Raw genomic sequence first — 118,722 nt, forward strand, 5'->3', positions numbered from 1 at the left:
CCGATCTTTTGCTCTCTGAATTGTGACTGCTGTCTGTTCCATGTTATGCCATGATGTCAGTCCGTCCATCATTTTCATTCTCTGTCTGCCTCGTCCTCTCTTCCATTCATTGTTCCAGTTGTGATGATATATTCCAGGGTCTCTTTCTATATGATGTGTCCAAAAAATGTGGATTGCTGTTTCCTAGTTTTGTTCAAAGGTGTGTACTTTGTGTTCAGTAATTTGAAAACATCTTCATTGCTTATTCTGTCCATATAAGATATATATATGATATATGTATCATGTGTCTGTAAAACCACATCTCTGCTGCAGTGATGTTGTTGACATTTTATTATTTATATTCCAAGATTCACATCTGCATATCAAAGTTAATAGAATCCAGAAATGTAGACTTCCATCATCAAACCAGAAATATGAATGAAATTCATTCAGAAAAGAGCTTCAACTACAGCTCTAATACATTTTTTACATTACACGGCTGGTGTCAAAGTTCCACTGTGGCTCGGTGGTTAGTATCGTCACCTTGCAGCTAGAAGATCTCTGGTTCGCGTCCCGGCCTTCCAGGGATCTTTCTGTATGGAGTCTCTATCTTCTCCCTGTACATGTGTGGGTTTTCTCCAGGTTCTCCAGCTTCCTCCCACAGTCCAGAAACATGCTGAGGTTAATTGGTGATTCTAAATTGTCTGTAGGTGTGAATGTGAGTGTGATTGTTTGTCTCTATATGTAGTCCTGTGATAGACTGTTACCTGTCCAGGTGTCCTCTGTCTTCACCCTCAGTCAGCTGGGATAGACTCCACCCCCCATGACCCTTATGAGGATTAAGTGGTGTATAGATGATAGAGGGAGGGATGGAGGGATGGTGTCTTATTTTAACAAACTGGTTATAGCTTTTATTTGTGTTTGTCCATCACAATCCAGCCTTTTCTATGTCTGTTTGTCACATTTTGCACATATATTTAAACATGAGCATTAACATTCTATTTTCATTTCATTCTATTTTTTCCAGTTTTCTGTCCATTAAACATCTGATTATGGAAATGTATTCTTTAAAGGTTTAAAGGCACTTCCAATAGGGGGCTATGGCTGCCCCTTAAATCTCATTGACCAAGCTGTGGACACCCCAGATTTAAAGGTCAACTTCATTCAGTGAGAATCCCAGTTTCAGAGACATTAATCTGCATATACTAAAATACCTTTAAAACTCTCAAAATTGTCTGAGAAATTGAGAAGGGGCACGGTTCCAACTCAAAGACATCTGAAATGGAATTAGTGGCACATTTTATTCACAACTCTTTCTGTTAGATACCTGTGGAAGAGCAAAAAGTACAATAATATCCACCTAAATATAGTGAAGTAGCATGAAATGCACAGTACCATTCAAAAGTTTGGTGTCACTTAGAAATTTCCTTATTTTTGAAAGAAAAGCATTTCTTTAGGTATCATTAAATGAATCAGAAATCCAGTGTAGACATCGTTAATGTGGTAAATGACTATTCTAGCTGGAAAAGGCTGATTTTTAATGGAATATCTCCATAGGGGTACAGAGGAACATTTCCAGCAACCATCACTCCTGTGTTCTAATGCTACATTGTGTTAGCTGATGGTGTTGAAAGGCTGATTGATGACTAGAAAACCCTTGTGCAGTTATGTTAGCACATGGATAAAAGTGGGAGTTTTCATGGAAAACATGGAATTGTCTGGATGACCCCAGGCTTTTGAACGGTAGTGTAGATGCATAAGAGAGCATGGCCACTCCAGTTATTAACCTAACTGCTCATAAATGATAACGAGTAGCCGTGTAAGTTGCTGTTGTTAAATTATCCTCACACATGGACAGAATTTTCATACTGAAATCAGAATTTAATTGAATGTTTTTCCTACAAACTTTCTGAAGAAGAACCTTTACTGTAGACTCATGCATACCTACAATTCCTTGTCTTTAGTTGTGTCTGAGGAAATATCAATAGATTAGAGAAGTGAGAGCTCTCATGCGTTGATGAGCTTTATTGGAACTACAATGTTTTGGTTCTTAGACCTTCATCAGATAAAACAGGAGTCATCATTGCAATAATTTTTGTGAAAGTTTGGACTGAAATCGCACACATACACATCTTTCCATATACTGTATTTTGTGATTTATTGAAAGTAAAGTTCACTTAAATACACACAATCTGATAATTTACCATTTTTATCAATAATTTTTATTCTCTCACCTGATGAAGTAATAGTTTAAGCTCTGTTATGGCACACCAGCAGGTTTGGATGCTGACTAACTCACTCTTCTGGTTGATGGAAACTGTCTCCAAGCGCTTGGCAGGTTGAGCTGCTCCCTTCACTACATAACAGCCCACTCAAATAATGTTTTTCTGCAAGGTGAAAACCAACGGGAAGAGATGAAGGAGGCCTCTGGCTGACGGAGGAAGAATGTTACGGTGACTGGCTGAAGTCTGAATGAGCCAAGAAAAGACACGGAAAATATGTGTGTAATGAGGGAGAGAAAACGAGAGGAGGGGAGGCGGGGGAGGGAGGGTGATGATACACATCTGGCTCAGGAGGGGAATGAGGAGGCCAGGATGTCATTTGGACAAGAAACTGATTTTTAAAGCAATCATCTCCATCACTAACCTCAGCTAAGCTTCCTTTGGATTCCCTTTGAGGAGGCAGTGGATTGGAACAAAGATCCACCCCAGCTCTGCAGGTTTCAGCAGACTGGTTATGAAACTACACCTGTTCCTCAAAGTGTGTGTATAAGAGACATGAAACCTGGGTGGGCTGCACACATGACCACCATGATAATGATCATGATGGATGCTCATCCATGTAGGTGGTGATCATACACGTGTCCATGTGTGTGTACATTTCACACACAAGCCTAATATTTTGGAAGCAGGATGCAGCTTTAGAGGTGTGTTTTATCTCCCTCCTCCTCTCTGGGTGGGGTCCTCGCTTCTCCTCTGAGTGAAACATACCTAGACTTTAGGAGATTGACCCAGTGACCAACTGAAACACCCAGCAGACTGTAAACACCCTGGTAGATCATCAGCTTTGCTGCACGGTGCTGAGGTGTTTGCACCGTCATGCTCTGCATATTAAGCTAAAGAAAAGGCCACACAGACGGTGGAAAAACATTGTGTATGTGACATCACTTGCTGCTTTCTGAAGGGACTCTTTGAAGCTTAAGCTGGGTTACCGCTCGCCACAGCCTTTCTCAAATTACTGAAGCCACAGGATCAGAATTATTTCAGCGCTGAGTGAGGAGGGAGTAGAGGTGGGATGATTACACAGTGATAACCCCAGCAGAGGATGATAGGCTGGAAGCATTTTCAATCAAGTCAACAAGAGACGCTGAGCTAATTTAGAGCCAAAAACTGAAGTTGGATTTTTAGAGAAAACCTGCAGATTTTTTGTAACCATTAGAGCAGGGGTGTCAAACATACGGCCTGTGGACCAAAACCTGCCCATCAGAGGGTCCAGTCTGGCCCATAGGACGACTTTGCAAAGTGTACAAATTACAGAGAAGACATTAACTGCAAATTTTGACAAGTTGTTTTGATCATAAAGTAAAATACCACATTGTTCAGTTCCAGATACCTGAGACTAAATGTTTTGTTCCTTTGTAGACACTCTGTGATCTGTAAGTTGTAATGTGCAAATGATGAACTTAGGCATAATGTTGTTCAAACTGAACTTTAAAAAAAAAAAAAAAATATGATGTTTTTCATCTGCCACTGTCACTTCTCTTTTCTTTTGTTCTCTGCTGCCACTTGCACACTTTTTGTAAACTTTTTTGCAAAGATTTCTATTTACATCTTTCACTCCACTGTTAAATTAATTTTTATTCTTATTTAATTTTCTTAACTTGTTTATCTTGTATGTTTAAAAGGGAGAAAGTCATCCAGAATTGAGTTATGCACCGTATATGACAGTAAACCTATCTTATCTTATCTTATCTTATCTTATCTTATCTTGTCTTGTCTTGTCTTGTCTTGTCTTAAAAAGATAGTTCATTTAATGTGAATATTTTCAGAATGGACTTTTTGTGTACTAAAACATAGGAGCTAAATGAGTTTGACACCCCTGCATTCGGGGAATCTTGAAAGTCAGCACATTTTATCTGCCTCCCTGCTCAGCCAGAACCTGTGAGGTGATGCTCACACTGAACAGCAACATTGAATTAGCAGCGATTGTTCCAATAAAGTTGATTCAAACAAGACAACAGTGTCATCAAATAAGCAAAAAGACAGAAATCAAGCTCTGCTGCACTCTACAAATGGAAAATATGGGCCTCAGATGACTGGAAAATGCAAACAATAAAGCAAAGATGAGTTTGATTTCACAGTTTAAGTCAAAATGTGAGATCAGAATAAAACTATTTATAACAGATGTTGTTTCACAACAGTCAGTTCAGGATTTGGACCATAAAGCTGCTCAAACTGCAAAACAGCTGAGCTAAATGGGTGACGTGCTAACTGACTGCCCAAGAGCCCAAAGGCTGGATCACTGAGCAGGTGATGAGATGCGTTCAGTTCCTTTACATCAACAGAAACGCAGCTGGATTGTAAAATTAGTCAGACTCTTCATGCGTGGGGTTCAGTAGTCCACCTGCCTGTGGTTGACTCTATAGCTGACCACTTGACCGGCACGCAGCTTTATCTAACTGTCAGTATAGTGTTACAGCAGCTTTGAAACTAACTGCTGAGTACAATAACATGTAACTATAAGAAGTAAAGGCGGGGCTACAGTAGCAAACTGTGCACGCTGCACATGAAATTGAATATTTGCTCAGCTGAAATATTTCCTACAATCATCCTGGCTTATGTGAGGCAGCTGTTGGTACAGGTGCAAATGATATAGTGTATTGTGCAAAAAACACACTGGGACTCATGCAACAACTATTCTTGTGGTTAAATTCTTTTCTGTGAGGCTCCAAGTCATCAAGCTGGACTGTCAGAAATCGGTTATTTCAGACTGATGGATTTATCCTGTTCATGAGGAGGTGTGCAATCAAGACTTAATCTCTTAGAAAATCTACACCCCTTAAAACAAAGCAAAGCAAGGCTGCATGTTCTGCTTCATTTGTGAGAAAGTTTCTCAGAAGTGCAAAAAGAATTCCACAGAAAAGGAGTCAGACCTGCTGGCAGAAATCAGAAAACATGACAACTGAAGCAGTGTCAGCGTTCAATTTAGAAAAGACAAAAAATGTTAACGGCGCATCTGTTAATTATTCTGTGGTGGAAATAAAGTGGGAAAGGTTCAGGACACATGAATGTAGATGGTACGAAGCAAGCTTTCTTTGGGGTCACTTAGAAATGTCCTGATTTTTGAAAGAAAAGCAGTTTTAATTCAATAGCTGGAAACGTCTGATTTTTTATGGAATATCTCCATAGGGGTACAGAGGAACATTTCCAGCAACCATCACTCCTGTGTTCTAATGCTACATTGTGTTAGCTAATGGTGTTGAAAGGGTCATTGATGATTAGAAAACCCTTGTGCAGTTATGTTAGCACATGGATAGAAGTGTGAGTTTTCATGGAATACATGGAATTGACTGGGTGACCCCAAACTTTTGAACGGTAGTGTGTATATTGCTGTTGTTGGTGAAAACAGAAGAAATTAGACACAAAGATATGATAATGTGATGTTACTCTGACAGGTGTAACAGAGGATGGAGCTTTAGTAATTTTCTTGCCAAATAAATGTGCTTCTCCCTGTGGAGAAACACAGTCCCTCTGTTTATGGGTTCTGTGGACTTTTTGTTCAGTGAATTTTCAGAATTCAGTGGTAACTCTGAGCAGGAGAAAAAATATTCTTAAATTTCTCATGTGTTCCACTTTAGAAAAAACATGTTTGTATGACTCATCTTCTTGCATCATAACTCCGCCAAGGAACAGTGGAGTTATGTGACGATCAGCATTGGTTTGTCTGTCTGTTTATCTGTTCGCAACATTACTCAATAACGGAATAATGAATATGAGTGAAAGTCAGAAATGACTTCAGTATCCGTACATAACGTACACATGCATAACACACGCCTGTGCTCAATGCAATGTCATTTTGTTTGTGGGTACATCAATGTTAAATGGCCATATTCTATGCTGCCATGATTTCTGCCACAGAAATCATACAAGGACTGAGCAGCGTTGGAGTACTGAGCTCTCTGATGGTTTTTCTTGTTATTATTGTGTATTTTACAAACTGCTCCAGTCCTCTCAGCGGTCACTCACCATCATAACAACCTGTGACTGATGCTATCCCAAAGCCTGACACAAAGAAACACAGTAAAATGTTCCTGTTTTCAGTTAAGTTTAAGGTCAGAGGTCACAGAGGAGGAGTGAAACAACACAGAGAGAGGCCTTCGCTCCCGGTCCTGTGGATTCCAAATAGAAAAGAACTGAGTGATATTTCTGCTGCCCTGCTGTGTGTATAGAGGAGCTTTTGTGCCGAGCGTCACACCCTCGCGGGAAGTTCTCCCTTTGCAGAGCGCTCTGCTTTAGCAGACTGATGCTTCTTGGTGGAAGCTAAGTTCAAAGAATTTCATTAGTCGTGTTTGGGTGCCTTCACAGCAGTAAACCAGTACAGGGTGCGGTGCTGACACTGAGTTTTGGGGAGATAAGTCCTCTGGGTTGCTTTGATGGTGGAAACCCATTTATGACAGTGCAAATAGTAACTTTTTCCTCTTGGACCGCTTGCTCAGACGTCCTATTTTCTCTGTTTTGCTGTATACATTAAAGGCGGCTGACTCCTCCACACTAATAAACCAACTCAGGAGGCTGCACTGACCTGCACTTCACTTCCACAGGTTTTATTTTGACAACTGAATGGTCTTTTAGCGCTGCTGCATGCTAAACAGACCTCCATTGATCTGATAGGATTCTCTGCCTCAGTAGCTCTCTCTCTCTCTCTCTCTCACAAGCGTTAATACAGTATATATAGTAAATACAGCATATATATATATATACATGAGTGTGTGTGTGTGTGTGTGTGTGTGTGTGTGTGTGTGTGTGTGTGTGTATAAGCAGTAAAGGGACAGTAAGTTAAAGGTCTCACTTAGATCCACATGCAGTTTATCACCGTTTTTAATGGTAAATATTTGGCTAAATGGTTAGCACGGCAGCGCTCAGAGACCAGACTGTATATGATGAAAGGCTGACTGAAGTCACACGTGCTCCTTTGAATCTCATGTGCAAATGAACAGACAGCCACAGTCCTGCTGCAAAGACGGACTTGTGAAGGCAGGTCCCAACGCTGCCACCATTTAGAAAAAACAAAAAAGCAGCTCACCTTTTCAAGCTGCACAGGAATTTGAAATGATGCTGCATTAGTCATTTCTGGTGTGGGAGGAAGTCTTTCCCTGTAAGGGAAGCAGCAGAGTCTTGATCATGAGTAAAGAGCAAGGTGGACTAGACTGGATTTATTCGTTCATGGACTGTTTCAGGGCTGCACAGTGGCTCGGTGGTTAGCACTGTCGCCTTGCAGCTAGAAGTTTGCATGTTCTCCTGTACATGTGTGGGTTTTCTCCAGGTTCTCCAGCTTCCTCCCACAGTCCAGAAACATGCTGAGGTTAATTGGTGATTCTAAATTGTCCGTAGGTGTGAATGTGAGTGTGATCGTTTGTCTCTATGTGTAGTCCTATGATAGACTGTTACCTGTCCAGGTGTCTCCTGTCTTCACCCTCAGTCAGCTGGGACAGACTCCAGCCCCCCATGACCCTGATGAGGATTAAGTGGTGGATAGATAATGGATGGATGGATGAAAACAGTTCCTCAGACCTCCTGCATTTTCTCTCATAGATGGCCAAAGTTTGTTTCTCTCTTCTGAGAGGTTTTTTGGTGGTTGGCAAACAACTGTTTTTGTCTCTAGTTTCTTTATTATCATTTCTTACAGCCTTGTGTAACGTTGCCTTTCACGCCACCATTTAGTGACACTACACAGCCTGGTTTATTTGATCTGAGGTTGTTAGTGGAAGCAAACATAATTTGCATTTTCTTTATTTCCATTTTGAAGCATTACTTGAAATTACTTGAAATTTGACAGCAATATAAAAAAAATAAAAACACAACTAATGGTGCAGATTCCATTTGTAGCCATTTTTGTCATATTTTGAGAATGTCTTTCAAGATCTAATCCTCCTTTCACCTTTATGACAGTCTACTGCTCTGCAACCTCTCAAGCTTGAGGTATACTCCTGCAGTGAATCTAAACAAATCTACACAAGTAGCGGTTTGTATTTGTGCATTGGGGAGATGCTGTCACTCTGCAGCAATTACTAGCAAGGGAATGAATCCCAGTTGTTGTGGTCTGCATTCAGCAGTATGCAGTTACATTTCAGGGGAGGTGCACACTACACAATCATGTAGGTATGACGTAGATTCAACACAAAAGTAGAAAACAAGTTTTAGTTTGATAAAACTGCTTGAAATTTTGACTCCACAAAATCACCATATGAAAGTCCCTAAACATGAATATCTGTGCATGTCTGTGTTGAATGATAACATTAACACTATATGCTGACACGGCTGCAAATTACTTTAACAGATGTTTAACCCTTAGATGCATAAGAGGGTCAAAAATAACTTGGTGAAGTCATTTTCTTGCAATATCTTTTTATGAAAAGTTTTTATCATTTCATATTCCAGCTATTCCTCAAAAAGCATGTTTTTGATATCATTCTATTTAAATTTGTAAGTTACCCTTTGTACTTTTAAAGAAATTGTAATATTTGCATTACTACCCCAAGCTCTTTATCACTGATGATATCATACAAGAGGTGATACACAAACTATGAGGAATGGAGAGCAGCAACAGTTGGAGGAAAAGCATGAAAAAATGTCTACAAAACTAACATTCTTCTACTGCTGTTCTGTGCAATATTCTTCTTTTTCAATTATCAAAATGTTCAAAATCTGTTATAAAAGAAAAATAAATTTATTTCAAACATGAAATCATTCTTGTGTGGACAAAAATATAATACAAACAAATGATGCAAATTATTATTCTGAACCAAAATGACAAAAATGTGGTAAAAACCCATTGATTCTACTATGGGCATGAAAGAATGTGTGGTCCAGTCACTGGAGCAGCTAAGGGTTAATGATCTAAATACAATCGTCAACAAAACCAACAACACATCCTGCACTAAATTTCAAATCTCTTAAATTTGCATGCAGGACTGAGCTCGTAGTAACACTACAGCCAAGCATCGATGACTCCCTGCCCATCTATGAGTCTTTCTGTGTGTGGCCTCGTGTTTATGCTGACTGCCCATAATCTCCTACTGCAGTAAAACATTCAAATATCTTTCCACATCACTAGCCTTCATGCACCTGAAGCATCAACTATATGTGTTTTTAATCCCCTCACCAATGAAGTGAATAAATAAAAGCGTCCCGCAGGTAAGAAACAAAGAGCCTGTTGCTTTTTTGAAGGACAGTATTTGGAGACTTGAGGTTTCCAGCTGTGATTGATGATTTCACAGTAATGGTTAGTTCAGCCGCCCAGAAGCACATAAAGGAAACGGCAGTCAGGATCCGAGTCTCCTTTGAAAAGGAGAACTAAAAATAGGAGTGCTCTTTCACTGACCTCTCTGTCAAACACAGAGATCTTCTTATACTGTACAGGAGCAGCAGTGGTTCAATACAGCCTACAAGCTCCTCCAGGTTCTAAAGTAAAGACTCACACTCGACATAGCTTTGTTCATTTATGGTTAGAGGAAAATTCTTTAGAAATGTCTTCCCTGATCATCCATCCTGATTGTGTCAAAACACAGAGCACAGCTGAGAAATCTGCACTTGAAAAGAGGAAGCAAAACAAGCACAAACACAACGCTATCTGCGATTGTCATAATAATGTGTACACACCAGGCTGGCTTACGCTTTAAACAAAAGTTTACTTAAGATGTTGAACAACGTGAGATCCGTCTCCTCCACTGTGCAGTAACTTTTAACACCAAACATATATTTTGCAGATTATACAGTAGATGTCCCATCAGTGAGGATCATTTGGCAACACAGAGGAAAGTGGAACCAACAATTCCTGCTTGTTATTGAGCCGAGGGGAACAGATCTGCAGTGCGTCCGCTCTATGATGAAGCTGTTTAGACACGCTGAGACAAACAAGGCGAAACGTGACGTTTATCCCTGACAGACCTCCTGTTTATAGTGGAGATTTGGACAGAGGAGGTGTTTTCATTTCACAACATGCTGCCAGGGCTTAAGACATTTGAAAGGAGGGAGGATACGAGGAGAAAAGGTATTTGTTGCTGCAGATACAGTCCTTCAGTGAGAAGAATTGATCATATGAAACAAGAATAAGCGCATATCTGCGAAAACAAATATGCGCTGTTTAAGCCGCTTTCAGTAATAAAAACAACTAAAATAACTGCAACAAAGCAATCTAATGTAGTTTTGACAGCTCATGTGTTCAGCCCATTTTTTGAGAAGACAAACGCAAATATGCAAACAAATGACACTCAAGTTTGGAATGATTCCATGCAATAAGAATGAAGGAAGAAAAGTAGAAAAGTCTGTGTGTTTGCATGTTGAAAGACAGAGACTCACATATTCTGAGAGGTCAGAAAGGTTACATAAACACACTGTGTGACTAGGTTAACACACTAATCTCTGTCCTCCTTCCTGAAGAAGAAAGGGGGTTTTGTTGAAGTGCAATGATTACGCCTCTCTGGCCGTTTAGCAGTTTGACTGGAGAAGTTGGGCTGATCCTCTATGGCTGAATCTTTGCTCGCTGTTCCATGCCATGTTCGGTTGCAGTGGGAAACCGTAGTCTGCCTGCTGCACAGCTTTTTTCATCCTGCAGTCACTCTGAGTTCATTGGCACTCCTTGTTTTGTGGGTACAGTCATTATTAAAAAAAGACCAAAACACACCCACATGTTCTTACACGCTGTAAAACAGACACACAGCAGGATGCCAGAAGATACAGACAGTGCTGTGGAAAAGTAAGAAATACCTCAAAAATCAAACCAAACTCACATTGTAAAAGATTAAAAGCTATAGTGATACTGAAGTTGCTGCTAATTTGGGGGCTTGTACTGTGCAACCTAGGGATTTGATACAAAACAGCTTCTTCATCTATTTATCAAGCATGTATGGTGATGATTTTTAGTCTTAGCAATTTAAACTTTATGTTGTTTACATCTGGAATGACCCACTGTGGCCACCTTTGACTTCAAGCAGGTCAACTGATGTTTAATATGAAAGCTATCAAGTAGGACTAGCATCTGCTTGTGGAAGCAAATTTGCTCGAAGCAAAGTTCTTACAGGCAAGTCTTGACACTTTACAGTCGTCTTATTAATACCTTCTGGTAGTTATTTCAGGTTAACAAGACCAGGCCTCTGCCTAAATGAATAGGGAGAGACATGTACCTCTAATGTCAGTGGTCACAGGGATATAAAACTTTATATAAAGATGACCAGAGAAATCTAATACTAGAAATGCTTTAAATAATTGGCAACTTTGCCCCAAAATAAAATTTTCAAAGTATTTTTTTGCTATTGATTTGCTTGTTAAGACATGACCCATCAACCCTAATAAAACTGTTTCTGGTCCAAGCATCTGTTGTGTTTAATATGCCATAATTAAACAGATCATTCCAGATGTCTCCCCAGCAGCATTCTCCTGTAGAATTCCAAGCCTTTCCCAGGCCAGATGACATATGTACTCACTCTAGTAAGCTCTAGGTCTACCCTGGGGTCTCCTCCCAATTGGACACACCCATAAACCTCCAGGATGCATCCCAATCAGATGCCTGAACCACTTAGGCTGGTGCCTTTTGATGCAAAGGAGCAGTAGCCCTGAACTAGCTCCAGATGCCCAAACTTCTCATCACATGTCTAAGGCTGATCCCTAAGGAGGAACTCAATTTATCCCCCCGTATCCTCTTATTGTCTTGATTACTACCCAGAGGTCATGACTATAGGTGAGGGTTGGAGCATAGAATTGCCGCCTTGTGATCCTGGGAGCTGTTGTTGTTGTTCAGGGCAACATAGTTTTGGTACATGGAAATTTAGTCCAAGAGGAGGGACCAGACTGACAGTGGTTTTAAGACCTCAGCGAATCAGAAACCAAAGAGCTGTGCAACCTTGCCCAAATTAGGGAGACTGAGGCCCCCTTCTAGAACCCGAAGAGGCCATATAGGACCATCACTCAATGGCGGCCGCCTAGGACAGGTGATGGTCTGGACTGGTTCACCGATTCTTTCCATTTTAAAAACTTTTGCATCTGCCTGCCCCGATACTGCTCCAAAGTCTGATTTACTGCACCGTATTTTTATTAATAGGACAATTTTTTGTGGAGCAATATTTCACTCAATATTGTTTTTTTTTTCTTATTTTCCACATTCTTGCTCAGGTTTTATTGAACACAGATTGACAGTGTTGATAACAACAGATGCACCAAAGTGCATTGCCAGATTGTTTTGTTTTGCTGTGTAATTTCTAAACTTTTTTAATTCACAGAAAGGTGCAAAGTGTGAAAAACAAATAAAAGTGCAAATCAAATAAACTATAAAAACTACCAAAACTTACAAGAACTGTAAAAGCTGTCATCTGTTGCCATAAAACTAGTATGAGGGCTGGTCCATGAACACACTTGAAACATTCATACGGCCTCTTAAGTTAAAGGCTCAACAGTACCTTCCTCAGGATATGTTTAGGGCTTCCTTGACTCAACTTGGGCTATTATGATCAAGCTCCTTCTCTCAGTACAACTCATGTCAACTCAGCCTCCTCTAATAATGCAAGACAGAGAAGCAGCAGCTTAAAGCCCTCTCTTTTTCCACCTCCCCAAATATCCGTGGGCTCAAACAGTGGGTCATTATGAAGAGTGATCAGTGAAAGGGCCCATTGATTGGGGGGCTGGGGGAAGGTCATGTATGGACTCATAGGAGAGAGGGAGAGAAAGCAAAAGGGTTGAGGGCAGTCATGTATGTATGCATGCATGGCAGTAGATTTGGAAGTGCAGTGTCCCTCAGGAACCTCTCCAAAACATCCACCCATTTCCTCCGCTGGTGCTGAAGGTGCGCAGCAGGCCTCACGCCTCTGAGCTGTTCTGTTCAGAGTCCAAACAACAACAGTTATGGCTTATTAAAAGCACCTAAAGGGAGGAAATGTGGTTCTTGTTCAGATTTTCCTTTGCCAGTGATCAAACTTGGATGCTGCCAGTTCTTGTGGAATGGCTTTGGAAAACCTCAGGGAGTTGTGGAATAGTTAACTGTGGGAAAGGTTGTTCTGTACGTCTGTGAGCCCACTTTGGAAACAAACCACACAGAGTTCATTGTAGGTAGAGTTTATTGGTCCAAGGGAGTGATAATTAAAGTGGGTGACAGGTCAGAATGCCATAGAGACCGTGGCAGGTGAGCACTGTTTCACTTGAAGCACTCATGTTGCCTTGAACTCTACCTTTGGTGCCTTTTCACCTACTGGCTTGAACTATTTCTCTCATTCAAATGGCTTGATATTCATCTCTTTACAAATCTGTACCATTCTTCCACCCAGTAAGGCATTTTTTTTTCTAATTTTACGATACATAATCATCCTCCTGAAGCACAGGGTTAGTTCTTACTAAAAAAGAAGTGTTTTGAACCAGTTTATCAGTGTTTATATCAGATGTTAATAGCCACACATGAAGGGTGGATATAAAGCTGGCTGCAGTACTGGAAGCGAAGACATCACCAGTTTATTGTTTAAATATGTGGATACTGGTGTACATTCACAGACTATATCTCCTTTAAAGAAATGCATGGTTACATGAAAAATGCCACAAACGGAACAAAGAGAGCAAAACAAGAGTTCCCCATTTGAACTATATCCTCTGCTTTAATGTCAGTAATCAGGATCTCTTATTTGAGGCCACTTGTTGTAATTATATCATCATGATCACTTAGAGACACATTCTAGTAGCCCAGCAGCTGTTGGAATGGCAGTCAGTGGTCAGTAACTTCAACAGAGGTGCAATGCAATTTACTCTTCCTCCTTTTTTGAGTGCAAATATAAGACAATACATGGCTGTGACATTAGCCTTGACCTGCTGTTACAACAATTTTACAATTTTACTCAAATGGTCGCTCTTCATAAAACTGAAGCATTAATTTCCCTCAAGGGGCTTTATAATGTGTGCAAAAACAACTCAAAAAAATCTTTTACTGGGAAAAACCTAAGGCAGAAGAGGTGGAGGAAGAAGTTGCAAGGAGCTGAATCTGGAAGCAGGGCAGATGGGGAGCTATGAATGTCTTGGTGCAGTCAAAAACCCACAAGTTTGCAACACACTGTGAGCAGGTGTGTTATCAAGTTCAAGCACACAGTTGTGGTCGCAACGGAATTCAGGATGTTTGCATCAAATGTTTCCCCTCGGACGCTTCAGCTCCTTACAGTAGAGCTCAGAGTTGATAGTCCAACCCTGGGGGACAAATTCATGGCACACAGATCTTTGAATGCCGATGAAAACAATAAGCATCCTGCTGTTGTGCTATTCTTTGGTCTTGGAGGCTGCATGTTCTTCCCCTGTAAACACTGCTGTTTGGTCTCTGGGTCGTAGCTGTAGACCAACTCCTGTCTCCATCACCTCTGTGCCTGCTGACAGTGATCCTTACAGACTTTAGCATGGTACTGCTTCCTCACTCACAAGAGTTAGGCTACTTACACCTGTTGCATGCTTTTGAAGGCGCCACATTTTGTTTGTGTGTGGTAGGAAGAGACATGGAACTTTTTTATTGCATCCCAAAAAAGAGAGGAAAAAATCAAAGAAGGAGAGAGGGTGTTTGGTAGTTCATACCTTCTTTGATGTGCATTAACTTGCTGATAATCGCTGCAGTTGGGGCCTTTTATCATGTTTCCACTGCATGTGTGGTGCAGGTTCCTTACTGACACCTGAAGGAAACTTGGCTTCGAGGCAAGGGTGTTTGCAAACACAAGAACACAGAACAAAGCCAGTCTAAACCAATCAAAAACTAATTAGCTGACCAGAAATCCACAACAGCGTTCTTACCTTCAAAAACCTGAAGTTTAATAGTACTAGCTGCAGCTCTCTTAACTCACTAGATCAGCCCTATTCTCATTTAGCTGAAACCTTCATCTGAAATCTCTCCCCTATAGTTTACTCCAACAGGTGCCAATGTAATCAGGAGCTGAGATTTCCACACTTCATAGAGTCTGGCTGTAATTACATTTAATGACCATGTCTGTGAATCTTTTACCATCAGCTACAGTGCAGGAAGTATGGCCAAGTGGTGCTGTCAGTATGCAGCAGAATAAATGGCGGTAAGAGAGAAAACCATGTGTTTGTGGGTGATTTGATTCTCAGTAATTGTATTTGTCTTTGTCTGCTGCCTCCTCCTCTTCCTGACCAGAAAAGCCCCACAGGGATAAACAAGAGACAAAACACATACAAGGAAAAAAAGGGGCTGCTGTGTATGATTCAGACAGCATGGATGGAGAATGTATATTAAGGCGGTTCCTCTATAACCTGTTATTAAGAGGCCTTAACAACAGATTATGTCTATAAAACATCTGGTTCAACGGAGGTTGGAAAGAGTTGAGAGATGATGCAATTGAAACAAAGGTAAACTGCATGTAGCTGCACATCTACTGCACAATCACCAGTCATTCTGTCAATGATGTAACTATTCATCACTGGAGGGAGATTTATTTTCTGACATTACATCACAGGTAATTGCTATGATTTATATTGTCTTTCATTATCTGCAGAGTCTGTGTGGGTACAAGAGGTCGGCTTGACAGCGATCCCTGACACTCTCTCAGATAATAGTCTGAACTGGCTGTTATTCACTTAAGGCTTCCATCATTACATAAGATGTGGTTTAATACTTCATCACTGTTCAAAATCTTGGTCAGTCAGCTGGTCAGTTCACCACGTTGGTCCAGACTTAAACATGTCAGCGGCTACAGATGGATTGCCAGGAAATTTCGTGCAGCTCCCACGATTCCAAAGGATGAATCCTAGTGACCCTGATGAACCTTGACTTTAGATGTATTATCAGGAACACTGGTGCATGCGTTAATTTCCACCTACTTCCCTTAACTTTTTGAGTGCCATCATCACTATAGTCACAATTGCAATGTCTCCAGTATTCTAGTTTATAACCAAATACTTGCAAAGCTAAGGACACTGCCATCACCCTCAGCTGTACTTTGTGTTTAACACTACTTTACAAATCTTAGTTTGGATAGAACTAACAGGCCTTACAAGTTTATATAGCTATAATTTATATTTCTATTTTGCTTTTGCAAACTTTCTTGCCTCAGCCAAGCTTTAAAAGTTTTGCTATATTTTGAGGATATTCAGCATCTCTACTTAGTTTTTCATTATACTTCTGGACTTTGTGCAGTGTCAGTCTTGTTCTCCTCTCTGTCAAAAGTGTTAACTCTACTGACCCAATGTCTGGGTGCAAAGATGACCCAACCCTCCACAGTGTCTCCCACAGGATTTCTGAAGTGCAAGTTTGAAGTCCAGCATGGGGGCTTTGGACATCGCCTTCTTGGCAGTCCTTGACTTTGCCTAAGTTCTGGCTAACAAATGAGCAAAGAGGTAACGTGGAGCTGAGGCATGCCTTGAAAACATCTCAGAGTCATGGACTATCCTGCTTGTTACTCAACGAGTCCATGCCCTTAAATACACATAACTTTAAGCTTTGGTATAATTCAAACAGGTGAATTATATAAATATTCACCACCTGAATAGCTGTCATGAACTGGCAATTTAGCTATAGAGACCAAAATCATTCTTTTCACCACTCTGTAAGTTGGTTTATTTCTGCTGAAAAGATGGACATTTTAACATTGGGGTCAATATGGATTGACTCAATTTTGGAGCCAGCCTCTAGTGGCCATTCAAAGAAGTGTATTTTCTCTTCTTTTTTTTTTGGGCATTTCCACGATAATTTCAGATTTGTAAGGTAGACGTTATCATACTGAGGGTTGTATTGGAAGCTTCAGGGTTTTTCATGTAGTGTTATGTTTTATAAAATGGGGGATAAATGCATGCTGTGGCTTTACATTGCATGTTGACTGTAACTTACATCCATCTTCCCTCATGGAAAATTTGTCATTTTTACCTCATCTTACTCATAAGCCATACATGAGAATGGGGGACGTCTGTGGGACCAACAAATATTTATGCAATCAGCAACTGATAATTATTTGTGAAACAAGATGGAAGCACCATTTTTGATCTGCTTGTTTTGCTTGCAAATTGCTTTTTATGACACAGGCCCCTGGTTAATGAAAGCCATTAATATACACTTGGTTTTACAAACACCTGTTGTTGGTCTCCTGAGGCAAAGGAAGTAAGGGGTATAATTTATCCCACACCAGCGGCAGCCCTCTAACTGAACAGAAGAAGAACTGGGCACCAACAGTGATAGCTTGTGTGTATTGACAGATGTTAAATGAAATGTATTAACAAATCATAAATGGAACCACACTGTTTATTCTGTGGACAGTTATTCATAAACACATTACATGCAGGTGGTCCACTTCCTCAAAAACAGCCAGTTGTTGCAGTACTGTGATCCACTTCAATGGGTGGGCTGATGATGCCTCCCAAACTCTAATGCATTCCTCATGGCTGCCCACTGCCAACTGGCATCCAGCCGGAACCTCAAAAACAACTTCCAGCTCCTGGTACAAAAACAGATGGCAAATTGTTGTTGTCCAGATTAGATATTCACAGAGAACAGAGAATAAAGGCTGATAAACAAGGTGATCAGGAGGGGTTGTTTTTGTACAGCTGCATGTGGAACAGCTTTGGCTGGACTCACTGATCAATATCAAACACTGACGTCTGTGATACGACTGCTGCCGTTCTCTTTTTCAGCATTTCCACACCTGACTTTCAGCCATTCATTATTAGTCAAATCATACTGTTTCTATTTTAGCAGGGTCTGGTTTTCAGATTTATCAATTTGTTCATTCATATTCAAAAGAAAGGTATGCCAATTTTTGTTCAACTCTTATTATTAAGAGTGAATGTTACTAGTTTTAAACATCCATTCTTTGTTTAAATCAAGTGATGAGATTCTATGTTAACATGAGTGACTTGTGTTTCTGCTGTTTATTTTGGTGTGTCTCTCTGAATCATTTCCACAATTTCATTTAATAGACACTTTTATCCAAAGCAACGTATACCTGAGAGTAGAAACAACACAAGCAAGGATCTAGTCAGGAGAAAACAACCTGGATGAGGTCCATTAAACAAGTTCAGATGTGATAATAGGACCATGGTTGCCTACAGGCAGTGCAGGAGGTAATAGGAATTTTTCTTTTATTTTATTATTTTTGCTTTTTGCAGTCTGTCAAGTGCAAAGGTGTTCAATAAAGTGCTGAGTCTTTAGTCTTTTCTTAAAGACTGAGAGGGACTCTGCAGATGGAGCAGAGTTTGGTAACTCATTCCACTACCGAATCAAAAGGTGAAATCACTTAATTCCCTACAGCAATCGGAAATTACCATAATATAATTTAAAACATGATGAGAGGTGGTGGATGGCTTTGTGATGGTCGTGTTCCACTATCAGTGAAGTCTAATGAAACCACACACATATAATGGAGCAGCTAAACTCAGATTCTGGGAGCAAAAGTCTTCATATTTCGAACTTTAACTATAAATATTTCACATTTAATACAGAGAATTACACATGAGTGATGTCACAGAGCTCAGACAGGTCAGGTCATCACTTTGATGTTGACGCTGAGCCTTGAGGACAAAGTAGTCTGCCAAAGAGCCCGCTGCCAAAGATGACCATGCAGTCCAAACACCATGCGACCCCATGTGAACCTCAGCTATGTGTTGGCACTGTAGGAGCAGCCTCTTTCTGATGTCTGCAGACAGGAGTCCAAATGTAATGTAAATAAAATTGTATTTTCACGGCAGGTAAAACAGAATATATTAAGAGAAAAGGTTACAGCATAAAGACATATCAAAGCTCATAGCCCAGGATTCTTTGTGTATCTGCTGATCTATGTTCAGCAGTGCAGAGAAGAATCAGCTATTAATCTCTTCCCTAATAGGAGTGTGACTGAACTGATTTATGTCAAAATGTTCTCTCCTTTCAAAGTATTGTTGCAGACAGATTTTACAGGAAACCCAAAGGTCCTTTTTTCAGTTGTATTAAATAAATCTTTTTTTAAAATTATTATTATTACCTCCATCTAATTAGATAAGTTTGTCTGTTTTGAGATTACAGGTTGAGTTTAGTTGACTAAATGTGGACTCAGCTGTTCATTTAACTCATCAGATTAGGTTGTTTAGCAGCATTCTCAACTGATACACATATATTACATTTTCATACATTGCAGTAAGGTTCAAATTCCCCCAAAATCCCTAAAGTCTGAGGCTGCTAACAGTGTAGCAAAAGCTGTTTGTAAAGTCAATGCAGCACAATGATGTGAGTTATTGTAGCTTTGAGTAAATTAACAGAAGTAAGAATACTGAGTTGTGTAATGTAAAATAATATAGAACTTTGTGTATAAGTTAACAGAAGTTTTGAAAGGGTCTCTCTTAACATTTTTCTGTTTAACGGTGATGTACAATAGTAGAAAATGATTCCACAATTCAAACCCCCTTTAGATCCAGTATAAGTGTTTGAGGACTCAGAAGTCATCCTGAGTTCTTCTACTGTCTATTCTGCACACATGCAGAAGATAACCTTATCAGCCTGATGATCTTTATACCCAACATAAAGTCTGACTTCAGTCGGGCAACACCCAGAGTCTATTCTCTCTTTATCTCACTATCACACACACACACACACACACACACACACACACACACACACTGACAGCAAGACAGGTTGAACAGACTGAGCTGTAAAATAGAACATAAACTAAAATACAACATCTGTGTTAAATGCATGCTACTCCTGTGGACCCTGCTTGAGTTCACTGATCTAGAAAAGTCTGTTGATTCTGATTGCTGTGGATTTGTGGACCACAACACAAGACACATGGACTGAGGGATGAATAACCTCTCTCACCCCCATATTGCCAGGATATTCCTGAATATCTGACTTCACTGCTGCCTAATGTTGCAAAACTATCCTGCTGTAACTGTGTGAAGGCTAGAGGTTGACCTTGGCTTCAGATATCCTCTCTCCTGCCACAGCTCGCACCATGTCTCATCATGCTCAGGAAATTTGTTTGGAACAAAAGTCATGACTTATCAGAAGCCTGGAGGAAGATTTAAATTATACAACGTCCAGTATGTGCTTGTGCTTGCTCAGGGAAAATATCACTGTACTGGAAGCTCTTATATAGCCCACTATTGCTACTTGTCTACCGCTATCAGTGCATGCTGCAAACATCATATAAACTTTCACCAGGACACCTATGAAGTTACAAGTTTCTGAGATGCAGAAACTTTGCACACAACAAATGTAGCTGTGGTTCTTCAACAGACAAAGTTCTATGGGAGAGTGGCCACCGTTGAAAAAATGTTGACTAGAGTTCACCAGAAGGCATGTGAAAGACTCTGAAGTCAACTGGAAGATGCTTCTTTGGTCTGATAGCCATCAGACTAGACATTATGTTTAGCAGACACCAAATACTGCACATCATCCCAAACACACTGTGAAGCATGGTGGTGGCAGTATCATGATGTTGACAAGTTCTCCAGATCCAGCAAGATAAGAAACTGAAGCATACAGCCAAAGATACTCAGAAATGTTGTGAACCTCAATCCAATTGCAACCTGACTGAGCTTAAGTAGTTTTGTAGAGAGGACCAAAGTAAAATTGCAGTGCAGTGATTGTTTGGTAACGTGTAAAATAGTGTGCAGTGTAAATAGTGACCTGAAAGGGGTGAATACTTGTGCAATCATTCATTTTCCATTTTGTTTTTCATGAATTGACATTATTTTTCAGGAACCAAATTATAATGACTGTGCTTTGATGTTAAAAAGTGGAAAAGTGGAAACTTCAGAGGGAGGGTGAATACTTTTTATAGGCATTGCAAAGACAGTGACATGTGAGGTCATTTAAGTTTAGCCTTACAGTTTTTTGTTGTTTTTTTTTTTTTTTTACTCCACCAAGGAATGTGGAGTTATGTGACAATCAGCTTTGGTTTGTCTATTTGTCCGTCTGTCATTCAGCAACATTACTCAGAAACGTAATAACGGATTCGGATGAAATTTTCAGGGAAGGTCAGAAATGAGACAAGGACCAAGTGATTAGATTCTGGCAGTGATGCGGCTTATAGTCTGGATCCACGGATTTGTTAAAGATTTCTGTATCATTGCCAGATAGCAGTGTTACGACTGCGGTCGTTATTGTAGTTTCCTGTGCTGCGTGTGTCCTTTTTATGTCCCTATCATGTATGCAAATAGGGCTGCGCCGCACCACGGCCACGGTTGGTCGCCAGGATGACGACTCGGCACTGGATTGGTTGGCTGTACCAGGAAGACCGCGATATAAAGGCGGAACCGTGACGTCGTCTCCGGGTCAGAGGGTCCGAGGGCAAAGCTCTGTTATGTAGCGCTCCTGTTCTTGCTGCGCCCGACTTTGCGCGTCCTTTTAAGTTGGAGGTGGATGCTAGTGTGTGGGGCGCAGGCGCTGTTCTCCTGCAGGAAGACGACCAGAAACTCGACCATCCCATCTGCTACTTTTCTAAAAAGTTCAACAAGCATCAGGTACATTATAGTACCATAGAAAAGGAAGCACTGGCCTTGCTGCTCGCCCTGCAGAACTTTGAAGTTTATCTAGGTTCTAGCTCACAAACAGTTCAGGTTTTCACGGACCATAATCCTCTAGTGTTTCTCTCTAGGATGAGAAATTCCAACCAGAGGCTCATGCGTTGGTCTCTTTTGCTGCAAGATTTTAACTTGCAGATTCTTCATAAGAAGGGTTCTGAAAATATATTGGCTGACACTCTGTCAAGGTCCTATTTGAATTAAATACCTTAGGGGGGTATTTAATTCTTGGGGAAAGAGGCGTTACGACTGCGGTCGTTATTGTAGTTTCCTGTGCTGCCTGTGTCCTTTTTATGTCCCTATCATGTATGCAAATAGGGCTGCGCCGCACCACGGCCACGGTTGGTCGCCAGGATGACGGCTCGGCACTGGATTGGTTGACTGTACCAGGAAGACCGCGATATAAAGGCGGAACCGTGACGTCGTCTCCGGGTCAGAGGGTCAGAGGGCGTGGCTACATCCTACCCTGCTTCCAACCTACACGTCAGCACACTTGGGTTCCAGTGATCAGCTGTGATTTAGGGATTTAATATTGAGTGATCGCAGTGAGCAGCCACCTTTTGTTTAACCGGCTTTTTCTCATGTTTAAGTTAGGATAGAGAGGTTAGACTTTGTTGTTCTTTTTACCTTTTGTTTTTGGCAAATCAGTTTTGGGTTAATTGTTTAGTGGCGTTTTGTTTGTTGTTTTTGGTTTTGCTCACTGTCGCTTTCAGTTACCAGTCCCCATTGTTTCAGTTGTTAAAATTTGTTGAGAAATAAATACCTAAATTTTATGCGAAAACGTGTGTTGGAAATGCTTGGGACCAGGGGAAGGATGCCTCTTCTGTTACGCACAGTGACCCCTAGGCTGGGCGTAACAGCAGCGTCACAGTTACACGGCGTCACTGTAACCATGACAACAATTGAACATTACGTCAGCTGCCTGTTGATGATCACATGATTGTGATCCTACTACAAATCCACTGCTGAGGACTTATCAGGACTTATCTGTTGGAAATCATACAAGGAACAATTAATTAAATTGTGGGGGCATTTCTGAGTCCCATCAGTTCCCGCCGCCCACTACATATTTAGGTTACATGATTCGGTATCCGTAGATAACGTACACATGCAGAACACACACCTGTACTCAGCGCAAGGTCATTTAGTGTGTGTGTACATCTATATTAAATGAACACATTCTATGGTGCCGTGATTTCTGATCATCAATAACTAATAAACAATTTCTGCACTTCTAAAAATAAAAAATAAATTTAAAAAAATTAACAGAAATGCTGCATTTCTGACAATGTCATTGAGGGGAATGATCAGCCTTGGAGGAGTACTGTGTCTCTGAGTGCTTTTCTAGTTTTAAATAAGTGATGACAGTATGTAGAGGATCAATATTGAGGCTCAGTTAGGTTTACTTTACTGGATTATAATAGAATGTTAGTAATCCAGCAGCCTAACCTATACACAGAAATTAACCCACTGATAGAAATCTTTACAATGTGAAAGTACACTGTTTTTGTATTCAGGTATTCGGGGACTAAATGGTGCGTTTAGGATCTGTAACTGAGTTCCTGTAAGGTCACACCACAGGGAGGAACTTTGCTGATCTCAGGGCCGTCACAGATATTGGGAACAATAAATGAGCCTCTCTGATAAGAAAACTCAGTCTCTTTTTGAACACAGTGACTAACGGCAGACCGCAGCTCTGCACCGGGACCTGCTCATCCACTTGTTGAGTTCACAACCGTTCACCGGAGCCGCTCTATTTAAAGAGGCAACGACATGGCACACGGACTGGTCAGACGGGAGTCGGTGGAAACGGAGATGCACAAGTCCGAGGACAAAAACAAGAACTTTGTGTACACCAAGAAGAGGGGCTACGATGTTACCAGAAACCCCAACCTGAACAAGGTGAGTCCGGAAACGAGTCCGTGAGAGTTTTCAGTTTGTTTCAATGGACGACAAGGTTGACAAGTTAGCTGCTGCCTTCAGGCGCTGTAGGAAATCTTACAACCACATACAGAGCGGCAGCGTTCATCTTCAAGTATAAATAGAACGGATGAGAGATTCCTGAATTTTGTAATACAAATAAAATCACTAAGTTTAGCTTTATTTCAGCAGGTGTATATCCTCAACGTTGCCCATAGCGACGTTATGCTAATAAGTGACTGCAGTTGTAACGGAAATATTCACAGCTAGCTGACTAAAATGTTTGCTACATGAGCTAATTAGTGGCGTTTCTACTCTATTGGCAATAAAAGCGGCAGCCACTGAGAATAAATCAGATATGTGGTGTACATTTTCTAATTTAACAGCCTTCTTTTGGATGTGTGAACCCTCAGGGGAGTCACAGAGGGGACAGTGAACGCAGCATTAGCCAGGAGGTTTAGGTATCAGCTTTAGGAGCGGTTATATTTAGATTTAAAGAGACCAAACGCTGCTGTCACACAGAGAGGGGCTTTTGTTAGGATTGTCCTGTCACGCATTGCCTCACAGTGTGGCAGTAACACAGTAAAACCCAGACAGTCTCCCCTTGTTGATTCAGCATCTGCTACTATATGCTGATATCATGTAAGATAAAGTCCATAAATATTCAAGATTAAAACTTCACTTTACTTTCGTTTCTTGAATAAAATGCAGAACCAGGCCCTTTTGGAAGTTGCCTAATCATGGAATAAATAATGCTGAGCAGCTTCCTTTTAAATCACGAGGCAAAGGGATGTTTTCACTTGTTGTTATTGCAGGAAAATAAAACGCCCGTCAGAGTTGAGATTTCTAATATGGTTCTAATGATGAGCCTGTGCTGTTGCGTTATCCTGATGTATTTATTCTCCCAGAAAGGCTCCCTAAACAATGAGCCTGTGCAGCCTTTGAGCCGTTCCAGTGTTTTCTCCTCGTCTCCTGATGGGGTCCCGGGCCCACACAGGGTCTCTGTCCATGGTGCTGAGTGACCTTCAAAACAAATGGCTGAATTCAGGGTCACTCTTATGTCAAGTGTGCCCTGAAAACACAGATCTGCCTGCGTTTTCTCAATGTTGGGCTAATATTAGAGCTCTTGTGGAGTCTATTTTTTCCCTCTGAGCTGTTTTCTAGTCCTCTCAGTGGCCAACATGTTTCACTACAGGGCAACACTAAATACTCCAGCCCTGTCCACAGCTAATCTTTGAACTATCCCCTACAAATTCTCAGGTGCAATATCCAAACTACACGCACAGAGTGCCACCACTGCATGTTTTCAGAATAGAAGCTGTTCCAGGCTGATAAAGGTTGCAGTCGGTTGCAGGAGCTGCCAGGCCAGAGAGCAGATAAGTGAGATAGTGGAGTGCTACAGAGCGATGTCTGAGGGGTGAGGGGGTGGCGAGCTGGTGGCTGCACAGACGACTGTTTGTTAGGCAGGTCAATGACTCCACTCCTGAGTGCTGCACATCAGGCCTTAGTGTTTGTTTTTCTGTGTGTAAGTGTGCATAGCATGGTGGGGTGAGGTGACTTGTGTATACACAATATGACTAATAAGAACAAATCAGGGCACCGTTTGTGATGTAGGTGTGTCCAAGCAGGAACATAAATATCATGTTCTGTGGGAGTTTGAAGGAGTTGTGAAAGATAGAATTAAGGAATCGATTGTGTTAGTTTAATCATTCATATACACCACCATTTCTTAGAAATGTCCTTATTTTTGAAAGAAAAGCAGTGTTTTCCAATGAAGCTAACATTTAATGAATGATAAGTCCAGTGTAGACATTGTTAATGTGGTAAATGACTATTGTAGCTGGAAACGGCTGATTTTTAATGGAATATCTACATAGAGGTACAAAGGAACATTTCCAGCAACCATCACTCCTGTGTTCTAATGCTACATTGTGTTAGCTAATGGTGTTGAAAGGCTAATTGATGATTAGAAAACCCTTGTGTAATTATGTTAGCACATAGATAGAAGTGGGAGTTTTCATGGAGAACATGGAATTGTCGGGGTGACCCTAAACTTTTGAATGGCAGTGTATAAAGATGTTTATAGAAAACATTATTTTTGGAATATGCCTGATAAAATAAACCCGACTGTCATTGAAAAAACAAGCACTTATCACATTATATGCTTTGTCATGCTCAATGGGAAGTTAACCCGACTGTACTATACTGCAAAGGAGATTCTGTTGTTGTAGCAAAAATATAGCAACCTCCTCTTTATGGTGTTGTTGGTCCTCTGACTACTTTTACTGAAAAGCCCAACCAAGGACACGAGTTGAAAATTAGCTTAATGCTATTCACTCTATATGTAATACATCAGATGTGTTCTATGTTAATTGCATGGTCCCTGATCAAATAAATGAATCAATGAAAAAATAATGGCAGCAAGCAACAGGGTTTGTGAGAAATGTTGCCCTGATTTGGAGACACAGTGGTGCAATGATGCCAAGACTGAGTGTAACCAGCATTACATAGCATGTTATGCTGAGTCTGTCTCTGATGTCTTTTTGCTTTGTTCTTTGAGGTTGCACGGGCAATCTTCATTCGTCCTTTGTTCAGTTTGTTCATGCATTCTCTTCTCTGGTGTTTTCAATTTGTTCTTCAAAGGTTGGCTGTTGTCTCTCACTGTGAAGATTCATCATTCAGTGTCAGTGATCTTTTTTGTGGTCATTCAGTTTTTCCTTATGCAACTGGAACATTCACAACAAAGGACTGGATTTATCATCAGTTTTAAGAGGTCATCCATGATCTCTTCTGCTGCTTTTCCAAAGAACCATATCTTTGCACAAACATCTGTGCAGTCAGCTGCTGACAAATTCTGGCAAGTGTAGTCACATGATATACCTGCTACCTGAGCAAAGGTCTGATGGTCAACGTGTTGTCTGAAGGCTTTAAAAAATGATGAAGTTCATGTCTGTCCTGACAGCATTTAACCTGTGCAGGGTGAGGCTTTAGGTTAGAGATGTTGCTTGTATTGGTCTGTTCCAGTCATGGTGATAAAGCAGGGGTAGCCAGTACAGCCAATACAGAATATTAGCAATCATGGAGAACTAGACCTAATATCTGAAACCAAATTTGCAGTTAAAATGAAAATCGTGGCATCCAAATTTAGAATACCGCAAACTCAAGCGCAAAATTCTGTTGAAATGTCTATGTTTCTGTATCTTTCAAAACATATATTTTAATTAAAAGAGAACTTTTGAACATTTATCCCTCAGTGTTGGCTATTCATGACGTGTAACCAATAGAACCCATGGACAGAGCTGTAGGCGGGACGTTGCTCGAGAAAACACACTGGTGACCTTTGATTTCCTGTTTTGGAAATTTCACTTTCTTCAGAAGAAATTTGCCTGGCTGGTTTGGTTCCTCCCTGTCTCACAGAAATTACATTCTCATACAAATACACTGCATTCTTAGTTACATTTTGAGAGAAGCGCGTTTTCTTTTGTCACAATCACTAATACACATAAGGAAGTCACTTTGTTATTTATCACATCACGTTCCTGTCACTCCTTTTCAGCCAGCCAATCATATATTACATATGACACTCGTCAAAAATGAAGAAGTTTCAAACATATTGTGAAAAGGTCATTTTTTAAATGAAACAAAGATGTTTTTCTAAACTTTACCAAGTAGCATTGTTGCCTAAATCTACCCAAAAAGTGAGTTTCTATTTAAAGCCTCTCCTTAAACTAAGAGGGTGACTGTCATTGAGGTCAATCGGAGGCCTGTAGCTCTGGTGCTTCGACCTGGCCCAGTAAACTGTTTACATCTCAATTTACACTTTGGGATCCTGAATGGACCCAGTGTACAAGAGGACTCTTAAAGAGGGCGATATAGGTTGACCTAAATCCATGTGGAGGCATGAGCGGTCTTCCACTCAGCTTGTTACGCTATGTTTTGTCTGTTTTAATCAAGGCGTCTCTTAAGCTCAGTGTCAGACATTGAAATCTGGGGACTTTTGCATTTTTCTTTTCCCTTTCTCCACTCTCTCTTCTGAGTGGTGTTAAGAGTGAATGTTATGAGAGCCGCAGTCCTTTGTTCTTCACTTTACAAGGTGCTTCTCATCTCACTTTAAAGCAGGCCATCCCAAATGAGCTCACAGTTTGTAATGTTGTTTTGGAATAAAACACGGTTTAATGAGATTAATTATGTAAGTACAAAAACTTCCAGCAGCAGATCCTGCTGTGCCTGGTTACACTCAGCACAGAAGTTTGTTCAGTCAGGCTAGTGAAAGGACTGTTTTAAAGCGCCACCATGGTAGGCTGTTACACATGCCTTATATTGTGGTTAGAGGAGACACCTGGATATAAATGCTGCTATACATAGCGGTGGCTGGTGGTTGTATATCTGATCAACCTGACCCTCTCATCATTTGGCTAAAGTTACCCCAAACACAAACACAAGCAGGTTAGAGTCATAGCAGAAAAAAAGGTTTCTTATGCAGCCAGGTGAGCCGTCCACTCTCCATCCCTTACATGAACCGGCTCAAGGAAATTGGAGGAGAAGGTAGGAAATGACTGCTAAAGCGCGTTAGTGGCCCGGCACAGTTAGGCTTCTGTGGCTCAGGCAGTGGCATGTTGTTGGCCTGCTTCTGATTTGAGCGAGCCCTGGGGATGAGGTGTGTTTACCTCCCTCAGCTGGCCCACTTCACCTCTAACAGGAGCCAGTCACTGCACAACCTGCTAACTGATGCTGAGGGACGGCGCGCTGAAAGCGGCCTGTCCTCACATCGACGGGCTCCGATTTCCTTTTTATCTCTCCACACATGCATGTGTTGCTGAGCAGCAGATGTATGGACCCACACAGCCTCACCTTAGCGCTCCCTCCTCCTTCTCCAGAGGTGGAACCGGATATTATAGGTGTGTTTTGTATGCGCTTACCGTGCAATAAAGAGATGAAGTGGGGTGCGAGGTGTAGAAAGGGTTCTCTGTGGCGGTGAAAAGAGCGCTGGCCACGCTCCACAGAAGTCCTCTGTCTCTCTGCTTGATCACACCTTAATGAGGCATCTGTGTGAATCCGGGCCCTCAGTACGTCTCTCTGACGCTGGTTCCGCCTGCTGCTGCCTTGAAAAACAACAACAATAACAACCTTCTTAAAAACCCTCTTAGCACCCAATCTGGGATGCTGTTTCACCTCCAACACTGAACTGAGCGGTCGGTGTGTCGGCGGCCAACAGATGCCCATTCACTGGAGCTGCACTAAAGGTGAAGGTCACTAGAACAAATGCAGTCAGTCGTAAACTCTGAGAATAAGATCTGCTGCTCCTGTTAGTGAACTTTTTTTTTTTTCACATTTTGCCTGTTTGCACAAAATCATCAAAACTGGTACTAATGAATACTAAGCTTGCTGTAGGCTCCAGAATGAGAAATTCTTCTGTCATTCATGCTTTTAGCACTAAATTGCATCCATCCATCCATTATCTATACACCGCTTAATCCTCATTAGGGTCGTGGGGGGGCTGGAGCCTATCCCAGCTGACTCAGGTGAAGGCAGGGGACACCCTAGACAGGTCACCAGTCTGTCACAGGGCTACATACAGAGACAAACAATCACTCTCACATTCACACTTACGGGCAATTTAGAATAATCAATTAACCTCAGCATATTTTTGGACTGTGGGAGGAAGCCGGAGTACCCGGAGAAAACCCACGCATGCACAGGGAGAACATGCAAACTCCATGCAGAAAGATCCCGGGAAAGCCGGGACGTGAACCAGGGACCTTCTTGCTGCAAGGCGAAAGTGCTAACCACTACACCACTGTGCAGCCCCACTAAATTGCATTTAACTCAAATTGATTTCCTTGATTAAATTCAGTTCTCTTGTTTTCTTCCTGTGCATGCTTGGGTTTTCTCCAGGTTCTCCAGCTTCCTCCCACAGTCCAGAAACATGCTGAGGTTAATCAGTGATTCTAAATTGTCCGTAGGTGTGAATGTGAGTGTGATTGTTTGTCTCTATATGTAGTCCTGTGATAGACTGTTACCTGTCCAGGTGTCCCCTGTCTTCACCCTAATGGTGCTTTTCCACTAGCACCTGCTCGGCTGGACTTGGCTTGACTCTACTCGACGACTTGGTTTAGATCGTTTTCCATTACATTGAGTACCACCTCATCATGGGTGGAGTCGTCATAGCACAGCAGCCTGGAAGTCCTTTAACGTTATTGCGAGTCGCACCATTCAGCTCCCTCTGTATTCTTTGCTCTGCCACCAAAGACAGAAAAGTCTCGACCTCGTCATTCGCCCACGGTGCACATCTGGTTGCCATATTCAAATTTTGCCAAGCTCTGTGAAGAGCAATGCACACCGTCGCTGTTGCCAGTTTTTTTAAAAAATGGTGGGTTTGGTTTTCATGAAGGAGTCACTCTCGTGTGTCGTCACTCCCTGTCCAATCAGTGGCCTGCACTCTATAGACGTCACATTATCGGCTCCACTCAGCTTGCTTGGAATCCCGGCCGAGTAGGTACTAAAATAGCAGCTGGTACCAGGTATTATGTCCTGATGGAAAACCTCACAAACCAAGTAGAGTTGAGCCGAGTCTAGCTGAGTATGTGCTAGTGGAAAAGCGCCATACGTCAGCTGGTATGGGCTCCAGCTCCCCTGCAACTCTAATGAGGATTAGGCGGTATATAGATAATGGATGAATGTTTACTGAGGTTTGCAAAATCACTAACATTATCTGTCATTTAAGTCTATGACTGCTGAATAAAATGGAAAAGCCCTTGTCCAGACAGCGTTGCTATTGGATGCCCCATTTGTAACCACAGGCTCCACATATGACGTTACAAGATGCGCTTTCAGATGAAAGACTAAAATTAAGAATCTCTGTTTTTGGAGAGCGCTGAACACTGGTGTATCTGATTGTGCACTGAGGATGTGCTGGTATGCCAAATGGCGACAGTCCTGATAACCCTCAGTAGCAACTGGAAGTCATTAGACTCTCATGTTAGAATTGCTCTGGTTTGGCTGCTATACGCTCACTGACTTTTGCTGGGAAAAATATCTTACTTCCTCCACCAGGTTTGAATTTTCATTTCACCGAGAATGACATAAATAAATTTAGCAACAAATAAACAAATGACAACATATATAAGTTGCTTTTAATTCCAAAGTGGAAATATTTTTGTTCTGCTGTGGCTCTAAATCCTCTCCTTTGGGTATGTGTCATGCTTTGTTGGTTACTCAGCAGTGACTGATTGGAGTTTTCCATGGGAGACATAATGTGCTCCAGCTGGTCTGTGTCTATATCAAGGCCTGATAAAGTATTTTATAAAAGTGCATGAACTAACAGAGTTATGTCACAATGCTTTGAAGGTACCAGTGAGAAAATATTGTCATGATCTGGCATTGATTTTAGCCAGTGCAGTCTAGACCTATGATTCCTACTGAGTCACTGTATCAACATGACACCAGTCTGTTTTCTGCTCAGTCATGACTTATGAAGGCTTTGTGCCAACAGTTCTCTGTGTTGGTGAAGTCTTACAGCAATGTTTTTTGTCCTGCTAGCCAAGGTTCCCATGGACCTTGGTCATTTTTCAGCATTTATCACTCTCCAGACTATTTGGCCTCTGTCCATTGTACAATCAACATTTTGCATCCCTGGGGAAATCCTCTGATATTTGACATATTAGAGCACTGGTTTGTACACAATCTCTTGAATCTCTTGACTTGACAAAACCAAGAATAAACTGAGCAGTTAATGTTAATAATTCTGATAAATATTAGGTTTTTCTTAATGTGTCCGTGAGTTTTACATTATGAGAAATGCACTTATTTGCTTTCCTGTTCAGAGTTAGATGAGAAGATTGATACCACAATTGTCTCGATCATGTTATGTGAGATACATTGAGTTTTCCAGTGACCTCTGCACACGGGATTCTGACATCAGATGGAATTTTTAACTGGGTTCATTTCATCCTGCTGAAATGCCTGTGTGTGTGTGTGTGTGTGTGTGTGTGTGTGTGCTACAAGCTGTGTAGAAGTGGGAGACAGTGGTTATGAGAGGTTGAACTCGATGATGCTGGCAGATTACAAGCCTTCGTTTAACTGAGCGGTGAAAATTGGACAAGCCTTTCTCTGTTCAGACTTCACTGAGAGCAGCTGCACTTGTCAGTCCCCCTCACTAGGTGGACCACAGAGCTCAATGGATCTGTGTGTCCAATCATATACGTGTGTGTCGGTTGTCCCAGGTGTGGCCAGGTGTTTCAGGTCGACCGCACGCAGTGCTGGTGACCAGACATTCCTCTGATAGACTGGAGTGGATCGGCCAGACAGGGAGAAAGTGCACCCTCGTTCCCCTCCAGCGACCAACCTGCTAACCTGAGCTGTACACACACACACATTCATATGCTGTTAACCTGCAGCCCCAAGTGCTTTTATCAGTGTTTTCTTCAGGGTTGGCTCAAATAAACTGAGTGTAATATGATCAGACTGTCAGTTCAACTGTCTGCACGCACACACATTCACTTCTGATGCTGTGTTTATTCAGCAGCAAGTCCTTCCAAATAGCCCTACCTCCTCAGACCACTTTTGTGTTTTTTGTAAGATGGGTTCTCATTCATGTGAGCACAACGGAGAAGCCATTAGCTTGTCCCAGACAGAAAGAGGAAGACTGTCTGAGCCTCATCACCTTCCTATGAAGCTCATCTCAAGCATCCCACCTCTTTCAGTCTGTCGTTTTCCCCTCCTCTCCTCCTCAATGCTGCTTTTGTGTGTTATATTAGAGTGCTGGAGGTCTTGTCATGTCTTAACAAAGATAAATCAGAGAAAACTTAAAGGCAGTATTCTGTTTCAACATTCTGCACCATGTGGATGTATGACCATTATGTGCAAATGTTATTGCGAGGCTGGAGAGATGGCTATCATTATGGATGATCCTGTGCAGACTGACAGATTCTGTAAAGCTGCAGCTTCACTAAAAAGGAGGAGGTTAGTAATAATGGACTAGAGTCAAAAGGCTAAAGGCCTGGTCATGGCTGCATTTAGAGCAGTAAAATTGTGCAGGCAGTGTCTTGGTGGTTAGCACTGTCGCCTTGCAGCTAGAAGATCCCTGGTTCACATCCTGGCCTTCCTGGGATTTTTCTCCATGGAGTTTGCATGTTCTCCCTGTGAACATGCTGAGGTTAATCAGTGATTCTAAATTGTCTGTAGGTGTGAATATGAGTGTGATTGTTTGTCTCTATATGTAGTCCTGTGATAGACCAGTGACCTGTCCAGGTGTCCCCTGTCTTCAGCCTAAGTCAGCTGGGATAGACTCCAGCCCCGCGACCCTATTGAGGATTAAACGGTGGATAGATGATGGATGAAACTGTCCAGGAAAATTCATTCTGATGGAACTGATGTCATCAGTGAATTTACTCAGAAGAGCAAAATTGTTCCAGCTTTTATGACTTTAGAGATATAAACACAAATTGATAAAAATGCAAATCCACCAACAGTGGACTGTCTTTAAAGAGGACGCACAGTGAGTGAGTTTAAAATCCACTTTATTCACCTTCTACTGTCACAGTATAAACTGCTTCACACAACAGGAATGGTTTGCAGATAGTTATAAAGCAGGAATCCATGCTACTGATTTGTGTTTTGAATAAACTGTGTGAAATGATATTGTTATGCAGTTATCATGGCTGCTATTAAGACATTTAGTAATGACAATTAGCACCCTCGCTAGCTCAAAGCACTGTATTTTCCCCTTGATGGATCCCCTTAATTAAAGGAAATGGTCTCCAGCTCTAAATTAAATGCAGAGGAGAGAAAATAGCTGTTATGGCTGCAGTAATTGACTGGCTAGTGTATCAGTGGTTAGCTCTCCAGTCAGCACAACACCCCCTCCACTGCATCCTGACACCTCCTATCAATGACGCATCCAGCACAAACACGGTATTTAAAAACCTGGCCTCTTATTACTTTTTTAAGTAAAGAGCTGTGCCCTTTACCACTGACCATGAGCGACTACATTATGGATGACAGTGTTACAGCCTTTTTTTTTTACCAGTAGGAGTATTTGCTTAGTCAAGAGACAGGCTCCTTTCTTTCACATTTTTTACTGTCATGCTACATTTACAGGGCCAGCTGGCATGTAGGTGGCCGTTTGGACTGCATAAATTTCTGTCATCACAGAAACCAGCAGTGACAACAGGAAAACACATTTCAGTGGGGCGCTTGCATTAACTTGACACCTTCACATTTTAGCATTAACGATGTTGTAACTGACGTAACAGAGGTGAGAGAGGCTGCTTGACTCCGTGACACAGTGCAGAAAGAGAGCCACGACAAAAGCTGATTTTAAAATATCCTTGTTGTTCCTTCTGGGTTCTGACGACAGAGTTAGATGGTTATTTTGAGACAGCCTCTCAAATTGGATTTGCGCTCTGTGGGACCACAAAGAGATTAATTGGAGATTTCCTGTTCACTTAAGACAGTTCAACCAGTTGCTTGTCTGTTTCCTAAACAACTCGGCTGTAGAGTATTCCTCGGTTCTTGCTACAGAAAAAGAACTGTACTAATGAGTTTTCAAGAGAAGACAGAAAAACACCTGTATAGTCAGACATGGCTGTACTGCCACCTCAACACTGGAGATGATTGCAGAAGCCAAAACAATGAATGTTTGGATCCAGGACTTCACAGATTCCTGATTTCTTAAGGGGACATTTTCCTGGCAACACTCGGGCTCCTAAGGGACCTGGACTGTGCTGCATGAAAAGAGCTGCCTCAAGGGAACTGAATCTGTTTGAAGAGCCCTACATGTCTGCTTCCTCCCCCCACTTTAAGGCTGCCCTCCCTAAGTCAACAGCAGCTCGGTTTTCCAGGCTGTTTGACCAACAAGCGTGTCTGTACATTCACAAGTTGACACCTCTTGATTTAAGGAGCCCTGCGTTTGCATATTTGCTTGAGATGGGGAATTTAAGACGATCCTTTTGGTCAGCCTTAGAACTGGATGTTGCTAGGTGGAGATCGTGACTCATGAAAGTGAGAAGTGAATGAGAGGCATAGTTTGCCTGCTCCTTAAGTGCAGATTTGGACAAAAGATGTGCTGCTGTATTTAATTTTCAAAGCTTTTTAAAAGGTGCTAGTGAAGCCAGGGAAACTGACGCACAAAACTTTAAACACTCTTTGTGGTGTCTTTAGTTTGTGTTATTTTGTTCAGTATTTCTGCCATGTTTATTGCAACTGAAATATAATCCAGGTAAGTTAAAAAAAAGGTGAACACTTATTACTGCATTGAAGTCATATCTGCTCATATCTGACTCTGTTACTGTAATTACCAGTATCCTACCTATAAAGAATGCTTTAGTGTTTTGTTTTTTTTAACTGAAAGTTTTACTATACCTATTTTGCCACAAAAAGTATGGATGTGCTAGAAAAGCAAGCAAATATGGACCTCTCACTTCAAGCCAAAATCTGTTATTCAGGATAGATAAACGCTGAAATGTAATATTTATAGCACTATGTTGCACACAGTCTGCCCAGTGTTGTAGTAAAACAGCCAAAAATTCAACTTGGTTACACTTTGTTCAATTTACAGACCTGTATATTATCCATTGACAGTATTTTTTTTTTTTTTTTTTTTTTTAAGCAACAATTGTGTTTGCAAGGTGGAATGATGTTCTGATGTTTTTGTTGTTTGTGGTTATTGATCAAGAGAGCTGGAAGGATGAGCAGTAACACAAGGAAAGTGGCAGCAGCCATGTTGAGCTGTCTGGTGACGTGAAAGCAGCGTTTGTTGATACAATATGAGTCAAACTCGGGTTCGTGTTAAATTATGGATTCAGTTCAGAGAAATATTTTCTTTTAGAAGAAAATGGCCTGTGATTTAGACAAACAAACTGAGATATGTGAAAAGAAATCTGAATTTAAAGGCAGAGCCCATTACTCCTCAATTTGTTGTTAGCATGCTTTTTCTCATTGCTTCTATCTGACTGATTATTAGCAGCATGGTGCAGAAATGCTGATAGAGAAAACACCAGTTACCAGCCTGATTAATGCATTTGGCCCCATGAACAAAGTTTGACTGCTAATGTTCAAATTTGTTTAGGAATGAGAGTGTACACACATTCCTTACATGGCACATTTGTTGGGAGGCATTCATTGGGAAAAGCTTAGTCAGGCTGTAGGATCCTCAGAGGAGATGGATGGGAGCTGATGTGAGCTCTTTCTCTTCCCCCTGAAAGGAAGGGATGGATTTAAAAGGCTTTATTCTGAGGGCAATCCTCTTGAACCCTGCTACGGCTGCCATTTCACCAGGAAACAGATGGGGGGCATCTGGCTTTTGCTGAAGGAAAATCTGCAGTCTTTGGGTGCAATAGAGCAACTTGCCACACTAAAGCTTCACAGTGAATACTAAAATTTAAAAGAGAGAGCTTACATGGACAAACAAATGACACTGAAAGTCATGCAGTTTCACATTTATCAGTATCCCATCTTTCATTTCATTCCTTACCACTTACCTTTAGATATTTAGCAGTACATGGCCTTTGCTGAATCTTTATCCTTTCTACAGAAGTAGATTAAGTTGTGCCATTGTGCGTTATTTACTGTATCCCGTCTTGAAGGCAAATATTTACTGATCCATTTCACGCGCCATTGTACAGTCTTTACATTACTGCGTTGTTTCCATTCCACTCTACAAATCATTAACAGTCTCTTTGTGTGTTTTATGTGACATCCATGCCCTTTCCATTCCTGCAGGTTTCACTGTGTCGTTTTATGAAAGATGGACAAATAGCGTATGTAAAGATTAGACATGGATTATAAATTCTAGCCGTCCTGTAGCGAACTTCTTACAAGAGGATCAAATCATAAACAGATGATTTACTGTAGGTGTGCGTTGAACCCACAGCCAAGCATTTATTTAAATGTACAAGATTGTGTGTTTAACAAAACAAAACTTTACAACACTGGACTATTTGTTCACTGTCAGACTTTTCTGGTTATGATCATCAGCCTCAATGACCCATTTGTCTGTTTTTTTATGCGTGTAGTCTGATGTTTGCCCCTCTGACAGGTTTATTGGGTTCAGTGTGCAGTCCTGTCCATCACTAAGCACTGATGATCTAGTAATATGAACATCAGAAAGACAGGAGATAATGAGCTGTCTCTGATTGCCTGTAAGCCACTACAGGGCACAGGTTCATACTCTATGTCATTATGGAAGACGGAAAAACAAGACAAGACATGCGACAGTCGCAAATACTGAAACAGACAGAATAATCCACTCTATATATGCGATCACATAGTGTAGTTACATGCATTGCACCAGACTGTGTCTGTTTTAGCTAATTTAGTACATTAAATACAAATTAAGATCCATGAAATTGATGCCAAAATCAGAAAACAAGTGTCTACAACCACAGTGATTGCTGGTGGTGCAAATCCAAAATATTTGCTGGCTCATCCTGATGACTAAATGAGGGGTTTCGGTTCAGATCAGTTTACCTGAGAGTTGAAAGCAAAATTACTTAATTTCCAATTCAATGTGAATTTAAAGGACCATTGTGTAGGAAACAGTTGCTTATACTGGTGAGATTGCAGATTGAAAGCAACTATCCCACATGAGGAGAACCTACGGTGCCTGTACTTTAAAGTAAAAGTCCCTCTACAAAGACAGTGCTTAGTTTGTCTGTTCTCGGGTGCTGTCTGGTCTAGGGGTATGATTCTTGCTTTGAGTGCAAGAGGTCCTGGGTTTGACTCCTGGACGAGCCCAGATTATTGAGCTTTAATCCAAGATTAAAGCTTTGCATTATTAAGTGTCAAATACTTGCTAAAAATCTGCATTCTCTCTGAAAGCACTCCAGATTACATAAGTCCTCCTACCCCGAGCCAGTTCAGCCTCGACCACTTCTGACTAAATCTACCAGATGGAAAAATGAAACCAACATCTACTGCAACCAATCAATTCAAAACCCATGAGGAAGCCAGGTGGAAACCAGGCTAGACTTTATATCTGTTTAACAGTTTCTTAAGGTAGACATGCTAATAGTATTGTCAAGCTTAACCACTACATATAACTGTGTGTCATCTGCATAAGAGATACATCATTCAGGGCTCTATACTCTGAGGATTGACCATTTGTATGCTCGCAGTGCTTTGGTTACTTGCCTTTACCGTTCTTAATGAACTTTGTTTTACCTCTGCTTTTGCTACTATGACAAATCGTAAACTCTCCTGTGATGTGATTTCTAAACTGAAAAAGCACAACTAGATTAACAAGCCTTTCTTGTACGTGAATTTAAGTGCATTACAATCAGTTTCTATATAATGAAGGGCTTGTCCGGGATTTGAACCCGGGACCTCTCGCACCCGAAGCGAGGATCATACCCCGAGACCAACAAGCCCTGCAGTTAATTGACATTCCCATCAAGAAAAAACACGTGCCTAACTCGCATTGTCAAAACTGCTCATTATAACGGGGAGGATTTTTTCATAAAAATTAATTACAACAACCAACTTTCAGTTTGGATTTCCTCTCTGAAATTGACTGGTGTCACTAGTGTGTATATAGTACTCCAATGTTTCAACACAGCTTCCTAATTGCAGACACTTATCTCAAACTGCTAAAGACACAACATGCTGGGCTCGTCCGGGATTTGAACCCGGGACCTCTCACACCCAAAGTGAGAATCATACCCCTAGACCAACGAGCCTTGTGTTAGAGGCTGATTCCTGCCACCCAAGAAGCTCTGACCCATCACTGAACACATGGGTGTCTCCTGTCCGACACTTGGACTTTGGTAGTGGATCAGAGTCCTGTAGGTGGCAGGGTGAGGACTGGAATTAAATTGAGCTGATCAGACTAAAATGTGGGGAGTTTGGAGAACTAGAGTCATGGCAGGGCACAGTGACCTGCTGGAGGAGGCCACTGCTGTTGCCATTGAGGGGTGTGGTTTTCACCAGGACTAATTATGTTGCGTTTGTCTGTGCCATGTGGTAAAGGCAGATATATTTGTGTGCTAACTTTCAGCTTTCCCTTAAATTGGGCAGCGCATCCATCGTATGTGCCAGCTGAGACAGATTTTTAATGGCATGCAGATTCTACCTACCACTCTACTGCTGCATATGCTGGTGGGATAATGGTCTGGACCCACCGTTTAGGTACGTGTCAAAGTAATATCTACATGAGCGCCAGGATGCAATGTTTCCCAGCAGAACATTGCATTGTATTACTGCATGCATAAAATTTACTTTGTCAGTGGTTTAGCTGTCATGACTGATCAGTGTATTTTGAAATGTCACAGTAGGAAAAATGAAGTTGTAAATAATGAAACCTAGAGAAGCTGAACTCCATTCAGCTGCTTCAGGTTGTTTGCTATAGAATCTATTTTGCAGTTTCTTTGTGTCACTGTACAAATAGCTTTTCAGACATTTTTTCTGACTGTCAAGGATCTGTGATGAAAACACACGAACACCAAATCCCCCAGTCTGTCATGTTTCATCATAGACACCCACACAGGTTGAAGAAGGTGAATGAATAGGAGAAACGAAAATGTCATCACTCTCCACTTTCACGTGCCGGTCTTTGTGCACATGAGCAAACGTTTGTATTACCGTGAGGTCCTTTCAGGGGATTGATTGTGGTCATTTGTAATGGAAATTCCACCAAAGAGGGAACTTCCCCTGTAACGCTGAGTAGACCAGCCTGAAAGCATCTCTGGAGTATTTCAAGATTCCCCTCAGTATGCCAAGTGGACACAAATGCTCCCTCTCACATTCATGAAAATTTGTGCACGTGCAGTCACGCATACAAGCATGCACGTACACACTAATTTACACCAGGCTGTGCAGAGTTTTCCATTCATCAGTGCTATACCTGCAAGCACAAGGCAGAAGCCATAAATAAACCTCCCATTCACTCTTTGCACATAATTAGAACCATTTAAGAAACCCTTCACTCTTACACACTTTAGTGGTCCTCAAAGATGGCTGCACCTGTCATGTGTTGAACAGAAAACCAGTCAGATTAGAAATAGGACCCATTAGCCAGTGGGAATACACCCTTGAGAAAACCCGCCTACGCAAGAAGTTTGTGTCAGATCTGCAAACAAAAAGCCAGGAAGTGCCTAAGAGAGTGAATGAAGTGTAAAGTAAAGGTAAAAATCCGATCAGTAAGAAAAGAAAAAAAGGAAAAGACCAAATAATTAATTAACAAATTATAGTTTTTACTTTTGAGGTGGCAAATTATTGCTTTAGTCAGTTTTTTTTCTCTAAAATTCCATTTTTTATATACTTAAAATTTTTTTTGCATTATATTGGCATGAGTTTTATTCCATATATACACTACCAGTCAAAGGTTTGGACACACCTTCTCATTCAATGTTTTTTCTTTAAAATTTGTATTATTTTCTACATTGTAGATTAATACTGAAGACAAACACTTTTTGTTTACAACATAATTCCATTTTTATTCTTTTATATTTTTAATGTCTTCAGTATTAATCTACAATGTAGAAAATAATTAAATCAAAACCATTGAATGAGAAGGTGTGTCCAAACTTTTAACTGGTAGTGTATGTACATAGAAAATGATCACAAACATCTCTTTCCTTTACTATCACATCGCTGGCTTGGACTTTCTATCCTTCGTACTTTATTGAGGTTGTGACGACTTCCAGTTTAGCTCGGTGTCTTCTCATTTGCTTTCACTAGAATATATTTATGCTTCTGTCTAACTAAATGGACTATTGACACATTGTGTACATTCTCAAAAATGTACAAGCATTTTTTAAGTCGTTTGTTTTGGCTTCCTCTCTCAGGCTTCCAGTGAACATGTGCTAACCGTGTGTCAGTCTAGCTGTTCCGCCTGCTCCTCTAAATAATATGACATGCTCTCCTGGCTCCACTTTCAGCGTAATCCCTGATTGAGCTTTTTTTTCCTGCAATATAGGACCAGCCGGGACTATAAGCACAGGACTTTATTGGGTCAGAGAAGTGAGCACAGCTGGATGGAGAGATGTTGACCATAAAGTTAACCTTTAGAGTTGACGCTGTTTGTGTCCAAATTCATATCCCTTCTTTCTCCATATTCCCTGCTTCCCGGTTGAACTGCTCTTAAACTAGTTATTGCAGCAAGGTATAACACATATCAATTTTAACAGGGGTGACACTACATCCCACTTAATATGAAAAATAAACACTAAATCATGAATGTACCTTTTACTGCCAAAACATGACAGCTGGTCACCTGTGCACAGGAAAGTAGTGGTGTTACTAGACTCTCCAAGCAAAGTGGTCAGTGGGGGCCACTTCTTTGGGGTGTGTGGTTTGCCACCCTTACAGGTAGGCTACTGTATGTGAACCTTTCAGGAAGTAAAATAATGACAGTTGTTTCTGTTACACACTAAGCACGTTTTTTCCCCCAATTTTTAAGTCATATATATCCCACAGTCATGTTTCTGATGTTGCCAAAGATATTTCTACTGCATTTTATGTTGATACACATGCAAAAACATAACAATGTCCTAAAATGAAATATGTTTTTCCATACTATAAAGGCCAATACAAACAATCTGAAAGTATTAGCAAATCCAATAATCTGGAGAAGATCTGTGTAGACCAAAATAAGAGCTTAAAAGTAAATGTTATGAAATCACAGTGAAAATAGCCCAGGGCTCAGAGGGTTCAGTCATGTTGGCAGCAGAACTGGTTGGTTGGTTGGCTCCCAGCTGAAGGGTCCAGGTTGTTGTCCTGCTAAAGTACTCTCAGGAAATTACTTAACCTCCACTAACTCCAAGGGCACAGCAGCTTGGCTCCAATAGGTGGATTTTCCTTTGAGAAATTAAAGTTTATAAGTGTGTTAGATCTGGAAGGCCAGTACAGAAAAAAAGTTATTTGGGGATCTCTGACTGTATGTTATGCAACTTGTCAATTCACTCTTCATACTCTGAAGTGGCAAATGTGTAAGATGTGTTTTTAATGGCTGTTTGAATGGCTGCAGCTTTGAAATGTTTCACTGTTGTGGTGAAATATGTGTCTGTGGTATATTTAAGAAGATGTTCATTTTAATTTAAAACAACTGTTTAATCAGAATTTAACTGAATTAGGTTTGCAGTCATGTATTCTTTTATATCTGTTAGACAGTTTCTTAAGGTGGAATTGCTAAAAGCATTGCCTTCTTAATTAGTATACACAACTTTGTGCCTTCCATATGAACATGTGGGAGCATATACAGTGAGAATAAGACAGATCATTTATAGGGATACTGTCTTTTTACATTTTTTTCCTATACAAGGCAGGATTTGAACCTGGGAACTCTAACACCTTAAGGGAGGATCATACTAGACCAATGAGCCCCATGCTTAGTGTTTGCCGAGGTACAAACTTGAATTGATAGACTCGGGGTTCACATGTTGACCATTGAACCATGGAATCCAGGTGTGTGCACAAGGCACTAATCCTTACAAAGAAAAATCTCTTGCTTTCTAAGATAAAATTTGAAAAAATGCTGCCTCACCCTGATGGCATTGCTATCTTTTAGATTAAAATGCAATGTTTTACGTTAACATTAAGCGATACGAAATTTGAAAGAAACAACAAACTTAGTGATTCGGTTGTTAACAGGATCTGTGCCCTTCTCAGCTGCTTCAGAAAATTAAAGATATTTTCATCACAGTTTTAAGGGAACACTGTTTCATTGCTGCAACTTTGGTTCAATAAAGAATAATGCCAACCTCCCCCATTAAACATGAGCAATGGCATCTCTGTGAGTGAATAGTTTAGTACATCCTCTGGTCTGCTGTATGCGATGATAAAAAAGTAATCACATTTACAGTTATTTTGTGAACACACTAGTCTAGTCTGAAATAGTATGTGGCATGCAACTGAGACACAGCTTCGGTCACATTTCTCTGACGGTATATGGGAGCTGCTCTGTAGCCACAGCAGGATGACTCTGTTTCAGGATATATGGTCTTCTAATATTGCTGCTGTTTCCACTTGATTGACGATGCCTATAGACTTTATACAGTGTAGGATGACTGCTGTAGCCATTTGGAACAATGAGCGCAGTGATGCCATTAGACACGCTTCCTCAAAATCAGGAAATACATTCCTGTGAAGTGTGGGCCAAATATGTAGCTGGTTTAGCTTTACCATGAAACCTGCAGAATTTGTCTTTTTGAAACCCCAGAACATTTGAAGACAGACCCCATATGTGTGCACAATTTAAACGATTGGCATAGACACTGATCCTGAGACACCCCATAGCATGAGAGATATCCCATCATGCAGTGCAGCAGCTACATGACTGACAGCCTCCTCTCAAGCACATACGTTCACTCCCTCCTCCTTTTCTTTCTAAGTGCTTTCTAGACATGAGAGGTGGGGTGGATGGAAGGCAAGAGAGAATTTATGAGTGTGGAGAACTAATTTTTCTGGGGAGCCTGAAGAGAGTTCAAGGGGACGGGTCATTAGTTTGGGTATGAGGGTCACTATTTGTGTTGGAAAAGAACCAGTCCGAGGTTCACCTCCGTTCAGATTCATTGCATCTGTTGTGTGTATGTTTTGGAGTTTAAATGTTGAGAGTGAGCATAAACACACACATGCATGCACACACTGGCATGACTGAATACATTCATTACCTCTTTTTCTCTTTCTTCCCTTTTATCACTCATCTAACACACACTTACCCACTTACTCTAATGTAAAATGTAAGAGAGCACATGAGAACACATCGTACGTCACTATACTGGGTCCGTCGGCTGCCTCCGCTGTGCACCGGAAACCACTTAAGACCGCACTATAGAGGTTTAACACCTGCTTTCTTTCGCTCTCTTTTGCCATCTACTTAGGACTGTGACCAGAAGGAGAGCTTGAAGGCCAAGGACAACATTTAAGGTGGAAGTTGCACAAGAAAAGTACTTCAAAAGAATCAAAAATATTCATAAATAATATAAATAATACAGAAAAAAAATGCTGCATCAAACTAGCGACATTGGTTGAATACTCTGACTCCCTAACCAGGGTTGTTTTGGTTGTTTCTGGCAGTATATTATAGTATATATCTACATAATGAGGAAGCTGCAACACCTGAACACCTCAGGTTGTGATTGTGTATATAAGTTATAAAATAAATCTAATTTAACTAGTTTGTTTCTGTATTGGAAAAGCATTAGGGAAATAATTAGCTTAAAGTAATGGATAAGCAGTTTGAATTGTAGAGAACTACTGATTAATTGTATAAAACAGTTAAAGCTAAAAGTAATAAATAAACTGTTCAGATATGAAGCTACCAGTTATGGATAAATAATGAAACAGTTAAAGGTTTTGGTTACACTGACCAAAAAATAGACAGCTCAAACTAACTGTTGAAATAGTTAGCAAAAAGTAACAGATAACAGTTTCAAATGTCAATAACTATTGGATAAATGAATGAAATAGATTAAATTATTAAATAAACAACATAATATAATAGCAGACAAATAATAAAACAGTTGAAAGTAATGGGAAAACAGTTGCACCAGCTAAAAATAGATAGCTAAAACTACCAGTTGAAACAGTTACCAAAAAGGAAAGCTTAAAATGAACCGACAAACTGCTGAAATAGTAAATAAACAGTTCAAATAATCAGCTAGCAGTAACTGATAAATAATGAAGTTGTTAAAGGTAATGGAAAAAGAGTTTCCCTAGACCAGCTAAAATAAATTGCAAAAACTAACCATTGAAATATTCAGCTAAAAATAGACTTACAAATAAATGGACTCTTGAAATACATAGCTAGGAGGAATGAAAAATGGTCAGAACACATAGCTTCAGCTGCTAGTTATGCTAATGTGGACTTAAACATAACACTGACAATTCAGATGTATGAAAACGTGTAAGAATTTCAACTTTTATATAGGTAATAGTGTTGTGTATAGGGCTGGGACGTTAACGTGTTATTTTCAATTAATTACAGAAACAATAACGTATTTAATCGCACCTTTCTCAGTCATCAACCAAACTTTATCTGAATTAAAACTCTTTGCTTATTGTGTCAAATATTGCTATTTGACAAAAATGTGATTAATTGTGATTAATTAATTACAAAGCCTCTAATTAATTAGATTCATTTTTTAAATCGCGTCCCACCACTAGTTGAGTACTATACAGTTGAAAACGCCAATGACCACTGCTGGATCATTAGTGTTAGATATTCCTTCAGTTCATCAAAGGTTGGGAACCACTGATGTGTGATGTGTTGTTTGACCTCTAGGTCACCGTGATGCTCACCGACTGGAGTCATTATAAAAGCCACCTGCCTTTACATTTACCAAACCCTAATTATTTTCTTCTAAATTCCTTTTTTAATTTTTCCGTCCTTTCTTCTCCAACATCTCCACCGACTCTCTCCATGCTCTCCTGCACTCCTTCTACTCTCTCCCACTTTCACATTTCTCACTCCGTCACCTCCTCAAAGCTGCCATGATGGAATCAAAAATATGTAATGTTTTACGGTAATCTGTGAGCGGGCTGTCCAAACCCTCCTCCTGCCTCTGGGTGAAAACAGCAGTCCAGCAGCCCTGAGCTGGCTGTTGGAGTTGAAACACTTAGTGGGGGTCTGGTGAGCTGAAGCTTCACTCCTACGGTCACAGAATCTGGAGGTGGGTCTGGTTGGTGTCAGGACTCCAGTAAAACTCTCCTGGGCCTTTTCAATTTACAGTCATCTATCAAGTACCACTCCTTAGTAAAGTCTCTGGATTTCTTCAGCAGTCTTCACATTTTTGTACTTTGATTGCTGACACAAACCAGAACCTTTTGAAACATTCTGCACTTGTACTAGAATAGCAGCTCCTTGTTGTTTTGTACAATAACAAGTTGGATCCATTCAGCCTCCCACCTTTTGTTGCTGTATCATTGGTGGTGGACATCCAGAGCAACCCTAAACATATAGGAGAACTAACAGCACAGGCCCTCCAGTGTTAACCAGTCCATTGTGGTGTTATTGTGTTTTTGTGTCAAGGTGTCAGTCTCTGTCCTCACCCTCTTTGTGTTCCATAATGATCAGTTCAGGGTCATTCAGTTCACTCTCTCTGGGGTTTCTTTCTTAAAAAGGGGGGATGAGCTGTTTCCTGGTATACAAAATGTTGTTTTCTTTTTCCTGTTGTCAAACACTTTGTCGCTATGGGTTGAAAAAATAATGACTTACTTACAAACTAAAACTGAAGTTCAGGAGAGTTGATTCCAGCTGCAATAGTGACCTTCCTCTGTGGTTGATTGGATTGGATTGTGGTCTTCTGTGACTGAATCCCAGAATTTGACAACTCAAACAAATGTCGTTTTACCAAACAATCTCAGGTTTAAAAGTTTCCAGGGCACAGCTTCTGATAGACTCTCCAGTGGCTGCATGCTTGGTCTTTGTGTCTGTTTCTCTACGTGGCAGCACCAGAGAGAGGCTGAGCTTATTGTGGTGCTGGTTAGTGGTTTGGTAGTTTTGCTGTTATATAACGATCCTGGTCGGCTGGCTGATCACAGACTTAAAGAGCTGTGAATACTGGCCTGGTCTCAGTCGTCCGTTGCATCCAGTGAGCCTGTCAAGCCACCAGCCAGACGCTGGCGGCCTGATCAGTTTGTCTTTGACTTCATAAAAGAGCGCCCGAGCCTCCCACTTTCTTTTCTTTGTTTTTGTCATTCTTCGCCCTGCCGTTTTTCCCATCTTTGGATTCTATCCTCTAATCCCAGCTATGATAACTGTGGGATAAATCTGTCATTCCACAGGGATATCCACTCTCTTACCCCCACCACCTGTTTTTACAGCGTCTAGACACACATGCCGCTATTGATAAAACAAGAGGACGCCACGGTGCGCTGCAGGACAATGAGGACGTCGTGGAGTGTGGTTCTTCTTCTGCGGCGGGATTAAATAGACTCACCGCTCATATTTCTGTGTTGTGAATCAGGGTTTAGGACAGCTTTGTGTGTAGTGTGTGTGCGTTTATGAAGCATCCCAGAGTACCGGTGTGTAAACTCTCTGTCTGCATGTATAAGCATAGGGCTGTGTGTGTTTATGAAGACTTCTTAAAGCTGCATTAATATCATTATTTTTGTGTGTATGTGTGTTTATAAACACTGCAGCAGTGATGGAGGCGAGGAGGATGACTCAGTCTTTCCTCCAGCTGTTGGCCAGAGTCTCTCCCAGTGTGGGTCACCGTCGGCCAGCCCAGTGAACTCACCAGCAGGGTTCCTGTGATAGCAAGTTTCTAATTCAGTCTGTGCTGACTCTCAGTATTTACCAGTCTCCTGCATGTGCTTTGGTTTCCAAATGGGCTTACTTTGCACGTCTGGGGCACAAATCATGTTCAGGGTTAAGAGCAGAGATGTTTACGTGGGCATATCTGAAGCCTCAAGGCAAGAAAGAAGTCCAAATCCCCTTCTTATTGCTTCACCATTCTGTTTTCACTGATTGCATATGCATTGATATGATTAACTGAGGTGCTACTGTGAGCCGTACAGTCTGAGCTGCAGTCTGAGGAGAACACGTGGCAGTAATAGCGGGGTAGAGTAGATGGCGCTGGTGCTGGTGTTTATGGGAACAACTTCAGCAGTCCTCTGTTCCCTGTTTGGTCAGCTGCAGAGAGGTTGCTGGTCTGAGGAGCTCTGACATCACCAGCACAAGTGAATCCAGATACGCTGGCTTATGGAGTAACAACAATGTGGGCGAACTCAACCGCTGTAGATGACTTTCTCACAGTCCTGTTAAATGTTGCGCAAATGTTCGCCCCCCACGGTTTCATTTCAGGTTTACTCAAAGTCAACTTTTGTATTGGCAGCCGTTGAAGAAATGCTTCTTTTCAATGCCAGTACAAAGATTTTCTACTCCCTGCCTTCCAGATTCTGGTGACACACAATATATTACCATTCTCTCTCACTGACACTGTAGTAAAGGCAGGGTTCAGGCAGGTAAAGCAACTCACATGGAGTAGATTTAAAATAATAATCTTGAGTAATGTAAATGGAACAAGATTAGAGAAATGATGTTTTTCTTTTAATTAAGTGGATTATTGAATTTACTTTCTGATAGTTTTTTAATGCAGTCCATTACAGCTCATTAACCCCTTAAACCGCAGCTAGAATGTCTTAGATGAGTAAAGCAGTATTTAATATCTTTTGCTGTTTTTGAAGCATTTTTAAGTTCTTGCAAACATGCATGTCCTTGAAGCACCCGCATTTTTATTTAGGAAAGTTTTACTATCATCCTAAAGCCTAAAACTAAAGATGGTTCTCTAGCAGAAGTGTAGACTTGATGTAACTTGACATGAGTCATTATATGGGGACTATTAGGTTTGCTGTGTCGTAATTTGAAAATTAAAAACCACGAAACTCTATCTCCTTGGTTTGATTTTGGGCATAATTGCGGCCTGTAGTTCAGCAGTTCAAGATGACGAGTAAAGCAGGACATTGGACGTCTGCTGTGGCTGGTTGTTAAGCAGCTAAAACGTCTTTGTCTTTAGCCTAACAGATGATGAGAACTGACGTCAGTAATGGAGAAAATATTCTCTTCCTTTTCAGTGAATAATGCTCAGCTGTTGTAACGTAGATACTACTATTCTGAAACATCCTGCTGAAGCCTCAGCTGTGCAACAGCATTTTGCTCCCATTCCAGACTGCTGCTCATAGACTGCTATATATGATCTTATGTCTCCAGTCCATTACTTTCAGTAAAGATGAGGTGTAGGGAAACTTAATATTGGTTATTGTATTATTGTCTAGGTTGTATTCCAGTTGGCTGGAGGTGAACAAGGAGCAACACCTCCTGTCAGCTGGAGTAGCTGGTCACAAATACTAATGAAAATAAGTTTTATAGCTTCTGAAGCAGTGTGCTGGAGGACAGAGGGGAGTCTAATCTTTATGGAAAAATTGATTTAGGGTATTTTAGGCTGCTTTTGACAAATAATACGTCATAGATATATATAATAAAGGATCACTATTAAATATAGTCAATATTTGCTGTCAGCAAGGAGTCGATTTGCACCTACTTCACTGGCCTTCACACCACAGTTTCAATTTCCTGTTGATAAAAGGGCTGCATTAGCACCTTTTAAACCTCTTTATTTCTTTTATAGCTTTTCAATGTGACTGATGTGGTTCACCTGCTATTAATGTAATGAGCAAGCCCATTTACTTTGTCTTTGTTCTGTTTTTTTACCTCAGGAAACACTGCGGTCAACTTTGTATTTGCACACCTCATGCGTACTGTTGACTTAGCATGAATCATTAAGTTCAACAATCTGAAAAACATTTCTGAAAAGGTGCATTGTGAATGCACCGCTGTTAAACGAGAGCAAGCGGGGTTACGATGGCTATCGCTATACATCACTTTGACCGAGTGGCTTAACTGATAAACAAGTTGTACAAGAAGGCCATATTGTGTAGTGGCTCGGCTCTGCCTCTTATGAAAGGAAAGCTCTCCCTCTCCCACAAAGCACTGAATACAGAAGTGCTCTGTGGCCACACATATCTCTGCCAGGTCGTATCTCAGTGCCAAACATTTGAGCCCTCTCCCTGTTGAAGGCCTGCAGGCTTTTGTCTCCGTGTCTGATCTGCGACTGCGGTTGAGAGAGGCTAAATGGGGAAAGGCCTCCCCGTCGTGTTCGGCTCAGGTCTCTTTCAATAGGGGCTGTTTCTCCTGGAGCAGAGGGCATTTCCATTGAAGCTCAAGGAAAAAACAGTGAAGCGAAGCAGCATCCAACCTGCCTGACAGACTTATATTTGGAAATAGGATTTGTGTGTTGGACGGTAGATGTGTGAGATTGAGTTTCCCCTCTCTTGTCTTATCTGGGAATCTCGCAAGCCGAATAGTCGTGGCTTTGTGTGGAATTACATCATTCTGAAGTTTTCCCAGGAAGTTGCAGGGGTTTTGAGGGTTTAATTTTTTGGTTCAAGTTTTTCTTTGTCAGCACACTGACAAAATTCTGTATCTAAACCAGCTATTTAGTCTCATAAGTGAAACCTCCAAACCATATTTTTGCAAGAAATGAGAGAAAAATAAGTGTTGAAGACAGAATATTTCATCGGTTTCCACAGTGAGGCCACTGGTGTTTGTACCACAGACACATGTGGCAGTTTGTGACCTTGTGTGATCCTTAATATTTTAGTCATATTTGAAGGATTGGAAATGGTGTTGGGTAATTTGAAATCTAAGCATATACATGACATTTGACATGCTGTAGATTAGTCAAACTAGTTAGCGTTATACAGTTTATATGGTTGTAACTTTCCCTTTAATATCTAGCTGCAGTTAATCTGTGTTTTAGCATGAAGGCGTAGTTGAAAACCACATTTGCAAAGAAGCCCTGGCTAATACGGCAACATGATAAGCTACGGACAAAATCCTGCAAAATACACAGTTCAAATAAAATATTAAAATAGTTCAAAAGTAAGTTAACAAACAAGTCTTTTATTGTTGAATTTGCCTGTTTTATAGTGACCTTCCCGTTAAAATGCAACATTACAAGTTGTTTGTGAAAGCAATGTATTATGATACATACTCAAGTTTCAGTGACAGCGCCATCTAGTGGATGTAATAATTATGATGGTATGAAACCAGGAAGTGAAAGTCTCCATTAAGAGGAGGTTTGGGTGATGGATAGACCAAACATTGGACTTTAACATGGGAGATCATCGCTGTTTCACAACCTAAACTGCATATTTGATATTGTAACCATGGCAACTGAGGACACTGTTCATCAGGCTAGGGACCCACATCTCCATGAGGTAATTGGAGTTGTTGAATTTGAAAGATTTTTGCATGTAATGTGATGAAATTGCTGTGATTTGTGATGTATTTAAGTCCTTTGATTAGCCAAAATTACATGTTGCTATATCATTTTATCTATAAATGATTTCCTCACTGAGTTTCCAGAAACAAAGCAATATATTTAGCAGTATAAATACACAGATATGTTTACAGTTGCTATGTTTGCCATTGAAAATCAGCAGTTTTGACTAAAAAGGATCCTCCAGTTTTGTACTGCACTCCCACAAACTTGGCACACTTGCCAGCGACAGATAAAAAAGGAATGGTCAAAATCGAGGCTGTAGAAGCAAATTTTTGTCTCTGCTGTGGATCACATTCTTCATTTGACATAAAATAAGTTGACATAATCTTGAAAAAGACTCCCACTGCCCTGGTAAGTGTCCATTTTCAATCTCCATGTCTCCAGTTTGCATACTAGACTTTAAGTTATACAGTTGAGGTCTGCAGGCTAAGCTAAGAATTGCTACTGAATTTGAATTATATTATTCAATAATAATATTGAATATTTAAGCTATTGAATTTACCTTATATTGTATTAAGTGCACTTCATTGACCTCATTAGGGGTTAATTTCTGACACTTTGAAAGCTGCCCCAGAATCCCCAGGAAACACAGCTGTTGCCAAAGGCCAACGAGGAGACTGAACTGTATGACCCTTTAATGTCAGACTCCGTGACCGGTCAAGAGAACCGTTATTTTTATTTCAGTACAGGGTCGGACATTTGTTTCACTCATGTTTGCAATTTATCACTGCACGTTGTAGGAAATTCCATCACACTGACTTCATGCTTCTCACACAGAGTGAAATAATAGACGTATCATGGGGCAATAGTGTGTGAGAAAGGTTTCAGAACAGTGTTATTATTGTGATAAGGAGCCCTCTCCTTTTGTGGCATAAAGGAATTTCTAGATGAGGGTAAACTTGAACTGTAATGAAGGGAGTGGCTTCACTGTCAGCCTCCTTCCAACCTCGCTGTCAGACAGAGCTGTGTGTGGTTGTGACAGAGGGAAATTAAAAGGTTGAGGTAGCAGAATGTTTAGGTTTCTAAACCTTCACGCTGCAAAGTTGCAGCAGACCCACCCTTTGAACTCCCTCGGACGAACAGAAAGGCATTTTATCAGTTTCAAAGAGCTTGTACTTTCATCTTTGGTGTTTGGCCATCTGGTGGACTAATTAGCTGTTTCCTCTCCACTCAGTGTTTGGGGTGGGCATGGCAGCCGTCCGAGGTTAAGGGTTGGCACAGCCCACAGGGTAGATTACAGGTTTAGGTTGTTACCACGGCTTCTGGAACATGGAGCTGCGGGCATCACATGTGTTGGCACAGGGTGCGGGCACTTCAGATGTGGTCAGGCACATGTGGAAGCTTTCTAGGGTTTATCCTGCCCAGCCCAGTTTAGGGCTCCTAGAGGAGAGAGAGCGCCGGCATTACAGCAGCAAAACACTGGGAATCCTGTATTCAGACAAACAAACACAGGGATAGTTGTGTACATACATGATGTGTGTGTATGTGTGTGTGTGTGCATGTGTGTGCTTGTGTGTGTGTGTGCGCATGTCCATTTTTGTGAGGTTTTGGCTTTGGATGTGTGTGTGTGTGTGTGCTTGTAACCGTACTTTGGTTTTTAAGAACACAAACAAAAGATACAGTCAAAGAAAATGTTTGTATTTGTTCTATTTAGGATATCTGTTGGCATGTCTGCGTCATTTAGGTTCACACTTTCCAATTACAAGCCAACCAGAGGTTGTTAACAAAATTAACAAGGAGTGGCAACTATATGTATGAGTGACAGGTTAGAAATTTTTGCTAACTTTTTTTAAAACTGAAGTATGGAACACACAGGAGTTTGAATGCATGTCTTCAGATGCTTTTGGTGTGAGGCTGTCCTAACTTTAAGACAACACTAAGATGAAAGCTTGCCCTGCACCATGTTGGATCACCATTCTTGCAGAGTATTTACCCTGGCTTGTGTTGAGAGAACGTCCTTTATGCTTTAGAAGGTCGGCTGACGGACCAGTTGACTGAAAGACAAACAGACTTTGGAATTAAAGAGATTGGCAGTTCTATTTACATGCTGAGGATAAGGGCGTTGCAAAGCCAATATCCAAGTCAAAAGTCAAAGAAATGTCAAAACTGGCGTCAGCGGTTCCCACGCTTTCCAGGCCAAACTCTATGAACTGTGCACTGCTAATCTTTCTTTCCTTGAAATACCCTCCACCACCCACCCCACCCCTGTCCTTTTCTCCCTCCATCATCAACGCCAGGCCACGACCAAACAAGCCGTAACTTCAATCATAAAGTCACTCAGTGGCACAGGGTTTCCAGCTCTGTACAGACAAGCTGCCGGGTCCTTTGTTGGGGATCTTAATTGGTCATTTTGGGCCAGACTCCACAGAGGGCATCTATTTCACATGTAACACCGGCAGCCTTTGAGCTGTGTTGGTAATTATTCTTAATGAGGCATGGTACACTTTCAAGCCTGCTTTCATTCCCATTTGGAGCTGCGATAATGTTGCACTTCATATTTAATTCTCAGTTTCTGTCTTAAATTTTAAATTTTTCTTCTTTTTTAAACCACCTGACCTAAAGTGAATTGATTGATTTGCAGAAACCCATTCCCAAACCCATAACATAAAGAGCTTGTAACAAAGTCAGTACAAAGTCAACATGCAAGGCTGTTCACAGGTACTTTGCTGAAGTGTATCGGAAAAGGCAATGTGGTGAATACTAACCTTTATTGTGATGGGCATTGTATTGTGGAAAGAAACAAGCAACCTAATAACAATGTGTTAAGGACACACAGCAAATTTCAAACAGATTATATGAACTACAGAAAAGATGTGTCACTGGCAAAAAAAAAAATAAAATCATAATCATTAAAGCAAACTTATGTCAAAAGACCTTAAGTGAGAACAATAGACGTTTATCGGTTCATAAGTGGTCTGGAAATATAAGTTAGATATTTTAACTTGAATGAATTTGACACTGACTACTCACTCAAAGCAGGAATTTAATGGATGATCCACCATGAGCATTTTCACCAGGTGTGCACTTTTTGAGTCAGTTTGCATTTTAAAATCACTGATAAATTTGGATAGATTCCATTTTTCTAACCATCCTGGGTGTGAAATCTGTAAGGAGAAGTGAAAATGAGTTCTAGAAAGAATAGTGAAAGTATCAGAAAGTTTCCACATAAGCACAACATTGTGTGGGTTAATTTTAGAGCTGCATGTGTGCAGATCTGTTCAGTTAATTTGAACAAAGGAAGTGTAAGCAACATGAATAAAATGTGTTTCGGCTAATTAGAGGCTCCTGTGTGTCTATTTGTGTGTGAGAGTTTTATTTCTATGTCCAAACATGCCAGAAGCAGCTAATCCTTGTGCAGAAAAAAACTACACAGAGGAAGTCAGCATGCAGTAAGTGCTGCTGTGAGTGTATCTCAGCCAATGAAAGAGCAGTGTGAGGACTGAATCTCGTTTTATAGCCTCATATTAAGCTCAGTTTGCCTCATATATTTTAAAACTTAGATCCCTCATGGTCAGCTGCTGCAGACAGCGGAGCAGCAGTGCAACGTGGGGCAGCTGCTATTCCAAACGCACACAGAGTCTGATGTGAACAGCTGGCTCTCAGAAAAATAGAACATCTTTTTTGATAATTGGGGAAGGTTGTAATTCAGAGCTGCTTCTGTCTATTTGAGGGCCGTTAAGTACAGACTGCACCGAGCCTCAGCCAGTGACAGGCGGATCCGGACTTGCATTTTAGCATCTCAAATAACTGATGCCCTTTTTCCAGTCATGCTTAGATTTAGCACTGTCAGCTGAAAGACTAGGATTGTTTGTTTGAACTGACGTTTACATGCTGGTAACTTGTGTAGCGACATGCAGCAATTTCTGTTTTAGTAGTAGACAGTAAGAAAACACAAAACCCATTTTCTTTTAGATGTCCTGCCCAAAAGGAAATGGCATGTTTCCTTCCCCTTGTTACTCTCAAGAATCACTGAGATCAAATCTGAAGCTTTTTTTTATTCACATAATTCGAGGCTAATAAGAATGTGGTGCCTCTGTGGTCGGCACTGATGGTTTGTTTGACGTCAGGATCATCAGATTTTATTCCAAATGCTTTATTCTGTGTCGTATGCTTTTCTACTTCTCGCTAGCAGTGTGTCGTGTCATCAAGTGCACTTTTTTCTCAGTTTTTTTCTTTTTTGCCACCACAGAACTGTTTTAACACAACCAGATACATAGAAAGTGCTGGTGGCTTGGAAAGGCTGTAAATGGTGGTGGCCCGGGCCAAGCATCCATGGATGGTATCCAAAACAGAGACGTTTAGAGCCCGCCTTCGCTTCTGTCTCACTAGTCAGCAACAGTAGCTGGCATGCTGAGGCTGTAGCTTCACCAGGTCGCTGAACTTTCACGGACGGAAAACGGATTGAAAATGCCCACCGTATCATGCCTGATTTGCGGAGAATAGTAGAGAATGCTGTTCCGGTTTTAAATATGGACTTGGTGCTTGTTTTGGGTACTTTGGAGACAAACGTCCCCCCTTTTATTTCAGAGGAGCTGTACTGTCGCTCATGTGCCTCAGTCGCACACTGTCACTGTTTTCTGGTGTCGCCTGAATGTGTATTGCTTCTCCTCAGTGAGATTCTTGTCTTCTCTTTGCATTAACATCCAGAGTCAGAGGTCACACTCATCAGGGTTACAACTTTGACACTACACGTGTGCATGTTTTTCCATATTTCCATCCAGAGGTGAAGGGTGAGCAAGATAAAAGCTCAAGCAGAGGCCCAAAGTGTAGCAGGTTATTAGTCTGGGCCTTGTTGTGTGTGTTTTTGAGGGTTTGCACTGGTGAAAGCGGACATCACACTAGAATGTGAGCTAACGGTGGAGTCTCTGAAGACAGACTGACTGAGAGAGAGGCCCTCTGAGAGCAAACAGCAGTCAGAGCAGAGGACATGTTTGATCTGTCACCTCTCTCATCACTCAGGAATGCCTGAGCTGAAAGAATTACTCAACATTTTTCTAAATATTTTATTCGTGCACCATTCAAACTAAATACCAAGATTACAGCATCAATGACAGCGATTAGTACTGCGTTAGTAGCTGGAACTGATGTGGTCATACATGCATTTAATTACTGTTGAATTATCTTTGCTATCCATCCTTAGTTTCAGATGCAAGTGACTGTGCAGTGAGAGCAAGAACTTGTGATTTTCTTTGATGCAGATTGTTTTGCGTTTGAAGTTTAGGTGCGAGACCACTCTGGTTTGAAGATTCATTAAGAAAATTCCACGATGCTGTGTTATGTCGACCTGTCAGTCATGGGGAGTCAGATACCAAGAGCTTCATAAAACAGGCTTGTATGTGCCTGAACTGTGTTTAAATTGACATGAGAATCCCTCTTATGAGGCTGGTCCAGGATTTGAACATATTGGAGGAATCTGGTGTGTGTGTGTGATTTTTACCAACACACACCAAACATTTTGAAATAAAAAATCTGACCATTCTGTAACCCTTAAATCAGTTTGAACTTTTATCTTATTTGTTCCACTGTATGTGTTTAGAAGCCAGCATCCTGTAAGTCTACTACAGAATTTCTTCATTGCTCCAAAAAATTCTGCTGGCATTGTTTGTGTTTCTGTCATGCCATAGAAACATTTAATCAATTAATCAACTGGTTGTTTACTAGTAAATCAATCGGCAACAATTTCAATAACTGATTAGCTGGTTTGACAGATTTTTTAAGAGCAAAAGTCTAAATTCTAGTTTGTTAAATTTAAATATTTTGTGATTTCTTTACTCCTCTTTGGCAATAAAGTTAATTTCTTTGGGTTGTGTATTAAACAAGACATTTGAGGACATCATCTTAAGCACTTTTGACACCATACAGAGAAAACAAGCAATTCATTAATCGAGAAACTAAACTGCAGATTGTTCTTACTTGCAGCTCTACTTGGCTAAATCTGCACCTGATTGTGCGATGATATATGAATGTGCCTGTATCCTGCTTTTCCCACCAACATATAGTGTTTTAGATAAAGGCTTATCCAGGGTTACCTAGCTGGGATGCTCATGTCCCTGTAAATGCACTCACTGGCCAAAGGCTCCGACATAAATCAACTGCAAAGACAGAATTTACAACTTTTCTAGCAGTAATCACTGAGAACCATCTACGGTTGAAGGTGATAATATGAGTTTTTTTTTTACACTCTGGATATGCTTGTATGTGTTATTATCGTGGTGGATAATAATGGTTGAACGTATGTAAAGGATGCGCATAACCTCCAGGTCTGAAAAGTGAAATCGATGCATAAGGCCTGTGTTTTCTCTAATGGCCAGCAGGGGGTTAAATTTTAAGTTTAATGACAAAATGCCGCTACTTCTCACTTGATTTGCCACCTCAGTAAATATCTTTCACATAAGTTTATGGTGTCAATCACTAGTTACAAGTCTTCTTCATTACAGCATGATGTTCATTTTGTACCCTTTGGTCCCATTTAGAGCAAAATAGATGATAAAGAAGCATATATTTTAAGGCGTGGCAACTGTGTGAAAGACCAGGTGCTACAGTAATGCTGTGCATGGTGTCCTATAGTGGTGGATAATGGAGGTTGATGGTGCTTTGTGTGTTCCTTCAGGGCATGGCTTTCTCCCTGGAGGAGCGTCTCCAGCTGGGGATCCATGGCCTGCTGCCTCCTTGCTTCATCAACCAGGACGTCCAGCTGCTCCGAGTGCTCAAGAACTATGACATGAAGAGAGACGACTTGGACAGGTGAGACTCGCGTTCAAACACAGACAGAAATCTCTTAGGACCTTATCTTCTATTAGCTTCAAATCAGCAGCCCTTCCGGAGTTGAATTTCAGCTGATCCTTTGTGCATGCAGAGGTCCTACATCTGGAAGCCTTCAGAACACGAGAGGCAGGTTAGCGATCAGCTCTCTGAGATTTACATCCATCCCCTAACACCCTAGATTTTACTTAACAAATCTCCACACTGCTCTCTTTTTCCATTTCTCCATCTCCCCCCTCTTCTCCTTGTTTTTATAACCTCCACAGCCCCCAAATGAAAATTTCACTTCAGTTTTGCACGCCTCATTAGACACACAGGCCTTGTAGCTGTTAGTGTTATTCAATGAATGCACCACACGCTAATATTTCAGTTTGGGCTCTTTGACCAACTGAAGTCATCGTCTGGTTTACTGTTTTGAATTATCTGCAGTGTGCTGAACGTTATCTGTCTGTAAAATTGCTTCTTGTTCCAGTGGCCATCTGTCAGTCAACTGTTCCATCAGCTGTCACTCCTAATGTCAGGGATAAGTGACTTTTGCCTGTGAGAAAGGATTGAGGGTCAACAGCAACTAGACAGCTTCTGAATAGTTGCCTGATTTTCCACCATAGCAGCATCTAAAAACAGTCATCATAAACTTGTCATTGCTATTCCCATGCCCTATCAATGTCACTGACAATCTGTCTCTGGGGCTCCAATGTGTTCCAGCTTTGGGCTTCGGTCCTGTGGATTAAGGACTCTTATTTGCCTGTCATTGCTCAAATCTGCTGTGTTTACATACAGTCTGCTCCCCAACTCTCAATCCTTCTTTGGTATTTACTTCCAGACGCTGACATTTATTTTTTATGACCATAACTCAAAACTTTCATTACTTCCAATTCTATTTTAATCAGCTATCTAGACTCCTCTGTTTTTTGTTTTTCTTTGGAATGGAATTTGTCTCTGGTTTGAATTTTTCTGACAAATAATGGCAAAGAGAACAGCACTGCAAGCACATGCGTTTATGATCTGAGATGATGGAGTGACTTAAGTACCGACTGTGACTGTTCTGCAGAGGAAATGGATGTTCAAAGGTGCTGCCAGCTAAAATACTGCAGTACATAAAATGGTACAGCTAACTCTCACATCCAATGAGGTTGTTAGACCACAGTAACAGGCTGAAAATGAGCCCAACAGAGCAGAGCTAGCTGATCAGTCATGCTAAGATAGATTAAGGTAGAGATAGATGACGTCCTGGCTGCCTCACTAGGTAGACTTTAAAGGAAACACTCAGTAAGTCAGCAGGGATACAGCTTTATAAAGCAGCGTGTACTCTAAATATTCTTGTTTACAGGGTGTAAGCAGTCAACGCCTTTTAAGGTTAAGAATGGAGAAGGTAATCTTTCTTAATGTTCGCCAGCATTAAATCAATCAACAGCACGCTGCACATTTGTTGTGGAGATGTAATTTTCATTTTGTTTGATGAATGACGATGACGAGTGAAATCATCACAATGTAAAAGAAAAATGTAAAATGTTTATTCTTGTGCTGAACTGAAACCAGCTGTCAACGCAGTTTAAACTTTGTCTCTGTTATGTCTTTCTTTACTTTTCCATTCATAAAGGGGCGCTCCACCTATTTTACACAGGAAGATCAGTTCACTTGTAACAACACGGCTCTATAATGCCCTAATAAAGCACCTTCTGCAAAGGTCTATGATGAGATCACCATATCTTATTTATGCTTGACTGTCTTTAAAATCTCACTACATTCAGTTTACTGTAAGGTAGTGTAATGTTTACAGTTTACTTAATGGAAGACAAGGAGAAGCTAATTGCCATTTTTGCATGAAAATGTACTTAAATGACTTTGATGATCAAAATGCTTATATGTCATGCTTAAATGTATACATTGTTTGTTAACCGCATCATGGAATATGGACTAATTGCTTCCATTTCAGTCTCAGCATCCACAGAATCTACTTTTCAAAAAGCATGTCCCTTACTCTGCTGCTTGTTTTTTCTCTCCTTTATTTAGGGTCTGTACTATACCATAACAGGTTTGCTTGTCAACTGACAGATATTCACACTTTCTCTGTGAAAGGAAATGGCCAATTAATGCCTGTAAATATTCGCTTTCCCTGTAGCGATATAAAATCTGTGACTAAATAGCTTAAAAGTTCAACTGTATAGAAGTATCTGACAAAGTGAACCTACTTCTCACTTGATTTTCTACCCAAGTAAACATTTCTCTAATAAGTTTAACATCTCAATTGCTAGTTTCAAGTCTTCTTTAATACAGTATGATGTTCTTTATGCTCCCATTTAGAGAAATATGGATGATAAAGCAGGATATGTTTTAAGGTGTGACTACTGTGTGAATGACAAATTGCTACAGTATTTCTGCACATACTGTCCTCAAGTTCCCAGCCAGATCAACCCCTCGTTTGTAATGTCTAGTTTCACAAACCAAAAGTGACAGTGACCCAACTTCAAACTCGAGACTTCAAAATACTATTCCACAAACCAATAAGTGACTTCACTGTGGCTACTTCCATCTTTTAAATATACTGTCTATGGTTTCAACGCATGACTTATCTCCTTGATATTCGAGAAGAAAACAGTTTATCTCTCTGGAGTTCAATATGTGATTCAGAACACTGGAAAATATCATTAAGATGGATCTTCCACTGAGAAAAGAAAGTAAACAGTAAGTAGCAGTAAAACATTTGAGAGTTTTTAGCAAATATGTATCTAAGGGAAAACTAATTTCACTTTGATATCATATGCCCTACAGAAACCGTTTTTGTAATTGATTGCTTGTGGCAGAAGTTCATTTGGCTCCCCAACATGAAAAGTGGTCACTTCAAGAGCAACTGTCACCACCATGCATTGTGCAGCTGCTGTGGCCTAACCTATAGCAGAGAGGGCGTGCATGCTTTTTATCCCTTCAACAAGAGGCACCTTGTGCTCTTAGTTTTATGGAAACTTCGCTGATTAGGAATAGAGCCGTTTCTGGTGTGCTCGACTTAATTTGGGTCATATGCAAACCCTTAGTTCCTGGTCAATCTACAGTCAGAACAAAGAGCTTGTGTAGGCTATCTGAGCGCTGCTTCTTATTTGGTGTATTTTTCAGTCATTTGGAACGTAAGCAAAAATGTCTTTACAAATAATTATTCCACCGCAGAGCTGAATTCATTTCTTCTTGTCCTACTTTCTCACTTTTTCATAAACTCAGTGTTTTTGCTCTCACTGGGTTGTGCAGTATTGTATCCATATAATACAGAATCCATATGGACATAATGTCATAATTACAATCTCAACCTTTGCTTTTCAATTCCTACGATCTCCCTGGTACGCTTCACTAACAAACATTTAACATCTGACTTTATTAAACAGCTTTTTAGTTCAGCAGGTATAAGTCCTCAAGATGTTATAGATTAACAGGCTGTTTTCCTCCCTGCTCCTCCTTGTCACTCCCAGATATGTGTTCCTGATGGGGCTCCAGGATCGCAACGAGAAGCTCTTCTATCGGGTGCTGCTGTCAGATGTTGAAAGGTTTATGCCCATCATTTACACTCCCACTGTGGGCCTGGCCTGCCAGCAGTATGGTCTCATATTCAGAAAACCAAGGTGAGTCAAACTCTGTGCTTTCCTTCCTGGTGATTTATAATACGGAACATTCCCAAGCAAATAAAGCCAGTTAGCGTTATGATCTGTTCCTTCTTACTTCCCCACTGCTGTGAACAGCTCTAGGAAGAAACGGATGAGGTTATTTCTCCTCAGTCCCTCTTCCACGGTGTCGAGTTTTATGTTATTGGTTGTTATATTGGTTTTGGTTTTGTAATTGGTATCAGAAACTATTTCTTTCTACTGCTGCCATGTGGTATCAATATTCCACTGATTCAGGCTGACTTGTGTCACATGGAGTCCACTGGAGAGGACTCCCTGCTAACAGCTATCAGTCAGAAACACACCATAGAGTCCAGTGGTTGAAATATTGCAAACATGTTTCTATGCTTTGCTAAAGTGAGAAAGTTCATATACTGATAAAGGCAAAATGCAAGAGAAATCATGATGTGACTTAAACATGCAGTGGAAAGATGAAAAGTAACAGCAAATGAAGACCTCAGATCTGTGTGGCTTCATGAGAAGACCATGACCTTCTTCACATTAGCACATGAAAACCAACAGAAATGCCATATTTCCATGTATTTTTCCATCTTTTTCCATGGTTTGAGGTTTCATTGGCATCCTTCACTACATTTTGTTGTGCCCCTTCTGTTGTGGTTTAATGGCACGAGTGGCGAATTAGCACCACTAACTGTTATCTCTATGAACCAACTCCTCATGTTTGCTTAACAGTGATAGATGGACATAAATTGGCATTTTCTTTTGCAGATGTTCTGAAAATGATCTTACATTTGAACTAAGTTTCACTGCTGCTAGACTGTTATGAAGAGGCAACAGGTTTTACTAAGAACTGTGACCAGTATGCGAGCAGTACTAATACCAGTAGAACCATGACTTGTTAAAATATACTCTAAACAGACAGCTAAACATCTTTTCACCTATAAATCACCAGATTTCACCAGTTTGATTCTGATACTGCACTAAAGGCATGCACCAGGCAGTGGATTTCTGTATGTGATAACTTGACAGGCAAATATAGGCTTGTTGGCTAATTCTGCTTCGATTTGACAGGCTGGAATTAACTCAACTTTTTGGGCTGTTATTTCACCCAAGGCTCTATGGAGCTGGTAAACCTAAAAACCATGTAGGACTTCAAGCATGTAAGCCACAAAGTGTCAAATGATTGGATGTGTTGCAACAAAACCAGAAGCTCAGGGATTCTTAAAGCATGTGTATGTTACGCTGGATCTGGTTGCTTTGATGCTATAAAATCTGAACCAAATTTGGAGGTTGCGGTTGCTCCTTCAGCTGGTGTTTGGTTGAACAGCTCAGCCCGAGGCAAACCACTGTAAGCTGTTGAAATCACCTTCAGGTTCACCTTGTGTGGGTCTGGTTTTGCTCCCAGAAGACAGACACTTATGGTTTCCTCTCCTTCTTTACTGTAAACACACACACACACACACACACACACACACACACACACACACACACACGCACGCACGCATGCACGCACAAACACACACACACACACGCACAGATCTCTTTGCTAGTATCTGTTTTCCATCAAATAGGTTCATCAGGTCCAAGTCTCTCGCTATCTGACAGCAAAACTCCCTGAGCAGTTCCTAATAGATATTGAGTTGATACTGTTTGCATTCTCTGTGCTGCATTCAGGGCCACGTTCTGTTTTACTTGGATCTTCCTCCCTGCATTTAACCTTATTCAGGTGGTTAAGAGTGTTGGGTTTATTTTCACTCTAATGACTGATAGGAGAAAGACCACCCTAGTCAACAGTCCTCAGAGGGCCCTTAAGTTCACTTATTGCTGTTACAACTATAATTACAGACTTATTTAAAGAACTAAAAGGTTGCCAACAAGCATTTAACTTAAGGGGATATCTCAAGTTGAATACAAATCAACAAACAAGCTGCACTTTAACAGGTTGTATGGTTTAGCTTGCTAAAACTCATACCTAATGGTTCCTGTTTTACAAAGATGCCAAGTAGCTATAGAGCTTTGCTAGGTATTTTCACCTATCATGTATCCACTCTGCAGCAGGGCTAGAATGTTACCTAACTCAGCGATGGCTTCATTTGTACTACCTCCTTCGATGCTTTCAATTATGTGTGAAACCTAATTGTGTCCCATCAGTTTTATTATAAATGCTTACCATGGGTACATTTAAGATGCTTGGAAACCCAAATTCTCACATAGCTCTGTTACCCAACCAGCTCCCTGTTGCCCTTTCCCTGCAGAACTATGTGGAAAATATTCCTAGCATGCTTCCCTTCTTCTCACACTGAGCTGGCTGGAAGAGTCATTTTATACACTCGCTCTGTCTCACAGCACTGTGGGCCAGGACCTGCTGCCAGAGCCCCCAGGGTTGGGAGCTGGGCCTCTAAGAAATGTGCATCAGGGGGTCAGTTAGTAGAATACAGTAGGGACAAAGCCGACGATCTTTAACAGATTTGCAACCTGGCAGGTATTTCAGTTAGGTTGTTTCTCTGTGCTGAGCATGCCTGAGAAAAGGACCATGATGCACATAAATCTGTATTTTGAATAGTGTCTGTTTTTTAGTCATTTTAGTGGCATGGTTCCAGTGATGCCAGTGTCAGTCTGTTGGCCCAGCGCTTTGGGCCAGACTTAAATACCTATTAGAAGGGTTGCTGTGAAATTAAAGACATTTGAAGTTCAGAGAAGATGAAGTAAACAGATTTTGTTGTTCCCCTGAGTTGTCTTATGGCGTATCAAATGTCGCATGAAGTTGAAAATAGTCACACATACACTATGTGTCAGCACAGATCTTGCAAAATTTTTAATGGAATATCTCCATAGAGGTACAGAGGAACATTTCCAGCAACCATCATTCCTGTGTTCTAATGCTACATTGTGTTAGCTAATGGTGTTGAAAGGCTGATTGATGATTAGAAAACACTTGTGCAGTTATGTTAGCACATGAATAAAAGTGTGAGTTTTCATGGAAAACATGAAACTGCCTGGATGACCTCAAACTTTTCAACAGTAGTGTATATACCCTGTAAAATCCTGCAGAAAGTGTAAAGAGAATTCAGGTAGCACTAGTCCTTTCCTTTGCCATAACCCATGACCTTCATAGATGACACTTCAACAGATATGAAGCAGTGCACCTTAAGCATTGTCAGCAAGATTAACAAAACATCTTCCAAAGCTTAAACCGATGACTGCTGTTGTAGAAGTTCTAGTTGTAGTAGAAAGAGACATTGCATTGGATAACAACTCTAGATTGGCAGATATGATGGCTTGCATCTAAAATTTAAAGATGGCAATGATGTAAATCTGAGTCTATGTACATCCTTTCAACCATTAACTTGACTTTAATGTATACAATTGCACCACCTTTATAACTAGCTTCACACTATGTCTGAATACACATAGTTTCCCTTTTCGCTGTCGGTTTATACAAACTTTAAGCATCTGCTCGTTTCTGCTGTGTTTTCCTGTAGTGTGATATCCTGTTCTTTACCTATTTTTACTTTTCACTCACAAGCATCTTCTAGAAATCCTCATCCTGGATTACTGATGCCCCTGCGTGCATATGTGTGCATGCATGCATGTCTTCAGCTGGACCACCATAGCAGCAGATTAGGTCTCTAATCACTGGCTCTCAGGTATAAAGAGTTTCTGTGTGGAAGCAGCAGCCTCTTGTCGTTTTGCCTGACTCTACCAGCTAATCTGCCTCATGGAGACTAAACACTCCGACACAAGGCTCTGTACCAGAGGCTAAAGGTCAAGCACCATTAAGTGTCAAAACAAGGCTGATTCACTGATCTTCAGATGGGCCAGAGGCAGGAAGGAGAGCTGGAGAAAGGAGCATATTCACATCATCAGAAGATTAGTAGACATGCTTACTTTTGTTGGTTTGTCAGCTCCTGAGCGGACACAGTGTTTAGCAGAGAAAGTTACTCTGTCTTCATCACACAAAGTTTGTTTCTGTTTTCACCATAAATGTGCATTGTGTACTTTGTTTGACAGCTGAGAGCACTCACTTGTGACAAATGATAATGTTTAGTAGCAGAAAAATTATCCCATCACATGAAAGTAATTAGATTTAGTTGAGTCTTTTCCAGTGTCACCTCGCCCTCTGTGGTTCGCTGCTGTGGAATGTCTAAATAGACTCTTAATAGGCCCTTTTAAAATAAGAGACGGTGCTCTTGGTACTCTCGAGGTAAGTGACATGAAGCGATCCATCTTGCTGATGGAGATAAATGATCATTGGTAGTCCATTAGGGGATTCCTGGTTGAGTGTGAAGGGTCGGCAACTCTGTGCTACTACAGCTGTCTGTCAGGAGCTGGGAAGTAAGACACAGGAATTCCTGAACTCCCTCGAGATCTCTTAGGCTGAGGTCCAGATGCTGTCTTTTTCTTCTGCCACTGTTGCTGTGTGAAAGCTCTGGCTCTTACTGCTTGTTTGACTACAGATCAAGTGTGTCTACATTATGAAAACTACTATTTTCAATTTGTAAAGGGGCTGAAACAATTTGAAATCATTTTTACAATTAGTGTAGAAGACATTCACTGAGATTTGACAAAGACTGGCAACTAGAAACTACTACTGTATAGCCAGGAGTTCAAATGAGGATAACAATCATCAGCATTACATGTTGAATTTGAAATAAATCACACCTTGCTATTATCAACTCTCAGAACATTGTAAAGAGCTATTTGAATGGTCTATATTTTTGTTACTGCATTAATCCCCTCAGTACCTCTGATTTCTCTATCATGTCTCTACCCTGTATCCTGCCCAAACTTTTGCAACAGGAACACATTACTCAAAAAAGATTTAGTGCTCTACTGTTTCCAGCAACAGCACAGTGTATGTGGGATTTAGTCAGAATAAAGTACCGTGTGTTCACTGTATTAGTGTATAGGCGATGCTGTGTGGAGGAGACTGATTAATATCGCAAAAATGTCTAATCAGTGCAGACAGCAGATCATGAATGTACCTGTTTGAGACTGATAGATATAATGCAGTTTTATTTCTAACCATAGCATGACTTGAGTACAGCCACGCTGAAGTGTTAAAGATCAGTGCTTTGATTAAACCAGAGGGTGAACTGCAGGAAGTTATAAAGGCCTAATGAAAGGCATCAGCTGAAGGTGCCACCTCTAAAGGGACATGCGCTGCTTGATGAGGTCCTCTGAACTTGCAGATTAGGGGCTTTTAAGCTGGGATCTCTCACTATTCAAGCCCACACACAGTGTTACACAACAAGTGTGTGGGAGAAACTATTTCATTTGGATTGATGAGCATCCAGGGCAAATACAATATGCCCTCACCTTCAGAGTCATTAATCCACACAAGATTTTTGAACCGTGATGACCGGCTTACAACCATGAATGACGAACAATTACTTACCCCACATAACTCAAGTCCGAGGAGAATTTGTGTTCTGATCAGAACTGATTCCATGACTTTTGCAGATGTATTTATTGACTGAATTTTTGCTCTTTTGTAGAGAAGAGAAACTCAGATTATGCTGTGTTTGAATGGGGGGAGAAATGAAGAAGTGGAGGAGGAGAGAAATGGTTTGGAATTACATTGAGCTCGTGAAGAATGTGGCAAACATTTGGAAATAATTACACTCTGGACTTTGAGGACCTTGCATAACAATATAGAGCTCATGTCCGAGGAAGTTTTTCAGCCAGTGAAAGCAGAGAAGTTGTGGGGCAAAGTAGACGGAACTTTAGTTTTCCAGCAGTATCCCTTAGTATTATAAATTATATCTCATTTAGTACCCAATTTAAATCTACAGCAGTGCCACAGTTTAGTGTGTAAACATGGAAAGTAATCAAACTAAATATATGCTTTGAGTAAGTGTTCAGCTGACCTGTATGAATTGTCTGTGACCTGCAGTACCAGGGACCATTGCTAATTCAAACCTCCATTACTTTTCTTGACTGAGCGTTCTGCAGCCTGCAGAACCAAGTGGCTGGATTCAGCTGTTTAGGAGAAGAAAAAAAAGTTTGTTCCATTGTGTTTCTAAGAAACCACCATGAAATAATTCCAAACATATTCATTTTGGTTTTTGGGTGAGCTAATGGCCATTAGCCTAAAGGCTTTTGTTCACATCTGGCCTTAGACAGGTTTGGCTTCAGTCACGCTCTCTGTTGGTGTAGATCCAGTCAAGGTCGGTGAACTCACTGGTTGTCAGCTTCCAGCCTTGTCAAATAATCTGCTGTCAGTCAGGTTAAGATTTCATATTTGGGCAATTGCTATGGTTAATATTACATAAACCTTAAGCTTGGCAGTAAGGACACAGTAAGCAAGAGACAGGAAGCTGCCAGAGCATGATATGAATGTGAATTTCATTAAATCAGCTTTAGGCAGATTGGCATCGCCGTCACCATCATTATGATGCCTGCATTTATCTGTTTGCGTCCTGTGAGATTGGTTTAAAGTCTGTGCAATTTTTATACCAAAGTTGCTGACAGTTGTGGCCAGTCACGATATTTTATGATTGTCCGTCTGTCCGTCCCATTCTTGTGACCACAATATTTGTTGAAAGCCTTTGAAAGGAAATTTCTTCAAATTTGGCACAAATGTTTGCTTGGACTCGCGGATGAACTGATTTTGATGGAATCAAACCTGGGACTCTGTTGCTAAGGACATTTTTGCTCATATGCTATGCATCTTAACCACTCAGCCATTGCGTCATCTGATCTCTGTTGTTTCCGTATGTAATTCTGTCCTTGCAGATTATAGCAGATCATCAGGAGTCTTTTGTGAGTTTTCAGTCTGCCAGCTTGCAATCCATCAAAAGTGTACAGTGGCACGAAACTTCAAGCAGTTGACACAAAATGAACATTTCTAATATTTTCCCACAGACTTTTTCTCTTTTAATAATGTGATTTCAGTTGAACAGTACTGAAGCTGCTGAATGACGCATTAACACAAAACTCTCCATCTGCAATAAAGACAAAATTATAGTTCTGCCTGGCTGCTATCCCCACACCATCTCCACTGGTCAAATTTTGGTGCACAGCAGTGATATTTCACCCCTCTCACACTGGAAAATATGAAATGACGATCATCCCATGAAACCTATCTGCTACTGATTTGTAGTTTTAAGACAAACCCTCAGGTGTCTTAGCAGCATGCAGCAGAAAATGTATTCAGCATATGTCATATAAGTTGGCAACAAGGTCCGATCTTCTCTAATGGCTTTAACGTGAATCGCACAAAGCATTGGGACATGAGGAAAAAGTTAGAGAAATGTATTTGATGACAGCGATTCAAAAAAGGTGATCACATATGCCTTCAGCTTCATACAGCCATACTAGTACTGAATGGATATACCTTTCATCTCCCTGCTTTGAGAAAATGTGGTCAAACTATAAAACTCCAAAGTGGGAGAGGCTGGCGGGTTAAATATGATGCCTCATGGAATAGTCCTGTGTTTTGAAACGTTGGCCACTTCCACCACGTCCTACTTATGTGCTCCGTATGTTTTAACAATGTTATCCTTTCTCCACTATTACTGCTGCAGGGCCCCTATAAACCGACAAAGAGACAGCAAATTGAAACAAAGCTATATCATTTCTTTATTACACCTGTCAAGGCTAACATGTGTGTGTATTGCTAGGATGCCAAAACAGATGTTGTAGGTGGCTTTCCCATGGCTAGTGTAGGAAGGTTGCCAGTGCCTCAGCAGAGTCATTTCACACCACTGACCTGCACTGGCCTCATTCCTGTGCAAGCATCACTGCCAGATGGGTACGTGTGATGTAATACGGTAAATGTATGTAATCCATGTCAACTGGACAGACATTTGCAAGGTCACAGGTCAGAACCCGACCAAGTATGGGCAGTTTTTTGGAAATTATCTGGATATCTATGTCAATATCATTATCATATCCCTTACTAGCCTGCCTCCTGGTTGTCTGTGTAGTCAGGCCAAAAGGTCGAGGAAGGTAGGTAGGCAGGCAGACCAAGGAAAAGAGGTGAAGACTTTATTTTACAGGGCTTCTCCATTCATGTAAGACTTAAAGTGACAAAACAATTCAAGAAAGTAATTTAAAAGGAAAATCATTTAAAACTGAACCCATGGCTAATCAAAAAATTAAAAATAAAATGAAAAGCACAAGTTGGCAGCACAACCTCACCTCTCTCTCCTGAGGAGCAGAATCTCTGCTCATTATATATGGAGTTCAATTCACACCTTCATCCCTTCAGCTCTGCCATCAAACAGCAGGGCGACCTACTCTACAGGGTTTCCTGTGGACACGTAGGAAATCTCAATAACTATAATTTTCTGCCTCCACAGATTAAATATGGCTTTGTTGAGTGAAGAAAGAGTTGAACTGGTACTTCTCAGTGGATATGAAGGATGGACATATCGAAAGACAGGGTTAGGGTTGGGTTAGGGTTTGGGAAGTGATTTTTTAGGGCTAGCATGAATTTTAGCCATGACCAATTCTTTAGTTTCAGCTGATACATTTGGTCGTCCAGCACGGGGTTTGTCCGTGACACTGCCCATTTCTTTAAACTTTTTAACCACTTTCATCGCTGTGGAAAAGCCAGGTGGAATCCTGCTTGGATGACGTGCATTAAATTCATCTATCTGTCGATATGTCCATCCTTCATGTCCACTGAGAAATACCAGTTCAACTCTTTCTTCTTTAAACAAAGCCATATTTAATCTGTGGAGGCCAAACAATATATAATTAATGAGATTTCCAATGTGTCCAGACTTCAGGGACACTCTGTATAACCTTGATCCAGACAAAACTGCAAACAACATCAGTGTACACTCTACAAACTTGTTGGCATTTCTAAATGTCTCTCTTGGAACTAAACATTTAAAGTTACTACTGATGCTGTTTAATACAAAATAAATACTGATAAAAAAGAAAAAAAAACCCTCCACTTGGTCACTCTGACATTATCAATACCATAAATCCAGGAAGTTCTGGGCAGCCTCCTCCCAAACACTGATCCTGCATGTTGTCAGAACACAGGAACAAAGAAAGGAAGTATGAACAAAGGAACAACCAGTTAAACCACATTCGACCTATAGCATAATACAGGAGAACTGAAACTAATTAATGGCTGTGGCTTTTGTTTCAACCCCTCATATGACGGATGTGAACTGTTGCATAATAACAACACAAATAAAGCAGGGATAGTATGTGCTGCAATGTTACACTTGGACGGTTAAATTACAGCAAAATACACAACAGTGTTGTGTAATGTGTAGAATAAAAGTGTCATGAGACAAGTGGTGAGTTCTCACCCATTCCACATATGTGGAAAAATCGTGATTCTTCGACACAGACGGTTTTAATTAGAGTCAAAGGACAAAGACTATTCATATGAGTGTGAAATGTGGATGGATCAGTGTTACATCTCTAATCTATCACAGACAAACTTTTGCCATCATTCATGGAAGAATGCCTGAGTAGTTTTTTGAATTCAACTTTGCTTCTCCTTGGATTAAGCAGAAACACCCCCTTGGATTGAGTTGAAATTTCCCACAGTCACAGTCCAACCTTGGTGGCACTTTGTCTTTCTCTGTTGTTCTGTTTCTCTTTTAATTCTGGTGTGAAGCTCACATGTTCCCAAACGGAATGATGCAAATATTCTGAAACACCAATCCCATTAGATGCAAACATCCTGCCACAATATAACTTCAGTAATTGGCTGATGGAACTGTTTGGACTGTGTGGATTAGTGAAGATGATGGGGCTTGACAGTTTGTGGTCACTGAGCCCAGCTGTTGGTTTGATTCACTGTGATGCCTGTTTTTCCAGGTGTAGCAGAGTCTCAGTTACAGATGCAACTCTGTTTTTTTCTGTTACCAAGAACTACTGTGGGAGTGTGGGAGCTGAGCAGAAACTAAGGAACACTTGACACATTACATGGACTTTAAATTATTTTCTGTCCACCAGTGTAGTGGTAAATTAAAATAAAAAGGAAGAAATATGACATTTACTTGGGGAAAATTATAAATCAAACATATAGGCCAAAATCACTTATATGTTTTTGTGTATGTTTTAGGGCAATACTCATTTTTCCATTACTTACATTAGCTTATGTCTCCCACACATGTCAGGTCTGTGTGCCAAGTACTGTATTTAGATGTGGGCTACGTTTACTGTATATTCTGTTAGTATGAAAAGAAAATGAATGTAAAAATGTCATTCCAGTCCTGATGTTACCCTATCTGGCTCCTGTCTCCAGTTCACTAAGTGTACAGATTTTAAAAAAGTGTGTTACCGAACTTCTTATCTAGAAAGCAAGTCCTCAAAACGTCAAACTGTTACTTTAGCCAAGAATGTTTAACCATGATGACAATTTCATAGACTTAGACCCAAACAAGTACCATTCCTTAACCCTAGCCAATTTGCGATTCATTCAAACTGGAAACAGAACAGAAAACACAAAGGGATTTGACAAGTGAAATATTTTAGCTATTTATTTTGGGGAAATTTAGAAGATTTGAAACCGCCTGAGCTTCACTATAACCCGTGTCTGAATCTAGGTCAGCCTTCTGTTGACATGGGACACTCCTTACTGCCCATAAGAGCTAAGTCAACAGATAGCTCATTAATCACTGCTTTCATATCTGCCCTTAGATAAGACGGTACTTCTGGAAATATGACATCTAATATCTCTTAACGGCTCTGCTTGGTATTTGTCAGTGTAACAATGGCCCCTCCTTAGTTACTGGATGTGGTGAGAAAGCTCTAAGAGCTAGTTTCTCTGTGTTTTGACAGTTCCATCAGTGCTCAGCTCAGCTTTGGCTGTGAACACTTGTAGTCCTGTCAGAGATTTGGCCCGAGGTTAGGAACTCCTAACTTGAAGATATCCATCTGCGCTCTCGGGCAATATTAGTTGTGGAATCAATCAAATAACTTCCAAACACTTTTCATTGCATTTAACATGTAGTGATTAAGACTTGTGATTTTAGAGGGGTATGACAGGTTTCGTGGTTCTAGGTATTTTACTTCAGGACAATCAGGACACTGTTTGATTGAATGTTCATTAGTTTGATTTAAGCCTGTAAAATGCATCCATCTGTCCAAACTTTGTGATTTGTTGCTCAGTGGGAAACCTGCCATGCACATCAACTGACCTTCATGAACTGTCCTTGCTAGTTCCTCTAGTGCTTATATTATAGAGCATTGTATATTCTTATTGTAAACACAGCCGTAAATGCAACTCTTGGGAAATCAGCCATGTCATTGCAGTAACTGGTGTTTGCAGAACACCTGATCTCACATCCTCTGGTACTTCCAAGCCGTGGAAATCAGAGATTAATTAATACCACAGATTGTGGACAGAACAGTGGATTCTGCTAAAAATATGCAATAGTTGGATACATTAAAAGTCTTATAAACCACTACTGTTATGAGTTTGTGTGGTGTCTTGCCCAATCTTGGTGGCCATATGTTTGTGAGGGGACTTTTTAATTCATGAGTGACCACAGTGAAGGAAATAATGCTTAAAACACATTGATCAGTTCACTTGAGTTTTGTGTCTTGTATTTTTGGCCATTTCAAACTTGTTTTGTGGCTTTGTGACTGCAAATTTGTGTTGTTTTGCTGTTTTTCCATATGTGTCTATGTGATCACTGTTGGGACACTGGTTGATTAGGCTGAGTGGCTACAGCTGCTGCATCCGACACACCTGCTGGAGTGATTGGTGACACTCCTTTAAAAGACAGACTCTTGAGCTGTTCAGATGGGCTCCGACTTCAGAGAACTGCACATCATATTTCTCTGTTCGTTTGAGAGCGGGTGTCAGATAGCTCTTTTGTGAGAAATAAAGCCCCTTTGAATTGTGTTTATTTCACCCTCCCCTCCTTTTGTTTGGTTTTGTTTATTGTAATCCTTCTAGCCATTTTGGCTGGCTTAGTGGGTGATAGAGGCAATCTACCTCTATCACCTTTCCAAACCCATTTTGTGACCTTTTGTTTGGTTTATTTGTGTTGGGGTTCTTTGTTTTGTTACGGTTTTCCTTTTGATACTTTAATAAAGTTTGGGGTTCTGGGTATTTTCCTGGGGTCCCGCTTGGGAAACGTAACACTACTGACAATATACTGATAAAAGTGCATACTTGGCACAACTGACAACTGCATAACTTGCATACCTGACATGCCAACTTTGTCTTTAAAAAGAAAGGACTTGAGGGCTTGAGGACTCCTGTATTTGAAAATCCAAACTGCATAAAATAATTCCTAATCCAATAAGATTTCTACAGGAATGGTGCTGGGTACTACAATTTCGCTGTACAATATGGCAAAAAACACAAAATAAATCTGAATGTTTAATGTATTAAGTGCCTGTATAAATCTGCTACACAGTTCGTTCCATCTTGTCTGTTAGAATTCAACTTATTTTTATATTAAATAAGCAATAAAACTTTTTCTTTCTCGCTAAAATCTTTTTGATCCCAGCCAGTGTGTTGTACTGTTATTACATTATATTGTTGTAAATATAAATGATATGTCTTGTTAATATACATGACATGATTTACATAGTGTGTATTTTGGCAGGGCTGACTAGAAGTACGTCCTCTGAAACCATCTTGTTCCATGACATTCATATTTCCACTTGTGCGTAACACTGTCTGAGATCAAGTTTTGAACTTTCGTGTGATGCAGAGTGTTTGTTATATAAGCTGTGAGGGGGAACTGTGACATGTGATTGTTGAGGATATACATATAAGTGAGTGTGTTGGGTTTCAGTGTCTTATTTGCATGATATGCGACCATTAATGAGCCGGTGCTTTGACCTACGAGTTATTATAAATATTCTCTCTGTGAAATTGTTGGTGGGGTTGTAGACGAACTCTCTAGTAGCCTCTCTGACCTCTACAGGAATGAGGTTTGACCCCAGGTGGTCCTTTTTGACTTTCTTTGATCTGTTTTCATTATGACCAACTTGACCTCTTCCCCTGGAACCCTGAACCTTCACTTTGATTTTGATCTCAGCATTACATCAGTCAGAGCTCCGGCTCCAGTTTCCTTATTAGAAATCTGAAAAATGTCACCTTCAGTGCAGTTGCGTGCTGACAGCTCACATATTCTTCTTCGCCTCGCAGCTAGAAGATCCCCGGTCTGGGATCTTTCTGCATGGAGTCTGCATGTTCTCCTTGTGCATGCGTGGGTTTTCTCCAGGTTCTCCAGCTTCCTCCCACAGTCCAACAGCATGCTGAGGTTAATTGGTGATTCTAAATTTGTCCATAGGCGTGAATGTGAGTGTGATTGTTTGCCTCTATGTGTAGCCCTGAGACAGACTGGTGATCTGTCCAGACTGAACCCTGCCTTCACCCTACGTCAGCTGGCAGCCCTAACGATGATTAAGCAGCGTATAAATAATGGATGAATGCATGGAATTTACCAATACTCGCAGAAATGCTGTGGTTATTTTTATTATAGTGCAATGAATTATTATTTGAATAAGTGAATGACTAACTGTGATGATAAGGTCCTCCAGTGACTTTTCCATTTCCATGCTGAATTATGGTGCCAGTCCATTTATGGTGCCTACATAGTTATTATTGTAACCATGATGACGAAACACTCCCAACCTTAACAAAGTAGTTATTTTTGCTAAAAAAAAAAAAAAAAAAAAAAAAAACATTAGCAAACTTGATTATGTGTCTGAAACTAACCAAATTTTAACCAGTGCATTTTCACATCTTATAACGATCGTACATGTACATTGTCAACTACCACCACATGAGCCTTATTCTCTAGGTGAGTTGTCACAAAATACCACTTTATTTAGGTTCTCCACAACTAGACATTTATCCAAGTTTATGGACTACTTGAGTATTCTAAATGATTATTAATCATCAGTGTAAATTTGAAAACCCTGGATCATTTTTCAGCATACATAAATGGACTTGGGAGCATCAACATATAGAGATTTTTTATTAGAATGAACCTAAGCTATACTGTAAAATATAATTGTTTTAACTTCTCACTTTGTGTCATATAGTACATGAATCATCTTCTCAGCTATAAGCCATGAAGAATCTGATACTTTAAAAGCACTTTTCCATCTGCCACCACCGTCGACGTTTCTACAATGGAATCCACATTTTTCTATGAATGTCAAAGAAAATACAATGGGCCATACATCACTGTCACCCCTATATTGCTCAGTGATTTTAGTGTCTTCACTTGTTTCCTATTGTCTGTAATCTATACATCTGTTTTTCATGAGAAGTTTACCTGTTTGAATCTTAGATGATTTAAGTTTTCCTGTATATCCATCATGTGATGCAGTCTTGACCACTGTTGCTAACACAAAGCAGCATTTGCAAACAAACACAGTACAGTTTGGACTCGGACAGTTCTGGGCCGAGGCGAAACCAATTGCTTTTGAATGTGACTTTGCATCCCACACAAAACGTCATTGGCATGCCTCAAATGTCAGAATGTGTGTGAAAAGGCAAATGAATGGAAAACCTGGTTGCAGAGAGCTGAGACTCATCTAGTAGCCAGCTGGGTTCATCAGGTCTGTGCCTCTGATTCTTTTAGCAGGGCATTTGTGCTGGAAAGGGACTTTTCCTGCTGTTTCTCGTCCCATGAGTTATGTAAGGTCGACAGAGAGAAACTGGACATCCACAGCAGTTGTCTCGACACTTGAGTGCCTCTAATCTTGAAGCGGACAGCTACAGAAGTCATCAGGTTGGCCTGTGTCAAAGATTCCGTGTCTTTTAATGTTTTGCTGCAGCATGTAACCTGAGGTGATGAAAGGCAGATCAGATTGGCTAAATTGTGTTCATTTTGGCCCTTGATTCTGCAGAATTAACCCTCTTGGCCAAGTCTGGAAAACCTTCACGAGAGTAGATTAGTTGTGTGGAGGCCCGGTCTGACTTCAGTGGGCTGCAGTGGAATGAGGTGAGGGCGGGTTTTCTGAGGCCAGGGACTGGAACTGGTTCTCACTTGTGCAAAGAGAGGGAGTGATTCAGCAAACATGTTGAATACTCGTAATGTGATGGAATCCTGTCAAAAAAGTCTGAGCGTGCCATAGAGGGTGGGAGACAGAAGAAGAAGAAGAAGAAGAGTGCATTGTCTTCAGAGAGTCACACTGTATGGAGAGAGGAGGGTGTGAAGGGACTGGAAAGAGAATTCCTGCCCGTCAGGTTTCATTTCCAAGTGATGAGAGCTCTGTGTTGAAAAAAAAAATAGCTCTGTAAGTTCTGTTACGGCTGTGATAAATTCCTCAAAGCAATACAGACATGACACTTCCTTCAGATGGAACAAAAGTTTTGGGTTTTTTGTGACTGAACATAACAGGGAGGCTTAGATGTGCTAAGACAGAGATGGAGAGATGGATTTTGAGCTGGATAATTGTGTTTGTTGAGCTGATGCTTGATTATTTACCTACTGTCTGGATCCAATTTCATTTTTCCCCCTTTTCTGTTTACAGAGCACATTTACCTCCTCCCAGAGCTCTGCTGCATATTTAGTTTTATTAACCATCATCTTTTCCATTGCAATTGGTTATTTTTAAATGGGGCATAGTTTGCGTCAGCTCAGACTGCAGCAGGAACATGGTTATTGATTGGCACTGCCAGACCCCCAGTTCCCACTGACTTTTCTTCTTCTGCTCCATTGGTTTAGTCAGTTTCTTGGCTGCTTAATGTGCGGCAGTATGGGTGTGTTACTTGTAATGCCAACAGCTTCACTCCTTTTGGCTTCACTTCTCTAACTGCCTTAAAAATGACCACAATGAACAAAAATACCAGTTCAAACTAAGTTAAAAAGATCAGAGTTGCCTTCCTGTTTTCCTGTTAAAGTCTACTGTGTGGATACAGTAACTAACATGGAGCTCAGGGCAAAAAAATGCATGCAAATGGTCATGAAGTAGAATCCAACCTCTACTATACAATAATCTACTCCACAGAAAGAAAAAATTAAATAAAGTCTTCACTTTCCATGGAAAGCCATTAACTTATTAAATACCTCTCAGCAAAGGAAGCAAGAAAGTCAAAACCAGCGGTCTTATTGCTTAAATATTGTGCTGTCAGTCCTTTTCTACAGCTTGTGGTTAGATACCACATCCAGTCAGAGAAATTACTGTGTCTCCTCATGAGTGTTCTCTGTGTCTGTGTGCTGGTGTGTAGTTCTTCAGAGGATGCTGCCTTCACTTCATACAGTACGATGTAGAAAACTGATGTTGAGTCTGAATAAAACTTCAAGAAAAATCCAAGGCCATGGCTGAAACGTTTGGTTTACATTGACAGAGATTTAACCAAAATTCCAGTGTGGCTGACGAGGTGCTGAAATCTGGAAAACCTTCATGCCTTTGTTTGTTCCTCTTTTAGCTCTCGGGAAACCAAGGTGTAGTAAAAGTGTCGGTGGTTGATCTTCATGGTATTAAGTGCACACGCCCAGAGTCTTTCACAAGAACTATGACTAATGCAAATTAAGAGACTAGAGAGGGTTGACTGTGTGCAGCGTGGCTTCATGAATGGTAGACTGTTTGTTGGTCCAGACTACAATAATTCAACAAGTACTGGCTAGATAATGATGGATGAATCCGACTGATGTTTCTTACAGCATTTTTGTTTTTTAGTGAAATTCTAAAACTGGTGTGTTGCCATGAAACTTAGTGCTTTGAAATTTGGTACAGATTCATGTTCCTCAAGCTGACTTCAAGTGGTCTTTCACCTGTCGCCTAGCATCACCATTGGGTCAAAATCTCAATTTTTGACCAAATAGGTGTCTGTATCTCTTTGTTTGATTTATTTTAATGGAACATAGTTTAGTCATCCAACTCATGTGAAATGGATTGTTATATAAATGTAGAATGCAATGCATCAAGTGTTAATATTTTGTGTCCAAGTCCTCCCCACAAAGAAACCTCAAACTCAGTGCAGGAGGGAGTAGGAAGTGACAATTTTTGAGGTCATGATTTGTTAAAAAGTAAAAAAAAAAAAGGGTTCTAAAGTCTCTGTTTGTGTTTCTGCAGCTCTGTCAGACCAAATGTTGTGCTAAGGGACTACAAGAATTGCTTCTATGAATTTATTTTATTAGTTAATATGGTAAGATAAGAAGAATATATTCATTAGACGTTGTCAAATTTTACTCTTGGTCTGACAATCACAGCACCTTTCTGGTATCAAATTGCAGCACATTCAAATCTGCGGTTTATTATTGTGTTTTTAACTCCTCATCTCTGTTTGTGACTATTTGAACTCAGACCAAGTGTCCAGTTGATTAATCTGTTCTAATGAAATTCTACACTTTAATCTCTGGTTATTGAAAAGTGCATGTTTTTGTTTCTGTGGAGGCCTGTTGAACTTCCCAGCTTTAATGAAATTATACTCCAAATATCCTAGCAGCTGGTCTGGCAGAGGGATCCGGTGTGTTAATTTTGGAGGGATGCTCCTGTTTGAACCTGTTTTGAAAAGCCACACATCTCCATGAGGAAGTTCTCACATTGAATAAATGTGTTTGTTCTACTATTAAAAGCAGACTGTATCTTGGATAACTCTCTGCTTTTATATACCGTAAGTTTCATACTGTGCTGCAAGCCACAGTTTAGTAAATACCCACTTCATGCTCACAGCACAATTTTAACATGTACATTGAGAATCTCAATGTGATGTTGTCATTGCTAATTGAGAGCATGTGTAGCAGCGCTGACATCCATGACAGCACCATGGGTGACATAACATCACTCACCAAGCTAAATATGTCTCACTGTCTGTGTGGGAGACTGTAGGTGTACAGTTACCATCATACCAACATCTGAGAGGCACACAGCTTCACGTAAACACTTTCATTACATAACCCTTCAGTTTCAGCATGCCAGCTATGGCCAGCAGCTTTGTGGAAATGAGTATGTAATTTGTGCAATAACAGTTTTCTGGGCCCAGTAACAGCTCCAGCTGACTGACGGCTAAAACTGGTACAGAGATGGATAAACTGTACACCCCAGGATTATTTATTTCCAGTGCAATGTCACCTCCAAATAAAATGTGATGTTTGACGGTTCTTATTCTGTTCATGACTGCATTTGATGTAGTTGAATGAAAACTAAAGACTTATTTTTTTTTACATCTTTACCTAAAAATCCCAATATTTGCTATGGTTACAGGATTTGATTAATATTATGTTTCAGATGTAACAGTATAAACTGCATTTTTTAAAGCACAATAATATAAATACAGGATTCAGCATCAAAAAATATGTGATTAGTGGACAGAGACACAGACTGCATTTTAATAAGACTCCAATACAGTCATTCTAATGAATCTGTATAATCCTGTCATAGACTGTACCAATCCAGAACAAGAAAAGCACTCAGACAGTACTCCGCCAAAACTGCTCAGTTGTTATATCATTTCTGACAGATAAGTCCTGATAAGTTTGCAGTGGTCGATTTGTTGTAGAATCACAATCATGTGATCATCAGCAGACAGCTGAGGTAGTGTTCACTTGTTGTCATAGTTACAGTGACGCTGTGCTGCTATCTGGCAATGATACAGAAATCTTTAACAAATCCGCGGATCCAGACTATAAGCTGCATCACTGCCAGAATCTAATCACTTGGTCTTTGTGTCATTTCTGATCTTCCCTGAAAATTTCATCCAAATCCATTTGTCTGTTTTTGCGTAATGTTGCTAACAGACAGACAGACAGATAGACAAACGTACGCCCATCGTCACATGACTCTGCCGAAGCTCCGCGTCCTTGGTGGAGTAATAGCAATGGTATAATTCAATCATTTTCTAAAAGCAATAAACTGTGAAATGCAGTGCTTCACAGCGATTTTCAAATAGCTTCCAGGGTTTGATTCTGCTTCACATCACGCCTAACAGCACCTCTTAGCTCTTTAAAGAGAGTAGAAAGCACTGCCTCTTATCACTTACAGTGACAGCACATCGACTAAGACCTTTTACCACAAGTAGCAATGAGTACCAAAGAGATGTCGGTATATAAAAGGCTGCAAGGTTACAGGATATTTGTCTCAAGTGGCTCTCTGCTTGTATCTGTGCATTGCCTCTATATTACAGGTACAGGTTTGTCTGAATGTGTATTTGTGTTAAGGAGCAGAGAAAACTAGATAAAACTGAAAGAAGAAACAGCCTGAAGTTGTCATAGAAGCCCTGCCGTTCGTTTTAAATTACCATTGAGTGAGGAGAAGTGGCCTTACGTGTGTGTCTGTGTGTGGACTTGTTGTGTTGTAAGAAAGGGATGGGTTAGGCAAGATGGCAGGCGGAAACACACAACAGCACTTTGAAAAAAGTGATTTAAAGAGGAAGCTCCATTTAAGATATTCATTTGAACCTGAAAGAGGTGAGAAAGGGCACAGAAGATGTTGTCTCACTCTGTAACAATAAAAACCACGCATCTGATAGTTCACCAAGCAAGGGGTCACAGGTGGATTCTAGGGATAAGAGACAAAAAAAATAATTTCATCTACACAAAAGTCTGTTTTTTCTACTTTCTAACCAAGTTTTCTTTTTTACACAATGCTTTATCTGGCCTCTAAAAACATTCAAAGTAAAGAGTTCTGTTTCTTTTCATATATAGTGAAGGAGTAAATGGGCCTAACTTTGAAAATCTAATAATCTTCTAATCCCTTTTAATAAATAAATTAATAAGAAGACAGTGGAAGAATATTTTGAGGTCAATGAAAGTCTTGTAGGCTTTGTTGAACCCACTGCTGTCTACCTTTCTTCTCTGTCAAAGTTACATTTCAGAAGCTTTCAAAAGCAGAATTTAGTTTTGTTTTTTGTTTTTTTTTTCAAAGTTAAACAGTTCAAGTCACAAAACAGGAATTGTCCTCTTGACTTATTTGACATTTGCCTCCTTTCTCTGGGTGGAGTCACACTAAGAGATGTTGGCTCCATTCGGCTCCAATTTGACCCTTTCAAACTAATTTTTACAAATCCTCTGTCATAATTTTTCCCAGGGGACACACACCAACCATATAAACATGTCTGTTGTGGCAGATTTGGAGCTTAATTAGTTGGAGAAATCTCAGAGTGGGTGTCTGTGACCTTTAACACTGTTTTCACACTCTTTTCTCAGTGATTTGTGTCCACTGTGTCACTGTGAACCTTATGCGGCTCGCTAACTGAGGGTGTCCAGCACAGTGAAGATTAAGGTTATGTGGTTGGGGGTGAAGAATGGTGACTAGTGGTGTTTTGTGTGGACACGGGTCAGTGATCGGAGGCTGCTTTCCTTGTGGGGCTCAGAGTGTGTTTTGGGGTCATGGTGTGGAAAGCAGCTTTTCCTCCTGCCAGCTCCCAGCAGCCTTTCCGCAATCCCTGGGGTGTGTTTTGTGTCGGGCTGCAGGTCAGCGGTTGTGCTGTTTCAGGCTATCAGGTTGTTTTCTTTACCCTCTGTGTTCTTGCCACACTCTTACAGGAGGATCCAGACCCGGCGGCTCAATGCTTTGTGGCCCTCCTCTCATCTAGAAAATGAGGCGTCTGCGTTCACTGTGGTTATTTCATCTGCAGCAGTCAGACACATGCACACACACGCGCGCATGAAAACTATTCAAAGCACCAGTATGGGGAGAAAAATGTGATTATGAACCAGGTTGCTTTGGACGACTGCTGCAGGATTATTGAGTTGCTCAGCCGGTTTGAAAAAATAAGTGTGATTTTAATCAGAAAATACACAATGATTCAGCAGCAACACCTGAACACTAACTGAGAATGTGGAAACTATTTATCAAGCAAGGAAAGAAGTAAGGAGAGAAGTTAAATGTAACTAATAAACAGTATGCTAATTAATAGTTAGCTTAGAAATGTTTCATATAGTTAGCTAAGTCAGAAAGAAAGTGTTCAATAAGATGGCTAAAAGTAAAACATAGGCAGTTGAAATAGTTATGCAAATGTACATGTATGAGACAGTAAAGATTAAAGGATAAATGGTGAAACTGAAGCACTACATGCAAAAGATAGAATAACTAAAGAGTTAATAAGTTGTTCAATTTGTTACCTAAAAATAATGGTTGAAATAGTTTGCTAAAACTAAACAAAAGCACTCAGAGAGCGCAGTACTCCACCAAGGCTGCTCAGTCTTTGTATCATTTCTGAAGAATGAAATCTTTAATAAAAAATGACCTTGCACTGAGCACAGGTGTTATGCATGTGTAGGTTATGTAGGCATACCGAATCATGTGACCTGATAAGTCCTCAGCGGTGGATTTGTAGTAGGATCACAATCATGAGATCATCAGCAAGCAGCTGATGTAGTGTTCACTTGTTGTCATGGTTACAGTGACGCCGTTCCAGTATCTGACAATGATACCGAAATCTTTCACAAATCCGTGGATCCAGACTATAAGCCGCATCACTGCCAAAATCTAATCACTTGGTCTTTGTCTCATTTCTGACCTTCCCTGAAAATTTTATCCAAATCCGTCCAGTTTTGAGTAATGTTGCAAACAGACACACAGATGCACTCCAATCGTCACATAACTCCGCTGCATTCCTTGGTGGAGTAATTAAAGGTGTAAACATGATAGATTAATGGTTAAGAAGACATAAATTATTTATAAAAGATCACAAAGTATGAAAGTATGCTGCTCAAGTAGCTGGCATAAAAAAAATAAACTGTTCAAATAATTAGTTAAACAATGGAAATAGTTAGCTAAATACGATGGATAAAATAGATCACCCAGCTACTAAAGTACTAAATGCATGCTGTAATTTAAATAAGTGCAAAGAGTTACCATAGCAATGGTTGAAACAGCCGTGCTAACAGTAGCGCATAAGTAGAAATCGTTTTGGTTGCAAATATAAAGAGGTACTGAGTTCATCTGACAGGGCAGCGGGTGCAAAAGAAGTCTGGAAACACAGTTAACAGAAAATGAAGACATACCAGTGTTTCCTTCAATAGCAACCTTTATAGACTAGAAAGGATGCAGAACATGTTCTGGTTTTCTTTTATGTTAGCTGAACAACTGTTTAAGTGTCAGAGGGTGTAATTTTCCTTTAATCCTCAACCCAAATTCCAACCCCAAACTACCAATAACGCCTTCAAAAAATCTAGACAAGATGACTTCATTCCGCAACAATGTTCTCACACAGATATGTAAAACACATCTCTTTTATTCTTCATTTCTGTCTCTTTCCAGCCCATGCATAGAGCTGAGCGAACACTGATCTTTATGGATTGTGGACTAAAAGCTTCCATGTGATACACATCCCCTTTACAGCTGTTCTATACTGTCAATGGTCCATTAATTTTTTTCTTCCATTGCAAAAGTCCTGCTCTGAAAAGATGGTTATCTTTATAGAGAGTGATGATGGATTTAAAACAGCATGACTTCTAGCATCATGAGATACTGTAGACTCTTAGCTGGGTGATAGCTGTAGTCCTCAAAGTAGTGACCCGGAGTCAAAGGTCAGGAGGGCGATAGCTCCTCTGAAAGTACAGAGTGGCAGAAAATTAGAATTGTAGGAGAAGTGGAATAACGGAACACTAAATGTTTTTGATAACCTATAAGTTGACAGAGATTATTAATTACTGCCAGTCAGCTTGTCTGCTTTTATGAATCATATAAAGTTGTTTGCCAGCACTCATATTGTGGAGTCGCCCTTTCAGCTTCGTTCTTTCCCCTAAAAATCCCATTGCTGGCAGTGGCTACTGTCCTCCTGGCTTCAGATAAAGCCACAGCAGGCCACTCCTCCTCTCACTTGTCCTGCTCCCTTACAGCTGCAGACATTTTTCTGACTCTTTAAATGATCTGTCCATGGTGTATTTCAGCCAGCACTTTCACACTTGTGCTGATGTGTATACGTGCACATGTGTGCTTCATTATGTTGCCAGAAAAATTGAAAGTGTTTAGAATGCCAGATGTCTGTGGCTTGGTGACCTTTATATGACCTGGAGAGCTTTTTGCATTGGGAGGACCATGTCGCTTTCAAAGGCTTTACAGCAGGCAGTGTCTTCTGTCAGTCATGCTCTATTTCTTTGTCTTCTATCCCTTCATCTCCTTTGTTCTTTTAGGGTAGCAGCTAAAGATTTGTTTTTCTTCATCTTTTTGCCTCTTGCCCAGGTAGTTATTGTAAGTGAGAACCAGTTCTCAACTGTCTTGACTGGTAAAATAAAGGTATAATAAAATAAATAAATAAAGATTATTTTCATTTACACACCACTTGTTGATTATTTCTTAAAATAATTTAGCTTAATTAAAATTAAATTAAACGTGATAAAACAGTAGAAAAGGTACACTGATGTAAGCATCGAGTTCTGATACTGGAAAAGTTGAAATCAGAGAAATACTCAGAGAGATACTGGAGATTTAAATGAATATCATGAAAAAATTCTGCTGGTAAAAATCCCCCAAAATAATTGTAATTTTCTATATGATGAATTGATTTTGAGGAGGTACATGACAGGACTCCATTCCTTACTTCTTTTTGTATTTAGTAGAACAAATAATAGCCACAGGTGTCTACAGGTAAATATCAATATATTTCTGTAGATGATGTTTTGATGTACTATCCTAAATTGGATTCTTTTTCTGAATATTCAGCAGCAAACATGTGGGTGACCAACTTAAAACAAAAAAAACTAAAAAAAAATGTCCCCCCAAAAAATTTCAGGTAATTTAAATACTAATAACCAGCTGTTCTTTCAGGTTTCAGAAGGCTAGTCTCTTGTTATAATCATGCTGCTGAGAATGTTTCTAAAGTATTTCCCAAAAGCTGACAGTTTCACATAAATGTTTTTTTTTTTGGGGGGGGGATTTGACTCATTTTACTGAAGCTACATTTAAGTCTGTGCAGACCCAGCTGTTCCTTTAAATTTGGCTTTTATTAAGTGTATGTTGATGCCATTCTTGATGAATGTCCATGCGGGATTTCCACTTGTGTATTTCAGATTTTTCAACGTTCTGCTGTGCTTTTACTAGAGTTCAGTGGGAACTCATGTTGACAGTGTGCCGTACCTCATCCCCGACTTATCAAAGCATTTTTATGTGACACTTTCATGTCTTTGTCTTCATTTCACTATATTTTCCTCTTATGTTCTCATACTGTTTGAATTAGACATTTCCTCTGTGTTGTCCTCCACCAGCATTGACCTAAGAAATACTGTAATTTTATGAATAGATCCTTGCAAAAAGCGATGTTTTTATTGTTGCTGGCTGATAGAGGGGGTGTTGCCCCCAGTACTATAACCAGATGCATGTGTTGGGTTGGAGGGAGGCTGCAGCTGGAGCCCACACATTGAGATGATCTTTTTATCCTGGGATTGTCACAGGGCAAAGGACACTGGTGCCAGTAAGCAAGAAAAAGAGGGAGGTTTGGTAAGAGGTGGGGTGATAGGGAGCAGAATGAATATTTGGAGAACCTCAAGGGTCCAAAGCAAAGTCCCTGCTGAAGCTCTGGGCTCAACATTAAAGTCACAGGTGCCATCAAAATTCAATAAAGAAAGGCAGAAAAGAAATAGCAGCTTAACTCCAAACAGTCACTGAGGTACAGCTTAGAGCTATTTTCCTTTCAAATCTTAGATAAGACATTTTTCAAAGTACAAAGTGTTGATGTGTTGCCTTTGTTTTGCCAAGGTTACTTTAGTGACATTTTGCTTTATTAGAGTTGAGCATGACATTAAACTTGAAGAGTGAGAAAGAAGAAGAGCACAGGATCTGTTCTGGTAAACTGGCTGATATTTAATATGTAAAAAGTGAGTCTTTAATCTGCAACTTAAGGTCTTGTGTTTTTCTGTGTTCCAGAGGGCTGTTCATCACTATTCATGATCGTGGCCACATTGCTTCAGTGCTCCAGAACTGGCCAGAAAAGGACATCAGGGTAAGTAGCACTACACAGACAGTGGCATCAACTCCTTCGTTGATGTTATTCATTACTCCGCCAAGTAGAGCGGAGGAGTTATGTGATGATTGGCGTACGTCTGTCTGTCTGTCTGTCTGTCTGTCTGTTTGTCTGTCCTTCTGTCTGTCTGTTAGCGACATTACTCAAAAACGGACTAACGGATTTGGATGAAATTTTCAGGGATGGTCAGAAATGACTCAAGGACCAAGTGATTAGATTTTGGCAGTGATGCGGCTTAAGATTTGCTGAAGATTTCAGCTGCCTGCTGACGATCATATGATTGCGATCCTACTACAAATCAGCCATTGCGGACTTATCCGTCTGACATGATTCAAGGAACAATTAATTAAATTGTGGGGGTGTTTCTGAGTCCCATCAATTTCCGCCGCCTGCCACATATTTAGGTCACACAATTCAGTATCTGTACATAACGTATACATGCATAACACACGCCTGTGCTCAGCGCAAGGTCATTTTGTTTGTGGGTTCATCTATATTAAATGGACACATACAGAAGACATATTGATGGAATGTAGAAAGACATAGATTACATCTGTGCAGCTCCACTCCCTAAAGAGATTATCACAGCTAGTTTCTCAACTTTTAGATAAAGCATGAGTGAAAGCAGTTCCTGGTAATTATCATTGCAATGTCAGTATGCAATCCTTAAAGACATACTGACATTAAAATAGCTTAGCATTATTGTTTTGTTTTTGGTTGACATTTTACACAGAATATGATTTTGAAGTGCTGAAGTACTCATTATTGAAATGCACCAAAGATACTATTTAAAAATAAGACTATGTAATCCATGATCTTATTTTTTTAGACTTGTTGCATACATGGTTATCCATTTAATACTGTGTAACAATAAAGTGAACTATACTGAATATTTCCTATAGATTAAAAGGCTCTGACTATTCCAATCACTGCTCTAAATCCTGTGGTCTATCATGGAAGATTTTCCTGTGGATTCTCTTGACCTGCCAAACTGCCAATTTCCCCAAAACCTAAATTATTCCTCTAATTTTGTGTATGGTGCAACTATGTGCAAGTCATAATCTGGCCATATTTAGAATGACGACACCAGCAGACATTCCTGGCATGTCAAATATACCTGCAGCCTCAGCCACCTGTTCACGGCTGTCAACAGCAGGGCATTTACCCCAGCACTGACATGCCGTTTCACATTGCCGGGGTGGTCTTATCATAAACTCACCTAATATGCCCTACTTTTAACATTTCAGTGGAGACAGGGCAAATGGGAGCCAAGGTAGTCATCCACCGATAAGCCTTGGCAGCTTCTCTGTCATATATTAACAAGTGATGGAAAAAATACTAGCTGCTAATGGTGTTAAGTATAGTTGGTATGCATTTTAAGCATTCAGCCTAATGGCACTCTTTAAACCTGTCAGAATGTAGGAGGAACTAGATTGTTAAACCGTTGTGCCAGGGGTTTTTGCGTCAGACTAATGGTGGAAAACTGTTGGAATTGGGAACATTTTGCATTAAACTCTTCTGTTGTTGATATTAAGTATTACACAACTGATTAGTTTCATGCTGTGGAATCAACCCAGAGGAGTAACTTATCGCTTAATGAGTAAAGTGACTAGTGAGTGGAAAGCCAGTAGAGTGTAGGAGGAGTTCCTGGCTTACACTGAGGGGAAAAAACACATTTCTTTGTAGCAGGGTAGACTTGTTTTGATGAAGAAGGGATGAGTTGGGGGATATCTGGACTGCTGCTCTATTGATTTTCAAATTAAATGAAATCTAACTAAGTTATTACAAATGTACATACAAAAAAGTGATTGTCTTTGCTGATGTTGCTGCTCTGCTTTCTGGCTGATTGTTGTATCGATTGACAGGCAGTGTGCGTGACAGATGGAGAGAGGATCCTGGGGCTGGGAGACCTGGGCTGCTATGGCATGGGCATCCCCGTTGGCAAGCTGGCCCTCTACACAGCCTGTGGAGGGATGCCGCCACAGCAGTGCCTGCCTGTCATGCTGGACGTGGGCACAGACAATGAGGTATGAGCTGTGACCAAACTGCATTTTGAGACCATTTTTGGACACAATGCTACTAAAACTTGCAAATATGACAGCCGTCTTTTCAAAAACAAAAATCAATCAGTTGTATTTTTATATCAGTGGAAATTTCTGAACAGTATGTCATCTTCCTGTATCCAGTCCATAAGTACTCTTGGTCTCACTTCGTTCTTTGATGGCAATGAAATAACTATTAAACCAGATCATTCCGATCCTCCTGTGCCACTGCATTCTGAAGTGTTTGATAAACACATTTCAAATGAGGAGTTATCAGGTATTCTCGGGTTGAAAAAGGCAGACCTGTTCTTTCCAGCAGGTATGGCTCACACACAGTTTTTGAGAATGAAATATGGCAAAGAAAGGAATGCCCTGCTGCATTGTATGAGCTGCTCTTGGTGTAGTGCAACATTCTCAGGGGAAACTGAGTTCATTGACTTCAACGCAAACTGTCAGCATCAAACATTTGCAAAGCACGTTAACAGGCTGTCATGCTTTTGCCGTCAGACATCTGCTTTCAGGCTCTTTCTCACACTGCCCAAACAAATCTAAGCTAAATAAGAGGAACCCTTTCTTTATGGAAAACTGTTGCATATGTTGCCCTGGCTTCTTTCTGCACACAGGATACAAAGTGAACATCAGACATTTCACCACTAATATTCATCTGTAGACATTACAAAGAGCACACAATACACAGTTTGTGTTCTTGTAGTTGATGGATGACCACGCTGACCGCTCTAAAATCACAAAGCACTTTTTATGTATGTTAAGTTTTGCCTGATTCACTTTGCTCTACAATGTCACACGTGGTGCAGATTAAAATGTAACTTTACTACGATAACGACAGAGTCAGTAAAAGGTTTGAAGCATTATTGGCGGGTAATGAATATAATCTGGGTTTGACAATGAGTTTACAGGAGTTGATGTTTTGTTTTGTGTGTTGCTTTCAGTTGTTTGCAGGAGTCTAAACTCTGAACTTATTAAATGCAACATTTAGACAGACAACAGTAGTGCAGTAGTGTCTTATACAGACAAATAGACAAATACTCAATAAACTGTTAAAATATATACACTACCGTTCAAAAGTTTGTGTTTGTGAGTTTGTGTTCACCCAGGCAATTTCATGTTTTCCATGAAAACTCCCATGTGCTAACATAACTGCACAAGGGTTTTCTAATCATCAATTATTCTTTCAACACCATTAGCTAACACAATGTAGCATTAGAACACAGGAGTGATGGTTGCTGGAAATGTTCCTCTGTACCTCTATGGAGATATTCCATTAAAAATCAGCTGTTTCCAGCTACAATAGTCATTTACCACATTAATAATGTCTACACTGGATTTATCATTCATTGAAAAAAAGGCTTTTCTTTCAAAAATAAGGACATTTCTAAGAGACTCCAAACTTCTGAACAGTAGTGTTTATTACTCAATAGTCTTTTTGTAGTTCATGTAGTTTTAATGTCACTAATCAGATTGAACTATTTTGTAAGGTGGTTGCCTGGTTACAAACAAAGTACCTGAAGGATGTATTATATGCAGAGCCTTGTATCAAGGATATCTAAAGATGAATTTTCCTCTCCCTCTCCAGTCATTGATTTTCCCTTAAAGATTTAGAATGTTTTTTTTCCATGAAAATAATCCCTTCTTGACTTAAACTGGATTGGATGCCACCCTACAATGTTGCCTATTTTAAAATATCTGGATCTATGAAGTCCCTACCTCTATCTCCAGCCACTCCATTGCTGCTCACTGCAGCTCACCAGCTTACATACATTTTCAAACCACAAACATAGAGAATAATGATGGAGAAAGCCTCTCCCCCAAGTTAATGGGACTGGTTTCTTAGGTTTGTTGCTTTTGAAGCACTGAAAGTTTTTGAAACTGTCTTCAGTATGCTGCAGTTTCACTGTGGAAATGCTCAACTAACACATTGACTGTTTAGTTTAAATATGATATGTCTGACAGCATATAAAGAACACCACATGGATATGATCACGAGGTATAAAAGTTAATTTTCAGGAAAGGGGGTCTTAAGTATCATTACGTATAAGGAGGCAGAGAACCTACTTGTTATACTTGGCTCCCCATATAGCTAAGATAGAGAGGCTGCTATGACTAAAAGGAATGTAGCGTTGCTGTTCTTCATTTCTGTTGCATCCAGTTTGGTAGCATTGCAGTTTTAGAAATTTTAGAACAGGTTCAATATATCATTGCCACTGACACCTTGTTATAGAGTGATATTTACTCTCTATTTTGGAATCTAATTGGGCAAACTTAAAAATTTCCCTTCTTGCTGAACATTTTCAAATCTCTCCCTGGTGATGGGGAGAAGTAGATTTAATATACATCAAAATCCTCCCGCATGTCTTATCCATGGAGCCCAATGTTGTTCATTTTGGCCTTACAGTTGTGGAGCTGTTACTGTGGGAATTTGGTTAAGTTTTTTTAGGCAGAAATTCAAAGTAAATGGTGTAGGGATGAAGTGGTTAATCCACCCTAGCCATGTAGGTCCTCAGAAATCAGCCAACAAAAAGAAAACAAATCTTTACAACTAGGAAACACCCTTTACATAAGTGAGGTAAGCAGCTCCATTGATGGATGCCAGTTGGGAAAGCACCTCTCCCTTCTGCCAACCTGTGAAAGTAGCAGCCAACAGAGCTGCAGTCATTCACCTGTGGTCCCAGTTCTGCATGTCAGCGTCTCTGAGAGATGATCCAAACTCTGGGCCGGGCAGCACGTGTGCCTGTAGCCTTAAACACACTAAGAATAGTCTGTATGCGCTTCTATATATACACAGCTCCTGGCCACGGCCAAGGGCGTGGCAGCCTCAGATGTCTGTGTGCCTGACACAGCTGAGCTCAGTCTGTCAGAAGCTATCCTTCCTTTTCCAGGACAGTCTTCAGATGACTCAGTTCCTGGAGTTCAGTTTCATTCCAAGCACATGTCTCAAGTGGATTAAGGATGAGAGGTGTTTCAGAGGTTAGATGCGTTTGCAAGTAAAATTGAACAACACATGTTAGGTAGCAGAAAGAAGTTCGAAGAGAAGTTAGACTGGAGAGAGACGAAGAAGAACTTTGAGGTCTTGCAGGTGATGTCATCTTTAATGGACTGGAGTTACTTTCTGACAGCATCCTGCCAACACACACTTAGGCTCAAAGACAAACTGCATTAGAACAACTGAAACTCTGCTGACTTCCCAGAAAGTTCATAAAAGATATTTCTTTGATACATTAGTCCTTTTCTTGCCATTAGAACTAAAATTGTCTCTCATTCTGCCAAGGCCTCAACCTCACCTTTTATCTTTATAGGCATACTTTCTATAGCTCTACCTTTTGACCTGTTCCTGTCCTGACATCTTCATTCATTCTAAGGTTCCACATTGAGTCTCCTGCTCTGTTTGAATGAGTTTGGTTTAGGGTGATAATGCCATCTACAGATTCTAGGGTGCACTGAAGCACTTTCAGACTTTAATGGAGATCACAACACAACTTTAACAAACTATATCCATACTTGCATGCATCCCAAAATGGCTTGATACCTGCTGTTAAAGTCAAAAGAAGAGAAATACTTGCACCCTGTATAAGTGTGTCTCATGGAGCATAAACAAGGAGTTTGTGGATGGTTAGTCTGCAACAATTGGCCTCCTGCAATTAGACTTACATTTTTAGCTTAAGTCCATATGTAATATATGAAATATGTACAGATGTATAAATGCTCAACTTCCTCCCAAAGGTTTGATGTGAAGTTGGAGACCACACTCATGTCCTAATCAAGCATGGAGCCGTGAGGCCTTTAGCCTAGCTTAGTACAAAGAATGGAAACTGGTTCTGTCCAAACAGGTTTAACTTGGAAGTGCTCTGTGGAAGTAGATGACATGTTATTGGACCAAAAATAGTTATAGCACATAATTTTCCTATAAAAACATATGATTTTTGTGAGGAGTATGTCTGTGTAGACTCTCGGTCATTCAGGTCGAAGTATTCCAAGGAACTTCTCTTTTAGGTTGTTAAAGATGTTTCAGATGTTTATGGCTATGGGGTGGCGGGGGTGGACCATCATCCATGTTGCTGTGGCTGGGGGGTCCCCGGGACCTGGGGGCTGTGGTCGGGGGGGGTTCTCCTGCGTGCCCGACGGGTCCGGGCAGGTGCGATGGCTCTTGGTGGGCTGCGGGGGCTGGATTGGCCGTCCTGGTGGGCGCTGTGGCTGTACTGCGCGCTGATGGCATGTGGTGGCTCTGTCCTGGTGGGTTGTCAGGGCGCATTGCGGGGAGTGGGGGCCCTGGGAGTACTGCGCTCACCTGGGGCCTGGTGCGGGGGGTATGCGGGGTGCCTCCCTGTCGGCGTCGCCGGGCCCCACCACACTGTCCATTTTTACCCTCTGGACTCACATCGGGTCCCGGCTCCAATTTCCTCTGGCCGGCTCCCGGTGGTGGCCTGCCTTGTGATGGGCTGGTTGCCATCCCTTCGGTGGGCCGCTCGGCCCCTGTGTCTGGCTTCCTGGCTGTGTGGGGCCGTTGGCCCCCTCGGGGGGGGGGGTGAGACGGGGTGGGGGTGGGCGGGTCGGGTGGTGGGGTGGGGGGTTTGGTGGGGACTGGGGTGGGCGGGGTTAGGGTTTGAGTGGTGGGTGGGTCCTCGTGCCCCGGGCCACCTGGGTCGGTCTGGGCGCGCAGGGGGTGTCGGTAGCTGCTCCCTCTTGTTCTCCGGGTTCGCGTCGTTCACGGTGGCCCTGGTGGCTCTCTGGGGGCGCCGCCCTGTGGCTCCTACGGCCCGGGGGGAGGGGTGCCCTGTTGACTTGGCCCTGCCTTGCCGTGACTGCTGTTCTGGGCTTCGGGGTTCTTCACACTTGCATGTTTGATCAGGTCTTGCCAGCTACTGCCGAGTCCCATTTCAGCGATTGATGGGTCCCGCCAGAATGTGCTGAGAATTTCTCCAGTCTCTACCCTAAACTCATTCTCTCTCGCACTAGCATCCTCTTCTGGCCTATTCTATTCTATTCTATACTATCAAGACACCCACAATTATGGTGCTCAGTACCATTTGTTCATTTATTATTGAATCTCTTTTTCTTTTGTGTTGGTTTGGTTTTCTTTTCTTTTCTTTCAAATTTTTATTTTATTTTATTTTTTTTTTATTGATGGACAGTTAGTAGTTGGGCATAACACACCACCTTACAATCTTTAATTGCAATAGCAACGCCTGTTATTTTCTATCCCTGTTCATCCTGTTCGTCCTGTTCGTCCTGTCCAGTCTTTGTTTCCCCCACACATCACTGAGGTGTAGCACTGCCCTCCCTGGCTCATAATAGGGAATTCTAATAAAGAATATCTGCTTAGCTTTCAGGGAGGGCCGGTGATGGTCACACACATGCACTAAATATTAAAATATTTGGCTGCAAGACTAAAATATGCATCAATCTCATATAATGTTGACTCCCCTTTTGTGGAGTTAAACAATGAGAACAAATGCAGACAAAAAAAAAAAAAAAAAAAAAAGATGTTTCACCTCTCATCCAAGAAGCTCCTTCATTTCTGAGAACTAAAATGTCTTCAAGAGCCTTAAACAGAAGTGCAGGTGCTTTTAATGGAAGGTCTTTGGATACAGTGAGATGTAGTAACAAGGATGAGACTTGCATATCATGTAATTACAATGCAATTACTAATCTTTTCAAAATACTTTTAACAATTTGGAGGTCAGCTTCTTTGCTTTCTTACTGCTGGTTTAATGGATTGTTGATTCTTTAAGAGTGCTGCTGTACTTTGAGTGACATCCATCTATCCATCCATCCATCCATCCATCCATCCATCCATCCATCCATCCATCCATCCATCCATCCATCTTTCCAGCTCTTCCTGGGGGATCCTGAGGCATTTTCAGGCCAGACAAGATATATAATCTCTCCACCAAGTTCTGGGTCTGCCCCGGGGTCTCCTCCTATTTGGACATGTTCAGAAAACCACCAAAGGAAGTTTCCTCGGAGGCATGCGAATCAGATGTCCAAACCACCTCCACTGGTTCCTTTAGAGGTGAAGGAGCAGTGGCTCTACTCCGAGCTCTCTCCAGATGTTTGATCTTCTCACCCTATCTCCAAGGCTGAGCCCAGCCACCCTACAGAGGAAGCTCATTTCAACCGCTTGTACTCGCGATCTCATTCTTTGGGTCACTACCCAGAGCTCATGACCATAGGTGAGGGTTGGGATGTAGATGGATGGTAAATTGAGAGCGTCGCCTTGCAGCTCAGCTCCCTCTTCATCACGACGGTTCCGTACAACGCCTACATTACTGCTGACACCACACCAAGCCGCCTGTCCATCTCTCACTCCATTTTCCCATCACTCGTGAACAAGATCGCGACATACTTGAACTCCTTCGCTTGGGGAAGCAACTCCCCCCTGCAACTCAGAGGGATTAATCCACAGGTTTCCGGCAGAGAACCATGACCTCGGACTTGGAGGTGCTGATCCGCATCCCCGCCGCTTCACACTCGGCTGCAACCCGCTTGAGCAACATGCACTAAGTAGTTTATTACATTTTCAGTAGCTTGTCTAACAATTGATGAGAAATATATCAGCCTTCTTAACTTTTTGAAATAAAGCCAATTGGCTTATTTTTGTGACACATTCCTTTAATGTTATAGTAGACACAGCATTACTATGCATGATTAGTGGTCCATCAGGAAGTGTTTTATATACACATGTACACGGGGACAACCCTGCCTGCTTTCACACATGCACACACACATATTACCCCTTATGCAACTCATGAATAGCTATAAAAGAGATTTTACAGTAGTCTGACCGTGTCCGACTTTACAATTTTCCCCTTATTCTAAAGAGATGACAGGCTAAATGAGATGTAATGGGGTAAATGGACCGGCTGTGTGTGTGTACATGTGTAGTTCTTCTGGACCGGACTCATATGGGAGGCTCGGCTCGGCTGCTGCCCCTCAGTAACACGCTTCACTCTGCAGCCCCGACTCTCAAGGCATGATGGGAGCAGATGGGGGTGGGAGGCTGTGAGGTAGTGGTCGCCCTGGCTAATTATTAAAATGACTGTTATTATGGGATTATATTTGTCCTTGAGTGGATGTGGGGGTAGAGAGAGAGGCAGGCAGGCAGACATCCAAACAGTGAAGCAGGCAGGCCCAGACCGAGACATACCTTTGTTTTTTTTTTTCTTTAAACCAATGGTTATGCATTTTGGGACATAGGCTTATTTGCTTTCTTGCCAAGAGTTAGATGAGAAGATTAATACCCTGCTCATATGTGTACAGTAAATATGAAGTTCGAGCCAAAAGTTGGTTAGCATAGCCTACCACAGGATTGGCTCTGTCTGAAAGTACCAAAATCCACCTACCAGCATTTTCAAGATCAATATTTAACACCTTTGAACATATTCATTTAATCTGTATAAAAATGTATAAAAAGTGTAAAAATAAAATTCTGCTTCTTCATTTCTAGTGTTTATACTAAGTTAAGCTGATCAACCGCTGGAATTAGCTTCGTATTAAACTTATTGATCAGTCACAGCATGAGCAGGTTGTGCAGCTATGTAGTTGTTTCTTTTCTGTAGCAGACTGTGGAAGCTGTGTAATCTCATGTTAAAACCAGCAATGAAATCTCACCACCTGGGCAGCTCTTATCTCTTGTTCACATTCAGTACACACAAATGACGTGGTTGTATCTGCAGGGACAGAGGTACAGAAAGACAGCCTGAGGAAGTGTAAATATATTGTCAGGGAGCTGAGTTTTTACTGGATAACCCTGTTATCTCCCTGGAGTGTTTTTGTCTGTGTATTCCTGGGCCTGATTTCTCCAGGAGGAGCCTCAACATACCGTGACTCATGCTAAAATGAGAGTGTGAGGTCATTCTGGACAATAGGCTGTTTGTGTGTGTCCTGGGTGGGCTGTCACCAGTTCAATGCTGGGTGTCTTTTACCTCAGACAGGTTGAGGCTGTTGTTGATCTCTGGCCTTATTCCACTTTTTAAAGTTTATCTTTCCACAAAGGCTGCACTTACATTTTGACACTAAAAGTTATGTATTAAACTACTGAACCTCCATCCAGCACAACAAGGCAGTTGAATATATCTTTTTTTGTCAATGTTTTGTACACCAACAGTCTTCAGTTTGGAAACAGTTACAAATGCATTCTGTGTCTCTTGCAAGCATGGACTGTAAAGCCATACACGAGGACTAATCCCTCCTGAGAGAAGAGGGTCTGTATAACACAAAGGAGAGCTTAGCCAATCAACGGCAGATAATCTGGGACAGAAAGACGACTCAAGTCAACAGTTCAACACAGTGTCAACGAGGTCAGACCACTCAAAAATCACTCAGGACTTCTTTTCTTCCATTTGTTACATTTGGTAAACTTACCACCAAAATCTCTCTCTGATATCATTCTGCTTCTATGCTGGGTCACATAAAAATGGTTTTGTTTTTTGTGTTTGTTTTTTTTTGGGTTACAGTTGAACTTGGTCACCTCCTTCCAATTACTATCCAGTAAAGGCTTGCCAGGAAATGATTTGTCAACTTCAGATAAATAGTGCCTTGAATAAGCTTTGAGAGCTGTTCTTGGACATGCTAAATGTTGACCCTGCCATGGAAAGGTGGCTTCTCCCTTCTCCAAGTCGCGCTCATCTTAGTGGCACCCTCTAATTATCCATCCCTAGAAGTAAAGGTCGGCGGTCCCAGTGAGGCATGACAGTGCTGCGGATCAGTTCCTCAACCTTTGGGATCAAAATTCTCTTTAAAGCTCTCTTCAGACATGGGATGCGTAACTTTGCCGGCTTCATCAATCAGTCAAAGTCACCTCAATCTCTCATTCAGACATCGGTCACTTTTCGGCTAATGTCTCTCATAGATTCATTCAGACATTCCCAGCACAGTGATGGAGTGAGCCACAGTCCTGAGATGTTTGTCTTACATAAGGGGTTGGATACAACACCATCAACCAAGTGGTTCTTTTGTACTTAAGTTGATGTTTTTTGGACCACTATTGGTGCTGAAATGTGGAAAAAACGCTCCCCCAAATTGCTTCACACAATTCAAAATATGCTGTTGTCTGTTGTCTGTTCGTGTTCTCAGATTGCACTCAATATACAAATGTTACTAGATCTGACCGAGTAAGATTGCTGTTGCAACTTTTACAGATAACACGTTCAGTTGCTGTCAGATTACTGGAAAGGAGTGCATTTCTGAAAGGGGCATAAGTCAACGAGTGCAGCACATTTAGATTTACTTTGGAATCTATTGGTTGTTGTATGTTGAGACATTGCTGGTGGTGTCAGGCAGGTGCATGATGTCAAAGATCAGGCGAAATATGTGCTAACACATCAAAACAAAGTCTGTAAGCAATCCATCACTGTTAGATGGGATTGTTGTCCGCCTAATTCATCACAGTCTCACTCTCTCTCCCATTGTTTCTCTATGCCTCTCTGCCACACACAACTTCCCATCGACTTCTGCTGTTAATTTTCTTTCTTCACTGCCGTATCCCTCTCATTCTCCTAAATACTGGAGTGCAAAGGTTAAAGTTCCCACCTTAATCTCTCCAGGCTGCAATGCACCTTTGAAGGACTGATTAGTTGATGCTTGTTATTCTTAGTCACACATCTGCATTCATGTTCTTGAACTGAAAAATATGAATTTGTACCCTAATCAAATCTAAGTAAAGCATAACTTCTGATGGATTTCTTTCATGAGAAACTTTGTTCTTGTTTTATGTCTAATTGTTTGCTTAACTCTAGACACATTACACACTTTCACATGCATAAATGTACAACTGAAAGAAGACTGTCTATTTAACACAGGAACTTAGCTGAAATTACCAGTAGAATTACTATTAAATCAATTTGCAGAAATCGAAAAACTTGTGGTGCTAAAAAAATGTGTATGAGGCCAGAGTTGGCAACCAGAAAAAATACAGTTGAGTCTAACTGTGTGAGAGCAGTCTCAATCTGGTGAAAGTGTCTGTAGTTTACTTGCATCACATTACAGCAAATGTGTCCCAGAGTCTTAGAATTAAAAGATAATAATCTGCAGATATTACGTTTTTTGATATGTTTTAAATGTGAATAACCAATTTATTCAAGGAGTCTGTATTCTAAAAGTTTCTGTGACTTGGTTTATTTATGTTGTGTAGTGCTTGAGGCTCTTTTCTGCGTATGCTAATCCGTGTTGCAGATGCAGCATCATAGACCCGGTGGAATTCAATCTAAGTTTGATGTCATGAAAGGGCTGAACATTTTTTCTCTCCACAGACCCACTGAGTGCTGTCAGCACTGCATGACGGTCCCTTTATGGGATATAATCTAACAAACATTATGGGGAGTTGCAAGTTCCTGGACAGGTGGCTGTAGGTCACTGAATTAGAACCATGGCTGAGGCCTGGTTGTTACCAGGCCTTAGACCTGGTGACTGGGGATAACTGGCAGGCTGACTGATAGGTTTGTAAGAAAGCAATAATGTTAACCTTGATAGTAATCAGAGCTATCCAGTCCTGTATGTACAGTGCTTGTTAAAAAAAAATGAGTGATGCACACAGCAGTTTCAATCAAAGTTTGTACTGTTGAGGTCTTACATTATATGAAAGAGATGTTAGAAAGTCTTCAAAGGTGTTGAATTTGACTTCAGGATTCCTGCACATGTTCTGTACAGACTTTCGAATGATCATGGTCTAGATTCAGATACTGTGAAATACTCCATCCATCCATCCATCGTCTATACACCACTAAATCCTCATTCAGGTCGCGGGGGGGCTGGAGTCTATCCCAGCTGACTTGGAAATTGGAGCAATGGCAGGGGACACCTGGACAGATCACCAGTCTGTCGCAGGGCTACATATACAGACAAACTGGAATACTCCAGTATATCTGAAAAAGATGTGTAAGGGCTTAAGAGAATCTGTGCAAAAAAATAATAAAAATGTAGATTATGTTAAGACTGCCAGTTGAAAAACTGAAAAAATGTTTGCTTGGTGTTGGAAAGAAGAGAGCTCACCAGTCCTCTGTTGGTCAGGTTGTCTGTTTTTATCCAAGTAAGAGTAAAAAAAAAACAAAAAAAAAAAAAAAACACAATGTCTGAACATGCTGTATCAGTGTGTATCATTATTATAAGATGTCCCATTGAGTTGATTTTAATGCAATATTAAGTAAGTTCCTCATTGGTTTAGTTAGTATTTGGCACAGTTGCCTCGTCTAGCTTCAGCCTCTCTACAGTTTTAAATGTTCGTCTGTCACGTGTTGCTCTGACCACTGCCTCCATGTGCTTCTGCAGACACTTCTGAAGGATCCTCTCTACATTGGACTGAGGCATAAGAGAGTGCGAGGCCAGGCCTATGACGACCTGCTGGATGAATTTATGAAGGCTGTATCAGACAGGTACGATCGCATTGACCTTCCATTCATCATTTGCCCACTTCCTCTCTGCTGTCTGCTACGGTCATTTCAGCCCAGACAGTGCACGGTTTTCTTCTTAAAAGAAATATGTTAAGCAGTTTAACATGGTCAGTGCATGCAGTGCATGCAGCCAAAATTTGTGGGATTCAGGGGTCTGGAACTTAAGTCACCACTTATTCAGTTTTACCCTCTTTGAACTTCTTTGAAGTTTTGGTTGCTAAGAAATAATAATGAAAACTGTACTTACTGGCCGAATGGTGAAATTAGCTTACTGAAAAGTGATCAGAGCCTTGGTAGCCATTAGAGCTATTAATTTAATTGGCATGATTTATTCCAGAGAAATGACCAAGAGACAAGCACTTATTTGGAGAAAGACTGAACTGTCAGTAGGCAACATCTATTTTGACTCTGACCACAATGAAACAAACATTTGTTAATTCATAGAAATGGATCTAGTTTATTTTTTCAGGTATGATAGGAGAGCTTCTTTGTTGGTTGTAAATGGAATATTTAGAAATGTGCTTAGGGAATAGGGCTGAGCCTGTAAATGGAGATGGCTACAGGTATTCTACAAATTATTCTATCAATTAATGAAGGAATCGGAAAAGAAAAACTCGTACTTTATTAAAATGCAATAGTAAATGTACAAAAGAGAAAATAAGACACATTTTAAAATGAACAAATAATGAGCTTCGTTTTAGGAAACATATATTTTTTTAATTGTTTAAATTGCATGCCACTACAACTAAACCAAAAGCGGGGATGCTAAAAATGACACGACACTTTTGACAAAATATGTGCTGTTGGCAACAGTTTGATACTGTTAGACCAGACTGAAAGAGGTCTGAAGCAAACTTGTTTAGCAGTGCATCATACATATCTGACCTGTATTAATATCACTGCTAATAGTTACATCAGCTTCAGTCGATCAGTAAGTGACTTGTTGTTGACAGAATCTGAAGGCACAAAAAACATCCCAAACTTTGGACACTTTCTGTGGCTTTCTGTGGCCTTTTTCTTCTCTTCAGCGTTTGCTATTTTCTGTCTTTTTCTTCATTTTGCAATCCAAGCACAGTGAAATTGTAAATAGTTATAATGAAAGTTCAATGAAAATATTTTGCATTGAACTGAATAGTGAGAGACCTGTTGTTAGTTGAAGAATATGTTTTGTTTTCTCTATTTACTCCAATAATTCAGTCCAGGGAAAGTATCTGATCACATCAATCAAAGGGAATGCGTATTTTCTTGTTAGTGGTTAGCTTTGACCTCTTTGACTTGGAGAAAGTGGAAGGCATTTAATGTTCCATATTGTCACTTATTTGGTTTGCATGAACTGATCTGAACTTCTTCCCACTTTTCTGAGGTGAAATTAGGAGAGACCCGTTGCTTCTTGTTGGGGCTAGTCTCCTCTGTGTTTACCTCAGACCTGTCCTTGATTCCTACTTTTGTAAACCTTTGCTTAGCATGCATACCCACATGTCTGTGTCGGTGTGCCATGGAGCCATCACAGCCACACACACACACACACACACACACACACACACACACACACACACACACACGGGCCTGGTTAAGCCTCGCTCTAACCCAGAGACTGGAGTCCAGAGGGAGAAGTCTGGGTCTGGGCCCCCTCCAGCTGGCAACAGGAAGCCATGACTCTAATAACCGGGTAGCTTCTCAACTACAGGGAACAGCGATGCTTTTTCCCCGAAGGAGCCAGATTGGCGGAAAATGAATAATTATGGGCTCAGAGACTCAATGAATGATTACAGCTTTGCAGTCGTTTAAGTAATATTCATGTTTAGTTTTCTAAGAAACTAAACTTTTACTAAAATACACCAAGGATGACTCATCATCAATGAGAAGAAAGTCTGGAGAGATTCTTTAATCCACCATTTAAAAATACTTCTTAGTTAAAGGCACACAGTTAGTGATGCAACACAATGTTTGATTTCAGGCCAGACTTCCATCCCAAAGAGAAAGTCAGCTTCTGTTGAACAATCAGCGATGCTTTGACTTCAAACAGAAATGAAAGAAATTATCACATTGCCTAAGAACAGACCCACATCACCTCTAAAACAATAAGCCAAGGCTCTGCTGTGGGTTTGAAACCTTGAGCTTTATATTTTCACTTCTCATTTTGTCACATTTAAATTTGTATCTATTTTTGTTGGGGTGTGCAGATTTCTCTGTAAGAATTCCACTACACTACACAGACTTGCTTTTATATACTGTTAAGGGCTCACTGAACAGTGTACTTTTGTCTTATTTGCGTATAGACGACCGTTGTGCAGACTAGCTGGACTGTGATTTAAACTAACAACTTCCCAGATGCATGTCAGAAAACTACACAATGTTGAAGTACTTGTTAAACATTTTGAGAACTGTATATGAATGTCACATTATTTGAAAACTAACGATTCATTTAAGAAATAAAAATTATTACTTTTTTAATTGTACAGCTCAGATCAACTGCACTGCCCATCAAAAAAAAAAGTCTCACTCTAATATTTTGTTGGACCTCCTTTAGCTCTGAGAACCACACACATTCGCCGTGCCATCGTTTCAATAAGCTTCTGCAGTGTCACAGCATTTATTTCTGTCCAGAGTTGCATTAATTTTCTACCAAGATCTTGTATTGATGGTGGGAGAGTCAGACCGCTGCACAAAATCTTCTCCAGAACATCCCAAAGATTCTCAGTGGGGCTGAGGTCTGGACTCTGTGGAGGACAATCCATCTCATGCTCCACGATCCACTCATTCTCAATGTAATTCAAAACTGTCTGTAGGTGTGAATGTGAGTGTGATTGTTTATCTCTATGTGTAGTCCTGTGATAGACTGCCCCCCCCCACCCCCACCCACCCACCCACCCACCCACAAAAAGAATTATTGGCGGGTAATGAATATAATCTGGGTTTGACAATGAGTTTACAAGAGTTCATGTTTTGTTTTGTGTGTTGCTTTCAGTTGTTTGCAGGAGTCTAAACTCTGAACTTATTAAATGCAACATTTAGACAGACAACAGTAGTGCAGTAGTGTCTTATACAGACAAACAGACAAATACTCAATAAACTGTTAAAATATATACACTACCGTTCAAAAGTTTGTGTTTGTGAGTTTGTGTTCACCCAGACAATTCCATATTTTCCCTGAAAACTCCCACTTTTATCCATGTGCTAACATAACTGCACAAGGGTTTTCTAATCATCAATGAGCCTTTCAACACCATTAGCTAACACAATGTAGCATTAGAACACAGGAGTGATGGTTGCTGGAAATGTTCCTCTGTACCTCTATGGAGATATTCCATTAAAAATCAGCTGTTTCCAGCTACAATAGTCATTTACCACATTAACAATGTCTACACTGTAATTCTGATTAATTTAATGTTATTTTCATAGGAAAAAAATGCTTTTCTTTCAAAAATAAGGACATTTCTAAGTGACCCTAAACTTTTGAACGGTCATGTACATTCTGCACTGATTGTTTAAAATATACTGAAAATGCTGTCATTAGTTATTTATTCCAGATTAATGTGAATACCTTAGTTACATGAGAGTATTGTAAAAGTTAAAAGTCAAAGTTAGTTTATTTATATAGCACATTTCAACAACAAGGTAATTCAAAGTGCTGACACATAACAAATCCATTTTATGTTCGAATATCTATACTAATCAACAGAAGTCAAACCGTGTAGCTATCTATCAGCATTATAATAACCAAACAAAAAAGAGTGACGGAACAAAACACCAATATTGTTTTTCCTGTCTGCATCTTGACACTTCCTGTTTCAATCTTTATGCATGCAACATTTCTGCCTGCAGTTTGTGTTTTTACTTGACAGACAAATGTGACAGTTGTGTCAATCTCTTCATCAAACTCTTGGCAAGACCTTAAACAACTTCAAGTCACGTACTGCCAAGCTGTTCCTTTGAAAAAACAAATTAGAATTGTTCGATGTTTTATGGTGAATCCCATAAAAATTGCATGAAACAACGTGTTTGTCTTTCACCCAGTTTATGTAACTCACTCACAAGCCTTCTGGTTCCCTCGTCTTTACAGATGTGTTCCAGAGATGTAGCCATATTTTTAAAAGGTTGGATGTACTTTGTAGCACACATCACTCAAACAGGGGTAAATAGTGCATTTTTTGGAGACCATTTTAAGCTGTAGACACTCATTTGTCTCTCCTGTTTTAAATCAAGTTAAAACACGCTGTAGTGCAGTGAAGGAATGCGACAACCGGTGCAATGATGGGCTCACTGATGTGTTTTTGGCTGTTTTTGGATGACGATAGTGATCTTTGGCTACACAGGAAGTCTTTATAAGGAGTTTTTTTGTCATTGGTCAATTTGGTCTATAAAGGGAATTGTTAATATCGAGAAAAATATAGAATATCACCATTTTTACCTTAAATATTGTAGATTTTAGGTAGGTTAAAGTGCATTTTGGTAGACAAAATATGCTGGGCATATATTTGCAGACACATAGTTCACTCAGAAACATTTGGCATCGTGCTGTCAGAGCTGCTCGTGTCATGTAAAGTTGTACAATGTTTGACAGGTCAGGCTGTCAGAGTAGCATGCAAAGAATGCCCTCAACTATTTTAAACTTTTGGCACTAAGAGAATCAGGAACAGGCCGACGGATCGATGGATGGATGAATGGATGAAAGGAGCGACAGAGGAGAGGAGGAAAGAATGCAGAATGTGTCTTTCTTTAATGACGGCTCGGGGATTTGAGAAATAATATGTGCTGAGAGATGCTGCCTCTCTGGAGAGTGAGAGTGGGGCTGGGGATTTATTAAGTCCTCAGCCATGAAGCCCCCGTAGGGACAGAGGTAACACACAGCCTGCGTGTGTGTGTGTGTGTGTGTGTGTGTGTACACTAACACACATATATGCACACAGGTTGGACAGCTGTGTTTGGACAGAGCACCCTTGTCTGTGACCTTTTTTTGCTGAGGTCCTCCTGTTTCTCTGCGGTCCTCGTGAATGCAATCCAACCAAAAGAATCTCTTCATACCTTCTGCTCTGCTCTTAGTCTCCCCCCGTCAGCGCTGGAGGTATATATGACATCCACCTATTTCCTCTTAGCTGGAGATTCAGGTTTCATCAAGTCACAGATGAAGCCAGATTGTGTTTCCTGAAGGAGCTGGGTCACTTGTTCATTTCCCAGACATAACACTAAACATCTGAGTGATTCCCCACATGGGAAAGTGTCTGTTTTCTCATGTCTCAAGCATTAATGAAAATATTACAGGCATTTACTCTCATTATATTGGACTGGTTTAGCATTTAGTGTCAAGAGACTCTGTAACGACTGCTCTAGAAAACAATAAGTCAAAGATTTTTTTCTTCCACTGGCAGTATTTTTGGTACAAATCATAAATCACAGCAAAATAAAAGTGTTAAACACAACGGGGCTGTGTGTTGTCCTACCAGAGTGGCTCAAATGGCTTAAACAGTCCCATGGTAGGAAAGGTTACACTGCTGTCTTGTCTGCCTGTCTGGTTATTTTTCTCTTTCTGGAAGTCCCCAGCGTTCAAATCGATCAAAACACCTTCTTTCATATGGTAATTTATATTGTGCGAGTGAATAAAGAGAGACTGGCTTACAGACAAAGCTCACACTAATACGTAACCTTCAAATGGACTCTGAAAATCTGTTTTCTCAGTCAGGGTTTTTACCATGAAATAGTGTGGCCTTACACAAACAGAACAAATTCTCTTAAAATTTAGAAGAGTTTTGGTTATTTCTCATGTGAGGTTTATGTCTGTCTGTCTGTTTTCTCTTTTTACTGGCCCCATGTGGGTGAGGCTCAGTCAGAATTTTAAAAAGTGATAACTTCTGAACACTAATGAAGATTTGTTAGTATTTAAAGGGTGACGACGCCATCAGAGTCTGCTAGGATTCTGTCTTCCAGCATATTTAAAGACGCAGCAGAAGAATAAGATTGTAGGATAGTGTCATGTTTGAAGTAGGAAAAGTTGACTGACTTAACAATCATGAATCACTGTGCATTTGTAGTTGCTGATTACTTTGTTTTTACTTTAAGAGGAAACGTTACATTCAATTGCCCTTCAGTATACACAACAGTAAGTGAACGCCTCATGATTCCGTTAGTCCAGACAAGCACTGCACACAAAGTTAGTGGCTTAAGAGGCGCCGTTTTTTCAGGTTATAATTGTTTCTATGGCTTTTGTGGTACTTAAAGATGCTTCTATGAAGGAAGTAACGCTGTGAATGACTGCTGAGCTTAGAATTGCCTCCCTGAGGGCAGCACTACTGCAAAAACCTTCTGATTCAATCAGTGGCTGTGTTGATTCATTGAAGGCTCTACTCAGTGTAGCATCAAGAGACATAGAGCTATCTGTCAGAGCCAACTAGCCAGAGGAAGCTACTGTCAGACTGTCTGTGCTAACATTATCACAGCTTTATGTGAAAGAACCTGATGCTGCTGTTAGCCAGTGCTAAACCAGTTGATGCAGCAGCCGTCTTGCATATTATGTCATGGCTAAAGGGTCAAGTTATTTGTCCAAACTGAACTTTCATTTCACAGCAGATGGATTCCGGCTCATTTTGAACAGAAAATATATCAGGAAAGGATCTTTTGGCTAGGCCATCATGCAATGAATAAAATCTGATCAATTAAGTAATTAAAATATGACTTGGAATAAACAAATATAGGTGTTTTAGCTATACAGTCCCTCTGCCTCCTATCTTTCTGCTTTAACTGATACACTGCTAACATAGACTGCAAACATTTCATAGTCATAGAATGAAGAAAATAACTAAATTGTTTCAAACATGCTTTTTAATGAGTTGCACATGACTGTCCTCTAAAAAACTGTTTAAAAATCTACTCTCTTTAAAACAAATTCTTGTAAATTCAATGAAAGTATTTCTTGACATTTTCCTCATTCATTTGTTCTTCCCCATCCAGCATGTTAGCTAAACTCAGAGTCATGACCAAACTGATACCAGTTACTGTGATTTTATCTGACAGGTCAGATGGTTTGAATGCATGGCTCATATATCCAGGGTTCAGTCTGACAGGTCAGATGTTCCAAATGCATAGCATGTATAAGGAACATGATTTTTCATACACAACCGTTCTAAAGTTTGGAGTTACCCAGACAATCTCATGTTTTCCATGAAATGATAGATAGATAGATAGATAGATAGATAGATAGATAGATAGATAGATAGATAGATAGATAGATAGATAGATAGATAGATAGATAGATAGATAGATAGATAGATATAGATAGATAGATAGATAGATAGATAGATAGATAGATAGATAGACTACCGCTCAAAAGTTTGGAGTCATCCAGGCAATTTTATGTTTTCCATAAAAAACTTCCACTTTTATCCATGTGCTAACATAATTGCACAAGGGTTTTCTAATCAACAGTTAACATTTCAACACCATTAGCTAACACAATGTAGCATTAGAACACAGGAGTGATGGTTGCTGGAAATGTTCCTCTGTACCCCTATGGAGATATTCCATTAAAAATCAGCTGTTTCCAGCTACAATAGTCATTTACCACATTAACAATGTCTACACTGGATTTATTATTCATTTAATGTTAACTTCATTGAAATAAACTGATTTTCTTTCAACAATAAGGACATTTTAAGTGACCCCAAACTTTTGAACTTTATTGTATGTACCTTTGTCCTGTGAAGCTGAAAACTGATGATGCTGGAGACTGTTCAAAGTGATCTTGTCTACAGATAAATGTGGTTTTATTGGCTTATGTCAGTATTATCGGCATCATTGTCATGCAGATGTTAACTGCTGGAGAGACTGTTGTGTGTTGTTGCTGCTGAGTTCACACCATAATGTTAGATCAATGTAATTACACCAGAGACTTTGCAGTCAGCCCTAAATCTCAGACACAGAAAGTGTACACTGAAGAATATGTTAGTCATAAATGAATATAAAAGATATGAACTGTATCTTTCTCAGTTTCAAACTGACTTAGTTGAAAAAGATGTAATGTTTGTGGTGTAACTACACATCAGAGTTCAGTGATCACACTGATGAAGCTGACTGCAGGTGAACAGTGACATTTCTCCTTTAGAGTGTCTTTACTTGAATGCATGTTAATTAAAAGTTACACATGAGTTGATTAAATACAGACCTTTGATAAATTACTTTTACAGTTACAGTAAGTTGACCTCGAGAGAATCAGGAAACTAGTTTGCATGAGAGTGAGATGTTCCACAGTAATCCCATTACTATCTCCCTAATCAACCAAATGGGGTCACAGAGGTCACAGTTACTCTGTTTTGTTGCATAATTCATTGAAAAATAATAATACTTAAGATTCATTGTAATCCTCTACCTTCATTCCTGCTTCAAACTGGAAACCAGAGTCGTCATATAAGAATAAAGAGTGTTTACCATCACATTTTACATCCTAAAGCAGGTGTGGGAAGGATTTTTCTCACCTGTTCTCTCAGACTGAGTGTTTTCCCACCAGGCTTTTGGTCTCAGAGCTCTCTAAACACACTCTGCTGTTGACAAAGCACCGGACAAAGAGAGTGAAAGTGATCTCACTGCCAAATCTAGATGGCAGGGTTTCACAGTCTGTAATTCTTTTTAATAACAGCTATGACATGTGGAACAAAATCTCTGTTTTACATAATACAGATAAGTCTAAAGTTTCAAGCCATCAAGCCCTGAACTTAGTGAAAGTTTTCCCAGCCAGTGACTTAGATTTTACTTTTTTATTTGTTTATCAGCAGTAGCAAAATAATAATAACTAAAACCTGTTGGTACAGAAAAATAAATAAAGAGAAAATAAACAGGTCCAGAATGATCTGTTATATATAAATCTAATTGTAAAATGAATGATACTGTAACTGCTTCTACAGCAGTATCACTACCTCGACCTCGATCCTTTGTTTTCTTAATCTTTGAGCTGTTGTCCACTTCCAACCCTGTGAATGTTAAAAAGATACTCAGTAATTCCCCCTCAAACACCAGCTTGTTTCATTCTAATTCCTCAACCCTTTCTACTTGTGCTTTGTGACTATTTGTTCCAATATTGGCATCCCCCATTGAAAAATATGTCCATAAAAGCCCACACTAGGTGGCCTCGGACACATTCTGATCCCACTATTCCATCATATACACTCAACTTAATTACTGTATACTTTAATGAGTTTGCCCTCCCAATTGTAAACATAGTGAGTTGTTGTAAAAGAGAATTAGGTTTCTAGTGTGTTTTAGCCCACACAGTCTATGAATAGTTATTAATATTTAAAACTGCGCCTTCCTCTGACTTTTGATTTACTTTTTGGTACCTTCACTGTGTCTAGCTTCTTTTTGGTATCTTTCTTCTCTCTTTTCTTCTCTGCTGATCTAGTTTGACAACAGTGTGTATTTTAGTGTGTGTTTGCAATGCATCTTGTTGTAATGTGTAAATGAAAATAATTCATCAGTGCATTCACTGATTAAGCCCATAAATGTCTGTGTATCTGAAATTACAGCAGTTTTGGCTGACTTTGGTCCTTCCTGATGTATCCTGTCCAGTGAGGATGTCCCCTTGGTGGACAATCACTGATGTGTTTTGTTGTCAGTTTTGTTGGCCAGGTCTCCCTTCAATAAAATATTTTAATCTTTAGGGACTTCCTGGTTGAAGGGATGAATAGCTTTGTAAATATTGATACGGAGATGTTTCTCCACCATCATGCTCCCTTGTTTTGATGTGAAGATGAGTGACTGTCAAATATACACATGATGCTGACTGCAAGTTGTTAATGAAGACATTTTTATTGGAGTCAAACATTTATATGGCCTAATAAAGTAGCCACTGGAGTAATTAAGTAGTTGGCTGTTTGGCTAGCAGCCATTGTCTCTGTCTGAAGTGTTACTAATAGAGTTGAATGAATGACTTACACTACTGTTCAAAAAATTCCACACCAGCCTTTCAACACCATTAGCTAACACAATGTAGCATTAGAACACAGAAGTGATGGTTGCTGGAAATGTTCCTCTGTACCCCTATGGAGATATTCCATTAAAAATCAGCTGTTTCCAGCTACAATAGTACTTTACCACATTAACAGTGTCTACACTGGATTTATCATTCATTTAATGTTATCTTCATTAAAAAAATGCTTTTATTTAAAAAAAGAGGACATTTCTCAGTGACCCCAAGCTTTTGAACAGTAGTGTATTTCATTTATTTAGGCACTGGATTTGCAATCAAAGTTCAAGCATCTGCTCTTTTTTATTGCAATGTCAGTCCGTTTTTTTGCAAACGAAATCTCTGCATCTTCCCGTTCTGCTGCTCTGATATTAATGCATTTTTCACAGCTCCACACAGTCAGGAACATGGTCAGTTTTTCATCTCTTGGGTGTGCCCTGACTTGCTTTGGTTACTGCCCTTCATACTGGAGCATAGACACAAAAGCAAATCCTGCTTCTTTGTGTCCAGTTTTTTTTTTGTTTGTTTTTTTTGCTGGCATAGAGGTGCATTGTCAGATTTTGGCGTTCCATTCAGAGAGTTGTCAAGGAAAGAACGCAGACTTCCAAGCAGAATAGGGACACTGAACACAAATAACCTCCAACAGGAGCTTTGTTCTAGGCAAAGCACACACACATATTGTCAAAAACACTCCCCCACTATCTTTATTGGTGCAGGCCACGGACCAAAGAGCTTTCTGCAGTGGGAAGATGATCCCTTCTTTCTGCAATGCCACAACCACAGTGTCACTCTGTAGTTTATGGTCAGTGGATGCCCATAAATATGCATGTGTTCACAGCTCAGTCCTACTCAGAAGCATGTCAAATGTCCCATAAGATCTTTCTTCTCGTCTGGTTTAAAAAATAAATTCAGTGTCAGGCCACATAATCCTCTCTTTAGACTGTATGATGAGACTTGTAGTTGCAGCACGTCAGCAGGAGACTAAAATCCCAAATCCACTTCTTTGGAATACTTGCATGACCAGCTTGGTTCCATGAACTGGTGTGACCTCTAGTAGCGACTCCAACCAAACCATGCCAGAAGGTGCTGCACTGGCGATGGGGTAAGGCCACATCCATCCTCGCCTGTCGCCTGTCTCCTAAAGCCCAAACACAATGAAAAGTTTATAGCTCCCTTCTTGGCCTCATTATTCCTCCTCTTTGCACAGGCCCTCAGTGCTTTAGTGCTGCTCACTGCTTGATAGAAAACACATTTCTCTCCTCAACACCACTGCAGAGCTGGCAGTAAGTCAGCCACGCTGTCAGTCTCTGTATTGAGAATCTGTGTCTCACAGTGTGGCAGACGGAAGAATAAACAGTGACCCAGCGATGGCACTCACTCATCAGGACGTTCAGTTTTATTACAGCTGAACTCAGGTCGCTTCTCATCCTGTACTTTTTTCCTCTTGCTTTGCTTCCGCTCAGCTTCACCCTCCTTCTTGGAGAAAATCTAAGCAGTTTAGCAGCGACTGCAACAAGTGGGAAATGGCTTTAGAGAGTTGTACAATAACAGTGCAAACAAGGATCGTTTTCCTGATGAGGTCTGAGGTGGGGTTTTATGAAAAGGCTGAAAATGAAGCAGAAAAAAGAGAAAGTTATTAGACAGTGAAATGACTGACTATGGAGAACAATTTCATGGGAAAGGATTTAAAAGCGTGGGTCTCTTCAGCATGTCTCACTGTTTTTCTGTTAACTGACAGGTTTGAAGGTGTCGGGGACGGTTCAGTCTATTTGCTTGGCCTGTCTCCAGTTTCCTCAGTCACTTACTGAAACACGAAGCGTTGTGTTTTTAATGCAGGATTCAGAAGATCTCGGCCTATCATTCCATTGTTCGTAGCTGTGAAATAGACTTAATAAAGGTTCTAATGCCAGTGCCTAATCTTAGTTTACATCATTCAAAGAACATTAGTGCAGTTCACCCACATATGCTGTTGAATCTACAGAAACTACAGAATTTTAATTGTAACCTCAAAGATTAACATCACGTTGGGGCAAAGTGACTTCCAAGTTTACACCGTCTGAGTTTTCATGTCATTGGACAGCTCTGGATAGCAGCTGCCAGGTTTCTCGTGCTGCGGTTCATTCTCACTCATTCTCACTCATTGTAGAGCGTTTAACAAATGAAGCTGTACAACTTAACCTCTCCAACGATGCCAGCTGCTTGTCTGTGTGATGAAAGTGTCAATGAGAAAAATGTATTTTGAATTTACATGCAAACTTAATCGGAGTTAGAGTTTACATACGGCTCTGTCTCCACACTCATTATTCTGTAGCAACAGAGATCAGAAGAAAAGAGTAGATCTGGGGCTTTGTAATGATGCATGTCAAATGTTTGTACATACCAAAGTAATAATGTTATGGAGACAGATCAAATTGTGCAAAGAATTATCTTAAATCTATTTTCATCACCCCTTTTTTACAATCCTGCTTCTTGGTTGAGTAAGTGTTAACTATTGCATCAGCTCCAAAATAGAAGTAACATGTGAAAATAAACACAAAATAGTCTATTTGCTTTTCATGGTAGTGATAAAAAGGCAGCTACTGTATATGCTGTATGCACACTTCAGTTAGCATAGTTATAGTCAATTGGCAGTGAAGTTTAGTTTAAGTCTGCTAAGGGTGTGTGTGAGTAGCACTGAAACATCTTTTCAAGACTGAGGTTTCATCGGCTTTTCCCAAATAATGTAGTCTTTCGCTTCATGTACCTAACTTATCCACAAACTGTGGACAATCTGCATCAGTGATTTGATTTAGAATCATGTCTTGGGGGCCTTGAAATATGCTAAAGAGAAAAGAATTGTAGCGCATTGAAATCTCACCCTGACATGCTGTGACACATGATCAAAAATGGTGCTTTTAGCAAAACACATGGAATCAATTAAAGTATTGGTAAAACAGGTTTTAGTGTGTTTAGTGTATTTCTAATGGGAATGTGTCACAGTACTTTTTTAGTATTGGTAGTACCGATGTACTTTGCAACACTACTTGCCGGATCGATAGAAAGAATGAAGATGCCTGCTTTTGTGTTTTTTCTGTCTGAAATCCTGAGCCTGCTGTTGTGCTGAACCTGCTCCAGTTTCCATTGTAAACTAATGATGTGACCTGCAGGATAAGGACGTGAGACAGGACAGCAGAAGGGAGATGATGCTGTTGGAAAAGCCATAAAACAGAAGTTGATTTTCATTGAAGATGGGCAGCGAATTGGATTTCAGTAAATATTACAAAATGACTAAGGCAGATATTTTGCAGTGACAGCCACTGCAGAAGTCTCCAGTAATTTACAGTATTTTCCGTGCTTTGGCTTTGTCATCCTGAAAACCCACACCAGGTCATTCTTTCCTTTTCCTACAGCTGAAAATACTTTTTTTTTTCATCTGAGACACATAGCAGCAGCCGCCTCTGTGCAAACATCCAGTAAATTCCTGAACAAAAGCACCTGAACTTGGAATTCTGTTTTGTTGCTGCTAAGTCTAATTTGCAGACTCATAACGCTGCTCTTATTTTTGCTGGATGATGCTTTTGTAGCAGCTTATTGGCTCCTGTGTTGCTGTACTGGTTGTATGTGTCAGGTGGTCTGAGCAGCATCTTGTAAAACGGAGCGCTGCTGGTTTTACTGGGTGGCCTCTGTGTGCTGTTCCTTCAGATTTGGCTTTTTTGTGATTCTGCTCCTTTATTAGATGTTTGACCTCCCTCACTGAAAGTCATTATCAGCTGCTGTCGTAAAGTTGGAGAAACAGGTGTCAGTTTGCCAAGTAACTAATAAATAAAAAAATGGACAAAGTTCAGTTGCTTTCATTTGCCTTTTTTATATCACATTTAACAAAAGAAGTATTTCTTTCTATTTCATGTGAGCTTTACATGTTTAAAACCTGAGTTTCATTCATTGTTGTAACTTTGTGCTGTCTCCTCTTTACTCCTCAGTCAGCTGTATAGTGTAGTAGGAGAGCGCCCTCCTCTGGACTGAGATCATGTTTCTGAAAGCAGTCTGCTGTCTCTCTTTGCAAAATTAGCCCTCGGCATTAAGTTGGTGATTAGCTTTGTTATCTCTCTTTCATATTCTCTGTTGGCTCTTGTGTTTCCAGGTATGGAATGGACTGTCTGATTCAGTTTGAAGACTTTGCAAATGTCAACGCCTTCCGTCTGCTGACCAAGTACCGCAACCAGTACTGCACATTCAATGATGACATTCAAGGTAAACCCACACAGAAACAGAAACACACACATGCAAACTGACATCCCTTCATCCATCGACACAGATATGTGATATTTGATCAGTATAGCTGGTAAGAAGCAGAGAAAAACAGATAAACAAGTGAAATAGGACACAGAGCCTGACGTTCTTCTTTACACCAAGTACACTTCCTTGAGGTTGTGATAAACACATTGTTATCATATGTTTAATTTCATTTTCTTGATAAGATTCAATATGCAGTAATATCCTAACTAATTTAAGAAATCTCTGTATGTGTGTTCTTTGCATATCTGGACAACCTTTAGGTTGATCCACTTCAAACTTGGTGGGTGTATTACTGCAGACCCGAGGAAGTTCAGTGACAAGTTTGAAGGAGATCAGATGAACAGGGGCTACTTTGGGGGTCTTTTTGTAGTCTTCTTTGGGGTCTGGGGAGCCCCCATTGTTGTTCAGTATTATCAGAGTCAACGCAGACTTGCTTTTCCATCTGACATATTGTGGAACAGGAGAATCTGAATGATTCTTTCTTTTAAAAACGCAAATCGGTAGTTTGTTTCATTGTCACCAAAGGGCCAAACTATAGCAAGAGTGCTTAAATACACAGGTCTATCTCACTCACACTTATAGGCACACAGTCTTGCTGTTGTATGATTATGAATTAATTTTTTAAAAGTAGATAAAGATTTAGGTCACCCCGGTGCTTCATTTTATAAGATTTAGTAGCATTGCCTCCAAAAATGGTCCCAAAATGTGACTAAATAGTCACTATTCTACATTTGTTTGACATGTTTAACTTTATTTAAGTCACATCGAATGAGTGGCATGAGGTCACACCAGTAAGCTTTGTGACTGCATTGTAGATTCATTTTGCCCTCTTAGGAAGCATAAAGCCTGCTCTAGCCTTTCTAAATGTGTATCAACACCAGACAGCACATTTTTATTTAGTTTTTACATTTATTGTGATTTAATATAGGTGACTTTGTCTGTCACAAAACATCAAAATATTAGTCTCCTTAAAAGCTGTCATTTTAGGGTCACACATCCTGTATTTGTCCTACTTTTTTCTTCTCGTTAGAAACTCGTGAATGTACAAGTCTATTCTTGAGAACCCTGTGGAGAATGTCATTAAAAGCAGATTTAAGTGGTAAACATGGCTCTGTCCTCAGGTACCGCTGCAGTGGCAGTAGCTGGACTCCTGGCTGCCCTCCGCATCACAAAAAGCAAAATGTGTGACCATACCATTGTGTTCCAAGGAGCAGGGGAGGTAGGTGGAGTGGTCTTTAATTCATACTAACTGTGGAGCTAAATAAAGTGGATGCAGACTGCACTGTTTTGAACAAGAGTACCTTTTATTACTTACAAGGTCATTTTTTATTCTGAAGAGGAGGAAGATTTTTTTTTTTTAAATTTTCAATGTTTTACAGTCTCACTTTAAAGAAGAGGCTCAGAAGATTAATATTAAACTAAACCTGGCTTAAGATGGTAAGGACGTGTGATGAAGTGGCTCCTCTTTTACCCTCCCTGTTGTCATACCTCCAGGCAGCGATGGGGATTGCTGAGCTGATCACTATGGCCATGGAGAAAGAGGGATTGGCTAAAGACGAGTGTTTGAAAAAAATCTGGATGGTCGATTCCAAAGGTCTTATTGTGAAGGTATCTTACTAAACACGCATGTATAAACACACGTACACATGCAGGTAAGAATACTGTGATCAGACACAAGGTAGAAAAAAACAGCACAAATGAAATGAGACCGTGCTTTGTCTGGTGTTTATGTGTTAATATCTGTAATCTTTCTGTAGGGTCGAGACCATCTGACCCATGAGAAGGAGAGGTTTGCTCACGATCATCCACACATGAAGAAACTGGAGGATGTGATCCAGGAACTGAAACCTACAGCTATCATCGGTACAACATGATCTTCTATAGATGACACTGATGGATTTGCAGACTTAAGCGAGACTTTAATGTCATTTGGAAAATGCAGAAGATGATCCACAAAATTTTACAACGTTAACATGACTAGAAACTCTTCTAAAGGAGCAATATACAAATGAAATATGTGGCCCACTGATGGTTTTTTGTCTCAGGTGTGGCGGCTGTTGCTGGAGCCTTCTCCGAACAAATCATCAGGGACATGGCCTCATTCAATGAACGCCCGATCATCTTCGCCCTCAGCAACCCGACCAGCAAGGCCGAGTGTACCGCTGAGCAGTGCTACACACTCACAGAGGTACAGTTACAATCCAGGTCATGACTGTGAAGGATTTTATTGCTCATGTCTAATGAAAACATGAGTTAAAAACTTTACTAAACCTCTCTGTGCTGCAGGGGCGTGGCATCTTTGCCAGCGGCAGCCCATTCGACCCCGTCACCCTGCCTGATGGGAGGATGTTCTACCCTGGTCAGGGCAACAACGCCTACATCTTCCCTGGTGTGGGTTTGGGCATCACTGCTTGTGCAATACAACATGTTACTGAGGAGATCTTCCTTACTGCAGCAGAGGTGAGGCATACAGTGTATACGCACTTTCTTCTTTTTTATCCTGTTTTTACTGCAATGCAAGAACTTGAAGGCTACCTGATTCCTTTGGTTTTAAATCTGAAGACAATAAATATATCTACACCACTGTTCAAAAGTCTGGGGTCATCCAGACAATTCCATGTTTTCCATGAAAACTCACACTTTTATCCATGTGCTAACATAACTGTACAAGGGTTTTCTAATCATCAATGAGCCTTTCAACACCATTAGCTAACACAATGTAGCATTAGAACACAGGAGTGATGGTTGCTGGAAATGTTCCTCTGTACCCCTATGGAGATATTCCATTAAAAATCTGCCTTTTCCAGCTACAATAGTCATTTACCACATTAACAATGTCTACACTGGATTTATTATTCATTTAATGTTATCTTCACTGAAAAAAAACTGCTTTTCTTTCAAAAATAAGGACATTTCTAAGTGACCCCAAACTTTTGAACTGTAGTGTATATAGATGCTTTGTATTAAAGAATGATATTAAAGAATGATATAATTCTAATTAATTCTAGTTCTAATTCTAAATCTTTTAGCCATTTACTGCGTATCATGTGGCATTATAGAAGCATATTACATTACCTGCCTTTATCTTACAATAGTGAATTTCTGCATTTTTGGGGGGACATTTTTACTTGACATGCAGCAAATCATTCCATATGTCAGAATCAAACCTTAGTCCCTGCTCATGCTTCACCAGTTCATCTATTGGGGCACTCATTAGCTCCAAGACGCCGATAAAAAAAAAAAAAACATTCTGAGAGTAATCTGACTTCTGCATCTTCCATAAGCTTGTTACTTCCGTGTGTTCTCTACTGCAACATGAGCTGTTTGTTCACTGTTCTTCAGGCTCTTGCTCACCTGGTGACAGAGAAGGACCTGGCAGAGGGAAGGCTGTATCCTCCTCTCAGCTCCATCAGGGATGTTTCCCTCAAACTGGCTGTCAAGGTGAAAACTGAGTACACAGTATGAGTATCCAGCAGCTCATCATGTCTGAGTCCCGTTGTACAGAGGATTAAGAGATTGTATTTTCCATAACCTGTGTGTTATAGATCATGGAGTACGCCTACGAGCACAACTTGGCCACACTTCGCCCCGAGCCGTCCGACAAACAAGCGCACATTCACTCGCTCTGCTATAGCACCGACTACGATGAGTTTGTTGTTGACTCATACCGCTGGCCAGAGGACAGTATGGTTGTGCAGTCATGCAAACTTTAATGCACTGGACAGAGAGACAGAGTGAGACCTGGAGAGGCGTCTCAGCGACTGACGTCCAATGTCATCACAAGATGTGATGTTGGGATAAAAAAAGAATCTGTGGCTAGAATTTTCCCATTAATATATATTGCTGTGAAATAAATGGTAACAACACATGTAGAATCATCTTCCCTTCAAGTAGTTCAAGCATAGCAGACAATATATATATATATATTAAAAAAAACACAATTTAAAAGATTTTACAGTTAACAGTTTAAACTGACAGGAGGTAAACTTGTAAATTAGGAGACACACAGTAAAACAGATGGTTGTTGTCACATCATTTTACAATAATATATCCAAAAAACGTGTCTCATGGGTTACTTTTAACTGTACTGTAATAGGAAGTTACTTAATGAATGTGTCCGCTACCATCCAAAAAGCGCTTTGTCAAATAAAAATGATTTTGAATAATATTTTCCATGTGTGATTATTACATCTGTTCTGAAGAAGGGCAAGGACACACTGACTATTAGATTTAGGATTTTAGATGTTTTCTTAAGCAGCTTCTGTTGAGTTTCTCACAGAATCCTTGTACCAAAGACACTTTAGTATCTTTCTGTATTTTTTGCCATCAGTGCAGGACAGAATGTATAGATTAATAGCCTGGTCTTCCAGTGACTTGCCTTGTTAGTGTTTATACTTGATCTTTTGTTTGCTTTACTCTGAATATCTTGAGAACATGATAGCAAGGTGTTTCTGAAATGCATCTTATGGTGCTGTGGCTCCCTCCACAGATCTGTTAATGTCATTGCAATACACTTTGTAGTTTAATATAGTATGGCTTTATAATCAACTCTATGATCACTTTGTGTGTACATGAGTTGTTTTTTTAAGAAGTTGATTGTTATCAGATTTGAACGGGAATCTAATTAACTCGTTAAGCTATTTTGAAGCTTCATCAGTAACAGCAATCTGCATTACTGCAGATTCCAAAAGCACACCAAAATAAAAGCATCCTATCAATCAGTTTCCTGGTTCAACAGTGTATTTTATGTTTTTTAGCTATATATGTTACAACCGTGTAGAGAGGGTGCAACAGATGATAAGTAGCCAGTCAGGAATCAAACCGGGGATTCACTGCTCAGGACGTATGTGTCTGGATGGAACACATAACCACACAGCTATTAGGTCGCAATGTATTCTGTGTCTCTCTGATGCTGTCCGAGTTAATCCCAGGATGATTTTACATTATTTAATCAAACACCAGCCAGACAGTGAGTTCCAGGGGCCTTGGCTGGCCTGCAGCCCATCCCAGTCTGAAATCAATAGAGAAGCAACCAAACCAGTCAGCGTCCAGTGCTGAGCGTCTCACCCCAGGCCAGATTCTGAGAGACAATCATTTGTTTTGCTCACTTTCTTTGTTTCACCCTCGCTTTAAATCCCCAAATCAGCCTCCGGCAACCAGCGCTCTGACCTGATGATCAATATGTCTCAATGTCAGCACCATCCAGTTGTCAGTTTAGCTGTCTGGGCTATAAATGTTATATCCTTCCAACATATTATTTACCTTCCCTTGACTGTGTACACAAGTATCAGAATAAATATATTATATCTCTGCTTTACAAGACTGGCTAATAGACAGAAATGATTAAAAGGGGAGACTGATACGAAGGTGTTACTTGAACTCACGACCATGCTACACCAATAGAGGAGTGTTTTGGTGTCAAATACTGACTGTTACAGCTGTGAAAAGCTCAAGTACCCTTTGACAGGA

The 118,722-nt window shown here is 40.5% G+C and overlaps 1 protein-coding gene and 2 non-coding genes across 3 annotated transcripts; 1 reads left to right on the top strand and 2 right to left on the bottom strand.

The window, feature by feature from the left end:
• The first annotated feature begins 23,327 nt into the window (after nt 1-23,327).
• me1 (malic enzyme 1, NADP(+)-dependent, cytosolic) lies at nt 23,328-117,421 on the top strand. The gene is made up of 14 exons (XM_023281128.3): nt 23,328-23,612; nt 57,021-57,154; nt 60,631-60,780; nt 85,489-85,564; nt 87,451-87,612; nt 98,908-99,011; nt 113,099-113,208; nt 114,375-114,472; nt 114,748-114,861; nt 115,011-115,116; nt 115,299-115,441; nt 115,540-115,713; nt 116,596-116,694; nt 116,799-117,421. Exons 1-14 carry the CDS (start codon nt 23,484-23,486, stop codon nt 116,964-116,966), a joined length of 1,767 nt encoding a protein of 588 aa, XP_023136896.1. The 5' UTR covers nt 23,328-23,483; the 3' UTR covers nt 116,967-117,421.
• On the bottom strand, nt 37,925-37,996 carry trnap-cgg (transfer RNA proline (anticodon CGG)). Its single transcript has one exon. It is a non-coding gene; the product is annotated as a tRNA-Pro (tRNA).
• trnap-ugg (transfer RNA proline (anticodon UGG)) lies at nt 38,234-38,305 on the bottom strand. Its single transcript has one exon. It is a non-coding gene; the product is annotated as a tRNA-Pro (tRNA).
• Nucleotides 117,422-118,722: the final 1,301 nt, after the last annotated feature.

The sequence above is a fragment of the Amphiprion ocellaris genome, chromosome 9, assembly GCF_022539595.1.
Source record: "Amphiprion ocellaris isolate individual 3 ecotype Okinawa chromosome 9, ASM2253959v1, whole genome shotgun sequence".
Lineage (NCBI taxonomy): Eukaryota > Metazoa > Chordata > Actinopteri > Pomacentridae > Amphiprion > Amphiprion ocellaris.

Coding starts and splice junctions, on each gene's coding strand:
- me1 (XM_023281128.3), top strand. CDS start 23,484: ATGGCACACGGACTGGTCAGACGGGAGTCGGTGGAAACGGAGATGCAC. Junction 60,781..85,488: donor CTCATATTCAGAAAACCAAG/GTGAGTCAAACT, acceptor TCTGTGTTCCAG/AGGGCTGTTCATCACTATTC. Junction 114,473..114,747: donor TGTTCCAAGGAGCAGGGGAG/GTAGGTGGAGTG, acceptor TCATACCTCCAG/GCAGCGATGGGGATTGCTGA.